Consider the following 144179-nt stretch of genomic DNA (forward strand, 5'->3'; position numbering starts at 1 on the left):
ATTTGGCTTAGGGAGAGAGAACTGGGGATAAAAGGTTGGATCTCTAGGTTACCATAGCATGTTTGAAAATACATATTATTGTTTTCTTTCCTCATTATCTAACTACTTATTAACCTGGCACCTAGGATACCATAGTGCATCAGTGACATTTGTTCAGGAAATGTTAGATGACAGGTAGGAAAGTAAAAGAAAGAACCACAGAACTATTAGAGAAGTTATCTTTACCCTTGAATGAAAATTTAAAAGTGGAAGGGAGATTGTTGACATTTTGATCTGCTCACTTTTAGCTCTCATCCTGGGGATCTAGCTTTTTGTGTAAGCAAATAAACGAGTCAAAATGATTGGTTCCTGCTACCAGTTTACTTTGCATGAAAAAATATTTAAATTAATCACTGTGGACCAGCAAGACAAATGGGTGGGCTTCACCCTGATTCTGTCACAAGTTTTGTTGTTGAATGCTCAATCTTATCAGGTTTCCCCAGAGCCATAAACTTAAGCATAGCTGACTCAATTGTTTTTGACAGCATAAAATGTGTATAAATTGAGAGTTCATGAAGAAATATGGACTCTGAGAACTGGTTGTTACTGAGGGATTTTTTTTTTTTTTTTTTTTTACTATTTAACCTTTTGGTAAATATATATCTCTTTTTCCTATGTGATACAAATCAAGTAAAAACATCAAAAAATGGTGTCTTAAGAGATTTTTAAAACTTTTTTCCTTCTCTGTTTACAAAATTGCATTCTTACTTTTTCCTGAGAATTTCTTTCCTCTAATAAGCCTTGCATTCTCAGAATATCACATTATAATTTTAGGTTTAAGATTTCTTCATCAATTTAGATGAAAGAATAAGAGAAAGTTAAGGAGTTTACTCATTATTATATGGTAATTTTTTACACAGATGAATATTTATAATATGAAGTTAGAATAAAATGCAAGCACTCAACCAATAAGCATCTGTAGTGGACATCTGCTACTTCTGTCTGCCCAGCAATGCTTCCCTCTTCTTCCAGTAATAACACCCTCATTTACGTGGGGCAACAACTTCCCCCCTATTGTGTACATGCTTATGTCAATCAAGGATCTCTGTCCTTCATAGCCAAGGAACATATGACCAAAGTGAGGCTAATTTGTTTGTGTTTGTGTTTGTGTTTTGTAATTTTGAGTTTTAGGTGCAATTTTCCAAGAAAGAAAAGTTGAGCTGAGTCCTCTCTGAAATGTTCTGAAAAGACAAGTTCAGTTCCCCCTGAACCTGGAGCCATTCTGGTTTCTATTCTTTCAGAAGAAAATGTCTTCAGTTTTTCCTTTGGATCTATAAACTATTCCATATAACCTTTTCTAAATTCCCACTTTTGCTTAAGTTACTAGTGTCCATTAAGTTAGCTGATTAACCAGATTGTGTGTGTGTGTGTGTGTGTGTGTGTGTGTGTGTGTGTGTGTGTGTGTTTAGGCAGGGTCTTGCTAAGTTGCTTAGGAACTCACTATGTTGCTGAGTCTGGCTTTGAACTTGTGATCCTCCTGCCTCAGCCTCCCAAGCCCCTGGAATTATAGGCATGCAGCACCATGCCTGGCTACCAGATTGAAGTTTTCAACTAAAGAACCCCATGTATTAAAATCCCATGATACTTTGAGTAACATTTGGTACACGTAGAAGTGGTATCTAAAACCCCTGCCTGGTGGACCCATGACCTCCACACCTCCCAGGACTTTTGTCTCCACTGTACCTCAGCCATGGGCTCCCACAGGCATACCTGGATCAAGATTGTTAGTTCAATTGTGCCACTTTCCCTAACAGTCTTCTCTCCTTCCAGTTTACTTATTTACTTCTGTATTCTCCCCTTTCAGGGTGTGGAATTTCTGATAGTTCCCTGATTTAAGGATGAGACTCCACTCATATTTTGGACTCTCCTACAATCACAGAGTCTAGTTCTAGACTGTAGGCTTCCTGTCTTCTGCTGGGGTTAGCAGAAGGTCTGGAGGACATGGCTGCCTTCTACTCACTCTTCTATAGAAACTTGTGTTTTCAGTCTCATCATCCATCATTTTCAGAGCTATCTGGAGTATCATATCCTTCTGCCTTTTCAAAGGTCTAGAGTAGAAATTGCCTTCTTTTGTGCTCACCTCCTTTCCCCAGGCCCTCCCAGGTTTTGCAACTTTAGGTTTCTAAACCGGTTGGGGCAGTTACTGCTATCTATAGTTTCCAACATTTTACCATGTCTATAATTTTTCCCTTTCTCTTCATCTTTGAATTCACACTTTAAAAACATTTTATTGCCACATATATGAGGTTACAGGAGAGGGCAGAAGTAGATAAGCGTATAACTTTCTGTGTTACCAACCCTGATATTCTTTTAAAGACTATTCAAATTAGAAAATATCTTAATGCTGTCTAGTTAACTCTCATATTTCCCTCCTCTAGTACTTCCATCTATGTAATGAATGGTTTTTCTGTCTTTTTTTTTACCATACAGGGTTATTTTAATGTCAAGGAAGTCAATGTATTTGAAGTATTGCACAAATGATAAAGTTTAATGAAAATATGAAATGTTATTTAATAATCATATCATTTTATCTTCAAATCTTATTGATCATCTATTTATAACAATAATGCAACAGTTTATAACTGTTTTGCAACTATCATCTGCTATTTATTTTGACAAAGGCAGGATTTTTAAGACAAAAATAAAAGATGGCCCTACTCTCAAAGTAAGTAAGCACATAACAAAGATATGTATTTTATTTATTTTAACAGCTATTAAATATATTTTAATAGGTTGCAATATATGACATAATAGTGCTATTCTCTATCTTACATATATTTATTGGAATATATATATATATAAAACTATTGGGTTACAATAACTACAATAATTACAATAACTTTATTGGAATATATATAACGTATAGAACTGTATGTAACTCCATACACTTTTTTCTTTTTGTTTCAGAAAAGGAAAAAAACTATCTGAAGTCAGAGAAAATTTCTGGAAGTTGATCATAGGTGATGGACATCTTGAAAGATTAACAGAATTGTAAAAGGGGAGAAATGAGCCACTGGGCAAACGTTTGTGCAAAAGCTCAGTGATGTAAACATGCATAGCTGGAGGATTTACATGGTTACCCCGTAGAGGCCATGCAGAAAAGTGGCAGGGCATGGGGATCCAAAAAATGGCTGAGGTGGCTCACTCAGTGAAGAGTCTGTTTGATCACATCTTATAAATGAGAAGCTCAGATTTCTTTTGCATTTAGCAACATGATAGAAATTTGTTTCTTGCGTGGAACATGAGTGCTTTAGTCAGCTTTTTCGTTGCTGCAACCAGAAGACCTGAAAAGAAAAGTTTTAGAGGAGGAAAAGTTTATTTGGCATTCATGGTTTCAGAGGTCTCAGTCCATAGATGGCTGACTCCATTGCTCTGAATCTGAGAAGAGGAAGAACATCACGATGAAAGGGAGTGGTGGAGAAAAGCAGCTCAGGACATGACAATCAGTAAGCAGAGAGAGACTAAGCTCGACTTGCAAGGGACAAAATACATTCCCCAAAGGCATGCCCTGAGCAACCCGCCTCCTCTAGGCACACTGCCTGCCTACAGTTATCACAATCCATTCAAGTGGATGGATGCACTGATTAGGTTAAGGCTTTCATAACCCAGTCATTTCTCCTCTAAACTTTCTTGCATTGTCTCACACATGAATCTTTGGGGGACACCTCATATCTAAACAATAACAATGAGAATTATATAACGTAATTTAAGTTCAACACTTAATCTGTCATTAATGGATGGTTAGTCACTGGCCCGTATATACTACAAAGAGCAAGAAAAGAAGCCTTCATAATACCACGACACAGCTTTTTGATGATTACATCATCAAAAATGTCCACATTCATCTTAATGTCTTTGTTGAAGACTCCATAAACCCTCATGTGAATTAATCTGCTAACCTCAATGTGAATTATGATGCTACTTTTCTCTAAAGCCTCCAAACACCTACCTTTCCTTTGGTGGAGGGAATCTGGAACCTGACAAAAGCCTTAGGAAGGGTCTGATCCTCATATATCATAAATTCATTTGCAGTTTCTTTCCTTCCTTCCTCCCTACATTTCCTCCTTCCTTCCTTCCTCCCTTCCTTCTTTCCCTCCCTCCCTCCCCTTTCTTTCTCCCTCTCTCTCTTCCTTCCTTCCTTCCTTCCTTCCTTCCTTCCTTCCTTTCTTTCTCTCTCTCTCTCTCTCTCTCTCTCTCTCTCTCTCTCTCTCTCTCTCCCTTTCTCTCTCTCTCTCTCTCTCTCTCTCTCTCTCTCTCTCTCTCTCTCTCTCTCTCTCTTCCCAGAGATACTGTATCACTGAGCTGTATCCCCAGCTCTTTTGAGACAAAGTCTCACTAAGTTGCCCATACTGACCTCAAACTTGTGATCCTTCTGTTTCAGCCTCCCTAGTCACTGGGATTACACATGTCTATGACCATGCTTGCCCTGCGAATTTGTTAAAATGACAAATTTGGAATTGAACAGATATTCCCTAGTCATAAACGGAATAATATGGAGAGTGCTATGAAATGCACTAGTAGGTCTTTGAGTTGCAGTTTCTTTAAGATAAACTAAATGAATTCTTAGGTGTCTATCAGCTATAATGTGCTGGAACATAATATGTACAATGCTATTTAAAATCTTCAGATGACTAATAGATGAATAATTCCATTCCACCAAAATTTAATTATGATATCTAGAGACCAATGTTTGCAACATATTAAAACCTTCATATATTCATAAGGAAATATCTGACTAAAGGATGAAAGACTTCACTAGCACATCCTGAGAAGACGAAGAGCATCAGAGTTAGCAATAAATGTTTACCTACTGTAGGTTTCAGGGATTTCCCTGGAGACCATTTGAATTAGGTATAGTAGTAGTTCATAGTGTGTTATTTCTTTTAAAATGCATTAGGACCTCGTGATTATAATGCATTCCATCATATCAGGCCACTTCCTCTGAGGCCTTGTAAACAGCCAGATGTTCTCCTCTTCACCTGTGCTTTTGTAGTTGAATCCTGTATGACTTTTCTGGTATATAAGTTCCCTGGAATGAATACAGAACCATCAACATAAATTGTTATTATCTATGTTTCTTCACTGACCCATGACAAATGCAAGCTATTTGATTTGGGAATACTACTTATAATGTCACGTGTTAGGAACATATTACTTGCCAAATTAAAAGGAAAACCTTTGTTTTACCATATAGACAGATCACACATGATTGCTCTTGAATTTTACAGTCATTTTTAAGATGGTAAATTATTCTAAGCCTTTTCATGTATATATAATTTTATCCCCAAGTGTTTTTCCTGCTAGACAAGACATGGTGATGATGAGAAATACTACTTAGTATTTGGTAAGTACTACAAAGTTAGTACTAAATTTAGTAGTTTATTTTGTAATGCCAAAACAGATCCATTTTGGGGGGGGAGGGTACAGTAAGCTTTATTGATGGTATGTGACAGTAGGGTTCCTTAAGCTTCTCCCCTTCTTCAGGGGGTCTGGGATGGAAATTGGAAGGAGAGGAGATTCTCAGTGTGTTGAGGGACTGAGTTAGGGGCAGGGATTCCCCAGCCGAGGACCTCTCTCTTCCTCTGTGTTTTTGCTAGGGCAGCCCCTGGACCAGGGGCTCTTACTCCTTGGAGGCCATGTGGACCATAAGGTCCACCACCCTGTTGCTATAGCCAAATTCATTGTCATGCCAGGAAATGAGATTGACAAAGTGGTCGTTGAGGGCGATGCTGGCCCCAGCATCAAAGGTGGAAGAGTGGGTATCACTGTTGAAGTCGCAGGAGATGAACTGGTCCTCTGTGTAGCCCAGGATGCCCTTGAGGGGGGCCTCTGATGCCTGCTTCACCACCTTCTTGATGTCATCATATTTGGTGACTTTCTCCAGGCGACAGGTCAGATCCACAGCTGACACATTGGGGGTGGGCACATGGAAAGCCATGCCAGTGAGCTCCCATTCAGTTCACGGTTGACCTTGCCTACAGCCTTGGCAGATGCAGGGATGATATTCCGGGCAGTCCCACAACCATCATGCCACAGTTTCCCAGAGGAGCCATCCACAGTCTTCTGAGCAGCAGTGAAGGCGTGGACTGTGGTCATGAGTCCTTCCAGGATGCCAAAGTTGTCATGGAGGACTTTGGCCAGGGGAGCTTAGCAGTTGGTGGTACAGGAGGCATTGCTGACGATCTTGAGAGAGTTGTCATACTTCTCAAGGTTCACGCCCATCACAAACATGGGGGCATCAGCAGAAGGGGCAGAGATGATGACCCTTTTGGCACTGCCCTTCAAATGAGCCCCCAGCTTTCTCCATGGTAGTGAAGACTCCACAACATATTCAGCACCAGCATCACCCCATTTGATGTTGGCAGGATCTTGCTCCTGGAAGATGGAGATGGACTTTCCATTGATGACAGGTTTCCCATTCTCAGCCTTGACTGTGCCATGGAATTTACCATGGGTAGAATCATACTGGAACATGTAAACCACGTAGTCGAGGTCAATGAAGGGGTCATTGATGGCAACAATATCTACTTTGTCAGAACTGAAAGCAGACCTGGTGACCAGGCGCCCAATATGGCCAAATCCATTCACTCCGACTTTCACCATCCTGTCTCAGGGACACGGCTGGCACTGCACGAGGTGAGAAGCGGCTGTCTGTCGAACAGGGAGGAGCAGAGAACCCAAAACATACATTTTTAAAGGTATTCATGGGGTGGTTATGGTTTTATAATCAATCTTCAATAAACAAAACAATGATTACAATGTCTCTCTACATGCCCATTGTATATAGTTGATATTATGTAGGACTTGATGATTTCATATCAAAATTAAATTTCAGTACTATTCTTAAGAAAAACACATTTATATAAATTCCTCCTTCCACTGTATCTAAATTCTCATAAGAAAATATTCTGTTCTGGCTATTTCTACTAGTGAAACTGTAAGGATACTGAGGTATGGGTGAACGGCCATTCTTGTAGTGAATGATGATTAATCTTGTGACATTTGTAATGCAAATATAAACATTATAAACAAATATATAAAGGACTTCGTTTTAAAAACTTTTGGAGATTGAAATGATGCCATAAATTGTATTCCTGAGGGAAATTAATTGACAGTGCATGACTTAGGTATCCAGATTATGGAAGAAACTCAACAGTTGTTGAGAAGGAAGACACATAGCTAAAAATCTGGAAGAGCAGTGAGTTGGATTTGACATCAAAAGTTTATAAGACTAAGCTTTATTAACATTTAATGTTAGAAATATCTGGTTTAATAATGGTTTTACAACAAAATCTTGATGAATTTATTCCCAGAAATTTTGAACAGTAAAATTTTCTTGATGCACATATTTTACCAAATGTTCAAATTTTAAAGTATAGATCAAAAGACAATTTATAAATAATTGAATCCGATCTTGCCTTCCTTTCATGGCATTTATCCACACATATACCTAAATATAACTTACACTTCAGCAAACTAAAGTGTGAAATTAATAGTTCAGTCTACAAAGAAACTAAGTGGTTTGCTTAAGAATAAGAGAATAGTTTGTGGCTAAGAGCATAGCTGACTGGATTCAGACTGCAGCTCTATTACTTACTAGCTATCATTTGACTATTTTTGTTCCTGAGATGGCTCATCTGGAAAATGGGAATAGTAGAACATAACTCAGAATTATTTTGTGGTTTACATAAGCTAGTCTGTGTAATGCACAGTTCCTGGCATCTAAATACTCAATAAATGTTAGTGATTTTAATTCTCTCTTCAACGAATTAGTTCTGTGTTCTTAGGAAACTTACTTTAAGCACTTGTGACATTTATCATAACTTGAATTGCACAGTTTTTTATTGTTTACAGTCTGTCTTCTTCATTGGACCCCAAATTTCACATATCAGGGACTATACCTGTTTTAATGACTAACATATTGTGTGGTAGTTGTCACTATTAGGTGCTTGAGAATGTTTTATTTTTATTATAAACATGATGTTATTTCAATCATAATACCTGATAGGAATGTTAAAAAGATTAGAAAAGCGAATACAAGTGAAGAACTTAATACCATGTTGGGAACTCTAAACAGTCAGTATCTAATGCTTGTTACTGTTGCTATTACCATAAGCCTCAAAACTAGACAATGGTAGAAAAGCAACTATGACTGAGGTTTCTCAGTGGCCCCATTCACAGTCAGTGGTATCAGCTAAATGTATGTAAAGCAGAAAAACGAATTTCTAATGTTTAAAAATCTATTTTGCTAGGGAATTCTGTAGTTGATATTGCTTGGCAACAAAATCTAAGCAAGAGATTGTGAATTGAGACATTGAGAGCTGATCTCGAATTCTTTCTATACGCCTTTTGCATGGCCTGGCTAATATTATAACAGCAGCGATGACAATGACAACAACAGACTAAGCAACCAACTTTTTAAATTAAGGAGATATTACAAAAGCTACCTGAATCTTGTTTTTTCTTGAACAAAATCAGGAGTAGGAGAGAAAAGGCTGGAAACACACCTGTGGGAATTGGGGTTGGTTCCCCTTTCTCTGGGGCACTTGCCCTTCAATCTATGCATGACTTCTGGAGATATTTGTCTTTGGAACCCCTGATTTGGGTTGAAGCCTATCTGAGATTAATGTGATTTAAGGAATTCTGGATGTCTTTGTAGTAACCACTTTGATCCACATACGCAACACCTTTTTCTCTTTCTTTCTTTTTTTTTTTTTTTTAATTTTTTTGCAACAGAAACAGACTTATTCCTGCTGACTTTTTCATCACTCCTCACCTTGTTCATGTCTTATACAGCATCTGATAGAGAGTGTCAAGAGAATTTTGAAATTATAGTTCATTTACTCTGGTTAAACATAAGGAAGGAAAAGCAATTACCAGAGCAAAATGATGGAATTAAAGATTCTTCTTACAAACTAGTTAGGTATTTAGTGTTTGATGAGTGCTGGAAAAGATAAATATGCTTTTGAAGGAGGACTGTATCAATCTGCAATCATGAATGAAAGACTCTGAACATGATTTAGATATCAAACATATGGTTTGCAAACAAAATCAATCTTTTTCTAGGCAGTAAGAGTTAGTTGACAATATACTGTATCTCTTTTTTTAATTTTTGTTTCTAAGTTGAGAAAAATGTTTTTTTTTTTTTTAGTGGTGAATAAATTTCCTGCACCAACAACAGTTTTTTATTTTATTTTATTTTTTTTTTCTGCTAAGGAAATATGCTACAAGATAGAGTTTTAAAAGAGACATGCAGATGGTCTGTAGAAAATCTTATAACTATGATCCCATATAAAAAGTATAAATGCATTCTTCATGTGAGGAATGTTAAAATGTTAATAAGCTAGTTTAGTTTCAGATTTGCTATATGCTAGAAGTTTAAATTTAAAGGATGATGATTCAATTTAAAAGATTATAAAAAGGGACTATGGGCATGTTACTGATCATTTTGCTGACTAACCTGACACAGATGCTTCAGGAATCTGGTCCATTCAACTCTGGTTCAAAAGTACCTCTTTCATCAAGCAGCCCATCAAATGACCACACATATTGAACTCATGCTGACATGGGTTCCATACACTGAACTTTCTTAAAAAAAAAATCATCCGGTCATTTTATCACTTTTTAATATTATGCCATAATTGATAATCAAAAAGAAGCAGAAGTGTCTTTAACAAAATAAAATTCAGGAATGTTGTAAGTTTGTCCTCAAAAATTTGAAGGTGTATGCTTTTCAGAGTGGATTGTAGTTATTCTACATTTCTCATTCAGGCAGAGAAACAAGGAAAAAGGCACAAAAAGCATTGAGAAGAGACTGAGGAGGAAAACTTTATCAAGGACATCTTAACATATTGGAATGAGTTATTTAAGGATGATGTCAAAAAATCTAAGATTATGAAAGATATTAGTGTGGGATGATTCAGTGTCATGTGTTGTAGGGCTGGAGATTAGACCAGACCACTTTTAGGAATAGAGTTAAAAAAATGATCATACTCTAAAACTTCTTCCTAGTCTAATGAACTTCCATCATTGGTATTCTCACTAATTAATGCCATCAACTTCCTGCTAACCTACCCATCTCTCTTTTATCCCAGTAAACCTGGCTAATAATTCCACATCAATAAAGGTTATTGACAACAAAAATAAAAACAAATAATAAAATGAATATATTCAGTACTGATATAAATCATTTGTGTTACCTTATTGGTCAATCTCATTTTAATAGCTAGATTAGGATGTTAGTCACTGATAATTTTCTGAAGCTTTGCAATTAAATTATTTTATGAGGGAAAATGAGAGACTTATATCCTGCTTTCCCATAAAAAATGTAGCATTACCTCAGATAGAAACAAGCATGGTATTTAACTGAGAAACACAAAAGAAACACAGAGCAAAACCATTCCAAAGCACTTCCTTCCGTGTTATCAAAGCTCCTGCCATTGTGTCCTTTCACCATAAAAAGATTTGCTTATTAGTGACTGTGAATTGAAAGCATTTGCAATTCAGTGAGATCTAAACCATTTGGTCTGCAAGTATTTTACACTTGGTAAGACTGAAAGGAAAACCCAACTCTGCTTTTCCTTATTCTTTTGTAGGTCATTTTTATAAGATCACTTATTTTACTAGTCTATTGATAAGCAATAATTGCTCCCACATCATTTGTGGAACCACATTCATATTCTCTATCCTAATGCATTATCATCTTTTTCTAAGTCTCATTGATGTGTTTATTTGTGTGGTTTATTTTGAAGGACTTGGGCTTTATTTTTTTTTTTTTTTTTTTTTTTTTTGTCGGTACTAGGGATTGAACCCACAGGCCCATGCTAGGTTGAAAAGACTTATAAACAACTGTTCATTATATAATAATTTGAAAAATTTGCTATTAATATGCAAATCTAAGGAGGTTCTGTCTACACATTTTTATTATTTTTAAAAATTTAGCTTCTAAATGTTTTACAAACTGCAGTTTGATTCATTGTACACAAATGGGGCACATCATTTCATTTCTATGGTTGTACACAATGTAGATTCATACCATTCGTGTAATCATACATGTCCATAGGGTAATTATGTCTGTCTCATTCCACCATTTTTCATACCCTCCTCTCTCTCATTTCCTTCTACATATTCTAAAGTTCCCCCATTCTTCTCTCATTCCCCACTCCCCGACTCCCATTACATATCGTTCTCCACTTATCAGGGAAAACATTCAGCCTTTGTTTTTTTGGGTTTGGCTTATTTCACTTAGCATGATATTCTCCAATTCCATCCATTTATTTGCAAATTCCATAATATTATTCTTCTTTATGGCTGAATAGTATTCCATTGTGTATATATACCAGAGTTTCTTTATCCATTCATCTGGTGAAGGGCATCTAGGTTGGTTCCACAATCTAGCTATTGTGAACTCAGCTGCTATAAACATTGATGTGGCTGTGTTACTGTAGTATGCTGATTTTAGGTCCTTTGGGTATAAACCGAGGAGTGGAATAACTGGGTCAAAAGGTGGGTCCATTCCAAGTTTTCTGTGGATTCTCCATACTGCTTTCCAGAGTGGCTGCACCAATTTGCAACTCCACCAGCAATGTAAAAGTGTGCCTTTTTCCCCACATCCACACCAACATCTATTATTGTTTGTGTACTTGATAATAGCCATTCTAAAAAGCTTTACACCAAAAATACAAAAAACCCAATCAATACATGGGCCAAGGAACTGGACAGACACTTTACAGAAGAAGACACACAGGCAATTAATAAATATATGAAAAAGTGTTCAACATCTCTAGTAATTAGAGAAATGCAAATATATTTTTCTTTTATGAGGGAAAATATCTGATATTTCCAATTATTAAAAAGCTAATAATGATCAAAAACCAAGTAAAAAAAATCACAAAACCCATCCTTCTTGCATTTAACAGAAGTCTTTAGCAAATGTAGTCCAGTTAGAATAATTTATTTATAATAATATCTCATAAGTAATATTCTGACATTTTATCATAAATATAGTGAGCTAGAAAAACATGAATATATTACAGTTCTGAAGTCAGGAGTTTGACCTGGGTTTCTCTGGGCTAAAATCAGGTGAGCTGTTTGGTGTTCCTTTTGGAGATTCGAGGACCAATTCCATTTCCTTACTCATCCAGTTTGGAGACAGAATTCAGTTCCTTGCATTTCTAGGACTGGGGCCCACTTTCTAGCTGGCTGCCACCTAAGGGTTGTTCCCAATCTCTAAATGTACCAATATTCCTTGGCTCACGGCCTCCTTCCATTATCCCAGAAGTTTCAATTGTGGATTGAGTCTGTCTCATGTTTTAAATATCTCTTAACTTTCTTTCCATTGTATCTCTCTGATTGGCTTTTCTGTGTTTCTTTTCAGCTTTTTTGACTTCACTAAATTTCTCTTCTACTCTTAAAGACCCATGTTATTACCTGAGATCCATATGGATAAAATAATTTCATTTTTCTGTTTTAAGGTCTGTAATTTGAATTCCATTTGCAAAGATCTTTCTCTCACATAACCAAATATTTGTTTCAGGGATTAGGGAATGGACATCGTAAAATGTCATTATTCTGCCCACCAATAAGGCATTTTACCTTACAATTGTTTAAATTGTTGAACAGAATTATGGTTGTTATAGTACTTTAAATCTATTTTATTCCTTAGTTTGGGAGAAGGGTGCTCATGAGGAAGATTAATTAGCTATGTAAAAGATGAAGTAATGAAACCCATTTTCTCTATGCATCTGTCTGTGCATCTGAATGCACATCTGAATTGTGGTTCCATTATTTGGAAGAGAGAAAGAATTTTAGAAAGATTTATGCTGTAGAATATGGACCTTTTAACCTATCTACTTAATTTGGTACTTCTGAAAAGCAATTACAATTTGAAAAGGGTATATTAACTTAAAAATAAATATCCACAAGTAAGCATAAGTGCGGGATAGGATATGGGGGAAAGAGAATACTTATACCCTGTTGGTGGGATTGTAAATTAGTACCATCACTATGGAGGTCAGTATGGAGATTCCTCAAAGACTAGGAAAGGAACTACCACATGACTCAGCTATACCATTTCTTAACATTTATTCACAAGAATTAAAGTCATCATACTATAAATATATCCATGTTTATAGCAGTGCCACTCACAATCCCCAAACTATGGAACCAGCCTAGGTGTCTGTCAATGACTAAATGGATAAAGAAAATGAAGTATATACAATGGAGTATACTCACAATGGACTTTTATTCAGCCATTAAGAAGAATGAAAGTATCTTATTTGCAGGTAAATTAAACTGGATGGAACTTGAGAGCATTCTGGTAATTCCCAGTTGTGATGTGGTTCAGTCATTTCAGTGGCAAAAGCATCACAGGCTTAGGAACTGACCTTTGTCCAAGCATCCCCCCAAACTGAAGCTTATTAGAGAGGTAGGATTGGTAGGAACCAGGGAGTTATAGGAGCAGAGAATTTTGGATCTGGGCATCTGCCAGATCTGTGCCTCTGTTTTTAATGATTTTGCTCTTTACTTTTTCTGTTTCACTTTTCTTATCATTGTTTTATAATTATACACTCCCTAGGAAATGGGTTAGAATGTATAAGTCTTATTGAACATTTTATACTCTTTATTGTATCAGAACTGTACTTAAAATTTCTAGTGTAAAGAGAATAGGTTTAACTCAGTTACAGGAGGAAAGTAGGGCAGGGGAAGGTTTCGGGGGAAAGAGTGCAAAATAACAAACTCTGAAAACTCTAATCACAAATGTTCTGAACATAGAGGAACTGAAATTATGAAACTGAGCCCACAGGATAAGTATGTGTTGCATAAATGAAGGGCATGACCCAGAGACTATGAGTGAAGGGGAGACGGGGGAGAGGTGGCCGAGAGCCAGGGGAAATCGTCCCACTCCATCACACAGCTCAGAGTTCAGAGATTTTCTTCACCCTGATGATACCAAGTCTCAAGTGGGGGAACACTGCCTTAATTCATAATTTCAGTAACAAAGGAAGTCATTATTCAAATTTTCCTGTGGGGTCAAGAATTCAGAGGTTGCTTTGAAACTATAAAGCATTTTAAACTCCTCTTGCAGTCTTAAAGTGCTCATATCCACAAATGTTATGCCATATATACCTGACTACACAGATAAAATTTGTATATAATTTCATTCCCAAAAGGCATGGAGGAGGCAATGCATCTTGTACTCAATGGCCACCAAAGAGCACAAGGATGAACATTTAAGACCAGACACAGACACATTCCCCTAAATTTTCAAAGCATGGCTTGTGGTTTCAGCCCTCTGACTCCCATTCCATATAATGGAAGTCAGGTGGCAAAACCCTAATGCAAACTCCTTGGAAATCTAGAAGACAGCATAATGATGTTCTTTGTTTTTGCTATGGAAACATTTATATGGGACACAGGTTCAACTGTCCATGAAATGATGCACTAATCTCCAGAGTTCACAATGTAATTTGGAGTATATTTTCTTCTCCATGTGCATGCAATTGTGAAGGTAATTGCCACCCTGAAGGTAAAGAATGCCGGGTGTCCCCCCCACACAACGCACAGCTACATTCTTCCAGTCAGATATTCCCTTTGTGTATCCAGAGAAGAAATTCAGGGAACTAGTTCACTTCTTCATTTTTTTGCATGTACTTTCCAGGGACACCTAATTTCTCCTTGACAAGCTTTGTTAATTTTTAAAATAGTTGCTTCTATGTGTGTGTGTATGCATGTGAATAGTCCAATTTCTGGCCTGAATGGTATGGATAATCCATGAAACTGTTCTCTTGCCTCTCAAATTTATAAATTCTATTTGTATGCCATAGATGTTTAAAATCTGAAAATTAAGCCAGCTTAACAATATAAAGGGTTGATTTTAGATATACTGAGGATTTATCAAATTCAATGTTAGCTTTAAGATTGTTCTTAGATTTGACTGGGACCACAAGTCACAGAGACCTCCATTATTTTAAGAAAGTAAAATCACTGTACTTATTTGTGAAAACTATTTTTAGAAATTGAAATCGAAAGGGTTGAAACAGGACCATCTTCCTTTTTCGGTAACTCTAAGATAGGATTTCATTACTTAACTTTTAAAAAAAGCCCTAATAATATTTTTTTTAACAATTGTTTCTAATTACCATATGAGAAATCAACTGTAGTGACACAGCAGAGTACTTAAGAACACACAGTTTCATATTTATTTTGTGTTTAAAAGTATCACTATTTCTTCTGAACTTGACTAGGCACTCAAGGGATATAAAAGAAGTATGAATCAAACTTTTCTTCCTTCACAGCATGTAACACAGATTAGAGTTCATTATCAGACTACTGAAAATGCTTGTCCATGTATTGATTGCCACCATTCTGCTTTGTGATTCCTTTTAATACTTCAGATACTGTAAAGTCATTGTAAAGTCATTCTTATAATCATTGTAAACCTCATTTATCTGTTCATGACTATTCTGGGTACCACATAAGACTGAGCAGTGAGATCTCAAAACTATAAGAATAACTGAATGGACATTGACTGACACCCCAATCAGGAAAGATGGCACAGGGGGTTGCACCTAGACATTTTTAATCACATTCATTGAATTTATATATGACTCACTACTTTTTTCCAAAAATACTCTTGGAAGCATTTTACAGAAAAAAAGGCTAAAATTATAATACAGAAACAAGGTATCTGGACTAACAGAAGAAATCAGTGGAATTGATGACAGAATAGAAGCCAAAGGAGAGCATGTGCAATTTTATGCAGCTATGGCAAGGAGGGAGATATCCCAGGCCAGAGTTTCCAACCTCAGGACTATTGACGTTTTGGGCTGGATATTTCCTTGCTTTGGGAAGCTGCCCTTGTGCATTCTGGGATGCTCAGAAGCATCCCTTAATAGAGTATCCTCTAACCACTAGATACCAGCAGCACCTCCCTCCTCAATGTGACGACCAAAAATTCCTTCAGATATTGCTACACCACCTTTTGAGAATTATTCCCTGTCTCATCTCATTCAGGCTACTGTAACAAAATACCTTAGAACGAGCAATTTATAAACAAGAGAATTTTGTTGCTAATAGTTCTGGAAGCTGGGAAGTGTAAGATCAATGTGCCAGCAGATTTGGTGGCACTGAGGGCCTATTCCTTAGCTATGGCACCTTATGTGTACTCATATGATGGAAGAGGCAGAAGGGGCAAGGTGGCACCCTTCCACCTGTTTTGCAGAAGCACACAATCCCATTAATGAGGGCGAAACCATCAAGACTTACTTCTTCCAAAGCCCTACCTCTTAATACCTTCACCTTGGGGTTAGGTTTTAACATATGACCTAGCTTGCTTTCTAAGAATGGAGAAAAAGCATCACCTAGTTCTATGATGTTTTGATAAATAGAGAGAAGCATAGATTATTTCCTGACACTTATTTCTAAAACAAATTTTAGTAAAACATGAGTGATTTTAGTTGAAAGCTTACTATGAGCCTGCTATTGAAACACACAGTGTCCATATATGAGCTCTGCTATTTCTGTGAGATAGGTAGTATTGTGTTCCTCACTTTATAGCCCGATCGACTGAGACTTAGATAACAGTGAATGGTAAAATTAGGATGAGCGTGAGTTTAGAGCCACAACTCTGTTATCAATGAAAACCTCATGAAAAGGTAAGCAGATGTCAGAATGTTGATTTTTACTTTTATTGTTTATTCATTAAAAAAAATTTAGTTGTTAATGGGTCTTTATTTTATTTCTTTATTTATATGCAGTGCTGAGAATCAAAGGCAGTGCCTCACACATGGTAGGCAAGGACTCTACCACTGAGCTACAAACCCATCCTTACCATGTTGATGTTTACATGGCTCTTCCATGAAAAGTAGAGGATATGAAATTAAAACAGAAACTAAAAAAGACAATTAAAACCTTTTCAAGCAGCTATCTGAAGGAGTTCACAATGTGCAGAAGCAGATTAGTGACAGCTGTCCCTGCTATATATTGATCATAATTGCTGACCATATTCAACCAGAGTAACAGGGAGGAGGCTGTCCCAAATTTCATTTCTGGTTTCAAAGTTTGAGTAGTGATATTTGAAATATCTGGACACTAAACTTTCTTTTTTTTCATAGATATCAATAATAAGATTTTTCACCATATTATGGAGTGAGAGGGAATCTGGAAAAGAGCTTGGAATTAAACAGATCCAAATGAGATCCTAACACTGAACCTTAAACTGTGTAACTACGAACAACTATTTGACCTCTATGATCCTTACCTGAAAATGGGATAAGTATTAAATAGATCATAGATAATATAGATGTGGGTTATATGCATTTACAGTAATGTTCTAAGAATTGTACACTTACAGCTGGAAGTGGTGGTGCATACCAATAATCCCCATGACTCTGGAGGCTGAGGCAGAAGGATCTCAGGTTAGAAGGCAACCTGGACAACTTAACGAGATGCTCTCTTCAAATATTACTACTACTACTACTAAAGGATGTGGATGTATCTCAGTGGTAAAATACCACTGGATTCAATCTCCAGTATCACACACACAAAAAACTATACACTTATAAAATTATATAATAGTAATGAAAACGCTAGACTTTGAAAGTGTTTAAAATAGTATTTAACATTTAAAAATAAATGTTATTTGCTACATTTGTTCTAGAAATGTGTAGAACTTAATATAATAAGAGGAGCAGTGGTAAAATCAACCCCACTGTCTGGTGCCATTCTCAACGTCCCCTCCCACTTCCAGGAAAACACATTTACCAAATACTCTCTCTCCTCAGGTGAAATAAACCTTGGACCTTTGTTGACATATTAAGGCCTTCCCTGGTAGCATGTTTCCTTTGGTACTGCTTTACTGGGCCAAGGACCCTTCACCCCTCCACACCCACTGACCCTCAAGAAACTCTCTCTCTTGTTTTCAATTATTAGGTTCTTACACCTGTAATCCCAGTGGCTTAGGAAGTTGAGGCAGAAGGATCCAGAGTTGACAGTCAGTCTCAGCAACTTAGGGAGGAACTAAGGAACTCGTGATACCTTGTCTAATAAAATATAAAAAAGGGCTGGAGGTGTGGCTCAGTGATAAAAGCACCCTCTGGGTTCAATTCCTGGTACAAGGAAAAAAAAAAGTTTTATGCTGACTTGCAGAATACCAAATATATGGTCTAATTTTTGACAGCTTGATAACTGATTCTCCTCAGCTACTAATTTTCTGTAGATCAATGGGTTATTAAATGCATCCAAGGGAACTTATAAAGCACTCAGGTCTAAACTGAGTAAAACATACACACATATATTTTGTAACATTTCAAAAGTGTGTACTCCTATTTTCACAGAGGTTAAGTACTGCAGCAACTATTTTTGAAAACCTACAAAAGACTATAGGAAATGTAAGACGTAAAATTCGCTTGAGTTATTCTCAATGGACTCGAAGTTGCTGGAGTAGATGAGCCTCAGACAGACTTGGAACATGCCATAGGAATGCAGATCAGGAGACGTAAGAATAACCAGAGACATTGTGGGAGGTAGAATTCGTAATATAGTGTCTTTTTTTTTTTTTTTTTTTTTTTTTTTTTTGTAATTTAAGTATTCTGTCTCCCTTCTTGTCAATGTGTCTCTTTTTCTCTTCCTATACAAATAATATATAGCTTACATATGATGCACGTAGAGAAAATTACACTATATATTTATATTATACACACTAAAATTTGTATATATTTCATATTTTCTTAATTTTACAAAAATTAGATTATTCCATAATGTATTGAGTGTAACCATGGTCCACTTTATGCTTTGAATATAGTCTTTGTTGCTCTGCCACTGTGACTTATTTTTAAGAGGACATGTTTCTTTCTCTTCCAGTCTCCCTCCTCTCTGATCTTTTTCCCTCTCTAATCTCAGGGGAAACAGGATTACCTTTCTTCCCCATCCTACGTAGAGTTTTCTGTCCTGAAGCACACACCCACCAAAGAAGTGAAGTAATTCAGGCTTTGGGGATGGCACCAGAAAATCTCAGAAATAATTATCCACCAAATTAACAAGCAAATTACAACTGTGATAGAGAACATGTGGAATGTGGCCTTTGAATCACCTCTGTGATGGGCAGAATCACACAGCCTCTAGGACAGGAGCCCCTTGTGCTTCCCCTTTGCTAGCAAAACTTCTTTTTCCTTTTTCTCAAAACTGTGTTCCCTCATTATTGGATTGGCATTGGGACCATGTTTTTGGTAATGTGAGCATAATTCTTTGCCAGTGTATGCAGATAGTTTTCATTATTTGTAAAAAAGTTGAATCATACAGACATGCCATAATTTACATATTCTCCTATTCTTGCCCACTTAAGTGGGTTTCCAGATTTCCCCCACTTTGCAAAATGTTATAGTGAATATTCTTTCTTTCCTGTGTAAGCAATTCTGTGTATTATGTAGTTCTAAAGTGGAATCCCTGCATCAAATGGCATCTATTTTTAAAGGGCATTATTGGATTTGCCAAATTAGCCTTCAATAAATTGTCCCTGTTGATAGTCCTGTGGAGATAGAACTCTTTCTTCCACACCTGTGTAGTATCCATCTTCTTTATTTTTGCTAATCCAGGAGGTGAAAAATGTTATCTCTGCTTGAAAGAATGAGAGTTTTAAACTTTGAATGACAGGTAAGAAAGTGAAGACAGGAAAATTTCTTTAGGAAACTATTGTTCTAATATGACAAAGTTAATCAAGATAGTGAGGAGGAGATAGGCTGTTTTGAAGCCAAGCTTTCACACCACGAAATAGAGTAGTACTGGCTAGGAAGAGGTGTGAGTGAATGACATGCTCATGAAAATAAAGCGCAAAAGCTGCCAATATCTGAACAGGAAAGCACTCCAAAAATTAATCTCTTTGAAAAGGTTCTTTCCCTTAATTTCACCCTTCTCCTTAGGGCTTTTCTTATTTGGATTCCTCCTTTCACCATCAAAGGTTGTCTCCAGGGATATTCTTTATATCTTTGGCACAAATGTGCCAAACGAGGATTCTTATTCTGTTGTTTCAGTTAGGAGGTGATTAAAAACAGTCCAGCAGAGAGGCAATGTGGGTCTGAGTTGGAGAAGCTGTGGGGAGGAGGTAGATACTAGAAGGCCTGAGGATGCACCTGCTCTGGGGTGAGAGTCAAGGATGCCTTAGCAAATGGGTTGCCATGATCATGAGTGCAGTAGGAAGATGTCTATGGAGGAAGCTAATCTGATTTGAGACATGTTCTGTTTGAGGTGCTGCTGGTGCTAGGACATCCACAGGTTGTATTTTGGAAATCCTAGACTACATTTCAGGAAATCAGTTTTTGCTGAGGTAATAATTGAAGTTATTTGCCTGGATATGGACACCAAAAGAAGGAGAAGAGGGCAAAGATGCAAGCATCTGTAAGTGTCTACCATTAGTTGGTAGGCAGAGGTGAACATCATGAGAAAGACTGTTAGTGGTGGGAGCCCCAGTAGAACTGAGAGGAGGAATTATTTCTGAACTCATGATATAAAAAAAATTTGTGGAGGAGCCATATAAAAAATTAGATCTTCCAAAATGTCAAAATAAGGATGTCATTCTCAAAGAGTGGTGTTTGAGGAGTAGGTTGCCAAATTCAAATGTCAAGAGATCCAGGGTAAAGTAGTGAAAAACTCTTCTTTTTAAAAGTTTAGCAGTAAAGGAAAGAAAAAAATTGCTACTGCTTCTTTAAATACTGCAAAATGATTATATCTAGTTTGATAATTTAAAGGACATAAATGCAAATAATATTTTTTCTGTTCATGATGATGTAAAGAATTACTTTATGTTTGTGGTTTTGTTTTCCTTTTGAACTTCAGGTGAAGAATGTGGAGTAATAGTACTTAGAGCACTTCTCTGGTCTAATATTATTTTAATTGAATTTTATTCTGTATCCCTGACCCTAAGACTTATACCTTTGAGCACTCCCTTAACTTATCTCAATGACTCCCACACAAGTGCTTTAGAAATGTCTTTGAATATGTATTAACTTTAGATATGATTTATCTCTATGTATCTTTGATTGATAATAATGTTATGTTATCCATATTGCTTTTTCTTATTCTGCATCATCTTTTTCACATGATTTAGAATCTGTCCTCAATCAAAATAAAAGCCTTCTTAATTTCTAACTACTTCAAAATATTTTATATTTTGCATATACTATATGCATATATTTCCATTACATCTTCTTACTATCATGAAGACTGTGGCAATGAGCTTCTTAATAACTTTCCACCAATGGACCGAGACATGTGTTTTTTTGGATTATATGACTGGGAATGGGGTTGCTGAGTCTTTGAGAATTTATGTGCTTAATTTAGTAGATGATCACCATATTGTTCTTCAGAATGGCTGCACCAGTCTACATCGAAAGAGTTCTTTTTTTTTTTTTTTTTTTTTTTTTGGATTTTATTTAGAGACAGGGTCTCACTGAGTTGCTTAGGTCCTCACGAAGTTTCTGAAACTGGCTTTGAACTCTGAATCTTCCTGCTTTAGTCCCCTGAGTGGCTGGGATGACAGGTGTGGGCCACCATGCACAGCCCAGCATAAGAGTTCTTTTTTGCTCATAGATGTAATAAAACTTATTATTATTGGTCTTTGTGATTTTTGTCATCTGATAGGTTTGAAGAGGTATGTCGTTGTTTTATTACATTGTTCATTTAGCTAGTGAAACGTTCCTTTTAAGTTTGTATAATATTTATCATATGTAATATAAATGTGTGTTACATATATTTGCTGGAATATTAGAAGAATCGTAGTTATAGCTGGGAGTCGTGGTGCAGTGCCTTTAATCCCAGTAGCTCTGGAGACTTAGAAGTACCACAATAAACTGTATGGAGATGGAAGATGGAGAACCACGGGAACTGATGATATGACTTTCAGTCTAATATAAATCCAGGGACAACTAGTGCAAATCTGAGTCCAAAGACTGGAGAACCTGGAGAAGATGTGTCAGTTTGAAAAGAAAGAGGACAAATTTTCCTTTTTGTTCTATGCAGACCCTACTCTGAGTGTATGTTGCCTGCATTGAGACATATCTTCTTTACTCCCGCCACTAATTCAAATGTCAATCTCTCTGAAAAACACAGACATAAAGCTTTGCCAGCTGAGTATCCTATAATCTAGTCAAGTGGACATTTAATCTTAACCTTCACAAAGTTTCTTATCAGATAAATGATTTGTAAATATTTTCCTCCCATACTGTTGTCTTTTCACTTTATGGTATTCTTTGATGAACGAAAGTTTTAAATTTAGTGGCATCCATTTCAACTATTTTTTCTTCTTTTTGGTTTTGCAGTTAATAAGCCATTACCTAACCCAAAGTCACAAATATTGACTCCAATATTTTCTTCCAAGTGTTGTGTGGGTATCCACTTGTCCAGCACCGTTTGTTGAAAAGACGCTTCTTCCGTTGAATTGTCTTGGCTCCTACTTAGGTTTTGACATTATAAGTATTTTCTTCCATGATATATATTTTTTTCATCAAAAATAATTTATTTGCTTTTGATCACAAAACAGAGGGAAGAGCAGGGGCAATGCTGTACCCCTTGATCACATCTTAAAGTCTTTGCACCTCTAAACCTTGGCCCACTGCAGCAGCTGTGTTCTCCCATTCTGTCAACTACAGAGTACAGGATGGCCACATGGGAAGGATGGATGATCCTTAGTGTTCCAGCTCATTATTTTGTTTTTTGAATACTGCAAGTAACTGGTGGTTCTATCAATTACCTAAAATTCATGAATGAGCAGGTCATAAGTTCTGACCATACAACTCTTAGAAATCTCACAAAAAGACCTTCCGAAACAGGAGCAGAGACTAAGGCTGGGCCCTTCTCTGCCTCAGCTTTCCGGGTCCCAGGCTGCCTGTGGTACCTGGAGAGCTGTCCTGGGTCCCCCATATCCCAGGTGGTGATGGAGGAAGGGCAGGCCAGGCCAAACATGAGGCATAAACAGTCTTTATTGGGCTCAGACCAGAAGTCCATGTGTCCTGAGGACCTCTGTGAACTTGTTAATTTTCTTCTCCACGTTCTTTTCTGCCTGTTTCCATAGCCTCATAAGCTGTTTTTTCTTCTGGTAATGGATCTTGGCCTTCTCCTTCCTTTTCTCCTCCAGGGTGGTTGTCACTGCCTGGTACTTCCAGCCAACCTCAAGAGCCAGGCGCCCCAGGTAGGCAAACTTTCTTGTAGGCTTCAGCCGCACAACCTTGAGGGCAGCAGGAGCTACCATCCTCTTTTTCTTGTCATAGGGTGGAGGAATCCCATCAAACACCTTGAGGTGGTCCAGGGCAGCCTGGCCTCGCTTGTCTTGTGGAGCAGCATGCCTCGCACAGTTTGCCAGAAGATGCGACTAGGGGCCTGGAAGTGGTAAGGACCCTGGGATGGGTTGGTGTTCATTCGCTTGCGGAGGAAGGCCAGGTACTTCAACATGTTTCTGTAGAAATTTCCAGAAATGTTGATGCCCTCACAGCGCACAACCACCACCTTATGGCCCAGCAATATCTGGCCACAATGGCTGCCAGTCGGCCCAGGAGACGGCCTCGGCCATCCAGCACCAGGGCCTGCCCCTCTGCCATCTTCAGCAGCTGCCGGGGAAAGAAGCCTTCCATATTTTTCTGTGAATTTTTAGGTGTCACATTTAATATAAAGATATTTAACATTTATGTAATCAAAATTTTCAGTATTTCATCATATCATATTGGTTTGCTTAAGAAGTTCTTAAGTAAGAACTAATCTAAGTTTAGAAAAATCTAAGATTACACTTTTAAAAGTAATTGTATCTGTTAGCTTTATAGTTTTACCTCACAAATTTAGGTCTTTAATCAATTTGTAGTGTGACTCTATGTGGGGGTAAACTGTATTCGACATTATTTTTCCCATATGGCAAGGCAGTTAAGAAGTAGTAAGATATGACTTTTCCATTCATGTTTATAATTAAAGGCTAGAGAAATTTATGAAGTTTTATCAAGTTAGAATACTACATACAGCATAAACAGTTTTCAAGAGAAAGTAGATGAACAAACTTTCAATGATGCCCCATTGAGAAAAATTTCTTATAAAGAGTGCTCGACTGAAAGAAACAGTTTAGATTAATTATAGTTTGGATATTGGTATTTCTTTTCTTGACTTGCCAAGCAATAACATAGTGACTAAAAAAATAAATCACCTAATATTACTAGGAGTATCCCTTAAAGTTCATATTTCCTGACCCATAAGGGAGTGTGGGATAGACCCACACTTATTATGGTTTCTTTTGCACAGACTTTTCCTGGTACACACTTGAAAAGACACAATGATGTCATGGCACCCAAACCAAAGTAATTATAATCACAGAGGGAATTTAAAAGAGCATCCACTTTAATATATTCTTTGGAATAACTTAACCTATCTTTTTTAAAAAAAATTTATTATTTGTTCTAAATAGTTATACATGACAGCAGACTGCATTTCAATTCTTTGTACACAAATGGAGCAAAACTTTTCATTTCCCTGGTTGTATGCTATGTAGAGTCACACCATTTGTGCAGTTAAATATGTACCTAGAGTAATGATGTCTCATTCCATCATCTTTCCCATTCCCCTGACCCCTCCGCTTCCCTCACTCACCTCTGCCCAATCCAAAGTTCCTTCATTCTTCCCTTGCTCCCTGACCCCATTATGGATCAGCAGCATTCACATATCAGAGAAAACATTTGGCCTTTGGGTTTTGGGATTGGCTTATTTTTTTAGCATGATATTCCCCAATTCCATCCATTTACTGCAAATGCCATAATTTTATTCTCCTTTAAGGCTGAGTAATATTCTATTATGTATATGTACCATGATTTCTTTCTTTCTTTTCTTAATTTTGATTCATTGTGCACATTCATTTTTTTAATTTGATTCAGTGGGGTACAACTTTTTCCCTCTGGTTGTACATGAAGTAGAGTCATATCATTTGCATAATCATACATGTACATAGGGTAATGATGTTTGTCTCATTATATTATTTTTCCTTCCCCTACTCCCTCCCCACCCCTCATTTTCCTTTATACTATCCATCCTTCCTCCATTCTTGGCTCCCCCCCCACTTCCCATTATGTATAATCATCCACTTATCAGAAAAATCATTTGGCTTTTGGTTTTTTGGGATTGGCTTACTTCACTTAGCATGGTATTCTCCAACTCCATCCATTTACTTGCAAATGCTATAATTTTATTTTTCTTTATGGCTGAATAATATTTCATTGTGTATATATATCGCAGTTTCTTTATCCAACCATCTACTGAAGGGCATCTAGGTTGGTTCCCACAATCTAGCTATTGTGAATTGAGCTGCTATAAACATTGATGTAACTGTGTCCCTGTAGTATGATGATTTTAAGCACTTTGGGTATAGGCCAAGGAATGGGATTACTGGCTCAAATGGTGGTTCCATTCCATGTTTTTTAAGGAATCTCCATACTTCTTTCCAGAGTGGCTGAACCAATTTGCAACCCCACCAGCAATGTATGAGTGTACCTTTTCCTCCACATCCTTGCCAACATCTATAGCTACTTGTATTCTTGATAATAGTTATTCTAATTGGGGTGATATGAAATCTTAAGGTAGCTTTGATTTGCATTTCTCTTATTACTAGAGATGTTGAACATTTTTTCATATATCTGTTGGTTGCTTGTAGATCTTCTGTGAAGTGTCTGTTCATTGATTGGGTTATTTGTATTCTTGGTGTAAAGGATTTTGAGTTCTTTATAGATTCTGGAGAGTAGTACTCTATCTGAAGTGTATGTGGCAAAAATTTTCTCCCACTCTGCAGGCTCTCTCTTCACATTGTTGATTGTTTCCTTCGCTGAGAAAAAGCTTTTTAGTTTGAATCTATCCTAATTATTGATTTATTATTTTTTATTTCTTGTGCTTTGGGAGTCATGTTAAGGAAGTCTGGTCCTAAGCCAACATGATGAAGATTTGAACCTACTTTTTCTTCTACTAGGTGCAGGGTCTCTGATCTAATTTCTAGGTCCTTGATCCATTTTGAGTTGAGTTTTGTGCAGAGTGAGAGACAGGGGTTCACGGGTTCACTTTCATTTTGCTGCATATGGATTTTCAGTTTTCCCAGCACCATTTGTTGAGGAGGTTGTCTTTTCTCGATTGTATGTTTTGGCACCTTTGTCTAGTATGAGATAACTGTATTTATGTGGGTTTGTCTGTGTCCTCTATTCTGTACCATTGGTCTATTTTGGTGCCAATACCATGCCATTTTTGTTACTATTGCTCTGTAGTATAGTTGAAGTTCTGGAATTCTGATACCACCTGCTTTGCTCTTCTTGCTAAGGATTATTTTAGCTATTCTGGGTCTCTTACTCTTCCAAATGAATTTCATGATTGCTTTCTCTATTTCTAAGAGGTACGTCATTGGGATTTTAATTGGAATTGCATTGAATTTGTATAGTGCTTTTGGTAGTATGGTCATTTTGACAATATTAATTCTGCCTATCCAAGAACCAGGAGGATCTTTCCATCTTCTAAGGTTTTCTTTAATTTCCTTTTTTAGTATTCTGTAGTTCTCATTGTAGAGGTCTTTCACCTCTTTTGTGAGATTGATTCCCAAGTATTTTTTTTTTTTTTTTTTGAGGCTATTGTGAATTGGGTAGTTTTCCTAATTTCTCTTTCAGAGGATTCATCACTTATGAACAAAAATGCATTAGATTTATGATTGTTGATTTTATATTGTACTAGTTTACAGAATTCATTTATGAGTTCTAGAAGTTTTCTGGTGGAATTTTTTGGCTCCTCTAAATATAGAATCATGTCATCAGCAAATAGTGATAGTTTGTGTTCTTCTTTTCTTATTCCTATCCCTTTAATTTCTTTGGTCTGTCTAATTGCTCTGACTAGAGTTTCAAGGACAATGTCGAATAGAAGTGGTGAGAGAGGGCATCCCTGCCTTGTACCAGTTTTTATGGGGAATCCTTTCAGTTTTCCCCCATTTAGAATGATGTTGGCCATGGTCTTAGCATAGATGGCCTTTACAATATTGAGGTATGTTCCTACTATTTCTGTTTTTTTCTAGTGTTTTGAGCATGAAGGGGTGCTGTATTTTATCACATGCTTTTTTTTGCATCTATTGAAATAATCATATAATTTTTAACTTTAAGTCTGTTGATGTGGTGAGGTACATTTATTGATTTCTGGATGTTGAACCAACCTTGCATCCCTGGGATGAAACTCACTTGATCATAGTACACTATCTTTTTAATATGTTTTTGTACGTGATTTGCTAAAATTTTGTTAAGAATTTTTGCATCTATGTTCATTAGGGATATTGGTCTGAAGTTTTCTTTCTTTGACATGTCTTTGGTTTTGGTACTGGGGTGATGTTAGCTTCATAGAATGAGTTTGGAAGGGTCCCCTCCTTTTCTATTTCATGGAATACTTTGAGGAGTATTGGAATGAGTTCTTCTTTGAACTTAGTCTATCTTATTAGGTCCTTTGAAATTTTAGACCATATAAAATGGTTTAGTATAGCTTTCTTTAGATCTGTTATAATCTTTTAGAAACTGTTGATAATTCCTCAAAATGAAAACTATAACCAAATGTAACCTTGAAATCCTTAAAATTTAGTAATGAGAACTATATTCCAGTGACAACTCATTTTGATAGCAAAATGTTTCTTATATCTGCTTATAATTATTCACGTATAGATAAAATAACAAAATTAAACAAGCAAGTTAAAAGGAGAAAGAATTCAATTGCTTAAGTTACTAAATTTATAAGACAGGAAATGCTTTTGAGAATTATGAAAAACTACAGACATAAATTGTGCTTAAGATAAAATGTACTAATTTTGTAGCTCTAATATATGCTCTAATATGAACTTTCTATTATGAAACCATTCTAATGAATACTTTTATTAGAACAGAGAATAACAGAACAGCCAGCAAGTTTCAATTCCTTAGGGAGTTTTTCATATGAATCATTCACTTTAAAGGAAACAATTGCTTTATGCGGTGGTACACACCTGTAATCCTAGTTGCTTGGGAAGTTAAAGCAGGAGGATCACAAGTTCAAAGTCATCCTCAGCAACTAATCAAGGTCTTTCTTTCTTTCTCTTTCTTTTTAATGAATGTTCCTTGCAAAAGGATTTGTTAGAAAAGGGTGTTCATTGTGGGAGTCTTCTATTTTCAGTAGCTTTGAAACCCTGTCTCAAAATAAAAAATAAAAAGGACTGGGGATGTAACTCTGGAAAATTTCCCCTGCGTTTAATCCCTAGTACCAAAAATAAAAAAATAAAAGAAAAATATACAATTGTAAGACTTTCCATTATATGGCACATGACTTATTTTTTTTTTCTTTGTAATTTTTAGATAATTACAGTGGAATAAATTCTATGAGTTATTTCATTCATTATTTCTAAATAATACCATTTTTAAGTTTTGAAGAGTTAGGCCAATGGGAATTCACTCTAGGAGGCCTCAGTGATTTATGGTGTATATATGGATAAATCCTATAAATAGACAGAAGGATGGAGGATGAATGACGTTAGAGCTTTAAGAAAACAAACTATTTGTATAAAATCACAAGATATTGGTAATAAACTATCATGAACAGTTCCCAAGTTATGTGTCTTACTGTGATGAAAATACTTTGCATTTTCTATTAAAAATCTCATTGAAGACAAAGTAGGAATTTTTAATTTATGCACATATTGTGTATCACCTTGAATTTAGCATGAGTTTGAGTTAAATCAATAAATAAATAGTATTAGGAAAAAAGTATAAAATTTAAAAATGAGGAAATGTGAGCACAGAGAGTATTAGGGATTTTCAACCTTAAAAAGCATTTACTGACCTAAATGAAATCTATAAGGTGTGACTATAATCACTAAAGTTCAAGGGTATATTTACTAAATTTCATATTATTAGAATTAAGGACACCTCCTGGAATTCGAGTTAGATATATTTAAGACAATATATGAAAGAACCATTTATACAGCAGTAATAAAGACATGACAATATTAAAAGAGTCACATGGCTAATAGACATGGCTAAAGATTTGAGCAGAAATCATTGCTGGTGTTAGCAAAGTAATCCAGGCATTTTGGCAGCAGGATTCTCTTGGCCCCTCCTCTCCCCTGCACAAAGTTGGCATTTACGTGTGAGGTAACAGAAAGAAAGTCTGATACATGATGGACTTGGCAAGCAAACCATTCATGTACCCTTCCTAAAATACTACTCCAAGAGACATTTTCAAGTAAATGAGGGTTGTACCAAGATAAAACACTCAGTAATGGAAAAACTGTACTAGTTTTTTTTTTTAAATGCTAATATATTAAAACTATGACACAATAGAATTTGGACTATCTCATGAAGATTATTATAAAACAGAATGGAAGTCCTAAATATTTATTTAAGAAAAAGAAGTATAATGTAAAATGAAATGAGTGAGATAAAATAGATCCCAGATAATGCTAAAAATGATTGTAGAATGAGTAGGCAAGAGGAATACAAAATATGCCAATATTCTTAATGTCCTGAGTGGTCAAAAAGGAGATATGGCTAATAGATATGGCTTAACTTTTTAAAATAATGATTATAACAAAATGCTTAAACATATAGCTTAGAAAATAAGGAGATTATGAGGATAAAATCAACAAAACACAATTTATATAATATTCATGAAAACTAAAAGAGCATTATTTACAATATCAGAAAAGATTATGACTTAAAATGAAAATATGGAATGCAGTAAAAAATAAGTTAAAATTACCTAAAAAATTGTGTACTTTGAGATATAGTCTTCAAACAAAATGACTAAACGAAAACAAACAGATACTGTAATATCAAAATAGTGAGATTCAAGGCAGAAATTAATGGGAAAGTCTATTTTTAATGATAAAGGGTGAAATGCACAATAAGAAATCATAAGTAATTAGGTGAGCAATGAATATACAAAGTCCAAATTTGTAAAAAACTGAGAGAATGACAGGAACATATTTGTTTTAGAGAGTTTTCAATAATTAATTGTGAATAATCATAAGAAAAGCTTAAATAAATTTACTGTTACAGAAAATGTAGAATGTGCTCTACACACATTCCTGCAGCAAAGTATTATAACTTGCAATTTTAGTAATTTTACATCAAATTTAAGTAAATTGGAAATTTTGAAACAAAACACTTTATTATTCTACTGCTAAAGAGGAAAACAGAACTACAATTATTAAACACTGGAAAAGTGTAATGAGGTACAAATTATAAAAACTTGTGATATACAAATAAAACTAATTCAGAGTCAAATTCATAGCTTCCAATGCCTTCTTTAGTAAATTAAAACAGGTAAAAATCAAATTATTTCAATTAAACATGCTTGAAAAATAAAAATCAAATTATTGCAATTAAACATGTTTAAAATATAAAAATAAAAGTGAAGAAATTGAGGTAAGAAACAAAGATAAAAACAAATATAACATTAGAAACAAGAAAATTACTGAATTGAGCGCTGATTTTTTAAAATGAAATAATATAACTAAACAAACCCACAGATTAGCACTTTTTTGAAATGGTAATTAATAAAACATAAAATGAGTTCCTGGTCCATCCAGTTGTGGAAATGCATCCAGGAATTTCTTCTGAAAGATTCACAATGTTAATCAACATGTGAAAACTGGTAGTGCTTACTTAACTCTGTTTTTTTCCACCTATGAATCATAAATCTTTAATTTTTATTAAAACCTACCTATCAACATTTCATGGAAGCTACTTTGGGAAATAATTCTTTGCATTGTCTAATCAAGTAAGAGAAAAAAATGTAAAGGAAGATTATAAATAAAAGAATATTTGTGGCTCTTTTAGTATTAAAAACTTAAAAGTTATCATATAAAATAATATACATGAGTGTCTTAAAACTTGATGCACATACATTGAATATCATTATAGGATATTTTATTAAAGAGAGCACATTGAACTCAACAAATGAAAAGATCAATCTCGAATGTAAAATATTCCCTACAACAGAAAAATACAATCAAAAGAAAAAGAATAAGCACAGTTTCAATTTATTTTTTCAAAAGTAATCTAACCCTGATAATAAACTTTGACCAAAAAGAAGAGGAGGAGGAGGAGGAGGAGGAGGATGAAAGAAAGAAGGAAGAAGGAAGCAGGAAGCAGGAAGCAGGAAGAAGGACGAGAGAAGAAAGAAGAAGATGATTAAGATTCTAGACCAAGGAGCCAATCTTACATGAATTTGGATTCAGAAATTTAAACAACAGAACCACTAGTGCTGGGAGGTTAACAGAGGTTCATGAATGAATCCCTGGTGTGAAAGTTTTAGAAACACTAGATTAAAGAATATTCTACTGTAATGTAAAACTACTCATTATTTAAAAATGCTAAAATGTACCATGAACCTTGAAGTGTAGAATATATTTTTCATTGTATACAAATCCACTCAACAGTGCAACTTTTTTTGAATGGAAATCTTGTGGGACCCATAATCCATGAATTTTCAGTTTTGAAAGTGCTTTACTGGAGACATTAACATTAATGACAAGACAGAGACAAGAATATTGCTTCCAAAATATATGTTACTGATAAATGCAAGAAACAAGGAAAAAAGTTATACAATTGCAGGACTCAAATCTTCCTGATTCTCAAGTCTATGTGCATAAACTTTGTGCCTAGCTACTGACATTGTGAGGAATCGACACCTTCTACAATCATTGTTATTATCATGATCAAAATACAATATATAATTCTATGCCTAGAAAACAAGAGTATAAACTGAGTAACTACTAGAAGTCATAAGAAAGTTCACTAAACTGTACAATTATAAAAGGATTATAAGAAATCAGTTTTACCATACCATAAATACCTAAATAAAATAAAATGGGAAAAAATATCATTCACAATAGTATTAACACAACCCAATCTTAAATAGAGTTAATAAATATTCAGGAACTATACGAATAAAACATATGAAACATAAAAAAGAATTGAATATATGCATGGTGCAATTCGAAATTTTATAGATGTCAATTTTCCCTGAATTATTAGATATAATTAATGCTTCCCCAATCAATATTACTTTGGGAATTAATTTTCAAAGTTACCAAGAGTTGTGGAAAAATAACTTTTACAAAAGTGAAAAAGGGCAGAATAGGTTTCAGCTGATAAAGAATTTGAAAGTTAACACTTTCGATTCTTACCACAAAAAATTGCCAAACAAAATGACACTTAATAACCTTTCTTGAACTCATGAAAGATCTGAGGTCTTTGGGTAATCCTTCACCCTAAAATCCAGGGACATGGATGCATCAGGAAAGGTATAGTAATTAAAATCTGCTTGCCGGGAGAGTTGCCAGAGCCATGAGCTGGTAGAAACAGTTAAATAGTAATTTTGACTAATTTCTGGAAGCTGTAGGTAACTAATATAACAATGAGATACTTCTGGGGGCTCTAGTCTTAGGAGGTCACCAGACTTCCATAGCATTTTTTTTTTTCTTTCCAAGTTCCCACCAAGTTCTCATGTTGAGGATCTTAGATCCATCCACTCCTGACTCAGGTAGGGAAAGGGAAGAGTAAATATTGTGAAACACACTCAGGTTTTTCTCCATGACAAATGCCTAATGCTAAGGCAAAGGACTAACTGAGCTGAATTTTAAAACCTATCACAACTGGGAGAAAGAACTTGGGGCTTCCTCCCCATTCCATAACCCTCTAGGCTTCTGGTCTCACCTAATGGGAGGGATCAACAGAGTACTAGGATACAAGGAAATAAATTGGAGATTGGAAATGCTGAAAACAGAAAAGAGAGTACAGGGCAGGTGGAAAATTAATACCACTGGAGAAGGAACAGAAATACCTGGGAAGACCTCAGTCTAAACAAGAGAGTTTACAAAAAGACTGAGTTAATCATAGGATTATAGGAAGCTCTACCTCTCGGACATCTTACCATCACATCAGTAGGCCTCCGGTGTGGCTCCAGCCACAGTTGACTATGGCTGAAAGAGCTGCACAACACACAGTATACCCAGATCAAGAAGGGAGAAACAAATGAGAACATCAGGAGAATGTGAAGACTCTTGTATATATGGTTAAAATAAATGTTACACACAACCCAACTCCAAGACAGACTAACATTCAACCCCACACTTAATGGTCTATTTTCTTCAATTCCTATTATCTGATGGAACATGTCCAGCTATCAACAAAAATTTACAAGGCATATTAATGTGTATATAACATACAATGGAGTGTGTGTATGTACAATGGAGTTTTATTTAGCCATAAAGAAAAGTGAAATTGTCATTTGCAGAAGAATGAGTGGAATTAGAGAGAATCATGTTAAGCAAAATAAGTCAAATTCAGAAGGTCAAGGGTTGCATATTTTCTCTCGTATGCAGAAGTTAGAGAGGAAAAAGGAAAAGAAAGGCAGGGATGAATCTCCTAAAAATCAAAGGGAGATCAGTAGAGGGATGGGCAGGTGGGGGAAAGGGCTGCGGAGTGATATTGGCCAAATGATATTGTTATATTGTGTACATGTATGAATATGCAACAACAAATGCTATCATTACATACAACTATAAAGCACTAATAAAAAAATGTGGATATAAAGCATAGTAACAAATGAAAGATGACAGACTGGCTCATGAAGAATCTCAAAGTGCCCAAGGACAACACCAGTGCACTTTAATAGGTCAATGGTAATTTTCTGAATTGAAAAACAGAAAAGGAATGGGAACAACACAACAGAGCACCCAAGAACTATGAAGCAATAACAAAAGATACAGATGTCATTTGGATATTGGAAGGAGAAGAATAAAAGAATGGAAGAGACTAAATATTTCAAATAAAAATGGTCCCAAACTTTCAAAACTAATGTCAGATACTAACCCGCAGAGGAAGAAACTCAGGAAATCCCAAACAGGATAAATACCACCCTCCACAATGAGATTTATTATTTTCAAGTTACACAAAATCAACAATAAAGAGAAAATCTTGAAAAGAACCAAAGAAAAAGAAAACCTCCTTTTTTGCAGAGGATGAAAGATAAGAGCAGACTTCTTGTTGGAAACTATGTAACCAAGACAAGAGCATAGCAAAATATTTAAAATACTGAAAATATCCACCTACATACAGTTCCACATACAGCAAATCTTCAAAAGTGAAGGAGAAATGGAATCTTTCTCAGACAAATATAAAATGAAGGAATTCATTAGCAGCAGATATTCCCTGCAAGAAATGTTCAAAGAAACTTTTGAGGGAGAGGAAAAGAGACAGAAATCATAACCTTGGATCAACATGAAGAAAAGAAGATAGAGAAAGAATAAATATTTCTTCTTATTCTGGAAAAGATAATTTTTCATTAAAGTAATGATAGGTAATCTCAGCTACTTGGTAAGCTAAGGCAGGAGGCAATTAAGCCAGACCCTCACTCAAAATAAAATTAAAAAAAAAAAAGGGCTGGGGATACAGCTCAGTGATAGGACTCAGGGTTGTTTGAGCCTCTGGGATCAATCCCTTGTACCGCACACACACAAAACAGTAAAAAATAGTAACAATATATTGGGTTGTGTTATGTGAAAAATGAAATAAATAATAAAAGATAGGAGAGAGAGAGCAGAATTGGGAATACTCCACAACAAAGAATATGTACTAGAGTGAAGTGCTGTAGCACTATAGAAGGTAGGCACAGGTTTGTTAAAATGCATAAAACTCTAGAACAGGTGCTAAAATTGTTTTTAAAGAGGTATAATTGATATAGTAAGTGAGGAGAAAAACTGGAATCATGTAACATGCCCAATAACACTAGACAAGGCAGGAAGGGGAGAAACAAGCAAGTCCAATAAACAGAAAATAGTAAGATAGATATCATTATATATCAATAACATAACATATGTATTATTAATTATATATTGATTACATACATGATTGATATATATCAATATATCATAATGTATCAATAATCACTTTAAATGCAAGTAGTATAAATATACTATTGAAATTACAGATTTTCAAAGTAGATTAAATAATAAGAGCCAATTATATTGACCTATAAGGAACCCACTTTAAATACAAAGAATCAGAGAATTTCAAATTAAAGGAATGGAAAAAAATTGCCATATTGACATTAGTGAAAAGTAAACTGAAGTAGCTATTTTAATTTTAAACAAAATCATCTTTAGGAAGAAGGAAGATTATTAATGATAAATATAGGTGGTACATAATAATAAAAATGTCATTTCTCCAAGAAAATATGTCAATGCTAAACATTTACATATCTTAACAAGAGAATATCAAAATACATGACGCTAAATCTGATAGAACTGAAAGTAATTCACTTTTATAGTTAAGATTTTACTACCTCACTATCAGGAATTGATAGATCTAGCAGACAGAAAATCAGTAAGGACATAGTACGACTTGGAACAATCCTATCAATTGACTTGATCTAATTGACATCACAGAACACTTCTTCCTAAAAACTCTGCTTTTCTGTAGCTTATATAGAAACTTCATAAAGATGTAACCTGTTCTTGTCCACAAACTATACTATAACAGATTTAAAGGGATAGAAATCAAAGTAAGATTTCAATTTACTAGAAATCAATTATAGAATGACAACAGGAAACTCTCCAAATATTTGGAAATTCAGCAACATACTGTTAAATAATCTGAGTCCAAGGAGTCTTAAGAGAAATTAAAAATTATTTTGACAAAGATTTATGGGATACAACAGAAACATTGCTGAAACAAAACTTATCATTAAATGTATATATTAGAAACAAAGAAAGATAAAAAATCAGTAATCTAATCTACTTTACGGAGTTAGTAAAAGATGAGCAGTTTAAGCCTAAAGCAAGTAGGAGGAAAAAGAAATTGGAACAAGAATCAGTGAAATTAAGAAAAACAGGAAAGAATTAGAGAAAAGCTACAAATAAAATCACAAGATATTTCTTTAAAAAAGATAAACATCAAACATCTTCTAGATAGTTTAATGAAGAAAAAGAGGGACAACACAAATTATCAATGTTCAATACAAATATTGGGGAAAAGGTCAGGGCAACCTCTTTGTCAGTTCAGCTTTGTTCTTAAAGCCTTAGTGTACTAAGAGAAGCAAAAATAATATTATTATATGGTCTGGAAAAGAACAAAACTATTATAATCACAGATAAAGGAATTTTTCTATGTGGAAAACCAACAAAACAACAAAATGAGACAAAAACCTACAAAAATTTCCCTGTAACTAAAAATCAAATACTGCAAGTCACAGTATTGAGGGTCAAATACACAAATTGTTGACTTTCCCATATGCTGACCATGAATAATGAGACTTTGAAATTTAAAAAATCTTTTAATTACAATAGCACAAAAAAAGAAGCACTTAAAATATAACAAATATGTGTAGGATTTATATGAGGAAATCTAGAAAACACTGATGAAAGAAATAAAATGGAAATAAATGGAGAGATACTATGAGTTCATTTCATCTCTTTCTGAGATTGGAAGACTTACTATGATGGCAGTTCTTTCCAGATTGAGCTATAGATTTAAGGCAATCCCAAGCAAAATCCTAGGAAGCTATTAAAATGTATGTGGAGGGGCTGGGGTGTTTCTCAATGGTAGAATCCTTGTGTGGGAGGTCCTGGGTTTGATTTCCAGAACTGATAAATAAATAAAATGTATATGGAAAGACAAAGAGCCTTGGACAGTCAACACCATAACAAAGACAATATTGGAGGATTCCCATGCAATAGTAATCAACACAAGTACAGCACTAGCAAAAACAGGCACATAAGTGGACTAGACTAGAAATGACAGCAATAGGTTCATGTATATGTAAGTCAGCTGATTTTAGACAAAGGCAATTCCATGGAGCAAAAATGGTCTTTAAAAAAATATGTACACTTTTGCTTTTGTTTTGGAAGAGCAAAACTGCATAGTAGTTGCCAGGGGTTTGAGGAAGAGGAAGGATTGAGTAGATGAAGGATAGACTACTTTGAGTGCAGAGAAACTATTTTATATATTATTATAGGGGTGGGCATAGAACATTTTGTCAAAGCCCAAAGGACTTTACAGCGCAAAAAGTGAACCATGATGTAGGCAAAGTTTTAAAAAAATTCACTTAAGAGGTCACAAGATCCCATATGACATGACCAGTGCGGCCAAAGAATCCAACCGTATTACAAATGTATGAAATAACCTCACTTAAGGGGAGTGAAGAAAAATGTGCCAATAGATTTTTTGTCAAAGGATAAAATTATAATTTAGTTTAAAGAATTTATTGGATTTAGTTTTGATTCTAGAATTGAGCAACACTTCATTCCAATACAGAGAGTAAGTGTTTTAATGAGATCAGCTGATGAGATTTGTTTCATTGAAAAGGGATGAAAAAATGTGTAAAGAAAAAAATTAAAAAATCTTATCAATCATTTCAAAGTTACCTTTCTCATAGTGTGAGGAGTGGAAAACAGAACACAAAGAAAATAACTGATGGGCTAACTTCAGGTTACTTTACATTAACTTTTTTTTTGTATAAGGATTAATATACAGAGAACTACATTGTCCTGCCAACTGAAACCAGCCTGGTTGGGAAATTTGGCTGTATCTCTCTCATTCTGACATTTTTGGAAGGTGAGATAGACACCTTAGTTTCAGCTTGATTTTCAGCTTGTTGATGTGGAACTTTAGCTTAAGTGACTCCATTTTGATCTTCAGCCTGGTCTGCTAGGGCCTAGTACAGGGACTTAGTCAAAAGCAATGGCTTCCTGTATACTTCCTAAATATATACTTATATCAGACACACACACACACACACACATACACACACACACACACACACACACACACACTTATAACAGGTCTTGAATGTCCTTTTACAGTGCATAAGCTTTTGTTAATTAAAAACTATAGAACACAAATGCTCAAATATAAGGAAAATATACAAACATCTATTTAAGAAGGAAGAAAAGCAATTGCTAATTAACTTGCTTAAAGAAATTCAAAATTACATTCTGAAAAAGAAGTGAAAATTATAACCACAAAATACCATTGCCTTCCCTTTTCAAACTGACAGCATAAGAGTGGGAGAATGTCTAATGCTCAAGAAATACAAATGCCTACCTTGATACAGATTTCTAACCGTTTTGCTCTCTATCTGTACTTGAAGCAGGACTACATAATTCAGTAGAGGGAAATTAACAGGGAGAGGGAGAAAGGAAGGGAAAAGGGAAATAAATACTGAGAACTGAATATGAGCAAACTACATTCCATGCTTCTTTAATTATGTCAAACTGAATCCTACTGTTTTGTACAACCAGAGAGAGAGAGAGAGAGAGAGAGAGAGGAAGAGAGAGAGAGAGAGAGAATCTTAAATTGTTGCTTGGTGTCAGTCACAAAGTCACGATATCTACAGCATTCAGGAAGGAGTAGGAAAGCAGAAGAAAAGTTAACTCCTTTCCTGTCTCTATTGAATTAGGTCCATTCTAGAATCATTGCTTTCTTTAAGCAGTTCTGAATGTTCCAAAAATCAATGTCACCCATAATTACATATAAATTCTAAATCTCATCCCTCAAGCAAATAGAATAAAGTTAACAATTTGTTGTTCATTTTTCTCCCCATTGCAAATCTTCATCAAAACAAATAATCACAAACAGAACTAATACTTCATTTTTAGCTATGTTGTAACTTGGTAAAATGACTGTTTTAAATGTACTTGTTGTTGTTGTTGTTACTACGGGGGATCAAACCCAAGGATGCTCGAATGCTACATCCCCAAGTCTTCTTTCCTTTATTTATTTATGTTTTGAGACAGGTCATTGCTAAGTTGCTGAGGCTGGTCTCAAACTTGCAATCCTCCTGCCTCAGCCTCCCCAGTTACTGGGATTACAAATGCACCACCATGCCTAGCTTATTTCCTTCATTCCTTCCTTCCTTTCTTTTTCTTTTTCTTTCTTTCTTTTCTTTTTTTTTTTTATGAAGCAAAATATGACTTTTTTTTCACTCAAAGCTATGAAAGTTCAACGATCTGAGAGAAAACTAAGATTCTTCTAATTAATATTAACAGGGAAAAACTATCAATAGAATAGCACATTATACTCCGAGTCTGGGTTTCTCAGGGTTATGGTGATTTGTCCATCCGGGCAATAACAATAAGACCAAAGAAAACTCAAACAGGAGGCGTGTTTGGAAATAAAACAAAACATAAGGAAAACACAGTGCAGATTTATCTACACTGGCCAAGTAGAAAGAGAATCTGGAAAAAGTTTTAAAATAATTGTCATTATTTGACCACCTGAGTCAAGAAACAGTAGTTTTTACAAATTCCATATTTTTGTCACCAACACATTTTTTTTTTTCATTTGTGTGTAGGACCAGCTCTTAGGAATAAAATGTTCTTTATATTTTTCTAAATTTCTATCCTGTTTACTACTTAATTCTATTGCAATCTATAATACTAACCTCTATTATTATCTTACCCCACTTGGGTCAATGGTAAAATTACACCTTGGGTAATATTGAAATTCCTGGGAATTTCTGGAGAAACAACTTGCAAAGTTTCGTGAAAGCAAGAGAGGCATTTGGGAATCCAACTGCCTTTTAAGTCATTAAACACATTTTTATTGGATTGCTGCTTATTATAGTTCAGAAAATTGTTTTTATAAGTACTCTCAGACTATACAGAAAGTCACGTAAGAGCATTTAGCGTGGAAAGTCATATAAGAACATTTATAGTAGCAGGTTATAAAGATATTATCAACTCACAATGTTAAAATGGAAAAGCCCAGAGTTTAATTTTTCACAGTTTTAATATTATAATTAGGTTACAAAAGAAGTAGAATAAATTATCTCTCTAAATATGCAGGAACAACCTTGAACCCCTCAAATCATGATCATTAAAGCCACACATTGCTCACTTGAGTGTTACCATATAGCAGAGGCACATAATTTGGGACTGTAGGAATGCAGCACTATCTGAGTAGATTCTTGGAGATATATATGTCCACAATGTCACAACAATTCCTGCCTTCATAGAGCATTCATCTGAGGATGGGAGACCGGCAATCAATCAGTAACTTAAAAATGCATAGCACATCAGGGGGTTATAATGCTTGCAGAAAATGAAGCAAGGAGGTGGGATAATTGTTATTTCCAATCACTACTGACACTAAGCAATTTCCTCCTATGACTCAGTCCAGAATGTAAAAATCTTTTATATTTTTTATAAACTTGACAGCTTTGCCCAAACATTATTTTTAGTAATGAATGTGTAATACCATATATCAAGTACAGACTCCTTGTATAACATCAACGAACATAAGTGTGTAACTTATAAAGTATATTTTTGCGGCTAATGGAAAGAGAGATCAAGTTAGTCACTGTGAGTCCTTTTCTAGGCTTTGTTTTATAGCCACTGGAGGTGAAATGGCTGGGGAGATGACTTAGTGAACCAGGGGTTGGCGAAAGGTCTTGCCTACTTGGTTTATCCTTCCAGGAGAAATAGAAAAAAGAAGGTATTTGCTTTCTCATTTAGCAATTAGTGCTCTGAGGTCATTGAATGATATGAACTATAATTTCTACTTTATTTCTAGTCTGCACTAATGACGTCCCTCAAATGAACATCTTTCTGTGTACAGTGGGAGTGGTGTGAAAGTTAGAGGCTTCATTATTCACTTGATCGATGATTCCTATAGACCCCATTTAAACTTTTGCAGTCATTTTTACAAAAATTCCCACTACTCTACCATATACACAAACTATCAGAAAAACTATCATCTATGTAAATACATGCTTCTTTTTCTAGCCTATCTGATAAAGGATATTATGATTTCTCCCTTCCTTTCTTAAATTTCTTAAATAATTGATAGATTAACCTTACTACAGTACCACTTTTAGTTTCTACTGCTCTACCCTTTCATATTCTTTTCTCATTTAGTGAAATGATTAAGTGGAATTGATTCTTCCTTGAACAAACAATTTGTACTTTTTTTTTTTTTTTACAAATTGAGTTCTTCATTATATTTGAATCACAGTTAAATCTACTTGGTTGAAACTTCCCTTTTAAAAGTTTTTCCATTTTATTCCAACCCTTACAAATGAACCAGCATTGGAAAAATACCACTTCTGTCTTGGGGCTCTTTTGTCCAATACCTAGAAAGGCTTCTAATGCTCACAATAGCAAACCTACTTACAATGTCTGTCATTGAAGATTCTTATCCTACCTGTCCAAATTTTCCTGCCATGATCATGTAATATGAATGTGTATTCCAGACTGGCCAGCTCTGTGTGTGCTAATTGTGCCACTCTTCAACTTGTTCAAGATCCTCCTGTTACTTGGAATATCCTTTCCTTTTCATTCTATCAACTTCTTACCCATATTTCAAGATCTTTGATTTCATTCATCACTTCATTTGAACATAATGAAGTAACACCTGAGTCCACTGTAGACAACCAGAAGCATGTCATCTCAACCTGGAAAAACAACCCTGAGTGAATCAGGAAAGAGGTATTTTCTATGAAAAAAAAAATGACTTTTCCAAGTCCTTGATGAAGAGGAAGTAGAAATTTCTAGGAGAATCCCATTGTGTGCCATTTGTAAGAATTATCTTCAAGTTTGTCTAAGTTAATTATCTAGCAATAAGTATGCAGTTCTTATTCCAAAGTATAGATTCATCTTGTCACTTTTAGGTAATTCTTCAGTTTCCTTCATAAAGTCATAAATTAAAGAACTCTTCCAGGTATTTTTATTGCTATGTATCTGGATTGTATGGATTTCACCTGATTACTACAATCAAGATTCAGATGTCCATTTGTTTGAGTAATAATAATGCTGCATTAAAAATACTGATTTAGTGTTTTGAGCATGAAAGAGTGCTGTATTTTGCCAAATGCTTTTTCTGCATCTATTGGATGATCATGATTCTTGTTTTTCAGTCCATTGATGTGATAAATAATGTTTATTGATTTCTGTATGTTGAACTGAACTTGCTTCCCTGGCATGAACCCCTCTTGATCGTGGTGCACTATCTTTTTAATGTTTTTGTATGTAATTTTGCAGTATTTGAGATTTTTTTGCATCTATGTTCATCTATGTTCATCTATATTGGTCTGAAGTTTTCTTTCCTTGATGTGTCTTTATCTGGTTTTGGATTGAGGGCGATACTAGCTTCACAGAATGAGTTTGAAGGGTTCCCTCTTTTTTGTATTTCACGGAGTATTTGAGGAGTATTGGTGTTAATTATTCTTTGAAGGTCTTGGAGAACTTAACTGAGAATCTGTTTGGTCCTGGGCTGGGCTTGGCTTTTCTTTCTTTCTTTCTTTCTTTCTTTCTTTCTTTCTTTCTTTCTTTCTTTCTTTCTTTCTTTCTTTCTTTCTTTCTTTCTTTCTTTCTTTCTTTCTTTTAAACAAGGAGTATAGTTTTATTTTCTCTGGGCATCTGCAAAACACTTAGGACCAATGTAAAAAAATAAAAAGAAAGCCTCCTGTGAAAAAAATTATATTGGGGGCAAGAGGACTGAGAGGGATTCATGCCCTAGTCCCAAGAAGCTACAGCAACTCTGATTGGTCCAAGGGATGGAAAAGATATTGGAAGGCTATAACAGGAGGAAAGAGAATGAGAATTTACTGAGGGAGAGGGACCCAAAGTGGGCCATGAGGTGGGACTGGAGGTCAGGATGTGGGTCTGGGTGGGGAGAGGGGCCCCCATTGGTAGCCATAGGGTGGCAGTCATGGAGAACCAGTGTATTCATGAGGTGGCATCAGTGAAGGAGGCTCACACATACCATGTGGAGGCATAGGACCTGGGTAACCCATGGGAGAACAAAATGGAGGTCCTGGTGGGGGACATGCCCATTGGAGGAGGTCCAGGGTGAGGCATTCCAGGTGGTTGTTGGGGTGGTGGTTGCCCCCCAGAGCATGAAGGCCCAGCATGTCCTAAGCCATGAGGGCCATGGTGGGCCAGTTGCATCTGAGACATTCCTGGATGGGACATTCAACCTGGTGGGAACCTGTGAGGTTGTGAATGTCCATTACCAGGTTGTTTAGCCCTGGGGTTCCTGCTGATGAAGGGCCATGTCCTCCAGCCCCAGGAGGCATAGGTGGAGGGGCATGTCTGGTGGTATCCCAGGTGGGAAGGCTCCAGGAGGTGGCACTGGAGGTGGGAAGGAGCCAGGAGGAGGCATGCCTGGTGCAGGAAGCCTAGATTCCAATGATGACACCACAGGATTGGGGGCAGAAGGTGGAAGGGGTGTATCTGCAAATAGCTGATGAGGACAGTCAGCCTGGAAGAGTGGGTTCTGGGCTGTTAGAAGTCGTTCAGCTGCTGAGCCATGGTGCTCACCCTTAGACTCCTTCTTGAACGCATAAGATACAGTGACAGGGCCATTACAGAGGTACAGTCCATTCATGGCCTAAATTGCTGCATCCAAAGCACCAAACGAAGCAAAATAAATAAAGGCATAACCTTTGGAATTGCCTGTATCAGGGTCCCGCATAATATTGGATGTTTGTAAGATGACACCAAAGGTGCTGAAAGTATGGTAAAGCAACTTCTCATCAATCTCTGGGTCCAGGTTCCCAATGGAAATGTTGGCCCTTACATCCAGGTTTTTGTTGTGAGCAGATGCCTTGTTTACATGTATTGGCTTTCCATAGAGTTTGATCACGTTCATGATCTTAATGGCATAGTCAACATCTTCCTTGTTCAAGAATTCAACAAAGCCATAGCCTTGGTGCAGGCCAGTGACTCTATCCTTTGGTCTGTGGGTGTAGACCATAGGCCCCGCCTGGAGAAAGAGTTCCCACAGCAGTGGTTCACTAACCTTCTCATCGAGGCCCCCCACGTACACAGTGGCATCCTGGTTCCATCCTGGTTATCTGCTCAGCAACCATGGCGAAAGAGCTCCTGGGACTTTTTCTTAATTGGCGTCTTCTATCTTTTTTGAAATTGATCCATTTAAATCATGAATGTCTTCCTGATTCAGTTTGGGTAGGTCATATGTCCCTAGAAATTTGTCAATGTGTTCAAGATTTTCTATTCATTGGAGTATAAATTTTCAAAATAGTTTCTGATTGTCTTCTGTATTTCAGTGGTGTCCATCATGGTATTTCCTTTTTCATCATGAATTTTAGTAATTTGAGTTTTCCGTCCTCATAGTTTTCTCTCTTTTTCTTCAGTAGCATGGCTAAGGGTTTATCAATTTTGTTTATTTTTTCAATGAACCAACTTTTTATTTTGCCAATTTTTTGAATTGTTTCTTTCATTTCAATTTCATTGATTTCAGCTCTGATTTTAATTATTTCCTGTCTTCTTCTGCTTTTCGTATTGGTTTTTCTTCTTTTTCCAGAACTTTGAGATGTAGTTTTAGGTGGTTTATTTGTTGACTTTCTATTCCTTTAATGAAAGAGCTCAATGCAAGGAATTTTCCTCTTAGTACTGCCTTCATAGTGTCCCAGAGATTTCGATATGCTGTATCACTATTCTCATTTACCTCTAAGTATTTTTAAAATTTCATCCCTGATTTCTTCTGCTATCTGTTGGTCATTCAATAGCGTATTATTTAATCTCCAGGCATCATAGTAGCTTCTGTTTTTTATTTTATAATTGATTTCTAATTTCATTCCATTATGAACTGATAGAATTCAGGGTATTATCTCTATCTTTTTGTATTTGTTAAGAGTTGCTTTGTGGCATGAGATATGGTCTATTTTAGAGAAGGATCTGTGTGCTGCTGAGAAGAAAGTATATTTGCTTATTGATGGACGAAATATTTTATGTATGTCTGCTAAGTTTAAATTATTGATTGTATTATTTAGTTCTCTAGTTTGTTGGTTTAGTTTTTGTTTGGAGGATCTATCTAGTAGTTAGACAGGTGTATTAAAGTCACCCAGCATTATTGTGTTGTGGTCTATTTGACTCTTGAAATGGAGAAGGGTTTGTCTGATGTATATATATTCTCCATTATATCTCCATTGTTATATCTTTTTGTTGTATAATTCCCTCAAGAAGTATGAAATGTCCTTCTTTGCCCCTTCTGATTAACTTTGGTTTGAAGTCCAGTTTATCTGATATGAGGATAGAAAACTCTGCAACTCTGCTTGTTTATAGAGTCCATGCAAGTGATATGTTTTTGCCCATTCTTTTGCCTTCCATCTGTGGATGCCTTTGCTTATGAGGTGAGTCTCTTGGAGACAGCATATTGTTGGGTCTTGTTTTTTAATCCAATTTGCCAGTCTATGTCTTCTTATTGATGAGCTAAGGCCATTAAAGTTCAAGGTTATTATTGAGATATGATTAGCATTCCCAGTCATTTTGGTTTATTTTTGGTTTATAATTTGAATTAGTTTTTCCTTTGACTGATTATTCCTTTAGTACAGTTCTCCCACAGTGGGCAAATTCAGAGTCCTCCAACTTGGTCTACACTCACCTCAGTCTCCTGGCAGCTGGTGACTATGGCTAAGTTTAAAAAAAAGTCCCTGTAGATCTGTTTTCTCACCAAAAATACAGATAATGTTTCTTCTCAAAAAAATTTTAAAAAGCCCTGATTTATTAGTGGATATACCAGAGATTAAAATTGAAAATAACAATTATGTCCAATAAGCAAAGAAATATTGATAAAAAGTGTGCTATTAACCAAGAAAGGAATTTAAGTATCTAAGAACTTGAACTAATGGGAGAGAATTGGTCTTTCTCTCTCTCTCCCTCTTTCTGTTTCTCTTCCTCTCTTTCTCCCTTTCCCTCCCCCTTTGATGCTCATTCCCACTACATGTTTTATAAGCATTACTTTATATCAGTGGAAGACAACTCATAATATCATATTATTTCATTAGAGTTATATTGTGGCAGTACACATACATCACACTAATAAAATGAATACTAATAACATGAAATTTGACTTAAAATTCATGACACAATGGAAGAGCTCAGGAACAATTCAAAATAATGACAATAACTTCTTCATTCTTCTTTTCCTATATGCTATTATTTTTGGTAAGTAGAATCCATATTCCTTCCAAACTAGAATTGCTAAACTCTTAATAGCATCCCCATGGTTTTGCTTCTTACTACAATGCCTTCACTGATTTCATCATAGTTCAAGCATAATAACAAATCATTTGTCCTCGGGAGCATGAACTGTCTGTGGCTATTTCTATATTCACAGCAGCCTCACTCTTAAATACCTGTTTTTAAAAAAGTCTGTCAATCTACCCACTAGCTTTCTGCCAGCAGCAGGACTGTTATCTATAAACTCTGTGTGCTAGGTAATAGCCAAGAAGCATTCAATTCTTTTCTAACAAACTTAAATATCATAGTTTATTAATTTGTTGCCCCCAAATCATTCTTTCTACTTCTACAAGACACAGCTTCAGGCAATGTTCTGTAGATTATCTGGAATGGTGCTCATCTATAATTTGTAATGTTTTCCTCACTTGATAAAGTAATATACATCTGTATTAATTGGGACTATTTTAGTTGCATATAACAAAAACTTCCCAATAATAACTGAAACCCAAGGACTTATTCTCCATATAAAAGAAGATGAGAAATAGGCCAGAATTGCTATATGATTCTGTATTTTCATCCATTATTCTTAGCACATGGTTTATGTACACAAGTCCACCTTGTGGACCAACATGACTTGGTTACTGGAGCATTTCAGGCAGTGAAAAGGAAGGGAAGGGAGCTTAAGAGGTATATCTCCTCACTGAGGCAGCCCTCCAGCTCTTCCTATACATTATTCTCCTTGCTTTCTAGGGGGAAGAAGAACAGTAATGCAGTTTTTTAGTTGTTTGCATTACCAATCTCTGTTACCAAATGTTTTAGTCAGCTTTTTCGCTGCTGTGACTAAAGGACCCAACCAGCAAAATTGTAAAGTTTATTTGAGGGCTCCTGGTTTCAGAAATCTTAGTCTGTAGTAGGCTGGTTCCATTCCTCAGAGCTCTAGGTGAGGCTGGAGAGGTTGGTGAAGGGAAACAGCTCATAACAAGGTGATCAGGAAGCAGAGAGACTCCACTCACCAGATACAAAATATATACCCAAAGACACACCCCAATTCCCCCCTCCTCCAGCCATACCCTACCATTTCAGTTACCACTCAGTTAATCCCTATCAGTGAATTAAATTACTGATAGGGTTCAGACTCTTATAACCCAGTCATTTCTCCCCTGAACCTTCTTGTACTGTCTCACATGTGAGCTTTTGGGGGACACCTCACATCCAAACCATAACACCAAAGAAAATGAGAACAGATACTGAATACACAAGTAATAATTTATCCCATAACACTTTTCCCTTTTCAAGTTCCTGTTGGCGGAGTCCCTTCACTACATATTGTTATGGAAAGATCATAACCTTTGGAAATAGCAAATTTTGCTTCAAGTGTTGGACCTGACCCTTACTAAGTATATCACCTTTGGTATGCCATTACCTCTAAATATCTTTTTTTTTTTTAAATTCTAATTAGTTATAAATGACAGTAGAATGTATTTTGGCACTTCATATATAAATGGAGTATAACTTCTCATCCTTCTGGTTGTACATAATGTGGAATCACACTGGTAGTGTAATCATATATGTACATAGTGTAATAATGTTATCCTTCCTACCACGTACCTCCTTCCCTTTGTTCACATCCCTCTGCTTAATCCAAAGTACCTCTATTTTCCTTACCCACCCCCTTATCTGCATATTAAAGAAAATATTTGGCCTTTGGTTTTTGGGATGGGTTTATTTTGCTTAGCATGATATTCTCCAGTTCTATCAATTTACCTACAAATGTCATAATTTTATTCTTTGTGAAGACTATTATTCCATTATATATACACATATATATACACATATCACTTTATTTTTAATCAATTCATCTGTTGAAGGGACCTGAGGTTGATTCCATAGTTTGGCTATAGTGACTACATCACTGTAACACACTAAGAAAATATAATGGATTTTATGTGTTTTTTAGTAGAATTATAAATGCCTTTGTATTGGGATTTTTTTTTTTTCTCTTTTTTTTGCTTTTTTAGTTGCAAGTGGAGGAGTGGGATGGCTGGAGATTTAACCCAGGACCTTCACATGCAAGACAAGCACTCTACCACTGAGAAACACCCCCAGCCACTTTAAAAATTTTATATTGAGGGAGGATCTTACTAAGTTGCCCGGGATGGCCTCCCACTCAACTTGGAATACAAGAACTAATAATAGCTCCCAGATTAAAGACAGAAATATAGAGGTGGGAAAAGCACATAGCAAGTTATAAGACACACAGGCCAGAATGAGATGCTCCAACATACGTCTAATAGGAGTTCCAGAAAAAAAATCTCATTGAACAGGAAATAGAACAAAAAATCCATCTTTTCTACAGTGAATGTTTTTGGCACCTTTGTCTAGTATGAAATAACTGTATCTACATGGGTTTGTCTCTGTGTCTTCTATTGTGTACCATTGGACTATGTATCTGTTTTGGTGCCAATGCCATGCCATTTTTGTTACTGTGGTTCTGCGGTCTAAATATCTTATCTTTATTATTTAAATTCTATTATTTTAATTCTATTATTTAAAGATGTGTATATTATGTTATATTTGTGTGTGTACACACACACACACACACACACACATACCTGATATATACCTAATGGTGCTTTATAAACATTTCATTTTTTATACTAGTTATAATTATGTTATGGACTTTGATGTGTGAATTTGAAAATATTTCCTTCAATTGGGAGGACTGTGAAAGAATATCAAAATTATTCTGTAATCCTGTGGTCTTCAAATTTGTTTATATTTATTCCAGAGAATGCATGATGACAATATTAACGCTTTTATTTTATTTTTTTTTTGCCTTCATCTTTATTTTTTTATTTTTATTTTTATTTTTATTGTAAACAAATGGGATACATGTTGTTTCTCTGTTTGTACATGGCGTAAAGTCATACCATTTGTGTAATCATAAATTTACATAGGGTAATGTTGTTTGATTCATTCTGTTATTTTTTCCATTCCCCCCACCCCTCCCACCCCTCTTTTCCCTCTATACAGTCCTTCCTTCCTCCATACCTGCCCCCCTCCCTAACCCTAACTCTGCCCCTAACACTAACACTTCCCTCCCCCCATTATGTGTCATCATCCACTTATTAGCGATATCATTCGTCCTTTGGCTTTTTGAGATTGGCTTATCTCACTTAGCATGATATCCTCCAATTTCATCCATTTGCCTGCAAATGTCATAATTTTATCATTCTATATGGCTGAATAATATTCCAATGTATATAGATACCACAGTTTCTTTATCCATTCATCAATTGAAGGACATCTAGGTTGGTTCCACAATCTGGCTATTGTGAATTGAGCAGCTATGAACATTGATGTGGCTGTATCTCTGTAGTAGCTGATTTTAAGTCCTTTGGGTATAGGCCAAGGAGTGGGATAGCTGGGTCAAATGGTGGTTCCATTCCAAGTTTTCTAAGGAATCTCCACACTGCTTTCCAGAGTGGCTGCACTAATTTGCAGCCCCACCAGCAATGTATGAGTGTACCTTTCTCCCCACATCCTCTCCAACACCTGTTGTTGTTCGTATTCTTGATAATCGCCATTCTAATTGGGGTGAGATGGAATCTTAGGGTGGTTTTGATTTACATTTCTCTTATTACTAGAGATGTTGAACATTTTTCCATATGTTTGTTGATTGCTTGTACATCTTCTTCTGTGAAGTGTCTATTCATTTCCTTAGCCCATTTGTCGATTGGATTATTTGTATTCTTGGAGTAGAGTTTTTTGAGTTCTTTATAGATTCTGGAGACTAGTGCTCTATCTGAAGTATGATTGGCAAAGATATTCTCCCACTCTGTAGGCTCTTTCTTCGCATTGCTGATAGTTTCCTTTGCTGAGAGAAAGCTTTTTAATTTGAATCTATCCCAGTTATTGATTCTTGCTTTTATTTCTTGTGCTATGGGAGTCCTGTTAAGGAAGTCTGGTCCTAAGCTGACATGTTGAAGATCTGGACCTACTTTTTCTTCTATAATCTGCAGGGTCTCTGGTCTGATTCCGAGGTCCTTAATCCATTTTGAGTTTAGTTTCGTGCATGGTGAGAGATATGGGTTTAGTTTCATTTTGTTGCATATGGATTTCCAATTCTCGCAGCACCATTTGTTGAAGAGGCTATCTTTTCTCCATTGCATATTTTTGGCCCCTTTGTCTAGTATGAGAAAATTGTATTTATTTGGGTTTGTGTGCGTGTCCTCTATTCTGTACCATTGATCTATCTTTCTATTTTGGTACCAATATCATGCCGTTTTTGTTACTATTGCTTTGTAGTAGAGTTGAAGATCTGGTATTGCAATACCCCCTGTTTCACTCTTCCTGCTAAGGATTGCTTTAGCTATTCTGGGTTTCTTATTCTTCCAGATGAATTTCATAATTGGTTGCTCTATTTCTGTAAGGTTCGTCATTGGGATTTTAATTGGAATTGCATTGAATCTGTATAGCACTTTAGGTAGTATGGCCATTTTGACAATATTAATTCTTCCTATTCAAGAACATGGAAGATCTTTTCATCTTCTAAGGTGTTCTTTAATTTCTTTCTTTAGTGTTCTGTAGTTCTCATTGTAGAGGTCTTTCACCTCTTTTGTAAGATTGATACCCAAGTATTTTATCTTTTTCGATGCTATTGTGAATGGGGTAGTTTTCCTAATTTCTCTTTCTGAAGATTCATCACTTATGTATAAAAATGCGTTGGATTTATGAGCATTGATCTTGTAACCTGCTACTTTACTGAATTGACTTATGAGTTCTAAGAGTTTTCTGGTGGAATTTCCAGGTTCCTCTAAATATATAATCATGTCATCAGCGAACAGGGATAGTTCGAGTTCTTCTTTTCCAATTCGTATCCCTTTAATTTCTTTGATTTGTCTAATTTCTCTGGCTAGAGTCTCAAGAACAATGTTGAATAGAAGTGGTGAAAGAGGGCATCCCTGCCTTGTTCCAGTTTTTAGGGGGAATGCTTTCAGTTTTTCACCATTTAGAATGATATTAGCCATGGGCTTAGCATAAATGGCCTTTACAATGTTAAGGAATGTTCCCACTATCCCTATTTTTTCTAGTGTTTTGAGCATGAAGGGGTGCTGTATTTTATCAAATGCTTTTTCTGCATCTATTGAAATAATCATGTGATTCTTAACTTTTAGTCTGTTGATATGGTGAATAACATTTATTGATTTCCGGATGTTGAACCAACCTTGCGTCCCTGGGATGAAACCCCCTTGATCATGGTGCACTATCTTTTTAATATGTTTTTGTATGCGATTTGCTAAAATTTTGTTGAGAATTTTTGCATCCATGTTCATTAAGGATATTGGTCTGAAATTTTCTTTCCTTGATGAGTCTCTGTCTGGTTTAGGTGTCAGTGTGATATTGGCTTCATAGAATGAGTTTGGGAGGGTTCCCTCCTCTTCTATTTTATGGAATACTTTGAGAAGTATTGGAATGAGCTCTTCTTTAAAGGTTTTGTAGAACTCAGCTGAGAACCCATCTGGCCCCGGACTTTTCTTTGTTGGTAGGCTTTTGATGACTTCTTCTATTTCAGTACTTGAAATTGGTCTACTTAAATTGTTTATGTCCTCCTCGTTCAGTTTAGGTAATTCATATTTCTGTAGAAACCTGTTGATGTCTTTGAAATTTTCTATTTTGTTGGAGTATAGATTTTCAAAATAGCTTCTAATTATGTTTTGTATTTCAATCCTGTCTGTTGTGATATTTCCTTGTTCATTCCGAATTATAGTGATTTGGGTTTTCTCTCGTCTTCTCTGTTAGTGTGGCTAAAGGTTTATCAATTTTGTTTATTTTTTTGAAGAACCAACTATTTATTTTGTCAATATTTTGTATTGTTTCTTTTGTTTCAATTTCATTGATTTCAGCTCTGAGTTTAACTATTTCCTGTCTTCTACTACTTTTTGTTCTGGTCTGTTCTTTTTCTAGGGCTTTGAGCTGTAGTGTTAGGTCGTTTATTTGTTGAGTTTTACTTCTTTTATTAAATGCACTCCATGAAATAAATTTCCCTCTAAGTACTGCTTTCATAGTGTCCCAGAGATTTTGATATGATGTTTCTTTGTTCTCATTTACCTCTAAGAATTATTTAATTTCCTTCCTAATATCTTCTGTTATCCATTCATCATATAATAGCATATTGTTTAAACTCCAGATGTTGGAATAGTTTCTGTGTTTTACTCTTTCATTTATTTCTAATTTCAATCCATTATGATCTGATAGAACACAAGGTAGTGTCTCTATCTTCTTGTATTTGCTAACATTAGCTTTGTGGCATAATATATGGTCTATTTTAGAGAGGGATCCATGTGCTGCTGAGAAGAAAGTGTATTCACTCTTGGTTGGATGGTATATTCTATAAATGTCTGTTAAGTCTAAATTATTGATTGTGTTATTGAGATCTATGGTTTCTTTGTTCAATTTTTGTCTGGAAGATCTGTCTAGTGGTGAGAGAGGTGTGTTAAAATCACCTAGTATTATTGTGTTATGGTCTATTTGGTTTCTGAAATTGAGAAGGATTTGTTTGACATACATGGATGAGCCACTGTTTGTGGCATAGATGTTTATGATTGTTATATCTAGCTGATTTATGCTTCCCTTAAGCAGTATGAGATGACCTTCTTTATCCCTTCTCACTAACTTTGGCTTGAAGTCCACATTATCTGAAACGAGGATGGATACTCCAGCTTTCTTGCTGAGTCCATGTGCATGGTATGTTTTTCCCCATCCTTTCACCTTTAGTCTATGGGTATCTTTTTTTATGAGGTGAGTCTCTTGTAGGCAACATATTGTTGGATCTTTCTTTTTAATCCAATCTGCCAGTCTATGTCTTTTGATTGATGAATTGAGGCCATTAACATTCAGGGTTATTATTAAGACATGATTTGGTTTACTGGTCATTTGGTTCATTTTTAAAATTTTATTTATTTATTTATTTGACACGACTTGGTTCCTCCTTTATTTGACAATTCCTTTAGGATAATTCCTCCCTTTGCTGATTTGCTTCTTTGTTTTTCATCTCTTCCTCATGGAATATTTTGCTGAGAATGTTCTGTAATGCTGGCTTTCTTTTTGTAAATTCTTTTAGCTTTTGTTTATCATGGAAGGATTTTATTTCATCGTCAAATTTGAAGGTAAGTTTTGCTGGGTATAAGATTCTTGGTTGGCATCCATTTTCTTTCAGGGCTTGAAAAATGTTATTCCAGGCCCTTCTAGCTTTTAGGGTCTGGATTGAAAAATCTGCTGATATCCCTATTGGTTTCCCCCTGAATGTAATTTGGTTCTTTTCTCTCACAGGCTTTAAAATTCTGTCTTTATTTTGTATGTTAGGTATTTTCATTATAATGTGCCTTGGTGTGGGTCTGTTGTAATTTTGTGTATTTGGAGTCCTATAAGCCTCTTGAACTTGATTTTCCATTTCATTCTTCAGATTTGGGAAATTTTCTGATATTATTTCATTGAATAGATTGTTCATTCCTTTGGTTTGTTTCTCTAGGCCTTCCTCAATCCCAATAATTCTTAAATTTGGCCTTTTCATGATATCCCATAGTTCTTGTAGATTCTGTTCATGATTTCTTACCATCTTCTCTGTTTGTTCAACTTTGTTTTCAAGGTTAAATATTTTGTCTTCAATGTCTGAGGTTCTGTCTTCCAGGTGTTCTATCCTACTGGATATGCTTTCTATGGAGTTCTTAATTTGGTTTATTGTTTCCTTCATGTCAAGTATTTCTGCTTGTTTTTTTTTCAATATCTCTAACTCTTTATTGAAATGATCTTTTCCTTCCTTTTTTTTGCTCTTTTAACTGTCGATTGGTGCGATCATTCAATGCCTACATTTGCTCTTTCATCTCATCATTCAGTGCCTGCATTTGCTCTTTCATCTCATCGTTTACTTCCCTGATCATTTTAATTATGTACATTCTGAACTCCGTTTCTGTCATTTCTTCTGCCATGCTGTCATTGGGTTTTATTGATGTAACATCTAGATTTGTTTGCGGCATTTTCTTCCCTTGTTTTCTCATATTGTTCAGGTATCAGTGGACCACTGATATATTGGAGATTTCCTCTATCGACTTACAATGTCCCTGAAGATTTCTATATATATCCCCTCTTAGTCTTCAGTAGGCTGAAGTCTTGGAGGAAGTTGATAGCGCAGTGCTTCACAAGGAAGCTGCCTCTCTAGGAGTGGTGGCATTCAGGTGGGGTATATTCCCTGCTAATGAGCAGAGGTGCCTCCACTTGTTGACCAATGGTCATCCAAAGGGGACCTAGGCTGCAGGCTGAGGCAAGGCCTGTTTGGGTTTGTGTCTCTGGTTTTACCATCCTTGTGGGAAAACCTTACCCGGCAGGAAAACTCACCCAGTGGGGAGGTCTCGCTGGTCAGTTCCCTTCCTAGAGGTTCCCCTCAATTTACAGCTACCACCTGGGCTGGGCTGCCTTCCTCTGCAAAGTTTCCAGGGGCCTGGCCCTACCTCCTAGGCCTGGGAGCCTCACCCTTCGCAGATGAATCTCCTTAGGCTGCCCCTCCTCATATTCTGCCCGCAGTCCTGGAACCTTCGCTCGGCCCCTAAGCGTGTCTCTGTGCGGCTCTTCCACCAAGAAGCCTCCTAGATCCTGGGATCCTGCTCTGCACCTAATCGCCTGGCTATGCGGCCTCTCCTCTGAGCAGCCACCTGGGGCCCTGTACAATCGCTCTGAGTCCCAGAGACCCGCAGCAGGCCTCTTCCTCCAGACAGCCACCCAGTATTCCGGTGTGATCACTAGGAGTCCAAGCAACTTACTGCGTGCCTCCTCCTCCCACCAACCGCCCGTAGCCCTGGGCAATCACTCTGAGTCAAAGTGACCTGCCCCGTTCCTCCTCCTCCTCCAGGTAACCCCCCGGGTGTTCAGGAGCGGTCACTCTGTGTGGCTGTGAATCCATGTGACCCACTGCACGCCTCCTCTGGGCAGCTGCCCGGAGCTCTGGTGCGGCCACTCGAGACCAAGCGACCCACCATGCTTCTCCTCCAGGCAGCCCTCCGGTGTTCAGGAGCAGTCGCTTTAAGTCCAAACAACTCACCAATCGCCTCCTCCTCTGAGCAGCCACCTGGAGCTCTAATGCAGTCACTGCAAGACCAAACGACCTGCCGCGCTCCTCCTCCTCCTCCTCCTACTCCTCAGGGCAGGCCCCGGTGTTCAGAAGCAGTTGCTCTGAGTCCAAACAGCTCGCCGCGCAGCCCCTCCTTTGGCAACCGCCTGTAGCTCTGGTGCAGTCACCCGAATCCAAGCGGCCACGCTCCTCCTCTTCCTGCTCCTCCTCCTCAGGGCAGGCCCTGGTGTTCTGAGTCCACACAGCTCTCCTCGCCGCTCCTCCCTTGGGCAGCCACTGGAGCCCCAGTGGTTGCTCCGAGTCCCAGCGCTGTGCTAACGCTTTTCTATTAAGTTAAAAAAATTTAATTTAAAAGTAGAGAGCAGAGTCTTGTATGTCACATAAAAGAATTCAAGGACCCAAACACAAACTTCTTCCCTTTTCAACCTTCTGTGAGACTAGTCCTAATGAATAAGCAGTTGTCAAGTGTAGCTCTTATAGGAGAGACTGTTAACTCTCCCAAACATTAATCTCCTATTTATTCTTTCTAGGAACTTTGATTTGTATTACAGTATTGACCATTTTCCATACAACTGAATAATAATATTTATTATGATAATATGGAAATTTATTGATACTTCCCATTAATTGATTACATTTGCTAAATATTTTCTCCATCTAATTTTCTTTAAATAAGGGAATTGGTTAAGTGAGAGGTTTTCTGGAATAATAAGTGTATTAGAATGATAAGTTACTAAATAATTTATTTTCCCAAGTATAAATATTGAAAATTAATGTCTGTGCATTAACTTATTTGATATAATTCATAGAACCATGAAGGTCAACAGAAATATGTATTTTTGAAATGGAAAAATGTAATTTTCTTAAAAAATCTCCTTTAGTATTTCCTTTCTGCATTTGTCATGTAGGTACTCATATTTACAATGACTTAAGTGATTTGCTATATTTCTTTCCTAAAATGACTCCTGTCACAGACAAAATGCTAATATCTTTCACATGTAAAGCATATAGAAATCAATAATGTTAATACCAAGGACCTAAATAGATAAGAGGATGAAGAATATGGGCAGAAATTCCCTGGCTGTGCTAAAAAGTGTTTCAAGAAGGAGGGAGCAGTCAATCATATTTCAAATTCTGCTGAGAAGTCGAGAGGGATGAGGAGTGGGAAATAGTCATTAGAATTGGAAGCAGGGAGTTCTTTGCTCTCTCCAGTGATAGCAATTTTGGTGAAGTGGTGGGACAGAAGCCAGTCTGAGACAGATAAGAATCAAGTGGCGGAGTGGAAAGAGAGGTGATGCTTTAGGAAAGACTGTGAAAGCAGCAGCATAGGCTCATCAGCATGAGAGGGATGTTGGTTCTGAGTTGGGGACTTGCACAGTAGAAGAGAGCTTACTCAGTTGAGCAAGTTTCTAAAAGTTGGGAGGAAAGAGAATGTGAAATGGAGGTGGTGAGTTTCACTTTGCAGAGGGTGGACACTTCATCGAATTAATAGTAGTAGTATAGAAAGAATGGATATAGATGCAGGCATCGTTTCATATTTGGTAGTGGGAAATTGAAGTAGTTTCAAACCTATTGATGGAAAATTTCAGCTTAGAAACTATGAGAGGAATAGTAAACAAGAGAAATAATTAAAGACTTTAACAATGTTTATTTTCAGGAAACCAAAGAAAATATTTAAACTTATTTGACACCCTTGATATAATTAAGAAATACTCAACCCCTACTAAACAGAAAGAGAGGGTCATAAGGTGAAGAGTGTGATTTAAAAACACAAAATAAAATAAGAAGTGAGATGAGAAAAAAGACTTAAAGAGAAGGAATGTTATAGCAAAATTAAATCCTGTTCTGTGGTTAAAAGAAGAATATAAGGAGCATGGGAAAGAAACAAATTACAAAACCTTAGATGCTGTTTCAAGATGTAGAAGAAAAAAATAAAGAGACAAAAATGGTAAATAAGGAAATAATGCATGTGGGAGATGGGAAACAGGAATCCAGGGCTCAGTTGTTCTGACAGAAGAGCAATGGTCAGAATAGAAACATCATCACAGAATTGAAGAAAAATTTATTGTGATTAAATATATTTCAGTATATTTCTTATATATTCATGATATATTTCTTATATATTCACTTAGATATCTCAGAAAAAATAAATGTAGTAAGACCCACCTCTAAATATATTTCTGGAAAAATATTTGAAAAAAAAAGTGGTGAAGAAAAAAACTTCAAGTATACTAGCAGAATAAATAAATTACTAGAATTAGTCTTCCATTCTGCAAAATAGAGCCAAAGTTTGAGTGAAAATTGTCATATTGGGTCTCAGAGGTTTTCAGAAAGTTTTCTTTTAATGTATTGTGGTAACAAAGAAAATATAGTATCTGATATGGCTGGAATATGTCCCTCAAAATTAATATGCTGGAGACTTAATTCCCAATGCAACAGCATTGGGATGTAGGGCTTGAAGAGAGGCGTTATGTCATGGGAACAAAGCCCCTATGGGCTAATACTGCTATAAAAAGTGCGTGTTGAACATCTTTTCATATATCTGTTGGCTATTTTTATTTCATAGCAAACCAGACCTCCCGCAGTATTAAATACTAAAGGAGGAGCCAGTCTTTTGAAATTAGAAAAGCTGACCTGATCTGCGTGGTAGTTTTGTTCATGCATTCAAAATACAGAGGGATCTGCATATACATAGAGCTAGAGGTCAGCTCTCCTATTTAGGACAAAAGGACTTTGACGGTAACAATGAAACTCATTATAGCTCTCAATATTATTAAACTTTTTCTTTACTCACACACATACACAAATACGTTATAATAGACACACACATATATATCAGATGTGTGTATATATGTGTGTATATATGTATATATATATTAAGAAAGTTCAGTTCAAAAGATGAAGATAAGATGGGAAAAATAACTGACTTCACTGAAAACAGAAAATTCATGATGTATGAAGAAGTTTTGAAAACTGAAAAAATGTTACCTTATTTTTTCTAAGAAATTCAGGGGAGTATTGCATCTATGAAACAAAAGCAGATTGCACAATTATTAACCAAGAAAAAAATTTTGAAAAAAATCCTAAATTAAGCAAACAAACTTTGAAGGTGTTTCCTAGGACACAGAACAAAAGAATAAAGAGATGGGGAAATGGAAGGAAAATATTAAAACATAGCCAGAAAGGAACCAGATGCATCTTACAAGAGTGTGGAATAGCAAGAACAGCAAACAACACTAAACTAAACTAAACTAAAATAAAACAACAAAACCTGAAGCAGAAGTAAATTTTTTTAAATGCAAAATGAAGTATTTTAGCTCCAAAGAATGATTCAAGTTTTCAGATTGAATGAATTGAGGCAGATGAATGACATCTATGGTAATGAGATACCAAAATTGTCCTTATGGAAAAAGCAGTTACTTATAAAGGAATAAGAATCAAATTATCATCAGAGTTCACATTAGCAACATTGGATTGCAGAAGATAATTCAACATTACATTCAAAGTTCTGAAAGAAGATTATCCATACCTAAAATTCCAAACCCTGCTATTAATCAAATACAAGAGCAAGAACTCAGAAAATTTGCATCAATACATGAAAAAAGACAAGAAATGTAAGAAAAAGACCAACCAGTGTAGGAAACCCAGAAGAAAACATATTCCAATTCAATAAAACAGGAAGTCAAAATGAGAATTACCTAAGGTTTAGATTAGATCATTATGGTTAATGGATATAGTTAAACACTAAGGAAAAGAAAATTTCCCCCAAACCAAAAAGAACAACAACAGATGACTCAGGGAGTCCCATTAGAATGTGGAATTAAAAAACAATGCCCTTTGGATTTTTCATTTAGGAATTAGGTGGTTTATTTTACATCTTGGTGGCCTGAACAAATACATGTCAGAGGTAGGTGAACAAGGGCATAGATTACAAATATATCTTATACCTAAATTCACCAATTAGTTCATCAATCTCTATGACTCCTTCCAGCACTGAACAAAAGTTAATATAGAATTCACTTATTATTGATGAACTTGTTTGCTCTGAATTAATTAAACTAACATCTTAGGATAAACAGTAACTCTAAATTCTGATTCTGTGAAATTTCAATTTCAGAGGCCTTGAAATTATACTCCCTGAATGTAGTAAGCACATTTATAAAATTTCCATTCCTAATATAAAGATGTTTAGTTTCAATTTTGTGAGAGGTTAAATTTAGTAACTTGTCTGTATACCTAAACGAATTAGAGGCACAGAAAGGCCAGCAGAGAGCTAGAAGGTTCATTACAACTTTAAGACCATTAATATTTCACCTTCTGACTTGTGGTTGCAATATCTATAGCAAGTATTTCCCAAAGCAATATTTATGAGTCAGTGTCCTGTGGCATCTATTAGTTGCAGAGTGAAAACATTGCAATAAAGGAATACAGTATTTGACCTTGAGAAAGAATATCACTTGAAACTTGAGCATGTGTCACAGGCACGTGAGTGTTAACATACTCACGTGTACACAGTAACCCTTGTAGTGTATTATATCCCATTCGGCCTTTCCTTAAGAATATTAGAACTTGCCAATCAGATTAAAAAATCATTAACTTAATGCTGTATCCTTCTTTTCAGCAACAAATTGAGTGGCATGTTTTCATAAGGACTTTCCTGTCTGATTTGTTGGGATACACATCTTATCTGAGACTAGTATAGTTTTTAAATAATAATTTTAACTCCACATGATTGAATTGCATTTGGAATTTTGTATGGCTGAAATGGAAATGATTCATGTAGGCCATGTGGAGAAGATAAATCGAATGTTGAGCAGATAACATGTATGATAATTACTTATCTCCCAAATTTTTAGGCTGTTGTATCATGTGGTTCACATAAAAGCAGTTTATACAAAGAAAGCTGATTCCCTGATATCAGTTCTCCTGATATTGGCTGTTGGCTGTCCTGTGAATAGGGTTCATAATGTAGACCCATTAGTAAAGCTTCCTTTCTCCACCCACTACCCTTCACTCTTTTGTTGTCCTTCACCAGATCACCTACTTCATATTAAACACACGCACACACACACACACATACACATGGAAATCGAAAGCAGTACACCACCAATGCTCCTCCATCCATCCCAACTGGGTCAGGTTTTAACTTCATTAAATTGCTGTCATATGGTGGCTGCTGACATGCATCAGGCATGGAGAGCTTCACTCATCAGGTATTCTCTAGGATTGTTAACAAGAACAGCAACTCTCATTAGGGGTTCCCCAAAAGCAGCTAATTAAGGGACAAAGGTTGCTCAGATTGTGACAATTACACCTGTAAGGTCCCTGTAGAAACACCCAAATCTCTAACAAACCTATGTTTGGTTGCTTAGTACAAGAAATAAAGAGCTCGTCCATTAAAAAAAAAATGAGAGGCAGAAACTGTCAACCATTTGAAAAGCTTTACGAAAATGATCATCCAATTAGTGGCTATGATCAAATCAGGCATGAACTCTCTCTGGATGGCTCCATAATTTTCCTTCTTGCATGGTGTAATTTCATATAGCTCAAATGAACTCGTGAGAGGTAATTCAGTTCCAAACAGTTTTCTCATCACTGCTAATTATACTAATACATTGAAATGCCTCCTACAAAATGCATGAGCCCTTTAAGCCACCTCATTAATGTGATATAATTTTTGCCAGAATATATATCAAACCTATTATCACCACAGGTTTTCTTTAGCATTTTTTCAAAATGTCTATCAAAAGCTTAAAAAGTAGATTTCTTTGGGCTGGTCGTCTCATAATTAACTGTTTCTTTGAACTACTGTTGTCTATTGTCGTATTTTTCAACAGCACTAACAATCTTCAGTATGATATCCCCCAGACCCACCAGTTTCTTTTTCCTCTCTGAGTATTTGATTCCTTAAATCTTTTCCTCGTTGTCGCTGATTCTTTAAATGGCAAATGGTGCATGCAATAATGTGCAAAAATGAGTTATACAAACTGAAAGCAGGGGTGTAAAAAGAAGCATCATCTGAAACTAAAATAAAGACAGATTTTATGGTATTTATGTCAGTTAATTTAACTGCTGGTAGGGGCTTTTGTTGAAACATGAGTTAGTTCCAGTGTTTAACCTTGCAGTATTAATTTATGCTTTATGGCCTGAGTACTTTATCATTCCCTCCTTGGGAAGACAGTTATCTCATTAGCCAGAATTTAATGAAATGCAAGGATACACTTCTTAATTTCAAAGATTACTATAACACAAATCAGGTGTAAATCTCAGACTGACTGCCCCTTCCCTTGCCTGTTTAAAAAAAAAAGAGAGAGAGAGAGAGAGGGGAAGGGGGAGAGAGAGGTTCATTTTGCAATCATATCACAGAAATTCATCTGGTGGAATACATTTCATCACAGCCATTCTAAAGGCATCTCTCATCTGTAAAAGTTGGTTTAACTTTGCATTCGGCAATATTGATGGCCCTTTAGCTACTATAAAGTTTCTAGGGTTGACAATTCATTATTCATCATCACAATTAAAAAAATAAAATGTTGATAAAATTACCAATTCCTTAGATTTATTCAAGCATGGGCATGAACTCCTAACTGCGTTTTGACTAAACTCAGTTTCGTAGATAGTACCTTTAAATGTTGTAACAACTGGTGTTTTCATATTTTCAATATGCTGTGAGATATAGAAATGTTAAGTAAACAAATGCATGTAAGTTTAAAATATAAGATGTCTTATTTGCCTTCGGGCAGCAGAGATATTTAGATTATAAAGCTGTCCAGGATGATGACCTTTGATAACAGTTCAAAGACATCCATGCATTCAAATACCCTACCAACTGGTTACTGATCCTGGTGCATATTCTCCACCTTTGTGTTTCTGGGTTTTTGCTCAGACTGTGTCTTTTATTGTAGTGCTTCTTCTGACTTGTTACATCAACTGTATAATCTTGGGCTGGGAACACCATTTGAATGACCGTGATGAGAGTATTGTGTTCAAATTTACTTGAGATTCTTGCATGGAGCTGAGATTCTTCAGGAAATGAATGAATGGTTGGGGTGCCTATCAGGTTACTTTTCATTAATTTGAACATCTTCATTAAACAATGAGAGGAGGTTATATATTATTTGACTATATAAACAGTATGAAGCAAGGAGAACCTGGTGAGTGCGTAGGACTCTCTCTTTGATCATGTTAATTGGGGAAAGAATGCTTTCCAGGAACTAAGAACAACTAAGAATCATTCATTCAGCCGGCTTTTTCTTGTGTGAGGGAAAGAGTGTGTGCATTCTGTGTAGGAATGTGTACCTACAAATCATGGCTTACTGGTGATACGATACTAGAGAAGTTACTTAAATTTTTCTTATCTATAAAATGAGATCATTAAAACCTAATTTTTTTAAAAAAAGATAAACTTTATTTTTTAGGACTACTTCAGATTTACATAAAAACTGAGAGAATAGTACAGAGTTTTAATACACGTGAAGCTAGTTTCCCTTATTAACTTTAGTATTTTTTCTCACTTTAGTATGGTAGATTAATTATAATAAGAGAAAAATATTGATACATTATTATCAAATGAATTTCTTACTTTTTTCAGATTCCCTTAGTTTTTGCCTAATGCCTTTGTCTGTTTCAGGACACTGCATTACATTTGCTTGTCATGTCTCCTTGGGCCCATTTTGACCATGACAGTTTCTCAGACTTTCATTGTTTTTGATGACCTTGACAGTTTTAAGGTGTATTGGTTAAGTATTTGAATCCCCACTACTGAAATTTATCTGGTGTATTTCTCATGATGATGGGTTTGGGGAGAAGAACCAACGAGGTGAAGTGCCATTTTCATCATATCATATCAAGGTGCATGCTATTCACATGACATATCACTGTTGATGCTGACCTGGATCACCTGCCTGGGATACTCATAAGTTTTGATAAGGGATTAAGCCATGTGACATATGTGAAAACATACCCAGAACAGTGCCTGGAGCACAAGAGGGGTTCCGTTGTCCTGTATTCCCCTTTATTTCTCTTTTTCATTCATCTCAATACTTGTATTAAACTTCTATATTGTTCAATTAATATAATTTGACTTTTCTGCAAGACAGTGAAGTTTTCAGGGTCAATTAGGCACCCATGTAAAGGACAGTGCTTACTGAAATGCTAAGTAGGATCTGTTAGAAAATAGGTTTATTTTTTTTTCAAAAAAGCAGTTCAAAACACAGATCCTGAGCATTATAACAGTGTTCCAGTATAATGTGATTAGTCATCTATTTTGGAAATAGATGCCACCTTATCACTCCACATGTGCTGAGATGGCTATTATTAAAAAACAAAAGCAAACTAAAACCAAATAATAAATGTTGGCAAAGATGTGAAGAGACTGGAACCCTTTCCACTATTGGTGGGAAGGCAGAATAGTACAGATACTATGGAAAACAGTATGAAGTTTTCTCAAAATATTAAAAATAGAATTATATAAGTGAATGATCATACTTTGGGGTACATAGCCAATAGAGTTGAAAGCAGAATCCCAAAGAGACATTTGTACTCCTGTGTTCATTGCAATGTTAGTTACAATAGCAACATGCTACACGCACACACACACACACACACACACACACACACAGAGTATACATATAATGGAATTTTATATATGCAGAATACAAAATATATATTATATATACTGGAATATATATATATGTCATTTAATATTATATATATTAGAATATTATTCTAATTATACACAATGAAATATTATTCAGTCTTGAAAAATAAGGAAATTCTACCATCTGTGACAGCGTGGATGAATCTTGAGGACATTATGCTAAGTGAAATAAGCCAGTAACAGAGGTACAAATATTGCATGACCCCACTTACATATGCAATATCTAACATTACCAAACTTATAGAAGCAGAGAATAGAATGGTGTTTGCTAGGGGCTAGGAAGAGAAGAAAATGGGGAATTTTTTCCATGGGATAAAGTTTTAGTTGTATAACATGAATAAGCTCTAGAGATCTGCTGTACAACATAGTACCTATAGTTAACAATATATGTTGTGAAATTTCAAATATGTTAACAGTTTAACTGTTCTTAACACAACACACACACACACATACACACAGACATGATACAAGGAAATTCCCAGTGGTGATGTTTATATTTAGTACCTTGATTGTGGTTTCACTGGCTTATGCACATCACCAAATGCACCTAAATGAATTTGGGAAGGAGGACCACCGAGGTAAAATTCCATTTTCATCACATCATATCTGGGGTTCATAATATTAACATGCCATATTGCTGCAATAGATACATAATGTTTTGTATATCTATTATATCAATAAAGTCTTATAAAAAAGATGTTGTTCATTACTTATATTATGAATAGCTTCCTCCTCCTTTAAGTCCATCTACCAACTGACCAAATGTCCAAGAGCTACTACCTACTGGACAAAAATACCAAAGAACTTAAATTCCTAGATTCTTTTTCTTAGTTCTTTTAATACATTTCTGCTTTGCCTTAGGAAATGTAAATTATCTTTATCTTGACCTCTACCTTATAATTTATTTCTTCACATGTAAGTGAATAGCTTCCCTCAGCCGACCTTTACCTTTGTCAATCCTGCTCTCCAACCCCACAAAGGGCCACGCACCTGCTGTCTGGAGTTTTCTTTCATGGCCATCATCATGCATGCTATTCATTGTGCATGTCTGTTCAGGTGGACCATGAGTTCCATAGAGAGACTTGTTCATGAAGTATCCTCACACCTAGCACATGACTGGCATGTATGAATACTGAAATACTGTTTGAATAGATGAATTACTTTTGTGAAGGAAAAAAATTCATATTTATTTTGCATTTAATCTCTCAGATCTATATAGTGGGCAAGGAGGCTCATGGGGGTTTAAATTATTTGCACAACGTCCCACCAGTATGGCTTAGGGTCAGAGCTTGATATCACCTTTTTTGATTTTGTGTCTAGTGTCCTTTTGATTAGAAAGAAAGATGTTTCTAATCAGGGCACTCTGCTAGATAATGTGGGTCATATAAAACTATATAATATATCTACTCCCTAGGTATCAAAGGATGAGTGAAAGGTGCTAGAGAAGTGTAATCATATACTCTGTGTTGGAAAGGCATTATTGCTTTTATAAGAACTAGATACATTTAAAGAAAAGAGTTCCCAACTAGTCTGTTCTCAAAGGGTATTATACCTAATGAATGCAAAATGCTTGGAGATTTACAGTTAGAACCGAGACCTGGTTATTAAGCCAGAGCCCATTAACAGTCTACGTAGCTCCATGGGTCCGTTGCTCTGATGAATCTCCAGCTCCAGACTAGCTGACTTTGAAAGAATTTCAACCATTTGGTAGCAAACAATAGAAAATTTTAGATTTCCCTGTGATTTATTTCATTTGGAGAATGTTAATGATATTTTCAAATTTAAGCAAGTATTTGGAATAATACATCTCATGCCAAAGCTCATAGATTACTGAACAAACATGAGTTACTCATCAGAAAAAGAATAGTCATCCTTGATTCTACACTGTCCCCTTTTTAACTCTGAAGGGTCCCAAGGCTTCTTTCAAGGTCATTACGCTGTGGATTTCCAATGAAAGCAGGCTAGTGGTTCATTTTCCTCCTTAACTTAAGTTGAGTCTATGCTGGGCTCAAGCTGTAAGCAGGGTCTAGTTTTTAGACTAAATTAAGTGTAACATTGCCAAAGAAGCCTGTTTTGTTGTTTCCATCTCAGTTATCTTCAATTTATTCTATTTCTTCTACATTTTGATCCAGTCATGTATATAGCAAGGGTATTTGTTTCTACATGGTAGTAAGCACTTTAGCAGTTCATACCTGACTGGGGTACAGTTTGCAGTCTATTACATTAATTGGTCAGAAAGTCCCAGTATTTCATTTTTGAGATGTTTCTTTCAAATTGGTAGTGTGCTGTCTGCTGTTTGCAACTCCTTCTTTAAAAAAAAAATGTGAATTAAGGATATGTGTTTTAACCAAAATGAGAATGGAAAAGTGAGAAGAATTTTGTCATTCTGTCTGAATGAAAAATTAGTCAGGCTTGGGTTATCTATAAATCATTAATCTGTTGGAAGATAAAATAAGAATGATGTAAGGTTATGAGAATTATTTTGCCAACAGAGAAAAGTATGTTTGATTTTGATCCTAACTCCAATAACTTATTTGGAAAAGCTATTTTTGTGGATTCAATCTATTATTTATCATAGAAAACAATACTTATGATACAATTACCTACCTGGAACTCTGTACTGCATTGTTATCTATATGCACTGCACTTTAGGAAGTAAACCATCATTTATTATACTAGATAAAATTCCAACAGGTAAATAATTTAAGTGTTTGTATCTACCAAATGGTTTTAATTCAATTAATGGGTTATGTGAGCATACCAAGTAATAAGAAAACCCCTTGATTTTCTTTATATGCTTTGGAAAGTATTTCAATAGATGATGAATTTACTTACTTTTTCCAACTGCAATTTGTCCTAGGTATTTCTAATTATAAGTATTTTATTCCACTGATAGACCATAACTTCCAATGGGTCATTTTTGAAGTGGAGATATTGAAGTTCAAACACAGGATAAATGTTGGAGTAAGATGATACTTTTTAATGGGAGCAAAAATACTGTCAATAAAGTTCTGAACTTGGCACTAATTCTGCATCACACAATATGACCATTAATTCTAAAAGATCCCCCCTCTATAAACAAAATTGAATTTATTTCATATCATCTCATCCCAAGTTGCATTAAGTTTAAAATGTTGATTTATTTGGTTGAGCTACTGACAATTGTGGACTGAACTGGCCATAAAACTATATTTAGACCTAATTCTTTGAAGGGCCAAAGGGTAACAATTTATCCACTTAGTCTTGTAGGAATTAATTTTTCGATTTGACTATTCATAGCATCATTAATGAAGAAAAGCTGCAAGAGAAAACAGACCATTTTCAGGAATATGATTCAGAACATTAACACCTTAATTTACATAAAATTAGTTACATACTGCTGCAATAATTTAATTTGTTTGACCAGTACTTTGCAACTGTGAAAAATAGATTCAGAAAGGCCAGACAAGGAGTTCTATATATTTTCTCCAAATGACTAGTCTCAGAATAATATAAAATAGAGAGAATTAATTACAAGACAATTCAGAATACTGTAATGGCAGCTTGGAAATGCATGAATTAGAAATACCTTCTTCTTTTATTTTTTCTTATTCTTCAAAAGTCTTCATAAAATGCATGCTTCATGCCTGAAATAGCTTCATATTTTTTCCAGGTTTCATTAAAGTGGTAAGTAAAAATAATAAAACTAAAATTGCATGATACACATTGCCATCAGATTAAAAACCTGAATCAATCTAGGTTTACCAACAGTAAGGCTACTTAGTATAATCCACAGTCATAAATGAGGCACAGAATGGATACATGTTGTTAACCTGTTAACATCTAAAACTTAACCATGCCAACTCTCCCAGAAATGAAGTGCAAATAGTTTGGACTTTAAATAATTAGCAGATCACTGTTAAAAAAATTGTCATATGTGAATATGAACAGTAAAACCTTCCATGTTTCCTTTCTTCGTATTTTTCCTGTTTTAAAAATTTTCTTACATGTCAAATATATTCTTCATTTAAAATGTGTAATTATAATTCAAAATTTCTTTTCTACCAGTATTACAGCTGTACTCTTTCCTTCAAACTAATGTAACTTAAATATGACCTACTTAAGTTTCTGTATATAGGATTCTCCCAAATTAGCTTAATATTAAGTACCTCTACCCACATTTATCTGATAAGAGTAGCCATTCTTTCATTTTCTCCTTACCAGCTATAGGTTTGAAGACAATTTATTTGGTTTCAGTTCTGCTTGATATTAGTGATATAATTAGAGAATAATTTGTTTCTTTTGTTTCAAATTTGCAGTGATAATATTGTGCAGTGATAATACTGATGTGGTCAAAAATACCCCCTGAAGTTTTGTAATACCAAAAGAACTTTATTTAAAAGAATTTCTTGAGTGAAATAATTACATTGACTTTTAAATTTCTAGAAAAATTGTTAGGTTATTGTTGATACCATTCCTGCCAGAAAACTCATAAGTCGTTTTCAATGCAGAAAAGAATTTTTCATTGTCTTTTGCTTATTTCCGTGAATGGTGGGAATTAACAAAAAAGTTACTTGTAAAACTTTGGAAATGCTTCTTCTTTTCCATTATAAACATTCCTGAGTAGTTGAGGGGAATTGGTTCCACTGTAGATACCAAATTCAAGGGATGCTTAAAGACCATCATATGAAATGCCACAGTGTTTGCATATAACCTATGAACATCCTCACTCTGAAGAGAAAGTATTTCAACTCATCTCTAGGTTATTTATAATATCTAAACAATAAGTGATAATAATAAGTAATTGTTACACTATATTGTTTAGGAAATCTTGACAAGAAAAATATGTGTACGTGTTTAATATAGATGTGATATTTTTCCCCTGAATATTTTCTATCCATAGTTGGTCAAATCCATCGACACAGAATCAGCAGATATGAAGGACAAACATCTGTTTTTTCAAACTGTAAGTGGATCTACAATCTACATTGTAAATCAAACAATGTCTTTAAAGTAACCTGTTCTCATTGCTATGAGGCTACCTCTTCCTAATGGCCTTCTAAAATGGGATGTGACATGACGGAGAGTTTGGAAATTCAGTGGACTTTTCGATTGATCTTGGTTTTACTATTAGCCAGCTTAGTGACCTTGAGTGAGTTCACTGACCACGTTTGAGCCTTGATTTCTTCATGGGTAAAATGAGGATTTTAGGTTAGATGCTCTAAGGAGCTCTTTGCTAAAATTGGCAATGATATAGCGCTTTTGTTTGTTTCTTTGGGTAGTACATGTAATTTTTCATAAAGGATGACAGAAATAAATATAGACAAGACTATGGGCAAAACTGAGGGGAAGAGTAGATTCATTTGAAAAGGTGAATTCCAGAGGACCACCTACTTATGTGATAAAGGAGAAGGGGCAGAGAAGCAGATGGACCTAGAGACAAACTGCTAGTTGCTTTCGGCTCCATTTTCCTGTTAGTTCTTCATGTTGGTCTTCTTTCCAATGACACCAAGACAAGAAGTGAGCTGTTGGAAAGCAGCCTGTTCAATACCAAGACCCACTTTATCTAGACTATGTTTTACTATAAAATTGCCCAAGAATATATTATAGTGCTAGACAAATCATACACATTATTTTGAATGCCGTCTCATAATGCCCTATACCAAAAAAAAAAAAAAAAAAAAAAGTCACTATAACCATGAAACTTTGGATTCCTAAAATATAGACACAATGTCTGCTTCTGTCAATGTATTTATATTATATCCACCACTTTGTTTTTATTATTTAAAAGGCTGTTTTTCAGAAATAGTGTATACTCCCACAATTAAGTTTGTTTCAAAACCAAATTTGGGAAGAGTTAAAAATCAATGAAGATAATTGAAAATGTAGAAAATAGTTTCCACAAATCAGCTCTCTGGTCTGCTATGCAATATTCCACAAGCCCTGGAAAGCTTCCTCATCTAGTCATTTGTCAAAGTGTAGGTCAAGTGATTTGCTGAATCTAACTTTTATCGATCAGGAACTGTTTTAAGAGAGCATGCGCTGAACATTACTGGTAAATGATAGACCTTCTTTGAATAATGTATGGTTTGTACCCTGAATTGACCTGTGCTATGTGCACATGCATGTGCATGCACAAGCATGCGCACACACACACACACACACATACACACCCCTTGTCAAACCTATAATGGAGTAGACAACTAAATAAAAAAGCAAAGTTCCATCGCAGCACAAGTTAGTAACAAGGAGAAACTGAACTGTTAAATCAAGTCTGTGAAACTCATTTTCTTTGTACAACATTAAAATATATTCCATAAAATAGCAGAGCAATCCAATAAAAGAACAGGCTCTGAAAAGAGTAATTTGTGTGCAACAAGGTTATACATTTAATAGAGTTCTCCTATAGTTTTGATCACATTTAGAATTCTATTGCTTTTTGTTAAATTTTCTCGGATTTTTTTTTTCAAAACTTTTCATTGTTTCTCTGAAATATATGAACCTTTTAATGTATGGATAATTTATTCAGCACCTACATTTAAAGGCTCTGTAGGCGTAATTTTTCTATTAAGTTTTATTCCCTAGCTGCTTTTACTTTGTCTCAAATAGATTACTCATTGTCAACAAATTATATCAGTTTTTAGGTTCATTTCAATACTTTAACTATTTGCATATAATTTTGCAGGAAATGTAGCTTCTGTGACTTGTTTCAGGAAAATTGTTGGAATTTTTTAGCATTATTAATTTTATCAGTAATAAAGCAGGAAAAAATTTCTTGTAATATGACCTCATGAATATGAACATAAACCTGTTAGTACTCCTGTATTGTTATTTTTCCCAGAAAATATTTAGGTAAATAAAGGTTATTTTGTATGAATAAAGATAGTTATGTTATTTTTCCAAGTGAAACTGAGTTTCATACAGTTCTAAAGGCTCAAGCAACTTCATTTTATCAATTTTTTTTATCTTTACTAGCATTACCAGTTGTGAATATTTATTTGCCCTAGAGAATAAAATTTTGTTTATAAAAATCCATAATTGTGTTAATGTTGTGTTAGAAAATATATTTTTAACTCAATCTGAATTACATTAAAAGTTGTTCCTGTTTAAGTCATAAATTACAGTTGTTTGGTAAAATTATTTATCTATGTAAGAATATATTGCTTGTAACAGGAAGAAGTGCTTTTTTTATAAGCATGCTAATTTGGCTGAAAAGTACAAAGAGAAAGAGAGACTATTTTCCTCATGTACATTTTCGGCATTCTCTTTCCTTTTACAAGAGGGATTATTGGGCTGTTTCCAATTAAATTGAAATGTGGCATGAAAGTTATCAATCAAATGTAATTATTTTGTGCAAAACAATATCACACACAAAATTAACATGTGCAACAGGGGAAAAGTGTCAGAACATATCAGTTATTACTGGGACAGCTCATCTCTTACAGAAGAATGGAATTCTGGAAGTATTGCTCTGGGGCTCCGGCAACATCACTTTGGCCTGTTTTCCCCCCATGCACTTTGCCGTGATGGGTGCTTTTGGGTGCCTTCTAATACAGGATGCAGAGATGGAATCAGGACACTTCATAGAACTACCAGGAATCCTTACCATAATTTCATTTAGACAGAACAAGCTGATAATATTCCATGTGTACAACCTTGGCAGATGGTGTTGCCGAAGGCAAAGTGTGATTTTGCAGTTTCCTACATACGATTTCCTCATCCTTCTCAACCTCACGCATCCCATGTGCAGCAGGATTCTGGCTGACTGAGGCCCACACCATGACATCCTTGGGAAATCTGGGTTTCTTCCTGGCATCCTAATAGCACAAATCTGCTTTGCACTGCATTCCTTCAAGGCCTTTCATCTTGCAGAATTTATCTATATGGAGAAAAGCCTGGAGTGTGTGGGTTCACGCATCATGGCATAACAACACTACACAGCAAACTAAATGTGAGTTAAAGCAGAGGTGGCAAATATATGGTGCTCCCCACCCCCACCCATGACAAACATGAGAATGGATCTTGGCATGCCTTCTACTGAGCTTGCAAGAGGTCTCAAATGCCTTTATGTCAACTTTCTCAGAAGCTACTTCCAAATGATTTGAATTGATTCACAAATTAAAACCACTTTTTCATCCCTGAGTTAATGTTTACTGCATCTATGTTTATGTTTGCACTTTAACAAGAGACTTCTGATGGTAAAGATTAACCAAAATCAATGTACAGCAGTGCTAAGTATCAAAACAAACCGAGATTTCCCCAGAAAAAGTTGATGTATAGGTTCTTATTCAAGCTAGACTGGTTGTATAAAATCCTAAAATGGAATTTTTCCATGGAAAGTCTTACAAGTAAATGACAGGAGTCCTCCTGTTGTGCTCTTAAGCATTATGGATTCCTCTGGGATATCATTTTAACATTACATTCTAACTACCCCTTCTCTTCTCCTTTTCCCTCACTGGACTCCAGTACCTTAGAGACAGACTCCATGAGTTATCACCTTGGGGTTTATGTCTTTGTGCCCCAGAACAGGACTCAGCACATTAAAGTTGCTCACACAGAGTTGAACTTGGTTGAATGATGCAGTCCTGTGAGATATAGTGCCAAGAGGGACCTCACATACCTTCCAACCTTACTTGGTCATGCACTGGTGAAAGGAATAGAAAGGCCTTACTCCAGGCTTTATATCTGTGCCAGCCAGTTGCCAACATTGTCAAGCAGGCCTTCATGACTTGGCCTGTCCAGCTCTGCTGTGTCACTTGCCTTCCACCCCATTCCCGATCCCACTTATCTTGATTCTGGACACCCTGGCCTTATGATGTTTCTGATACATTTCAGTAATTTCTAAATCTTGGGCCATTGGCTTCCTTGTTTCTTCCTACAGGACTTTTCCTGTCACTCTTAACCTGTGCCAGTGCCCCTAGTCCTTACGAACTCAGTTTAACTCACTTCCTTCAAGTGGCCTTCCTCTGAAGGCTCCATCTAAATTTACATTCTCCAGTGACTCCCTCAGGTAAATCTTCATCTGCAACACCCTGTTTTTATTCTTCACAGTTCTAATTTTTCAACCATTTGTATAAGGTCTATTTCTCTGATCAGAGACTGCATGCTATGTAATTTTAGGGCTATTTCTTTGCCATTACCATATCATCAGCACTTATTTCAGTGTCTGATATTTAATAGGTGCTTACTAAAAATAGTTGAAAAATATCTAGTTAATGTCAGAGACATAGCTTGAAATAAAGCCATCATAACAGGCTTCTATGAAAATCTATAAAAGTAAGTGTACTGATGGAAAATATCATGCCAAGTGAAATAGGCCAAGCCCAAAAAACCAAAGGCCGAATATTTTCTCTGATAAGTGCATGACAATATAAAATGAGGGAGGGTGATGGGAGGAAGGGAAGAATGAAGGAACTTTGGATGGTGTAGAGGAAAATGGGGTGGGGGATGGAAAGATAGTAGAATGAAACAGACAGTATTACCTTCTGTATATGTATGATTACATGAATAGTGTGAATCTACACTGTGTACAACCATAGAAATGAAAAGTTGTACCTCATTTGTGTACAACGAATCAAAGAGCAGTCTGTAAAAATAAAAAAGATTTTAATAAAATTAAAAAAAAAAAAAAGAATTCCATCATAAGCCAGGCGTGGTGGCACATGCCTGTAATCCCAGTGGCTTGGGAGGCTGAGGCAGTGGGATCTTGAATTCAAAGCCAGCCTCAGCAAAAGCAAGGCACTAAGCAAGTAAGTGAGACCCTGTCTCTAAATAAAATACAAAATGGGGCTGAAGATGTGGCTTGGTGGTTGAGTTCTCCTGAGTTCAATCCCGGCTATCCCTGCCCCCCAAAAAGATTTCCATCATAATGAAAAGTGGTTTAAATTTCACCACCCACAAGTGTATTTTTTTTTTCAGATTTTAAATCTTGAATTTAATGACTAAATTAAGAGTTTTTGATAAAACTGCTCATATTTTATTTTTTAAAGTATTTGTATCAGGAGTTAAGTTTGGACAAACACTAATCCTAAATTTCTCTTACTCAGAGTTTAAAGAGTCCTCAGTGACTATGATATTAACAAACCTAAATTGTGGAAGCATGTTGTAGGGATAAGAACAAGATTTCTAGAGTTAATAGAAGTTCAATCTCAGCTTCATTACTTCTTTGCCTCCAAATGCTGAGCAAATTTCATAAATGCTTCTGAGGCTCATTTTTTTAAATCTGTGAAACAGAGCCTAAATCTAGTACTTATCCTTTATTTAGCCCCTGTCCGTTCTGTTTATTGCTCTATCCTACTGAAACCTAGAACCAGGCTTATCTCAATAAATGTGCATTAATGAATAAATAACTTATCACAGTGCATGTTAACTAGGAAATGCTTAGACCTTCCAGCTACTATCTATGATCATTATTATGAATCTATATCTCTATCTACCTATCTATCATACACATTACAGTGTCTGATGCAAAGCAGGTCCCCACTAAATGGCAGTATGATACAGTAGAAAGCTTTTGCTAATACAAATGCCCCATAAAAATCTAATTTTTTTATAAACACAACTAGATGTTCTTACTTTACATGCCTGCTCTGATGTGGTGTATTTGGAGAGATGGCTAGTAATTATTCTCTTTAATTTTCTTAATTTTACTCTAAAATCAGAGTTAAAAATTGCTTTTGATTTGAATATTCATTTGAAAATAACCTGGTATTAAAAATATAAAATTTATTATGCTAAAAGCAATAGAATATAGTCAATAAATCTACATATTATTTTTTAAAATATGAAAAAATAGATGTACAAGTTAACATAAAAACTGTATGATGTGTTCTAGGCCATATTCATCAAGAGTGGGAATTTTTATACATTATGCATATAATTGACAAAAGGAGACCACTTCATAATTTCCAAAGGAACTCCCATTTCTCACATTTTTATTGCTATAGATGTGTCTTGCTTGTAGATTCTTACCTTACTAATTCAAAATTTATTACAGCATCTTGGTAGCAGATTTGTTAGGATTTTATCAAGATATCAATACAGCTTCCCCAGTGTTTTTATCGTGTTATTCCAAAGATATGTAAAAATTATGAAAATGTGATGCTTTGTAAATTAGGCATTATGTATTGCGATTGTCATTAGCAGCATGCCATCACGGCGTTTCCTTTGGTGGATGCTATATGAAGTTCATCCTTGTTAGGCTAGACATAATGAATCTGATGAATGTGACATAAACTCATACATTTCATAGAGGTTAGGTAGCACTGCTAAGCAGTTAAAAGCACAGGCATTGTCACCAAAACTCAGTTTTCTCATCTGTAAAATGGTGACAATAGTAACTGACAGAATTGATGTGAAGAATCATGAAAATAATACATGTAAAATATTTAACATATTGCTCGGCTTACTTTAAAACAAAGTAAATGTTAACTTCACAGTCCTGCATGGGGAAAACAGGGGGTGTGAAACACATTTTGTGGTGTAAAGTGTAATGCATATTGTAAAATCGAAGAGCAGAGAAACAAGGAGGGGGCGATCACTTCTTTCCAAATCCATTTGTGAAAAAAATATTTGGGGAAGAGGTAGGATTCTGAGATCATGGAGGGGGTTTGGCCAACCAGAGAGGTAAGTGGGTCAGGAGGCTCAAAACCTGGTAGAAAACTTGGCATAGGGGATGGGAGGAAAGAAAGCATATTATTCAAATGTGCCACAGGATTTGATGCTTGGGAAATGAAGACTCCCTTGTTATAAGTTATCGGTGGCTGCTGTTGATTTGAAATTTAGTGACAAAAAAGATGTTACTACAGTCAGATGTTGATCTACAGAGGCAATGGGTCCAACTTCTGGAGAATATATATATTTTTTCTATCTGGCAGTAATTTAAGCAGTGTGAAAACCTGTGCAAATGCTCTTTTGGGTCATTATACTTCTGCGCATCATTGATAATATATTTGGAGCTAGTAACACATTAGCCTTGTTAAATTTATTTGTTTTTCACAAATCATTTTTGAAAACATCCACACTTTATCAAAGCTGCTCCTTATATCTAACATATCTATCATATGGAATTTTATTTATTAAATTTTATTTGCTGTCAAGAGAGACAGACATGAATACGATGTTTAAAAAGATGTCTATTGATGTGAGAAAAAAAAAAAAAAAAAGCAAGTCCTGAGGTGGAAGCTCAGTGGGTTGGAGAAATGTAAACGTCCTCCACATTTTATCTTCACATGACAAAATGCATTATGGTCAAAATAGGATCGTCTCTAAATCGCAGCTTTCTAACATGCTAACGCCCGCACAATATAAGCCTCTGCTTTTAGTTAGGCTTTATTTTTAAATTCCTGGAGCAACCATTTTGTCATAAATGCTACCAGGTCATTGTAAGCCTCTTCTTTCGCACAACACTCTTTTATACATAGTTATTTCAGATACATTAAAGCCAATTATAATTACCTTGGCTATATAAAACAACACCTCCTTATGCAGGGAAGATGTGATATACAGGGTGCAACATATACTGGTGTCAAAAGCAAGTTATTTTCATCAGACAATTATAGTTGTCTTTGACATCAGGCCTACATTTCCCACCAATTAGTACAAACTGCAGGGTGCAATTCTAGAATTCTGCAGTGCTAGCAGCTAGTGGTACTAAGTGGAATTTAGGGCATTTAAATACTGTAAGGCCAATAAATATTCTGCTTTCATGTTCATTGGTTCAAATCAATAGTCTATGTTGTCGGCACATCATTTTTCCTCAGCAAGAAAGTACATATGGATTTTATTTTTTGTTGGGATATTAATTCCTCTTGTCAATAAAGTGCTTAATTTTCATTTTTACTCTGTGTCTCTCCTGCATGCCATGGAACTGTTTATCAGGCCAAACTTATATCCATGGGTGAGGATAGAGGAGATCAGTGGAGGACTTTTGTAGACAGGAAGTATTCAGGAGTGAAAAGTAAAACTGACTGTTATTATGTTCATTACTTTTTGCATCCTGCATAGTTGTATGGCTATTTGAGATTCTTTAAAAATTATTCAGTTGAAGAAATAAGAATAGTGTAAACAAGCTAAAAGAGTCTTGCTCAACTTAGGGATTTTTATTTTTGTTCTGAGAATATGTAAATAAAATATGACTATATGGGTCAGGACTAAGGGATGAAAAGTAGGCACACAGATCAATCAGTTACTTGACCCTTGGAAACTTGGCTGGTTCATTTTTATTTATGAAATTGACTAAAGTGATCAGCTATTTTGATGATCATTAGAAAAATATTTGAGCCTGCAACAGTTTTCAGCATGAAATCAGACTTTGTAAGAAAAAACAATAGACAGCCAGGGCTTTGTCTTGCAGTGGCTCACCTCAAATGTTCTTATCTTGATTTATGTCACTGAGACTAAGAACTTCCCTTGAATATCAAGATTTCAAGTATTTTATAGCCAACTATAATATTTTAGACATCAGGGTTCAAGTATTGTCCTTTCAGCCAAGTCACCTGGGACTTTTATGAAGAAGTATGCAAAAGGAAGGCCTGAGACCACTTGCCTATTTTAACTGAGACCTAATTCCCCTCCACAAACACCATAAGTATGTGACTATCTAAAAGTATTCTTAAATAATAAATGCAATTTTTAAAAAGTCCAATGGGAGAGTACTCTGTTACATAGCACTGTCATGTATGGGCAGCATGAAAGACTGTAGCCAGGAATGATGCTAGGTTGAACCCAAACCCCTGTGGAGAGGAAAGGAGTCAGGATCTTCAGAGCTGTCCACTCAGTAAGAGTCCAATACAGATTCCACAAGTTCATCTCTCCTTAAAGGATCAGACTCACATCCTTCCCAGATACCTTCTGTTCTTTTTCCTTGAGGAAGGAAAGTTTATAGGTATTCTGGAGAGAATCCCATAGGCATAGAGCATTGGATGTGCACTATAAATGAGAAACGGAAAGATAAAGTTGGCCACAGATGGGTTTAAGATGTTTGTTCATTTATTCTTTGAGTGTTTGTTGAGAAACTACTGGTAGGGCAACAATGTGGAAGTAAATAGGAAATGGATCCAACCTCAAGAACTTGTGGTTTAGGGAATCTGAGACAAGCACATAAATAATTACAGTACAATAATTACAGTACAATACAACATATGATTGGTGCCACAAGAAACCATAAGAGGAAACACGACAGGCATGTTCAGGAGAGAAGGCAAATACGTAAATGGAGCATCAGACAATTAGCCATTCTACTTGTTCTCTGAGTGACTTTTGATCTAGTCCCTTGATGCTTCAGTTTCTTCCACTGCCAATATTAAGGGAAAGATAGCTCTTTCAAATAGGAAATATTATATGTGAGTAACAGCAAGGTTTTCCACACTGAAGTGTTAATTTAAGACATTGAATTTCTAGTAAATGGACCTCTTTCAGTGGCTTCGAAATATGCCTATCAAAAGGGAAAGTAGCTACAACTGCTGGAGAATCATTCTTGCTTTGGTTGAAGTCAACCCAGACAAGAGGACTCCAAACTGGTCACATCATGCATGATAAAAACCAGGAAGAGACTAGTTTCAGAAATAAATCTCTAAAGGTATTTTAGTTGAGCAAGTCATAGGAACTGTCTATTTTTCCTAAAGGTTGGGGCAGGAAGTAGATCTATATAGATAACTTTCTCTCTTCTAGGATAAGAGATAGCAAACACCATCACATGAATCAGATTTTACTTGTTTTAATTATTTTTCAGTACCTCTCAATTGCCCAAACCTACCTCAGCAACTAACTAAGCATTGCACCTAACAGTAAAAGGATCAGCAAATACAGTTCACAAGTCTGAATATTGGTACCACACTGTACCGTGGTTTATGGTCAAAAAAGTCCTCCTAGTAATAGTTATCCTGGACTCAGTCCTCTGAAGGAGGAGAAAGCAATGTTTTTCTGAAACAAACTGTGGCTGCAGCTTTACTGCCATTTTATCTCTTCCTCAAAATTTCCTTCCCCTGGAATTCTCTCAAGGAATCTCATCAGTACAACAGCCTCCTTTCGAGTGGCACTGAGTGTATCTTTCCAATGGTGCATGGAGGATATAAGCTCATAACACCCATTAGCATTAATGGGAGTTATCCGTGTAAATCCCCTCACATCGATTAGAGAATAGGCCCCTTTTGATTTTAGAAATCTTTCCTGTGAGGATTTCCCTTGTGTCTAGTATGGGCATATAAATGGCCATTTTATTGTATTAAATATGTATCACATCCATCATTTTTAATGCTGCGCTGTGATGAAGGCTTCTCAGTTCTGGGATCAGTTGGAAAATATTTAAACTTGGCAAGCTAAACAAGCTCAGCTGAGAAAGCCTAAGGGCCCCATTCAGAGGAACATTATCTACCATTTATGCATGATTTAAAAAAAAACACACAACTGAAATTACTCAGAAAAAAAGTGTGGACAACATTGTTTTTGACTAAATTACAGGCTTTTAATATTCATTAGCAGTGACTTTTCCATTATTCAGCCCAGAAAATCTGTATACAAACCAAGAGAGAGGAAGATATGACTGCCTGAAATTCACAAACAAGTGCTGATATTTGTTAACAACAAAATAAGAGCAACTGTGTAAGGCTGACTTAGGTTTTGACTTGAGGTGGCGAATGTGGAGTGACTTCTGCACAACTCTCTTTCCCTGATCAAGTCATTCATGTAGAAATGCAGGGTAAAATAAAATTGAAATCCACATTGGTCCCTGTGGTTAGATTTTGAGTAGTAACTTTGCAACCAGGAAGTGGCTGAGAGTCTAGGGGTGCAGAGTGAAGGCCCAACTAGACCGATTTTATATGGTCTTTAGATGGCCTTGCTCTCTCCCTGTAATCATAGTCCCAATTATATTACAGTATCCTTCTCTTCACACATTTCCATATTTGTATAGTAAGTGGTTTTGGAATATGATCATGAGGGTTTGATGCTCACACTTTCTGTTACTAGATGGAACAGAACTATTTAGACTCCCTGATCCTCAATTTCATTCTCTGTAAAATGGGAAAACAATGTTTGCTGCAAGATTCCCTTCAGGATAGAAAGAGACGATGTTCATGAAGCCCTAGCTCAGGAGGGTGCAGAAGGTATTCAGCATATGGTAGACAATATTATTATATAACTATGAGATTGTTATAAAAATGATGTGGAAGCAGGTTTGAGATATGTGCAGCTACTGGGGCTGTCAGCACTGTGGATGGAATTTCTAACCCTATTGCCTAGGATATGGAGGATGTCAGGATGTGTCAGTCCACACGAAGTCTCACAGGTGTAAGAGGAAGAGGCCCATTTCCCAGTTCTAACTTTGAGTTCATTTACATTTTGTACTGTTCAGAGATGAATGGAGATATCACCTCACTAGCATGTATCTCTGGCCACAGACATTTTAAAGGGAATAAATATGTCCTTATCTATCATCTGTATTCTTTTCAATGTGCCAATTGGGGAAAACCCACCTTGATTTGGCAAGAACCAGGAAGCGCTTTGGAGTGCAGATATGAACATTCATACTGCTTCCTCTGTTGGGGTGACATCCTGTGACACCCCACTCTTGCTGCCTATGTTGACTGGATAACATCTCATATAATAAATAACAGTTTGGCTTGAATCATTAAAGGAGTTTGCGTGTGATTGTATACATAGTGTTTCTTAAATAAATCTTGTCTTTTTTGTCTTTTTTTCTTTATATTTTCTTCATCGACAGAGTTCCATTGGGTCTCTAAGAGAATGCTGACTTACTGGTTCTTCCTGACCCATCTAAATATTGTATTAGAGCTTGCAGATTTAATTGACTCCTTTTTAATCAGCTGACCTAGAGGGTGCCTGCCCTTCCTTCCTTCCTTCCTTCCTTCCTTCCTTCCTTCCTTCCTTCCTTCCTTCCTTCCTTCCTTCCTTCCTTCCTTCCTTCCTTCCCTTCTTTCTTTCTCTCACTTATGTTTTTTATTTTTATTTTTTTCCTTTTCTTGAGGAGAAATACATTTAATTCACACTTAAACATAGCTCACAGCTCTGGCGTCATCATGTACTTTAAAAATTTCCCTTGGCTTTTCAGACCTTTATTCCCTTCAAGGCTTTTACAAAGAAAGGAAGCTTCCAACCATGTCCAGCAAGTCACACCAGACAGCATTACGTAGTGGAAACTGGTGACATTTACAGAAGAGGAATATTAGGAGGACATTCGTGAGCTTATTTGTTAAGATTAATGGGGTAGGATTATTAAAGATCTGGCTTTTCATATATATACACGTGGGCACGTAAAGATGGGGGGTGTGGGCGGAGGAGAGATGCGGGATTTAAGAAGACAAAGGCCTAAGGCAATTTACATTAGGGTTTACAATGGTTTTGCTGCAAGCATGCAGAACTAACTGGGTTTAGATTAAGGCAGTCTAATTAGTGTCATGTCAAACTGGCAGTGATCATAAGACAAGAGAGAGGTCATTCTTGTCATCTTCTTGGTCTTTTGCCCTTAAATATAGAGCTGCATAAAGTACAATCCCCTTCTTGTTAATGGAAGCAGAATATGTATAATCTGCACATGAAATGAAAAGAAAATGTGTAAGGAAATTTCTTTTTCCCATTTCCTCGTCAGGAGCTGTGAATTTTAGTGCGAATTAAAGTAAGGCTAATTCTGCAGTCATCTTCTGACCTGTCAGGGTAGCTGTCACCCTCACGTCTCTCAATGCAGGTCTTTAGCTTCTTCTTGCTGAGTGCAGCCTTTGCCGACTGACAGAAAAATACCGACCATGACAAGAAAAAAGAACATAATGTCCTTTTCACCCATCACTACTCAAAATTGCTCAATCTTTACTGACATATTATTATACATTGTTTCTCTGAAAAAGCACTTGCTTTCTTTTCTATATAAGAAGTACAAAACTTTCAAGAGACAAGAAACTGTTCTTTAGAAAAGATTAAAGCCTGTAATTATTTTAAATTGTCTATTAATATGCAATATGTTGCCCTTTAATATGAATAAGGTGTAGTGAGGCGCCTGAGTCATTAATAGGGCGCCCACTCGTGCCTCTGTAGTTAAGGATCTGTCGCTTCTTTTATTATGGACCAAAAGGCGCCATGGTGGGATCAGCTGCTGTGTTTTGAGACTACTGTCCCAAGCTTGGAAAAAATCTTTAAAAATTTATTGAAGACTAGGTGGAAAACCACCCAGTTTCTGATAACTCAAGTCAGTAAAGAGGGTGGGAAGTAATATTTGAAGATTTGCCTGTATCTTTCATTTCCCCTTTTATAGAGAAAAGGGAGCACTCCCTTCTAAAATTTGTTATTGGAATCTGCAAAAAGCACAATAAAAATATTGCTTATAGTAGGAAAGGAAATTAAAGCATCAAGGGGTATGTGGACATAGAAGAGACTGTCAACATACATGGTAGCAATGAGTCCCCCAAATGCAGATTAAAAACATACCAGTGAGCAGGCTCATGCTCCATTAATGATGACGCCTCTCCATGCCTTCTGTGTGTGAGTGCCTCAAACAGCGGGTGAGTGTGGATTTACTGTACCTGGGTGCAGTGGAGCTGCGTTTAGGTTGAGGCTTCTATTGCGGTTGTCAATTCCCTGTCCTTGATGAGTTCTAGAGTCTCAATAATTCTGGACAATTATGTTAGGTCCTAGTGGGCTCTTGCTTTGAGAACAATATAGAGATTAAGTACTCCCCATAAATAATGAACCAATAGAAACAGGAAACACTTAGAAACTGTGGTGTTTATTTCAAGAGGCATAATCTGAGGTACATAAATACACTTTGCAGTGGGTACTCATTTTCCTAATTCACAATATTTTTTGGATTATTGCATCTATTATTTTTATTTTTATACTGAGGGAAGTGTGTGTTATTTCATCACATGACATTTCTTTGAAAAATCTTTCTTGTCTGGATGTGGACCTTAATGCATTATGCAAAACCCAGGGATTTAGATTTTTGACATTGCATACACTCACAATATATTCTAAGGGGAGACATTATATGCTAACTTCTTGTGAAATCCTGTAGCAGCTGCTTGGTTAATATAATATGTTGAAAAATATTTATGTAGTTTGTTTTCTTTTCTGTCAACCCTGGTATCTTATGAAATTTTTTTTCAAATGGCCAGTAGCTAAAGTAGTGACTTTAGTTTGACTTAATATTATGCCACATTGACAGATGAAAACTCCTTCTAAAAATGTCATTTGAGTGCTTGACTAATTTGCATTTAGCTCGAAAGCTTTTAGTGCTTTGCACATTCACATTATAAACATTTGGGTGAACATTAATACCCCAGCTAAACAAAAATGCTATTCACTCCAACCATTTCTTCCACTACATAAAAACTATAAACGATTCTCCTACCAAAAAAAAAATGAATGCCACCCGAAAATCAATTATAGTAACTATTTAGAAATGTAAAGGAAAGGCAGTAAAAAAGTGACAAAAAATCTTTAATTGTAGGGAAAATGTGCATCTTTTTTTCCCCCAACATGTGAATAAAATGCATTTCCTTCTTTAACAATCACAGTTACAATAGATCCATGCATCTCACAGGAAAAAATTGACAATTTGATTATGACTTGTACTTTTTGCCGGGGCCATGAAAGTGGTTTATGTTTGAAATGTATCAGCTGGAAAGTACTTATTACTCATAAACGCTCTGCTATTTCACTTTCTGCAAAGTGAGCTGTTAACAGATACAATTTGAGCAGAATAGCCAGAGGAGGCCTTTTGATATGCAGAAGAGCTGACCCGCGTGCTGAGCCTTTAATTGGGTTTTTAATTTTCCAGGCCATCTGACAATATCAAACATGATCCCAGTGCTTGAAATGTTGATTGGAGGCTAAGAAGGATGTACTACAACATGGCATTATGGAGAGAAAGAGGGAAGAACGCAGGTAGAGAGGAAGACACTGAGAGCCAAATCGTCTGCCTTGTGATTTTTGCTGGTTTTAGAGAATATTTCCAAACAGTTTAGCATTTCATTTTAAATGATGAACATCTGATTATTTTGTAGTTATGGGGAAGATGTTTGAAAATATTTCTAAATCATACGTCTGAAACTACTTAGCTAAACGGATCTGCTCAAGTGAGTCGGAATTGGAAAAAAGCATTTTGCAATTTAGCATGCTTTCTTAGGCAAACCTTCCAAAAGTAAGAAAGTGGTTGTTGAAAAAATATTTAATTAATTTGTTATCATTTGAATGTTTTCATTGAAAAACTCCTGAACCACAATGCTTCTTTTCTAATTATGAAATTCTCATTTTTATAAAACATTATAATGTTATAATGGTCATCTTACTCAATGTCAAGTAGGTGCTCATTTATAGCTATCAAAATGCTTGAAAAATAGAAGCAGAAGATTTATTTTGGCTTTGGATAGCTTATTCAGTAAACACTTTTTTTTATTTGCTCATTTGTAAGGATAAGGCGAAGAATAAAATCTAATTTATTATTTTATTAGAAGTCAGTATCAGAGTGATGCAGGAGTGTGGATTTAAGAAATCTGTAAATCTCTTTAATAAAGGCCTGGGGAATTATTAGCAAGAACAAATGTAAAATGCTTGACAGTTACATTTCTTAAAGAAAAACACAATAATCTCATTAAAGAAATTACTGACAGCAGCTCACAGATGTTAATGGTTGAAGTAACAAAGGACACACAATATCAGAAAGCAGATTATCTTTTTCCTCTTTTAGAATTTTACTATTGATCTAACTTATTGAGCTTATCAAAATAACAAGTTTCAGTTTTTCACTCAACAATCCTCTTTGTCAGTAATACTAGGCAATTTAGGATAAAAATATTTTTATGCAATGGCCACTACAATTTAAACACAAAGCACTGTTAAACCCACTAAGGGAAGAGGTTTATATGAAGATGATACTGAATTCTGTAATTCAACGACCATAAGGAAGACTGCCCTGAAACCAAGTAATGTTTGCATTCTGGGAGACATATAGATAGAATTACATATACTTATTTATATAATTTTTTTTCTCGAGGGCTATAGAGGAATTTTTTTAGATATATATGGTAAATTCATAGATTGAAGAATTAGAATGTTATTTATTCTTTCTTTTTTACACTCGCTTCCTCTTATTCTCTTTAACACGGAATGAGGGAACTATTTACTTAAATGAAGGTCAAGAATGATCCAGTAAACAAAGAGATTTTGCTTTAAAGGAAAAAATAGCAATTGTAAAATATCACCTATATTATTTCCCTAATAGTCTCACATGCTAACAGAGTAGGTGATTTGACTGCATTTAGGTCCGTCTAGTGCTTTTTGAGATATTTTGTGCAATATGCCAAATCATGCTATGTACTATGTAATATTCATTGTACTGAATATCACTCATTTGGATCAAAATTAAGAAAGACGGTTTGAACATTTTTAATTCTTTAATCTTTCACCTGAGCCTCTTCAATGTTTCGGTGTTCTGAAAGCTGCACACTTCTCTAAGATGTAGTAAATATTCAATTATGATCACTTTGTACTTGAGGAAATGAAAGCACTTAGAGACTACTGATCAGAATAATGTTTTCAAATGTGTTAATGCAGCTAAGCAATCTTAAACCTGGGCAGAGGCTTACTGGGCACACTGCCTGACAAAGACCTCAGTGTAAGCATCTGAATCCCAGATTCCCACAGAGTGGGAAACCAGACAAGCCACTGACCAACACTTTTGCTGCATTTCAATATATCTAAATTTAAGATAAGATGTTTTAAGTTTTAGCAACTTCTTTGATGGAGGAGAATATGCAGAAAATCAGGAATGCTTCTCCTGGCTTAGGAAGCGCTATCTTATGCCTTGATATTATATCAAGTTAAAAAATAGCATGCCTATAAAAATTGAGTGGCATTTAAGACAGTGGTCAAACTATACAGTCTTGTTTGTCTAGGATCCCTAGTTTATCAAAGTAAAATTTTACTTGAAAGTCTATATGATTTATAAACTAAAATCCTTCATGTAACTTGAAAAAGAACAGGACTTTAATTTTTCATATTTTCATTTATATTCTAAAAATTCAAGTCTCTTAATCATTTCATCTTTAGATTGTAAGTTATTGACACAGTAAAGGAGAGGTCATGTAGTGAAGTAAGAAACAGTGTTCTAATGAACTAGGCTAGGAAGTAAGAGAGAGAAAGAGAGACGGGGGGGGGGTGATTCTTTTAGGCATGTGAGGCTATCTCAATAGCTTGTACACTTTTATTTGTGAAAATTTATTTTCTTAGAAATAGTTTTACATCTGTTTTGTTCCTAATTTTAAATACTTTTAGTGAACCAAAGTTTCTTGCAAGGAATCAGAAAAAAATTTACAAAGGTAGTAGGTAGGAAGTGACTGAAGTATTGACCTAGAATAGGGGTACCTAAGTTTATTTTCCAGGGACCTGAATCAGAACTCTAATAGGGTCTGAAAAAATCATTTTTCATATAGCAGAAACTATCTCATAGATGTTAGTCTTCATCTCTAAAAGAACTAAAATGAAGTAAATTTATTCTTACTATTCCAACTAGTCGCACCCCTGGCAACCTGCAAATGAGAATGCTGGAAAAACTGCTCCTTCAGTCCTTCTGAGTGGTTTAAGAAAGGGCAAATGATACAGGAGAACATGGACACCAGTTTGCTTTCCCATGCCCAGAAAAGAAGATGCTGCATTATGGGGCACTGACTACATACCTTTATTGAGGCGGCTTCACTTGATTTAAAAATATATACTTAATTTTTTTACTTTTAGATTCACAGAAAAACGACAAATTTTTGTCAATTTTTTTGACAGATTTGAATATGGAGAGTTCCCATTACCCTAAACCCAGTTTCCTCTAAAATTTACATCTTGCATGAATATGTTATATTTGTTATGCTTATTGAGCCAATACTGATGCATTGCTATTAACTAAAGTCCCTACTTTATTCAGATTTTTTTAAGTTTTCACCCAATGACCATTTTCTGTTCCAGGATCATATCCTAGATACTACATTACATTTAGTTGTCATTTTTCCTTATGCTTCTCTGAGCTGTGACAGTTTCTCAGTCTCTCCTTGTTGATGACCTTGACAGTTTCGAGGAATACATTGGTCAGGTATTTTTTAGAATACCCCTCCACAGGAATTTTCCTGCTGTTTTCCTCACATTGAACTGGGGTGCCTCATTTGACTTTGACCACAATTCTATTGGATTGATATATTGCAAGTGCAGAAACTGAAGTGAACAGAGTTGAAGTAAATGACTCCAACTGCACAGCTGCCAGAAGAGACCTGTGATGTCTGAGCCTGTGTGGGTTCAATAGTACTGTAATATTTCTGTAGCTCTACTCTTATGTTTAAAGATGCTGTTTATTTACTTTATTCTATGGGGCTAAATTTGCTTTTCCATCTGAAAGGGATCTAATTCCCTATTTTGCCAAAGGAAACATGAAGAAACAGATAAATAAAATTGAACAGGAAAGCAAAATTAATTTGGATGCTTAAAGAAAAATAGCTGGGTTCATGGTCCTTTGGATATTAAAATAATTAGCATCCTTCAGCCAACTCCACTGCAATGCTTTTTGAGGGGTCAAGTTAATAGTCAAACTTACCATTGCTCCCTCTTCTCCATGAATTCTAGGGTAGACAAAACCCTGTTTTTTTCAGGAACCAGGCTGCTCCCTTAGGCATTAGAATTGGCTTAGAGCCCTTCAGTGGTCAAAGGGACATGTTCTGGGAGGTTAAACAAACTGACCTGATTGTATGGGGGTGGGAAGATTTGCTTCATCTTGGGTACTACCCTTACCCTCTAATATTCTCCAAGAGACCTTTTTCAGGTCATTGCTTTTGTGTAGGTACAGTTTGGGGGACAGGATTAACCATGGAAAGACAATTGGTAGCTCCCTGTGACAATGGAGCTGATTGAAGGACTTGGCTTGGGAGCTTTTAAAGTTCACAGAGATGTAGTCTCTACTCTAGGCAGTGTACCCAGTGTCTGTGTGTGTGGTCCTGACCTCAGTCTTCCTGAATTGATATCCATTCCCTTATACCTTACAGAAAATATCCAAATAATAAGTTTTTCCAAAAAAAAAAAAAAAAATCTTTTATCAAGGGACATTTAACTAATTGAGAACATGCCAGTTTCTATGTATCAAGAAGTGAATAACACAAAAGTGCCTGCTGTCGGAAAGAGCAGAGTCTGTAGGGGATGGAACTACAACACTATAGAGGCAATAATCAATACATTAAGGAATGCTCTTGAGTATTCTGCAAAACATCAGAGAAGCAAACCTCTAGTTGAGCTGGTGATCCCATCTGGCATAAAATATGGAAAAAATTACTTGACCTTTTTGTTTTTCATTTTAAAAAAGGTTAGACTACATTATACTTAAAGTTCATTAAATATGCATTGGAAGGAAAATGCTCCTATTTGCTAATTGTTTAACATTGTTTTTTGGAACACTATTGGACACAGGGTTAAGTTTTCAAGTTGGGCACAGTTTGGTGCCTATGTAATTAATCAGCCTTACTGAAAAAACATTTCATGCATACAGATACTCACAAATTGCTCTCTTTTGCCAATACCTATTGCAGTACAACAAACGACCCAAAAAATTAGTGAATTAAACCAACATTTATTTATCTGCAATTTGGGTTAGTAATGGTGGCACCAGCTTGTCTCTGCTCCACTCATTATCCGCTGGGAGCTGAGATCATCTAAGGCCCATTCATTCATATGTTGATGCAGGGGCACAATTATTTAGGAGGCTAGAAAATCCTGGGGCTCCTTGGACATCTCCCACTCTCCGTGGCCTTTCCACTTGGCTTCAGCACGGAGAGCCAGAGTTAAGTTGTGTGTGTGTCCTAAGAGTGGGGGTGGCTGTACCACTTTTCTTGCTGGCACTTGGTAGTCATATTGTGTTATTTCCACTGTGTACCATTGTTAAAATTGAGTCACTAAGTCCAGCTTCCACTCAGGAGGAAAGGAATTAGAATCTACTTCATTACAGAAGGAGTCAAGATATCTTCACATCACAGTGTAGCAGATATTATCACTAGATAGCAGAACTTGCTACATGATAATATTTAGCTTGAACACAGGGTTTCTTTCGACCCTTTAGTTTTATATAATTAACCCTTTATAGAAGGTGCCAAAGTCAGCTAATATATAATTAATCTTAAGGCCTGCTGAGTGTGGTGGTGCAGGCTTGTGAGCCCAGTGACTCAGGAGGCTGAGGCAGAAGGGTCAAAAGTTTGAGGCCAGCCTCAGCAACTTAGAGAGAACCTGTCTCAAAACAAAATAATAAAAAGGGGGCTGGAAATGTAGCTCAGTGTTAAAAGCACCCCTAGGTAATATCCTCAGAATATATCTATATCTATATTTATATCATCTATCTATGTCTATCTATATCTTCTATTTAAGAGAAATAATTTTTTTCTGATGGAAATTCCTGAATAAGTTAAAACTCAGTGAATTATAACTAGTAATGGCATTTACATATATATATATATATATATATGTATTACCTTTGTCATACAACCACTAACACATTGCATGCTTTATCTTATTCAGTTCTCCTAATAAGTCTAGAAGGTAGGTACTTGTATTATCCCCATATTAGGAGATCATAAAGGTAAAGAAATTTTCCCAAGATCAAAAAGTTGTTTTTGCCAATTGGTTCTCACTCATATAACAAGATGTTAGTAGCCATACTAACCTGTGAAGCATGACAGTTACCTAGGTATTGTAGACAATAAACTTGTCCACATTATAAGGCTCCTTTCTTCCAAATGGTATGCAGATTAACAGTGATGTTACCTCTTGTTTTCCCCTCTCAAACTTAGTTCACATTTTTTATGATGACCTGTAACACTGTTCATTTGCAAGTTTAGGAGCATGGCATAAACTGAACCAAGTGAAATTTATATTCAACTAGGACTTCCCAGGTTAAAAATCATTAAAATATTCCTACCCATCTCTCTAAAAGGCCCAGCTAAGTTAGTTAGATCTTTGCAGATTCCTGTGTCTCTGACAGTGGGAAAAGAGAGTGCCTTGTCCCCCACAGTGGTGTTCACACTCACACTTAGAACGGACACAGGGAAATCTGTAAAAAATATATAAAACTTGGTTTGAAATGAATGCATTCCCCTTTAAATATATTCTTTTGTCTACTCTGCATGAAGCTTTCTCAGAAATGTCTGAATCATTTCACATCTCATTTTTGCATAACCCTATTTTGTCTGATGAAAGTAGATGTGATGTAAGCAATGAAGAGGGAAAAACTTTCCGGGAAATGCACTCCCCCACTCTCCCCCACCCTCGACGTATTATTAATCATGTTAGCAATAAATGCCTTTCCATTCAGGGCCATGGCAGTCTCCATCCAGGGGAGGAAATTGGGTGCTTCCAAAGATTCTCACTGTGAGCAGAGCCAGCCACAGTGCTGCGTGCTCAGCTGCCCAATTAGGTCACGGACAGCCTAGGGAATGAAGAAAGGGTGTCGGGTGACCTGGAGATCAGGTAAGCCTTCCCAAGTAAGGAACAAGGGGGACCAGGGATGGTTGCAAATGCGGCAACTGGCTAGGGAGAAAGAAACACTTTTATAAATGAGAATCTTTGGATGATCTTTCTTATGGGAACCTGGGTCTTCTCTCTCTCTCTACACAGGTAGATGCCTTTCTAGGTTCAAAATTTTAATGCAGAAATGTATCATGACCCAAATGATCCCCTTGCCATGCCGTTTTAAGAGACTGTGAAACCAATGGGTTAATGAACTTCTTGACTTACCATGTTCTCTTTGTATCATAGAATCAAATATTCTATGATTATTAATGATCAAAGTGTGTAATATATTCATTCACCCAGCAAACTACGGGAGTCCTTATGACATGCAATGTTCTGGGGACATGAAGATGACGATAACTGAGTAAAACAGTCCAATATCTAAACTTAGTGTAATGTGATGGATGCTGAAACAGAAGCATACACCATCACAAGTGGGAAAGCTGCATACTGGAGCTGCTGGAAAAGGCTCTTCAGAGGCGACGTGAACTTCAGAGGCTAGGAGAAAGAGATTCCGTGATGGAGAAATCAATGTGTGCAGTGACCCAAAGGATGTAGTGCTCTAGGTTGTGAGGAGTTCTTGGGGTTTCTGGAGCTAAAGATGTGTGGTATGGAAGTTAGGTTGGTGGGAGTATCCACACTGAGGGGAGTCTTGCACCCCACATTTTGGAGCATCAGCTAATACAGGCACCAACTCCCTTTATTTATCGTAATCTACCAGAACAGAGTTATAATCTAAAATTGATCTTTACAATGCCTCGCTCTTCTGATCTGTAAAATGGGATTAATTATTTCAATTTTCACTCCAATTGCCAATTTCTAATTTATAACTTCATTATTGCTTTCTATACTATTGCAAAAATCTCCAGACTCACTCCCCCAACTTCAGTCTCTCCCGCTTCTTAAAGCCATTGAAAATGAAACAAAAATAAAGTATATATGCAAATTAAAGAGATTTTTAAAAATCACACGCACAAACATATAAAAAGTACATTATCATTCATCTTCAGTAGCTCCTCATTTCCCGAAGAATAAAGTCGAAACTTTGTTAAAAGAAAGTTGAGACTTTCCAACGACTGATTTCAGTTTAATTTTATTTTATACCCTAGGAAATCCCATACCCTTGCTTTGTTGGACTGAGTGAACTTCTATATTCTTTGGTTGATGTGGTCCCGCCATCTTGGTTTCTTATCTTCTCTGCTCTGATATCCTTACCTAGTTTTCAAGACTTGGGACAATATCACTTCATAGAGCCAGAAATCGTATCTCCAGTTTCTGAATTCTTAATTGGCCGACATACAATCTGAAGACCTTGGAGCCCTTATTCTGTGAGACTTCAGCAAGTTATTAACTTCTCTAATTCACAGTTTTTTCATCTATAAAGTAGGTAAAATAGTGGCAATAGTAATAATACTGCACAAGTGATTACATAATTTGAGAGAAAAGAGGAAAATCATTTATGTAAAATCTGCAAGTATATATTATTGTGAACTACAGTGTGGAACTTTCAAAAGTAGAATGAAAACTAAAAACAATTACAAGCAAGTCCTCATGTCAGGCTGTCTATCCACTGTATGATTATAAACAAGTTCCCAAATCAGACTTTTATGAGTCTATACACTATATATATGCATATATAGATACACTATATATACACACACTATATATATTACATACACACACACACACACACTATGTATATATCACATGAATAAACTGTACACCATGGCATTTCAAGATGATTCCATGAGATGATATACATGGAAGCAATTTGGAAAGTATAATATTCTGTAGCTATGCAAAGGTCAGTTACTTATTTTTTAATTCACCATTCTGTATCACCTTAGAATTACTCATGTATGTGTCTTATATATGAAATGGTAAGAAATTTGCAGATGAAATTTTAATCGTATTTATTTTCCCACTGCATAAATTAGTGAAGCTCATACGATCAGTGTCTTTCTTATCAAAGCAGCACTACTCATGTGCTGTGGCTGAGCATCTGTGCTCAGGCAAGACTATGTTCCACAGTCACAGCACGCCTTCTCTGCTTGGGCATTGTTACTTACATGGCATTGTGGGCGAAAGACTAGCTTATCTCATATTATAATTTTGTCTCAAACATCTGAATCATTAGAGGGAAATTCCTTTGGCCTTGCTCATCCTTATCAGTAGAGTTCTTCCTCAGATTTTATAATCACAATTTCCCATGTTGCTATAGTTGCAGCCCTCATTTTCATGCAGTGTTCCCCTCTGGTATCTAACCCTGCAATGTACCAGTATTTCCTTTTACATTATAACTTACTGGAAAAATTCAATTTTCACATCTGTCTGGTGGATTTTGACTGATACTTTGCTCTCTCTATGTCGATATTACTGGGAATTCCATGCATGTAAAACTGAATAGTGCAGAATGAAAACCAAATGTTAAACTTTAGCTTTAACACACAGAGCTTCTTCTTCTATTACACAATTATTTTAGAAGCTATTTTTATCACTCAGCACTTTTTTATTTTCTCATGGACCAAGTGAGCAATTATTACCGATATGGCTGTGCTTCTAATACATCCTCAACTGATTAATTTTATGTTTTCAATGGACAATTCATTTTATTTTTTTCCCTATTAAATATTGTCACTTTCTATCCAAGACTTACAAATTGATGACAAACCTGACTTTGAAGTCTAATATGAATATTCTTTTTTTAATATGAAAAATAAGAAATATTTAAGTGCCAAGAAAAACTGAAATGTGGTCTTTGCAAAAACTTGGTATCATTACAATTAACAGTCTTAAAAAGTCTGTTGGTGATTTTGTTGTGAAATTATAATAAATATTGAGAAAAATAATTTCGCTTTCTAGTTCCAGCAGAGATAAAGCAGGCTTTTATGAGCTGATAAACTGCAGGTATTTTTTTTTTTTTAAACAGGGCAAACTGATTGTTTTTCAACCTTTTGATTGTGGTTATTATTATTTAACATGAAGATTATCTGCACAATACTAAACCAAAGCTCTTCCTGGCTATATCCACAAAGCAATGTGAATGCTGAATCTTTGAGTGTAGTTAGAATGTGACAAAGTCCTGCAGGAGGATTGTAGGGACAAATGAGCACTGACTACATCATGCTGGGCATGTGCCAAGGGATTCTTTCTCATTACTTCATTTCTCTTCTGAACAACCCTGTGAGACAGATTGCTTTACTGCCACTTTACAGATGAGCACATCAAGCCTTGGGTTTTAGATTCCAAAGCCCAAGCTTCTTCTATTTCACCAAATAAATGATGCCATGAATTTTTTTTCCCCACACACATTTAAGAGACTCTTCCCATTAAAGATGCTTTGTGCAGTCTTGACAACATTTCCAGTGTTACCTGTACATATTAATAATATCCTGAACTCTCTGAAACTAAAATCTCCTTAACAACATTGCCATATTCAGACACAGTATGTTGGATGGAAACATTAACCCCTTCCCCTGATCTTTAATAATCATTGGATTAATAATATCATTATTTCCAAGAAAAATTGGATTATACCAAACATAGTCAGACAAATGATGCTCATGAGTGAATGCCTGTGGCAGAGGGATAGCAGAGGACAACAGTAGGAATAGGAGATGGGCATGGGGCAGGGTAAAGGGTGCAAGAAGTACTAACTGAAGTGCAGAGTTGGGCTTGGAGCTCACACCCTCTCCTGGTAGAAGATCTGGATAACATTGGTGGGCTTCAATGATCCCAGTGTTGTGTTAGGAGAGAATTCCCATCATACAGTTGTCTGTGGGCATAAGACCTAAATTGGATCTTGGGTTTTGAGGTTATTGTGAGTACGAGAACCTTATCTAAGTCAAAAGGATCCTGCATGGAGAGCCAGATTTCTGCAGGCACCATGCCCAATGCTACACTGCTTCTGCTTCCACTGCTTCCATTGCTTGTGGGACATGTAAAGTTCTTTGTAGTTTACACAGTATTTATTTTATATTTATGCTTCATGATGGCCCTGTACAGGATCATAGGAAAAGAGAACATCCATGAAATGATGTTTTAGTATTATTAAAATTCCAAGTTGAGATCTTTGCTCCTTAACTTTCCAATATCTTTTTCAGCACTTTAAAATGAAGCCACAGTTGTTGCATCTATAGAATAAAGATGCTAATAACTTCCCTGTCTTCAGCATCATTGAAGAAATAAAACACTATAGCAAAAATGCTCAAGAAGCTGTAAATCTCTTTCTTCACCATTGTTGGGAGTCTCTTAGTTCACAAAAGCTCCCTGAAGGAAGATATGATGTACATCTTGTCTGTCTTGAGAAGGAATATCATAAAGTGATCAGAACAAAGAATGTGGAGTTAGATTGCATCAGGTTAGTTTCTGGCTCTGCCAACTACTAGCAGTGTGGCATTGGTCAATTTACTTAACTTCTCTGTGTTTTAGTTCCCTCATCTGCAAATTAAAGGTTAAAAAATTGATGTGAGATTAAAAGTTTTACACATATGAAATTCTTTCAATAACCTCTGACACGTACTGAGTGCTGTTTAAATGTTAGGTTTTCCTATTAGCTGTTATTGTCACCACTATGGACTCCATTATAAATGATCAATACATTTTGTTAAATGCATGAATAAAATAATCAACATAAAGCACACAAGATAATTGACAGTTGAAAGTTATGGAAGAGAGACAGAAATTGTTGAAACTCTTTGCCTTACTGTCTAGTAAAATGATTGATGTTTATAATGATGACTAAGTCATTCAGAAAAGTTAAAAAGAAGTTCAGAAACTGTGAGCAGGAAAAGAAATTGTAAATTTTCCTCTGTGACATGTATATCAGTTACAAAGTACTCCTGTATGTACCTTTTCATGCTTTACAATAACCCAGTGACATACAACATATATTACTCTAACATTCAGGGAAGAAAACTTACCGCTCAGGGAAGTTTACTGGCCCAGGACACAGGACAACGTGTGGATGGATGAATCCAGACTATGTGAATGAGGTGCATTTTCTACTAATCTTGATTACCTCAAATCTGGATATGTCAGATATAATACTGAGGTATCGCCTCCTTGAAATCATGTTTCTCTTTCTGTTAGGGTTTCAGGTTTCTCCTATCTTCCTAACCTAAGAAAGAGGAGGAGTGGAAATGGGGTCAGAGCAAGCCCTCAGTGGCACCCTTGAGGATCAGGCTGTGTGTGTGATCCCTCTTCCCTGGAGTGCTGCATGTTGGGTAAATGGACCAGGGCTGAACAAGTTAGCCAACATGACATAGCCTGTACAGAGAAGTGTGACTTCAAAGCTGGGCTCCTCTCACTTAGTAGGGAAACTGTTCCCTGCAGCCTGACTCTAAGTGAGAGCCGCCCTAGCTCTGGCCCAAGCAGCTTTGCACTCAGAGAAAGGGATGGAGAAGCCTCCTGATTCCTCAGTGATCACTGATCTCTTAGCAAAGTGGAAAGTCTTTGTTAGGATGAGACCAGGCCTGGCACTTTATCCTCTAGTTTATTTAGCTTTTCTCAAAATGTAAAATGTGAGCTACAGGTTTTTCTTATTAAGATTTTAATAGTTGCATATATATTTTAATGTTTTAAAAATATAATTAGTTAGCAATAGAAGACAGATGAGTTTCTCACTGTAAACATTATTAAATAAAACATAGATTGGTTTTATTTTCAAAACATTATGTAAATAAAATACAAGTGGTATATGACCCTGGCAAAAATCACAAAAGGAAATCGTAGAAGGAAACCAGTTACAATGAAGTACCGTTAAAGTAACCAAAATATCAGAGAAACTAAATTATAATAACATGTGCTTCTTCAAAACATTAGATAACTAGTCTAGAGGGAGGTATAATAATGGCAGCTATTTTGAAATAGCAATAAGCATAAATATTATTTTAAGATATCTGCAGCAACTATCATGCGATATGAAAATATCTGTGCTTTCTCTTGATTCAGAAGTCTCAGTCATGCTCATACCATGATACTTTATTGTCTCTATTTATGATCTAAGGGCAGGATACATCTTGGAAGTATGTCCTTTGAAATAAAAACCACTTCAGGTGTCCAAATGAACTTAGTTCAAACCCTGCTGCTAGTGTGCAATAGCTGTGCCACCTTAATAAGCCACCAACTCATGTTCTCAAGCTCTGAGAAGGGACATTGAAAAGGGAATTCACAGACTTCATGGGTGTGTAGTGCTGAACTTGTGCATATAGGTACTTGATACAGTGTTTAGCCCAGTGTCAGAACCCACTAAATGTTATGAGCTCCCTCCCTGTGTTCCAATGATGGAAAGTGGGTGACATTCAGCCAGCAGAGTCCTCACCTTCTCCAACTATCAGAGACATATTTATTTATTCACCTTTCCTGGAAGTCCTCAACTGAAGAAATACCATTTTTTTCTGGAGAAAACTCATGATCCTACTATATGGGCTTGCTTTTGTTTATGTTTGCACTTCAGAACTAAGAAAGATGATTCAGTTGAGGCATGTAAAAGAGGGGAGGAATGTGGATACTATACACATTTAGTATTTTTAAAGTCTGCAAGACTGAGGAAAGATATTAGCAGAAATATTTGTCTGAAGCAGTAATCATTAGAAGAGATGACATTAAAAAGAGGAACAGCATTTACCAACCTATCTGGTGAGTAGACAATTGTGAGGATTTTCTCTTTCTAATGCAGACTAGCTATCGTACTAGGTTGGAACAACTCTAAGAAACAGTTTCCTATTATGGGTTAGAGAGATGCAAATTCCCTCATGATCTGCTCCACTTTAATGCTTTTAAGTGAGTGAGTTTAATATTAAAAATGAAAAATGTGCAGGTAGATTTTACCTAATGGGAATTTGTCCACTTTGCTTCTTGGTAAAAACCCTGCATCAAGAATGAGATTTGGGAAGAGTTGAGATAAGAGTTTGAAAATAGTTATTGATGAGATGTGATACTCATTGTTAAGTAGAAACCATGAAAGATCATTCCCAGTTCCCTGGAATGGGACGTTCACAGTGTGCATTGCTCTTGTAATGGGGCTGATATGCAAGTCTTTGGAGACGGTGATATATGTGAAGAGAAGTCCACGGAGAGGACATTATAATATCAAGACAATGACAAAACAAATTTCAATGCAAATCTATAGAGACCACATTACAATGTCAAGGCGATGGCAAAATGTAAGTCTAGAGAGACCATTTTACAATGTCGAGACAATGGTAAAACAATGTCGCTGAAAGATTATTGAGACCACATTGCCACGTTAAATTACAGTGTCAAAACATTATCATTGCAAGTCTTTCGAGATCATGTACCTCTTTTAAGATAATAGCAAAACAATGGAATTTGAAGTAGCAAACAATGGAACAAAGGAATTGTATGTAAGTCCCTGTTACTATCAAGAGATGATGGTAAAAATGTAAAGGCAAGTCAAAAGGTTGCAAAAAGAAACAAACAATTGAGATTGTGCATTACCTCCAGCTAGCATTCAACTAAATTCTTGCTTTCAAGAGAGGAAAAGCTCTCAAGGAGGGATGCAGAATTAAATTGAGAAAGCAAGTTTAGCTAAAGGCAGATAGAAAGTCAGGGGTGAAAGACTGGAAGGTACTAGGCTGCCTAAGCAGTTAGTTTATAAAATTAGAATCTTACACCTCTCTTCCTTATTGCTTTAATTAGGTGAATTGTCTTCATGGAAAGGAGTTCACAAAGCCTTGTTTTCTAATTTCTGCTTAATCTGTGACCTCCAATTGTGATGTAGCGTCCATCATTCACTGAACTTAGATTCAGCTCTCAGTCATTACCAAGTATCAATCATTGTACTAGGTACTTGGTATCATGGGGCAAAATGTACTTTCCTATCAAGTGGGGAGTAGTAAAGAAACTATTGATATAAAGATGCCATTATCCAATGGGGTGTGGACAGGGGACTTTCTCAATGCAGGCCTGCTTCTCTTTTTCATTGTGAATTTGAGTACACTCTCTGACCAAGCTATCTTCAAGTTTCTCCGTGTACAAAAACAGTGAGGATACCCAATATGGTTGCTATCACTTACATTCTAGAAAGCTGAACTGGAAGTCCAAGGCCCAGTGTCCTGTAGAAGTGACTGAGATTCTTTGGTTTATTCATCTGTATAATGAAAGCAATGATTGTGATCGCTCCCTCTCTAGCTCTAAATTTAGAGTTTGGAATTAACTAAAATGTTTATGGTACATGTGAACAATTAACTGTCAAAACTATTGTCATAACCCATCTCACTACACACTGAAAATATATGCCACTCTGATAGGATGTCATCTCTATTAAGATTTTTACAAAAAGATTTCCCAGACTTCAAGTTAAAATAATAACTATGAATATATACCTACCACATTGTGAGTATATATGTATGTATATATTCATAATAAATGTGTGTGTTTGTGTGTGCATAAGCAAGTACAGTTATGTATAGTCAGTCCTATACATCTAGTTAAACCAGTGCTTTAGGATCAGAGACAATGAGAATAGGGGAAATGTTATAAAACATCTCAGAAGCTTGAAGCTTTGGTGAACTTCTAGAGGGCTGGCAGAATTAGAGAAGCAGACTGTATTTGTAATCCTCCCTGCCCCTGCTTTTTAATCTGGGGAGTAATAAACATGGACTTATTGGAGACTCAGACTTAACCAAGGAAAGGTTTTATTTTAGCATTTCTCCAGGTGATAAAAGTAGAAGAACACAATCACTTCTGCTAACTGAGCACCTATGATGTGCTGATTTTTCAGTACTTGGCCCACATTTCTCAAATCTTTGTCTAGTTCTCACATCATTTTTCAAAAACAGAAACTGAGGTTAAGAAAAGTTAAGTCCCTGGTACAAAGTCGCATTGCTAAGAGTCACATGGCTGAGTCAGGAGTGGGGTCTGATTTATCTTTGAGAAAACCTTTCAGTAGCACCATCTTCCCTCTGCCCTCCCTCCTTATGACCAAGCCTCTCAGAAGACTCCTTCCTCATCTCCCATTCACACTTAGGTCTTGTGCCTCCTGAATCTCAGCACTTAACGTCTTTCCTCAGTGCTGGGAAATTCTCAGCCATCATTTATTCAAATAATCTTCCCCCACATCCCTTTCCCTCCTAGAGCTCTTGAATGGCAGTGGCAGGCCCCCATTCTAGCTTGCACTTGTCTAAGCTCCCTTCCTGCTTCATTTTTTATTCCTCTATGCGGCATTCAGGGTAATTTTGTCAGAATTCTCTTGTAGTTCACTGTCCCGCTCTTACAAGTTTATTAGTTCTATTGTCTACCTGCCTGCTTTCTAAACTTTGCTTTTCATTTTAGTGACTGTGCATTAATTTTTATTTAAGAAACAGTATTTTTGCAAATTTCTTGGTATTTATTGATAGCATTTTTCTTGTTTTCCTATGTTTATTATTTTCACAAATCATTTAAAAATATCTGATAATTCTAATCATTCTGAATTCTGGAGTTCTATTATCTCTCATAAGATCAGCCCACTCTGACTCATGCCAGATTATGTGTGTACATGTGTACATTATGGACTGTGAACTCACACTCATCTGCAGCCAGGTAATTCTGTGGTCTTTGGCTTCTGAGTTTGAGGACATATCTTTCCTGAGAATACTTTTGCTTTGGGCATCTATTAATGCCAATAGCCTTATCAATGGCTAAAGCCCACTTTTATGTTGACTCTAACTTTAGTAGTTGTTGGTTCAGTATTTTTGACAGAACATAGAACACCAAGAGTGGATCCTAATGTAGGCTATGGACTTTGGGGGTAACAGTGTCCAGTAGCTTCATCCATTGTAACTCTGCTTGAGAATGGCAGGCTGTGGGGATGGGGCAGGGAATACATTGGAAGTTTCTGTAGCTTCTGTGCAATTTTGTTGTGACCCTAAGCTAGCTCCAAAAAATAAATAAATAAATAAAATCTATTAGAAATCCTCAAATTTGTATGGGGGTAGCTCCAAGACAGGATTTTTCAGACACTATTTTGTCAGTGGAAACAAGGTGAAGAGACCCTAGGAATTTGTCATTTCCCTGCACTGATATGAGAGATTTTCTTTCCCTTATCTACCTTTTCATTAAGGATATAGCCTTTTCAGATCCCAAATCCTGTGGGCTCCCAGCTGTATTTCCCTATGTAAGGTGACCTAAGCCCTCATCAACTGTTCCTGCAGTAACATGAACATCTGAACCATTTGCTTGATTGTTTCTCTGTTGTCCTCCTGCCATTTTGACATTTTCTTTCCCTTTCCCAGGCTCATTCATCCTCAGTCTGCCATATGATTATTGTTTTCCTCCCAAAGTTTACCATGTCCAATATGCATCTAATTATGTAAGTCCCTGTTCATCTCAGTGCCTTGGAAATATCCCATCATTTCTTATTAGTGTGAACTCTACCCAGCTCCAGGTCTCAATCCCTTTAATCTGTTCTTTATGCTGAAATCACGACAAGGAGCACTTTCTTTTAAAATCTCAAATGGCTCCTCCTTGCTTTCAACACACACACACACACACACACACACACACACACACACACACACACGTATACATATAAATAATTAGACTCTTGTGGCACATTAACCCTCAGGCTCAGTTTCCTGCAGAGGTCGTTCAGTCTCATCTAGCTCTCCTACATCCAGTTCTAGTTTCCTAGCCATTGTGACTTGCTCATTGGTCTTACTCTTTTACCTCCTGTGTTTCTGTATTCACAATTCCTTCTCTCTAGTTTCTACGATAACACATTGGTTTCCTCCATTAATATGAAATTTACTGGAAATTATAATTTTTACATTTTTCTGTTTCTTTTTCTTTCTTTTTTGTATTGTAATAGAGATGATGCACTCAAAAACTTAAAAATAAATACATAGTAAATCAGTATATATAAGAAATTAGATTTCATTACACATAGGAGCACAGACCCCCAGAAAGTTTAGTAGTCGTAATAATGCATAGCTCTGACCCATCCTGTGCATCTTTTTGCCCTTCCCTCCAGTAGTATTTCCTTCTGTATCAAGTTAATTTGTAGTTTAGGAAGTAAAAGAATTACACTGTGATTATAGTACCAGTGACATGAGTTCCTCAATAATGACTGACTTACTAACACATCTTAGAGAATTTAATGTACTTCTACAATAAGCACATACATTTGGAAATATGCCATATCAAAACTCAAAACCTACCCCAATTACCCCACTGGCAATAGCCCCACTTTCTGGAATAAAGGCATTATTTTTACTTTTTCAATGCAGCAAGTACCTATTTTTGCAATCCAGCTTTCTTATTTCTTCTTCTTCTTCTTTTTTAAATTTATTCATCTGCAAAATGGGAATAATAAAAATATCAATCTCTTTTTGAGGGGTGCAAATTACTTATAAAGGTTGTGATTTCATTGTGGAATATTTATATATGCATTTAACATAATATGATTTATTTCATTCCCCAATACCTCTCATTTCCCTCCCTTCTCCACTTCCCCTGATATTCTTGTTTTTCCTACTCTGGCTTATTTCACTTAACTTGATGTTCTCTAGTTCCATCCAATTTTCCTGCTAGTGACATAATTTTTTCTTTTTTTATGGTCAAATAATAACTCCATTGTGTGTGTGTGTGTGTGTGTGTGTGGGTGTACATGTTACATTTTATTCTTTCATTCATTGATTGACACTTAGGCTGATACCATAAGCTTGGCTATTGTGAATTCTACTGCTGTAACATGGGTACACATGTATCCCTAAAGTATGCTGGTTTTATTTCTTCTGGATAAATACCAAGAAGTAGAAAAATATCTGTTTCTTAAGTTACTTGGTTACTCAGTGAACTAATGCTTCAATGTACTTAGAATAATGCATCACATTTAGAAAAAAATCAGTGAAGAAAAACTCACTATTGTTATTTTTCCTTCACATATTCGGATAAGAAACCAGACAAATTTTAAAGTAAAAAAAAAAAAAAAAAACAAAAAAAACTCCAATACTTTAAGAAAATGATATTATTTCTCTTCTCTTTTGGGTTTCTTTTACCTATCATGGTCAACTTTGAAAATAGGATCTGCTATTGTTTTTTCTTTAGTATGCTTTAATGACATCATCTTGGGCCTGGGGATGTACCTCAGTAGCAGAGCACTTGCCTAGAATGTGTAAGGCCCTGGGTTCCATCCCCAGCACTGGAAAGAAAAAAAAAAAAAAAAAAAAAAAAAAAAAGACAGTGCTTTATCTCTTTATGATTTTATGATAATTATGAAATGAAAACCTTGTTTTTTAGAATCTTTTTAACCATCAGAAATTATGGCAGGGAGATTTTGGAAAGTAGAAGGCCATTTAGAGAACAAGGAAACACTTGTACCGCTACAGGTGGCTACCTCAGGCCAGCCTGTTTCTTGCCCTGCTCACAGGCTGGAAGACTGTTATAAGCTACTTCCTATAACTACATTTCTCACATCATGGCTAAAGATATGAGGTAACTCATGTGGGATTTTGTTGTCTCTTTTCATAGTCATTATATAGCCTTCCTTAATATCTTGGGAATATGAAATATAAAGTATAAAATTCACTTATATTATGGAGTTTTCTCAGAACCTACTGATTAATAAAGGGTCATTGGATGAACATTTTCCTCACTACAGGGCTGACCAAGTCCTCTTGTAAGAACATAACGTAACATGAATCTACTGAATACTGTGCATTAAATGTTTGCTCCTACTTTCAATATGTCTCCTGAAACCCCAAAGTCCCTTGGAGAGGAACAATGGTGCATGAGGTAAAAGCTCTAACTTGCTTCTTTTTCTCCAGGTGTTTACTTGAGTTCAAGACTCCTCATTGGCTTATTAAAATGATAAATGAGGCATGTAACAGAGGTTTATCCCTCGAAGGAGCCCTTAGATACTTATTCTATTGTCATAATCCAGTACTATTAATTTTTTGGTCAAATTGCTTCAACTGTGGCAATCAGGAGTTCCTTCAGGTGCATCTCTGTGTTCCTTCCACATAGCTACATCCATTTTTGGGTACTTATTTACTTTCTATCACCAAGAAATGTTCCAGGATAATTTTGTACTTTTTCTGTTCAGCTCAGGAGTCATTCACTTCTTGAGGAGACCAGATTCTCTTTATTGAAAAATGGTATTTAGAAGCCAAGATCTGGTTGCTAGGTGTGCTCATTTGCAAAAAGGTACCATTGTTTCTAGGCCTTCTCAGGGAACAGAACTTAAAGATGCCCTTATGCGCACGTGCACACAGTGGTCTATGCAGGTACACAAACATCTCTACTTATTTTCATATTTATCTGTGTGAATAAAATAAAAATTATGAGATCATATTAATATTTCTAATCTACATCCAGTACCATAGGGTTTGTTCTTATTTTCCACTTTCCTTATTTGTAACTACTCTCTCTACCTGTAAGAAATCTAGTTTTCTACAAAATGTGTGCATAATTGTTTATTCCTAGTATACATGTAAGGTATTTTTAGAATCACTAATAGATATTCCTGTAAGAAACATCTCAACTCCAGTGCAGCATTGTGCACAGGGATTTTTGTCTTTAGTTGACAGACTAGACATGATAATGTTTTCCTTAGTTACTTGGGTTAATTCTTACCTTCCTTCCCCCATAAATGTTATTTTTAAAATTTGAAATGCAACAATATAATTACATTGATTTGCTATAGTTTGCTCTTCCTTTTGGGTTTACTCACTTTCTGATTAATTTTAATCATTTTTTTTTTTTGGAAGGTGAGGTAATATGCTTTTGAAAGTCAGAACTGTATAAGATGGTACCAAAGGACGTGTTGCTCCCTTTCTAGCCTCCTCACTCTCATTTCCCCTTTTTCCAGCACTTTCCCATCTACTCCCTGTAGAGAACCTATCTCTTAAGTTCTGGTTCATCCTACCTGTGTTTCTTTTATAAAAACGAGCAGTTCTCTGTACATTTTCCTATATCCCTTCAATCTCACTGACCCTGATATTTTTCATGTATGTTTGATATAGGTTCTCTTCCTAAAAGATTGGAAAATTCCCTAAATATTTTGTGTATTTTCTTACAGATTCTTATGAGGACTTTAAGAGGCCAATGACTGTCAGACATTTTACGCCATTATTTCAGATTAGATAGATTCTCATCAGCCCTATGTTTGCTAAAGTTTGTTTATTATTTATTCTTATTTTATTATTTTTTATTCTTTATTATTATTTATTCTTATTTTATGATAGCTTTGTACCCACTGTCTGCATTAGATTTAATGTTCATGATTCATTTATGACTCCAGACATAGGTCACAAAACGTTGTTCTTATTGAAAACAAGTAGAAAATTAGAATTTATCAGGCTTCACTAACTTTGGGATTCATGTGCTTGGAAGGTGTGGGTAGAAATGTGTTCTCTGACCCTCACCAGGTCTACTCTGGTCCATAACTTCCATGGCATTCAGTCTTTCTAGTTTTATATGACTGTGGGAACAGATTCCCAACTAAGGGAGCAGCAGGCACATCATCACATGGCATTTCATTCTTTCTTTAATGATCTGTTTCTTTGCTCTTGGAACAAGTCTGTAAAGATTACACGTGTGTCTCAGGGGAAAAAAAATAAAAGTATAGTAAAGCCAAAACTTGAACAAGTTCACAAAGAATCATAAGGGGGTGGACGAGTTATTAGAATATAAATAGAAAGTACAGTATTAGCGCCAAACAAATGCTTTCAAAGTCTTTGTGTGCACTGACAGCTTCAGATATTTGATGTAAATGAATTTTTCTCTAGAAACAATAGAATCTGTAGCTTGTGGTGGCAGTGTTCCTTTTCTAAACCTCGCCTTTCTTTTTCCTCTTCTTCTTCTTCTTTTTTGTTCCTGAGGTGAAAGCAGAGCTAACTTAGGTATATATTTGCATCAGAAAGACACCCGAGCCCCTTCTATACTAGTCAGTGATCATTTTTCATTATTTTATGTACCTACTTGTTTGCAGTTTTCCTTTTTAAGTCCTTGCCTTCCCTTCCATAAAGTACAGTCACAGCCACATGCAACAAACACATAGACACACTGAAATCATGATGGCGACTGGCAATGAAATTTTCACTGAATATTAGAAAATGAAGCCTATATCCATCCACACTGTCTGAGTTTTATGTTTGTTGAAATGCCATCATTTCATGAGAGCCTACTCACCTCCATTAAATGTAGCTGTCTTATCCTGTTTTCTGCAGGCAGCTGTAAGAAAATACCTGAGACTGTGCAATTTATAATGTATAGAAATTTATTTGATTCACAGTTCTGGAAGAAGGGAAGTCCATCACATTGGTACTGTCATCTGGTGAGGGCCTTTGTGCTGCATGATCACATGGCAGAAGGTGGAAGGGCAGAAGAGCACAAGAATGAGAGAGCAAGAGGTGGTCAAACTCACTTTTATAACAACTCACTCTGATGATAACCAACCTACTCCTATGATAATGGTATTAATCTCGGCATAAGGGCAGAAGCCTCATGACCTAATCACCTCTTATTAGGTTCTCCTTCCCATCACTGTTGCATTGGGAAGTTTCTCATGGGAATGAGCTTTGGGAGATACATTCAAACATGGCTTAAGCTCCACTTGCCTGGATAATTTTGTCAGAAATATGAGCATGATTCCTGACAACTTTCTGTCCCACAGAAACTTGGCCCTCATCAACCCCACATTAATTTTTTCAGAATTCCCTTGTAAAATATATCCCAAATCTCCTCTTTATTTTTTTTCCACCATTCTAGTCCAAGATCCCTCTCTTGCCTGCCTATCTGAATTCCCCTACTCCTGCTGACTTCATCTCTACAAGAATCAGAATGGTTTTATGCAATATAACTACATGTAATTACCTAATAAGTCTCACTATCCCCCACTGTTCAGGGTTTTTTTGTTGTAATTATATGGACACCAAAATTCTTTATTTACCCACTAGAAGCTGCATGAAATACCCACTGCTTATCTCACCAGGCCTTCTCACTCTGCTTTTCCCCTGGTTATCTGGGTTTTTGCCACACAGATCTTGTTAGCTTCTAGGCAAAACCAGGCTTTTCTGTATTTCAGCACCAGAAAAGTTCTTACCTCCACCCACTCTTTTAAAATCGAATTCCTATTTATCATTCAGGACACAACCTTAGAGTCCCTTCTGTCCAAATTGCATGTCCCTGGTTTCTCTTTTAATATCCTGTGTCTTTCTTTAGAATAACCATCATAATTTAAAATTACTTTTTTTGGATACTTAGATTTGTGTCTTCTTATTCACTGAATATTTCAGACCTAGCACTGTGCTCAGCATATGGTAAATGATCAATAATTATTGTAAAATAAATTAGCATCATGGCAATTGTATGGATCAACTCAGATCATTAGTAGCCTTGTTTAGGACAATTATAAATACTGACAAACTATTTATCATTTTTTGCCAAAGTGCTTTGCATATATCTTGGTTTTCAAAGAATGACTACTGCCATTGTCCTTATCACCCATTCTTCCTGTTTGATACTTTGGGAGCAGTTAGAGGTTGTACCATGTAGGTAGGGTGTTTTGAAGGATGTCTCAAAACATGGACAGCATTTCACTTCATTAGGCCATATCATGAGGTATTCACTTTTTGACTGATGGCATTAAAATTCCCTGTAGGACAAGAAGCAAAATATGGCAGATTAGAGGAAGGATGCACTCTTCAGCAGTCCTTCAGCACAAGATTTAAAAACCATGAAGACCGTACCTTAGCAAAGAGGGTAACTAAGGGAATTCACTGAAATTCAACTTTTGACAGTAAGATGATCATAGAGTCTCAGAAAGATGGAAACAATATATAAAAAGAGAAATAATACACTAGAGATGACAGCAGTAGCAAACTCATTGCAGAGGAGAGTGAGAGCACACAAGACATAGGAAAGCACAAAGAATAAAATTGGCTTGGGGGAACCTATGGAATAGAAAGGGATGCTAATCTTAACTGGCCCAGAGAGGGTAGGGAAAGTTGTTGAGGGAAAATCAACCCAAATCACTCAGACCACTGCCTGAGAGTCTGGCAAGAACCAGTGACTGTGATGGTGGGAACCAGTCACTGAGATGGTATGAATCATTTTCAAGTGCAGCAGTTAGCAGAGATGGGAGATCAAGAACTCATAAAGGAAGTCGTCAGCCTGAGCCAGCAGTTGCCTATTGTGGGGTCTAAACTGTGTCTGGACAATGATTGAAATGATTGAAACAGGTGCAGAGAGTATTATGCCTGGGGTAATCCAGTCTCAGGATAATGAGGAGAGAAAGCTCCCTTTATTGCTGGCATCCCATAAGAACAACTGGAAAGACGCCAGTAACTGGCCAGATGGTGCATTGCACTCCTGGTCTGATCCTGGGCAATTCATATCCATGGTGGAGAATATGTGAGGCACGTGGAGGTTAGGCTGCTCAATCTAAAAGTGGAATTTTTGAGAGGTCCTTGAGACCTGAATGTCTAGCAGAGTTGACATCTGACCAGCAACAGGGAGTATGAATCAAATCTTAAACACCCACCAACAGAGTTCTAAAGGTCAGCCAGGACTGAACCCCACCTACCAGAATTTCTAATTTAGAACTCTGTACCAGTTCCACTATGGAAGTACATCTTATGTCAGCATGCCCCAATTTATCCCATCCTACATGGTGAAATGGGAAGTTGAGAGCTACTGCAAGGAGCTTTGGCTCCTGGTCACAACAACTGGAAGCCTGGTGAGAAACACAAAGACATTGGACCTAACAACCTACAGACCTTGACCCAAGGATCACAGAACTCAAATTAAAAAAAAAAAAAATACAAATAAAGACACAATAGGATAAACAATAAACACTCATCTTTGCAAACAATTTTGACCATCACAGCAGAAACAAAGCCTTTATTTCTCATTAAGAATGTTTTCCTATTTCCTCTTCTCCTTGTTTTAAATTTTAATCTAATTTTTAAAACTTTTTTCCAGTTTGAATGATTATATGTGTATATGTGCTCTTGCAGAGCAGAAAAAGGCTCAAGAATATGTATATATAATATATATGAAATATATACAAATAAAGATATATAGATATGTACATACACATATATAACTTCAATAATATATGTGTATATATGTATACATATAAATGTACATATATATATTGTGCCTCTCAGCTCAGCAAGAACATGCACACACACACACACACACACACACACACACACACACACTATCATGTAGATTGGAAAAAAGTTTAAAAATTACATTAAAATTTTAAAATAAGGAGAAGAGGAAAATAGGGGAAAATATACATATACACACGTATGAATATACACATGTGTATATATATTCTTGAGCATCTCAGATCAGCAAGAACACAATATATATATATATACACACACACATATTTATGGAATGTATATATACATATATATATGTTTTCTTTCATTTTAATTGCTTTTTTCTTCATCCATTTATAATTTAGCTTTGGTTTGACTTTGGTGAGATAAATTTTACACAGTTTTTTTTTTTAATCTTATATTTATTTGTTCATACCTTGGGTTTTGTGGTTTTGTTCCTTTTATTACTCCAAATTTACTCCCTTCCACTGTGAATAGACATGTTCTTTTGTACCCTCTTCCTTTCCTTCTTAATTTTATTACTTTTAGATATTTTTTACTTCTTTATAGCCATCATCTGCTACCTCTTTTCTTCTTCTCCTCTGATCATTTTTTAAATGTCAAATTCTTTCCTTCTACTCTATTTTCTCTTGATATAAAAACTGTAATTCCACTATCTGATAAAACTACATAGTATATGTAATTCCTACCCATTCATGTTGTTGTGACTATTAATATGGTGGAAAATGCAGTAGACACATACTTTTCTGTCTGATCTGGTTCATGGTTGTTTTGTGTCAGTTCTGATGTTAAAATACTGACCCCATCATTCCAATACAGGGAATAATCAGTGTTGTAGATGTCAAGTAGACACTGGACATTAATATAAAGGCTATACATTGACTGATAACACTATTTCTATTCCTTGTTTCCCATTTCTCTAAAAGGGCTGGGAAGTGATTGGGACATTTCAAGTTTATAGAGTAGAGATTCGGCTGCTGAACACTCACAACTCGCCAAGTAACAGTGAACCTCACTCCACACATGAGCTAGCCTCACTCAAGTCTCAACAACACTTCAACACATAAAACAGGGAAGAATACTTTAACATATAGAATAGGGGAAAAAAATCCAAACCAACAAGCAGACCCCAAGTAGAACAAGTAGAGATGGACAAAGTTCCCACTCCTGGACATCTGCTCATAGAACAAAACCAGAGACAAATCCTTAGAACAAAAAAGGTACCTACATGCCAAGGGGCACACATACAAAAGAGGAAGTGGAATCTATAAAAATGGATATGCAAGTGCAAGGCCTTTGTAAATTTTAGGAAACAGGCAAAAAAAGTTCCCCCAAACTCATAACCACCCCAAAAAGGAACCTATGGGCATGAAAGTGAATGTAATTTCAAAGAAAGACTATAAAAAACGGATTATTAAAATGTTCAATTAACTGAAAGAAGATCTAAGGAATGTTAAGAGAACAGGAAGAGGAAGTGAAAGACCACTTCAAAAAAAAAATAGAGCTATTGAAAAGAAATCAATCAGAACTATAAATGAAAGGCACATTGAATCGAATTACAAATTCACTGGAAATTGTCACCAACAGATTATATTGCATAGAAAATAAAACTTCAGTCCTCAAAGACAGAACCTCAGCACTTGAAGACAGGGTATACAAACTTGAATACTCAATATGCAATAAAGGAAAAAATAAAATAAAATAAAATGTCATAGAGTATACAAGAACTCTGAAACAGCATCAAAGGAACAAATCTGAGAGTCATGGGATAGAAGAGATCATAGAGATGCATGTTAAAGGAATTAAGAACTTCTTCAGTGAAATAACAGAAAAATTTTGTCACATTAGAAGATAGACAGCCACATATAGGAATTATAGAGAAATCCAAAAAGACAGTATAAAAAAAAAAACTCTCCAAGACACATCATAATCAAAATGCCTATCATAGAAAACAAGGAAAGACTATTAAAAACTACAAAAGAAAAATTTCAGTTCTGATTTCTCAAATAAGAACCCCAATACCCCCTAAAAAAAAGTTGTCAGCCAAGATTGCTATATCTGGTTATGCTATCTTTCAGAATCTGTACAGAAATAAAAGCTTTCCACTAAGCCAGAACTATAAAGAATATGTAAAAATATACTACACTTAGGAAAACTCAAAAACAAACCCCAAATTTCCCAATTAGAGGATGCTTACTAGAGGAGCAACTAAATAAATTAAAATCAAGTCTGGGCAAACAAATAAAAATGGCAGGAAATAACAAACATTTATCCATAATAACACTGAATGTAAATTGTTTCAACTTTCCAAAAGATACAGATTGAAAGAATGGATTTAAAAACAAGATTCAACTATATGCTGTTTTCAAAAGACTCATTTCATAGGCAAAGACACTCACAGGCTGATAATAAAAAGATGGAAAAAAATATTCCATGTAAATAGAGTCCAAAAGCAAGCAGAAGTAGTTATTCTTGTATCTGACAAAGCAAGTTTCAAGCAAAAATTAATCAAAAGAGACAAAAAAAAGGGACCACAAGAAGACATAATGATAGTAAATATTTATATACCCATGTCACTGTACCTATTTACATTAAAAAAATGCTCTTGAAATTAAATCCTGGATAGATCCCAGTACAATAATACTGGGTGATTTCAACATTTCCATTTCACCAATTGATTGGTCATCCAAATATCAAATCAAATATCAAATCAATGAAGATATTTCTGACCTAAATAATGCTATAAATTCAAATGAATCAAAATAACTTAGGAATTAGACCAGAAACTTTGCAGCTCCAAGAAGAAAATAAAGGGTCAATACTCCAACATATTGATGCAGGCACTGACTTCCTTAAGGAGACTATTAAAGCTGAAGAAATAAAACTAAGAATCAGGAAGTGGGACAGCATAAAATTAAAAATTTCCTTCCCATCAAAGGAAATGATTAAAAGCATGAGAAGAGAGCTTACAGAATGGGAGAAATCTTTGATAGCTACTCCTCCGACAGAGGTTTAATATCCAGAATATATAAAGAACTCAGAAAACTTTATACCAAAGCAAATAAACAAAACCCAAATAACATGATCAATAAAATAGGCAAAAGAACTGAAAAGACATTTCTAGAAAGAAGAAATTTGAAAAGCTAACAAATATATGAAAAAATGTGCATCTTCCATAGCAATCAGGAAAATACAAATCAAAATTACATTGAGATTTCATCTCACTCTTATCAGAATGGCAATCATCAAGATACAAATGTTGTTCTGGTGCTGGGTTAGGTTGTCATTAAATGATAGTGAGAATGTGGTGGAAAAGGTGCAATTGTATATTGCTGGTGTGATTGTAGATTAATACAACCTCTCTGGAAAGCAGAATGGAGATTCATCCAAAAACCTGAAATGGAACCACCATATGATTCACCTATTCTACTCCTCATAATTTATGCATAAGTACAAAAATCAGCATACTATAATAATACAACCACACCAATATTTATAGCAGGGCAACTCACAATAACTAAATTATGGAATCTACCCATGTGTCTTTCAAAAGATGAATGAATTAAGAAAATGGAATTTTACTCAGGTACAGCATTTGACAGTAAATGCATGGCAATGGAGAATATAATGCTAAGTGAAGTAAGGCAGACTCATAAAATCAAAGGTCATATACTTTCTGCTGTTATGGAAACTAGAACAAAGTAAGGGGAAAATGGGGGATCAGATATCATAAGGGTAAAGGGAGATCTGTGCAATAGAAGAAGATTGAGTGGGAAGGATGAAGAAAAAAGGAGAGGAAATGTGGAATGAATTTGACAAAATTGCACTATGTGCATGTATAAATATACCACAGTGAAGTCCACCTTTGTGTGTATCTATAAAGAACCAAATAAAAATAAATAGATAAACAGATAAAAGGAAAATCAGTAATGCAGAGGGAGGGGAATATGGGGAGAGAGGGGGCAGGAAAAAAGGAGGCACTGAGGACTGAAATGGAGCACAGTCATGTGTGTATGGCTGTGTCAAAATGAACCCACCTATTATGTATAACCATAATGCACTTAGAAAAGTATTTTTAAAAATTCCCTGTAGTAAAACTGTTTAGGAGAAATAGCATCTTAGTCATCACTAACCATTATTGTCAAGAGAGAAAGATCAACTACTCAGACCAGATATCCAAAGGAAGGAAACAATAGTGGTGAATATCAATTGGGTTGAAGAATAACTACAAAATATTAAAGTATTCTCTTGAAGCGCGGGTATTTAGGAACTCATAAAGCATTCATTCCCAGGGAGTCCTGGGTTGGGTTGGGTTATTAGGCAGCTGTCAAGAAGCTGGAGCATCCAGTGGATGCTGAATACAGTGGAAGTCGATCTTAGAGTTTAGAAGATACATTAATGAATTATACTGCTCTCTTTAGGATTATTTTTTCCTGGCAAATTTCATTCTTCTGCTGAAAGATAATTTTTTTCTTTCACTTGAGCAAAGTAGAAAGGTTAAACTACAACAATGTAAGTACTGCCAATACACAATTAAGGTTTTCTGGGGTGAACTGAATCTTTCACACCTCTCTGCTTCAACACTTATGCCCAGTCTCTAGTATATCCATAGGGACCCTCATCTCCTGAGTTCCAGACCTGAGATGACTTTAGCTGCTCTTATGGGAGATTAAATTTCTTTTATTAAATATTATTTTAATTGACAGTGTAACTATGTGTTTATCTGGTATAATATGATATTTCAATTCATGTATATTATGTGTAATGATAAAATCAGAGTTATTAGCAAATATATCACCTCAGACATTATCATTTCTCTGTGCTGAGAACACTGAAACTCCTATTAGATATTTGACATGTACAGTTGTTGTCAACCATAGTACAATATTTTAATGTGCTTTAGAATGTTAGAAGTCAGTCCTTCTATCTAACTATTCCCTTCTACCCATTAACTGTTCTTTCTTTATCATTACTTTCCCCATACTCTTCCTAGGCTTTGGTAAGCACAATTCAACTCTCCACTTCTTTGAGAGTCACATTTTAACTTCCACATTTATGTGAAACCATGCTGCATTTGTATTGCATGGCTGACTGACTTCACATGATGTCCTTCAGTTCCATCCACGTTTCTTTGAATGGCAGGATTTCATTTTCATGAAACGTATGAAACTGTATACAAACGTATGTGTGAATGTATGTGTGTATGTATGATTAGTAATATTAAGCATTTATTCATATACTTGTATGTGTAATCTCATTGATCAATGCTGTGCTTTCGGGTCATGTCCAAAAAATCTTTGTTCGGATCAGTGACCTGAATATCTCCCCCACGCTTTCTTCTAGATATTTCATAGTTTGGGGTCTTACATTTAAGTCTTTCATCCATTTTGAGTTGTTTTTCTTTTTTGGTAAGGTATTTTAAAATGTGATCTATTTTCATGTCTCTGCATTTAAATATCCAATTTTCCTTTCAATATTTATTGAAGAGACTTTACCCAATGTAAGTATGGTATTGCTGCCTTTGTCAAAAATGAGTGGGTTATAAATAAACAGTTTTATTTCTAGGTTCTCTATTCTGTCCCATTGATCTATGTGTCTGTTGTTATGCTAGCACCACACTGTTTTAGTTAAGGTACATTCCTCCTAATAATTTGAGAGTTTTTATCATGAAGGGTTAATAGATTTTATTGAATTATTTTTTCTGCATTTTGCAAGATCATGAGACATTTTTTTCTTCATTCTGTTGATGTGATGGATTATATTTATTGATTTGTATATGTGGAACCATCCTTGTATCCCTAGGAAATCTCAGTTGATCATGTTGTATAGTCCTCTTGATGTGCTGTTAGAGTCAGTTTGTTTGTATTTCATTGAGAATTTCTCAATAAAATTTATATTATATTCAATAGGAATATTGATCTGTAGTTTTTGTTTTGTTTGGTTTGTATGTCCTTGTCTGGTTTAAGTATCAGCCTCATGCTGGTCTTGCCAAATGAGTTTGGGAGGGTTTCCTCTCTTTCACTTCTTTGGAATAATTTCAAAAGAATTGGTGTTAGTTCTTCTTTAAATTTTGATAAAGATTAGTAGTGAAGTCATCCAGGATTTTTCCTTTTTGGAGCACTTTTTATTATGGATTCAATCTTGTCACTTGTCATTGTTCTCTTAAAATTTTATATGTCCTCATGGTTCAATTTTGGTAGGTTACACTATTCAGAAATTCCAACTGGTTCCTGGGCTTGTTGGCATTGGGAGGACAGCCTCGATGCTTCCTGATGGCTCTGTCTATCCCAACACTTGGGATTAGCTACACAACTGCTTCCTGTGGCCACAGGATGCTGACAAGGCCACCAACTGAACTGCTGAAGGTAGCTATCCAGTTGCTTCATAGAAGCCTAGGTAGTTGGTGTGTCAAAAGTACACTGGGCAGCAGGAGCCTAGATAGTAAGAGGGAAAAACACGGTATGGACTCCAAACCCAGGATAGTGCAGCAGTGTGATAACTCAGCAGCTCTCCAAGTTGGGCTTGGGGGCCCATCAGAACTTAAGACTTTTTCAGCAGCAAGCATTTCACATGTATGTGGCTGAGGTAGAGACTGCTGAGGACCTCTTACTTAGCCTTACCCCACCAGGCGATATCCCTTTTGGCTTAAAGTTGTTCTTGAGAGATGGGATGGTAGGTGCTATCTTCTTTACCATTTTTATGAGGCCATCATATACCTCTGTGTTCCAGAACACCTTTGTTCTTCCTCAAAGACTCCAATGAAATTGCTTTATTCTTTATTTGATTTGGTCCTTTTTCTTGTGGAGGAAAGCATCCTCAACACATAGAATGCTCAGTCATCTTGCTCTGGATGAAAGTTTCTAATCCCAGGCTGCTTTCCTGACCATTATTTCTCCTGATGTAATTCTTTTCTGTGAGGGTTTCCCTTTGGCATCCATGTTTTATGCTGACTTCCCAGAGTTCTTTAGTAGAATGAGTTTGACCTGTTTCCTATAGTTTATAAAGTGCTTTCAGAAATATATTCTTGTCTGATTATTATATCAGTCTTGTAAAATAGGGATACATTTCACAGAAGAGGAAACCAGGTCTCTTTTCAGATAAATTTTGATTTGCTCCTTTCTGTTTACCTGGACTTAATCTTTGCTAATAGAATACTAATTGATTCTTATAAGGCTGGAAATGGTCTCTTGGGCCAGCTGCCAATTTACAATAACTCAAATAGAAAATAACTGAAATAACAATGGACTGTTCTAGAAAGTCCCCAAACCACAAATCCACACGTTTCAAAGTCACAGAAAGCTTTCTGATGTTGAGATGGATTTAAGAAGGCATCAAGATTTTAGAAAAAAGATAGCAAATAATTGCACTTGAGTGATACCAGGGAATTCTTCTCTAGAGCAGTAGATTAAGGATGTGGCTTGAACTGGGATTCTGGTCAAAGAAAGTCTGAATTCAGTAAGCTGTCATCTAAAGCTGAAATTAGCTTCTATTACTTCCCAGGGTTTTAAACCCAGGCCAGTCAGTATCTCCAGGGAAGTGTTTCTCTCTCTCTCTTTTTTTTTTTTTTTTTGGCAAATGTTGCAAACTTGCCACTCTTCATGCATTGGAATCAGGGAATCAAGCATCTGTGAAAGCTGCCAACATGTTTCTGTTTCCTGGTCTCATTTCATAAAAGGGTACTGATGCAATGACACGGAAAAAGGCTTGTAGAATAAGCCCAGAGAAAAAAAACGGCACACTTAAAAAGCTTAATGAGTATTTCTTTAGTGCTTTCATTGTTGAATTTAATTAAGTTCTCCATAGACTTTTAGGTAAATAGAGCTTAAAAAAAAAAAAAAACAAAAACAAAGCAAATCTTATCCAAAATTGCCTATTTGTAAGTCAGCTTCATTGCTGTGACCAAAATACTCCATAAGAACAATGCAGAAGAGGAAAAGATTTTTTTTTTTTTTTTTTTTTTTAGCTCCTAATTTCAGAGGTCCACTCTGGACCTGAGATAAAGCAAACGTCATGGCAGAGGGCATGATGGAGGAAAGCTTTCTAGCTTACAGTAGATAGGAGCAGGAGGAGCTAAGGTCAAAATATAAACCTCAAAGACATGCCCCCCAGTGACCCACTGCCTCCAATCATGCCTTAACTGCCTACAGTTTTCACCCAGTACAGTAGTCCTTTCACATTATTAATAGATCAAATGAATTGATGCACTGATTAGGTTACAGTGGTCATAATCTAATCATGAGCTTTCAGGGGACATCTCATATCCAAACCATACCAATTCTGTTCAAACTAAATTGTATGTATAGCACATATCCACAAAACAATTTTATATAGTGAAAATCATGGTTTTTGGTAAAGATTCTTTCTCTTGAGAATCCTCATTGATATAAATGCAATGTTTTCCTTTTCATATTTGCCTACAAACATGGAAGCTTTCGATTTTTCCTTTTCTTTTTAGAAAACATGATTATGGGGTTTCATTATATTTAAACATCCTTTGTGTCTGAAAAGTACTTAATATACCTCATGTTGTAATATATTTATATCACTTTTGTATTGCTATCAACTTGCTAATTTAAGATATGGAGGTCAGATTCATCTGAGAGAATTAATGAGATTCAGGAAAATTAAGTGCTTTAAAGTACAGTGAGCCAGAAGCAGAAAGAGAAGAGATTTCTCTGTTTAGGACCTGCCATGTACTAGATATAAGAACTTTTCTTATATTATTTAGTCCTTGCCATAACCAGTGAAATAAGTGTTTTTACTCCTGCTTAAGAGAAAAGAGAACTCAAAAGGATTAGGAATTAAGGAACAGTTTTATTAGAACCTATGCACATGGTCCCTCAGATCTGAAGAAGGACTCTACCAAGATCAAACAGTTTCTTCAATGCGTCAGTTGAAACACACAAAGCTATAAGCAACTCTCACAAATGCTATTCAGTAGAAAACATACTATTGTCTATTCCCTGGAACTGTGTTGTCTAACTTTAAACAGGGTCTTCAAGTTACTTATTCCTTGATTTTCTCTAGCTTTGCTCCCAAAGTTGCATATGGTAAGAGGGCCATGGTGGCTATAATTTGCTGGCATAAACATCAAATCACGGGAATTATTTTGATTTGTAGTAGATATACCAAGTGACATCTTGGAAGTTCATGGAATTAGACTCAGGTTAATGGATGTCTTTAGCAGATCTAGGAAGCAGTGGGATTGTTTGGTTCCTGAGCTCTCTCCTTGTGGCTATCTCTAAAGAGCCAACAACCTGAGACAGGAATTTTGGGCTCCTGAGCAAAGGCTTGCCTTTCCCATAATGTCCTGCCTGAATACAGATTTGTGAACTAGATAAATGATTTTCATTTAAAGTCGCTAGATTTTGAGTTAGTTTACAACTGAAACAGAAAGCAAGACATTAACATAAAAATGGTTGAAATATGCTTAGGAAGTATTTAATATGCAAATGGGTTAGAAGGTAAAGCAATATTGGGTAATATAAATCCTTATCATTAAGCACGGAAGGAATTTTTAGTTTGTTCCTTTCCTATTAAGATGAAATTTATAAAATGTGATTTTGTTACAAAATGTCAAGTCAGCAATTCCTTTGTGGGGTGAGGTGCGATGGGGTGAGACTGCATGTGCTGAATTAGACCACAGGCTCCAGAGACAGAGTTCTATGAAGAGGAAAGAAAAGGAAATGGGCAGACAATATGGCATAAAATTTGCCTTAAACACAACAGAAGTGATAATGTCATTTTGGGATTATGTACTTTTGCTTCTTTAAACCTCAAAATATTGCAGGAGGGAAGATGGTGGAGTGAAGCTAGACAGCAACTCTTGACTCCTCGGCAACTGTAATCTAAGCAGTGAATCAACAACTGAGCAGGGAGGTGGTTGGCAGATGGAACGCTCTGAAACAGAAGATTAAATAGTTTGAGACTTGGAGGGACTCAGAAACTGGATACTGGAGCAAAAAATCAGGAAAAGAATTTGTTAACATAGAACCCTGACCCACCCAGGGATAACAAAGGGAGAATAAAGGAGAAGCAAAGGTCACAAGCTTACTTCCTTAAGAACAGTAGAGCCAGGGGTGGTGGCACACACCTGTAATTACAGTGACTCCATATAGCTCTGAGACCCTCAGCAACTTAGCGAGGCCCTGTCTTAAAATCAAAATTAAAAAGGGCTGGGGAATATAGTTCAATCCTCAGTACACAAACAACAACAACGACGACAACAAAAATCAACCAAACAATAGTAGAAAAGAAAGTTAAACTGGAACAGGAAGGGTAAAGATAGTAAAATATCTCAAATTGTGGGCAGAAAACTGTGCCAACTAGCCATCATGTAGAGATCACACATTAACCAGTCTCCCTGGAAGAAATTAAATCTATACAGCTTCTCCAGACCTGTAGTCATAACCGATAATACTATAATTCCTATTTCAGTACTGCGTGTAGAGGGATTGCTTGTAGCTGAAGTTTGCTGAGAAAGCCCCCTCTTCTCATTGCCAATAATGGGACTGGGGTGGAGCTGATCTGAGAGCAAGTCACTCTCAGGGAGCCAGGCACTGGCAAAGCAACAAGACCCCCAAATTTCAGGCCAAGGAAGTAAGACCTGAACTTTATTTTTTTTTAATTATTATTTTTTATTTTTATAGACTGCATTTTGATTCATTGTACACAAATGGGGTACATCTTTTCATTTCTGTGATTGTGCACCATGTAGATTCATACCATTCATGTAATCATACATGTTCATAGGGTGATGACAGGGTAATGATGTCTGTCTCATTCCATCATTTTTCATACCCCCCTCCTCCCTCTCATTTCCTTCTATGTAATCTAAAGTTCCTCCATTCTTCTCTCACCTCCCACTCCCCCATCCTCATTATTCATTAACATCCACTTATCAGGGAAACATTCAGCCTTTGGTTTTTTGGGCTTGGCCTATTTCACTTAGCATACTATTCTCTAATTCCATCCATTTATCTGCAAATGCTATAATATTATTCTTCTTTATGGCTGAATAATACTCCACTGTGTGTATATATACCACAGTTTCTTTATCAATCATCTGTTGAAGGGCATCTAGGTTGGCTCCACAATCTAGCTATTGTGAATTGAGCTGCTATAAACATTGATGTGGCTGTGTTACTGTAGTATGCTAATTTTAAGTCCTTGGGGTATAAACCCAGGAGTGGGATAAATGGGTCAAAAGGAGGGTCCATTCCAAGTGTTCTGAGGAATCTCCACACTGCTTTCCAGAGTGGCTGCACCAATATGTGACTCCACCAGCAATGTACAAGTGTGCCTTTTTCCCCACATACGCCAACATCTATTATTTTCTGTGTTCTTGATAATAGCCATTCTAATTGGAGTAAGATGAAATCTTAGAGTTGTTTTAATTTGCATTTCTCTAATTACTAGAGATATTGAACAATTTTTCATGTATCTATTAATCACCTGTAATATCTTCTTCTGTAAAGTAAGACCTCAACTTTCTATAGAACTACCCTCACAGATGTGGGTCTGTTGACAAAGTCCTCAGGTGGTAGGCAAAAACCACACAAGTGAATTAGCCAGCAGAAGCCCCATGCCTAGTAACATTCCAAATGGAAGTAGGCACACAGTGCTATCTCCTGCAGAGTGCTTGTGGATACAGGCTAGCCAAGATGGTCTAGTGGCTGAGAGAAGCCACAGAAACCACAGCAATAGGACAGAGGCACACATACCTGAGTGGTACTACTTACCTCACAGATTCTGGGCTGCAGAGTGTAGATGACACCCTGTCCCAGTGGCAGGCTAATCCCCATGATCAGCAATAGCAAGAGTGGGAGGCTCCCATGCCCCAGGAGCACCCAGGTGCCCACAGGTCCTGCACACCTGGACCTCATAGTCACAGTCAACATACACCCAGACACAGGCTGCCCAAAGACCCAGTGATGGGCAGGGGGGTCAGTTAGCCACAGTAACCAGCAAAGATCCCTGTGCTCAGCACCCCAATCCTCAACAGAAGTGGCCTGTGGATGACTGATAGTGAGGACTAGGCGCTAGCAGAAGAGAAGAAAGGCAGCAACCTGAACAGAAGCTCTGTGCCCCAGCAGTGCTTCACACCTTTCAGAGGGTCCTCAACCTTTGGTCCCATAGCTATGGGTAGTTACAGAGCACATTCAGACACAGGCTCACAGAAAGCTCTCCTTGGGAAAATCCAGAAACCTGCAGAACGCCCTGCAACTGGCGGAGCCCCTCTCACGTTGGTAGCACAATTAGAGGTCCTACAGAGTGGCATCCCACAGACAACAGGCACTACCCAGTGTGCCCAGACACATATCCAATGGCCCTCATGCACCTGTGGGGAACAGCGGTCCTGAACCTCCCAAAGGCTGCCCAGTGCCAGTTCAGCTAGACCACTACGCCTCTGCCTTAGACTGCTACACTCTGCACGTCCTGAATTCTACACAGGGGATACCACATCAGATTTTAAAACTCTGGGTATAAGGACCATTTCTACAGGAAGGCACACAGACTGCATTCCCAGTCATGGAAATACCTGGGAGCCAAGTCAAAGGTAAATAAGAATGTCTTTTCTGATGCATTGTTAAGCTATTAGGTGTCTAGATTCACCAAAGTACAGAAGGGGTCCTCCTAGACCCTGTCTGAGATGTACTGATGAGATCACTACCATCAAACCAGAGGAATTTAGAGGTAAATCCAAGAAACTGTGGAATTTTTTAAACACCCCCAAATCTGATGAAATTTAAATTGGAAAAATCCAATATGAAATCTCCCCAACTCAGATAACTTGGCATGGAATAACACATCTCTCTAATACCAGTTTTGATCATACAGATATCATTTTCCAAATGAAATTGACGCATTTACCCATATTACTTGATATTGATTCATCAACCCAATTTGATGTATTTCTCCTGTTTTATTAAAGCATTTAATGGAATCTTTAATTCTATCTTTTTCTCCTTGCTCATGTTTCTTTTTTTTTTTTTTTTTGTAAACAAATGGGATACATGTTGTTTCTCTGTTTGTAAATGGAGCCAAGGCATACCATTTGTGTAATCAGAGATTTACACAGGGTAATGTTGTTTGATTCATTCTGTTATTTTTTTCCTTTCCCCCCACCCCTCCCACCCCTCTTTTCCCTCTATACAGTCCTTCCTTCCTCCATTCTTGCCCCCCTTCTTAACCCAAACCCTAAACCTAACCTTAACCCTAACGCTAACCCCTCCTACCCCCCATTATATGTCATCACCTGCTTATCAGAGAGATTATTCGTCCTTTGGTTTTTTGAGATTGGCTTATCTCACTTAGCATGATATTCTTCAATTTCATCCATTTACTTGCAAATGCCATAATTTTATCATTCTTTATGGCAGAGTAATATTCCATTGTATATATATGCCACAGTTTATTTATCCATTCATCAATTGAAGGACATCTAGGTTGGTTCCACAATCTGGATATGGTGAATTGAGGAGCAATGAACATTGATGTGACTGTATCTCTGTAGTATGCTGATTTTAAGTCCTTTGGGTATAGGCCAAGGAGTGGGATAGCTGGGTCAAATGGTGGTTCCATTCCAAGATTTCTGAGGAAACTCCATACTGCTTTCCAGAGTGGCTGCACTAATTTGCAACCCCACCAGCAATGTATGAGTGTATCTTTTTCCCCACAACCTCTCCAACACCTATTGTTGCTTGTGTTCTTGGTAATTGCCATTCTAATTGGGGTGAGATGGAATCTTAGAGTAGTTTTGATTTGCATTTCTCTTATTACTAGAGATGTTGAACATTTTTCCATATATCTGTTGATTGTTTGTACATCTTCTTCTGTGAAGTGTCTGTTCATTTCCTTAGCCCATTTGTTGATTGGATTATTTGTATTCTTGGTGTAGAGTTTTTTGAGTTCTTATAGATTCTGGAAATTAGCGCTCTATCTGAAGTATGATTGGCAAAGATATTCTCCCACTCTGTAGGCTCTCTCTTGACATTACTGAGAGTTTCCTTTGCTGAGAGAAAGCTTTTTAGTTTGAATCTATCCCAGTTGTTGATTCTTGCTTTTATTTCTTGGGCTATGGGAGTCCTGTTAAGGAAATCTGATCCTAAGCCAACAAGTTGAAAATTTGGACCTGCTTTTTCCTCTATACAATGCAGGGTCTCTGGTCTGATTCCGAAGTTCTTGATCCATTTTGAGTTGAGTTTTGAGCAGGGTGAGAGATAGGGGTTTAATTTCATTCTGTTGCATATGGTTTTCCAGTTTTCCCAGCACCATTTGTTGAAGAGGCTATCTTTTCTCCATTGCATATTTTTGGTACCTTTGTCTAGTATGAGAAAATTGTATTTATTTGGGTTTGTGTCCATGTCCTCTATTCTGTACCATTGATCTACCTGTCTATTTTGGTACCAATACCATGCCATTTTTGTTAGCATTGCTTTGGAGTAGAGTTGAAGATCTGATATTGCAATACCCCCTGCTTCGCCCCTTCTACTGAGGATTGCTTTAGTTATTCTGGGTTTTTTATTCTTCCACATGAATTTCATAATTGCTTGCTCTATTTCTGTAAGGTACACCATTGGGACATTAATTGGAATTGCATTGAATCTGGATAGCACTTTTGGTAGTATGGCCATTTTGACAATATTAATTCTGCCTATCCAAGAACATGGGAGATCTTTCCATCTTCTAAGGTTTTCTTTAATTTCTTTCTTTAGTGTTCTGTAGTTCTCATTGTAGAGGTCTTTCACCTCTTTTGTGAGATTGATTCCCAAGTATTTTATTTTTTTTCATGCTATTGTGAATGGGGTAGTTTTCCTAATTTCTCTTTCTGAAGATTCATCACTTATGTATAAAAATGCTTTGGATTTTTGAGCATTGATCTTTTAACCTGCTACTTTACTGAATTCACTTATGAGTTCTAAGAGTTTTCTGGTGGAATTTCCAGGTTCCTCTAAATATATAATCATGTCATCAGCGAACAGGGATAGTTTGAGTTCCTCTTTTCCAATTCGTATCCCTTTAATTTCTAGGTTTGTCTAATTGCTCTGGCTAGAATCTCAAGAACAATGTTGAATAGAAGTGGTGAAAGAGGGCATCCCTGCCTTGTTCCAGTTTTTAGGGTGAATGCTTTCAGTTTTTCACCATTTAGAATGATATTGGCCATGGGCTTAGCGTAGATGGTCTTTACAACATTAAGGAATGTTCCACTACCCCAATTTTTTCTAGTGTTTTGAGCATGAAGGGATGCTGTATTTTTAAAAATTTATTTATTTATTTATTTTAATTAAAAATAATAAATTTACCTAGGGCAATCTTGTTTGATTCATTCTGTTATTTTTTTCCCTTCCCCCCACCCCTCCCTGTATTTTATCGAATGCTTTTTCTGCATCTTTGAAATAATCATGTGATTCTTAACTTTTAGTCTGTTGATATGGTGAATGACACTTATTGATTTCTGGATGTTGAATCATACTTGCATCCCTGGGATAAAACCCACTTGATCGTGGTGCACTATCTTTTTAATATGCTTTGTATGCAATTTGCTAAAATTTTGTTGAGAATTTTTGCCTCAATGTTCATTAAGGATATTGGTCTGAAATTTTCTTTCCTCAATGTGTCTCTGTCTGGTTTAGGTATCAGGGTGATATTAGCTTCATAGAATGCATTTGGGAGGGTTCCCTCTTCTTCTATTTCATGGAATACTTTGAGGAGTATTGGAATGAGCTCTTCTCTAAAGGTTTTGTAGAACTCGGCTGAGAACCCATCTGGTCCTGGACTTTTCTTTGTTGGTAGGCTTTTGATGACCTCTTCTGTTTCATTGCTTGAAATTGATTTATTTAAGTTGTGTATGTCCTCCTCGTTCAGTTTAGGTAATTCATATGTCTCTAGAAACTTGTTGATGTCTTCGAGGTTTTCTGTTTTGTTGGAGTATAGATTTTCAAAATAGCTTCTAATTATGTTTTGTATTTCACTTGTGTCTGTTGTGATATTTCCTTGTTCATTCCGAATTTTAGTAATTTGAGTTTTCTCCCTCTTTCTCTTTGTTAGTGTGACTAAGGGTTTATCAATTTTGTTTATTTTTTCAAAGAACGGACTATTTATTTTGTTAATTTTTCAGATTGATTCTTTTGTTTCAATTTCATTGATTTCAGCTCTGAGTCTAACTATTTCCTGTCTTCTACTACTTTTGTTGTTGGTCTGCTCTTCTTTTTCTAGGGCTTTGAGCTGTAGTGTTAAGTCGTTTATTTGTTGATTTCTACTTCTTTTGTTGAATGCGCCCCATGAAATAAATCCTTCTCTAAGTACTGCTTTCCTAGTGTCCCAGAGGTTTTGATATGATGTGTCTTTGTTCTCGTTTACTTCTAAGAATTTTTAAATTTCCCTCCTGATGTCTTCTGTTATCCATTCACCATATAATAGTGTATTATTTAATCTCCAGGTATTGGAGAAGTTTCTGTTTTTTATTCTGTCATTTATTTCTAATTTCAATCCATTGTGATCTGATAGAGTACAAGGTAGTATCTCTATCTTCTTGTATTTGCTAACAGTAGCTTTGTGGCATAAAACATGGTCCATTTTAGAGAAGGATCCACGTGCTGCTGAGAAGAAAGTGTATTCGTTCTTTGTTGGATGGTATATTCTATATAAGTCGGTTAAGTCTAAATTGTTGATTGCGTTATTGAGATCTATGGTTTCTTTATTCAATTTTTCTTTGGATGATCTATCCAGCAGTGAGAGAGGTGTGTTAAAATCACCTAGTATTATTGTGTTGTGGTCTATTTGATTTCTGGCATTGAGAAGGATTTGTTTGACATACATGAATGAGCCAATGTTCGGGGCATAGATATTTATGATTGTTATGTCTTATTGATTTATGCTTCCCTTAAGCAGTATGTAATGTCCTTCTTTATCCCTTCTGACTAGTTTTGGCTTGAAGTCCACATTATCTGAAATGAGGATGGATACTCCAGCTTTTTTGCTGTGTTCGTGTGCATGGTATGTTTTTTCCCATCCTTTCAGCTATAGTCTATGGGTATCTCTTTCTATGAGATGAGTCTGTTGCAGGCAGCATATTGTTGGAGTTTTCTTTTTAATCCAATCTGCCAGTCTATGTCTTTTGATTGATGAATTGAGGCCATTAACATTCAGGGTTATTATTGTCATATGATTTGTATTCCCAGTCATTTGACTCATTTTTGTTTTTTGACATGATTTGGTTTCTCCTTTATTTGGCTATTCCTTTAGGCTAGTTCCTCCCATTGCTGATTTGCATCATTGTTTTTCATCTCTTCCTCATGGAATATTTTGCTGAGAATGTTCTGTAATGCCAGCTTTCTTTTTGTAAATTCCTTTAGCTTTTGTTTATCATGGAAGGATCTTATTTTGTCGTCAAATCTGAAAGTAAGTTTTGCTGGGTATAAGATTCTTGTTTTCTTTCAGGGTTGGTAAATGCTGTTCCAGGCCTTTCTAGCTTTTAGAGTCTGGATTAAAAAATCTGCTGATATTCTTATTGGTTTCCCCCTGAATGTAATTTGATTCTTTTCTCTCATGGCCTTTAAAATTCTGTCTTTATTTTGTATGTTAGGTATTTTCATAATAAAGTGCCTTGGTGTGGGTCTGTTGTAATTTTGTATATTTGGAGTCCTACAAGCCTCTTGTACTTGGTTTTCCATTTCATTCCTCAGATTTGGGAAATTTTCTGATATTATTTCATTGAATAGATTGTTCATTCCTTTGGTTTGTTTCTCTAAGCCTTCCTCAATCCCAATAATTCTTAAATTTGGCCTTTTGATGATATCCCATAATTCTTGTAGATTCTGTTCATGAGTTCTTACCATCTTCTCTGTTTGTTCAACTTTGTTTTCAAGGTTAAATATTTTTTCTTCAATGTCTGAGGTTCTGTCTTCCAGGTATTCTATCCTATTGGTTATGCTTTCTATGGAGTTTTTTACTTGGTTCATTGTTTCCTTCATTTCAAGGATTTCTGTTTTTTTTTTTTTTTTTTTTTTTTTTATTATCTCTAACTCTTTATTGAAATGATCTCTTGCTTCCCATATTTGTTCTTTTACCTGTTGATTAGTGCGATAATTTAATGCCTGCATTTGCTCTTTCATCTCCTCGTTTGCTTCCCTGATTGTTTTAATTATGCACATTCTGAACTCCCTTCTGACATTTCTTTTGCTGTGCTGTCATTGGGTTTTATTGATATAGTATCTAGGTTTGTTTGGGACATTTTCTTCCCTTGTTTTCTCATATTGGTCAGATATTAGTGGGACTCTGAGATATTGCAGATTTCCTCTATTGGCTTATAGTGTCCCTGTAGATTTCCAGTATATCACCTCCCAGCCTTCAGTAGCCTGACGTCTTGGAGTAACTTGATAATGCAGTGCTTCCGAAGAAAGCTTCCCCTAGCCCATTACTGGTTCCAGGGCTTGGAGCTGACTCTGTGTGGAGAGGCTCTCACTGGGCTGTCTGCTCCGAGAAGCTGGCCATGAAATAAGCCTATCTCTGGAGGGAGCAGGGCCACCTGGAGAAGTCTTTGGCTGCCCTGCCCTGGTCCCAGAGGCTCCCTGAGGGCCGCAGCTCACCGCTGGCTCTGGGACTTGGAGCTGGCTCTGTGCAGAAAGGCTCTCACTGGGCAGCCTCCTCCGAGAAGCTGGCTGTGGAAGGCATCCACCGCCGGAGGGAGCAGGGCTGCCTGGGGAAGACTCCAGCTGCCCTGCCCTGCTCTGAGAAGCCACCCCTGTCCAGGCCTGCTGCCTGGGCTGAGCTTCACCCGGTGGGGGAGACTCACCCCATGGCTCTATGTTAGTCTGAGTCTCTCAATGCCTTCCCTTCTTGAATCCTGGGTTCTGGAGCTACAGGAGATGCAGTCACCCTCTAGTCTGCCATCTTGGATCCGTGCTCATGTTCATATTCTCTCTTCTTTATCGCTCATTTTTCTCTCACATTACCTGCTCCTGTGTCTATTTTCCAATTTTTCTTTTTCTTTTATTTTTTTCATTTCTTTTTCTGACATTTTTTTTCTTTTTACCCTTTTAAATCCCTATAAAATTTAACAGTGTTATGGTTTGCGTGTGAGGTGTCTCCCAAAACTCATGCATGTGTGAGACAATGCAAGAATGTTTAGAGGACAAATGATTGGGTTATGAGATCTTTAACCCCATCAGTGAATTAATCACCTGATAGGATTAATTAAAGGCAGGTAGGGTATAGCTGGAGAAGGTGGGGCATTAGGGTGTGACTTTTTTATTTGGAAAGTGAAGATTTCTCTCTCTCTCTCTCTCTCTCTCTCTGCTTGCTGATCATCATGTGAGTTGCTTCCCTCCACCACACTCTTCCACCATGATATCCTGCCTTACCTTGAGCTCTGAGCAATGCAGCCTGCTGCCTGTGGATTAAGAGCTCTGAAACCATGAGCCCCCAAATAAACTCTTCCTCTTCTACAATTGTGCTGGTTTGGTCTTTTAGTCACAGCAGCAAGAAAAGCTGACTATAACAGTAAGTGGAGCTTACTGGCTGATTCTTGTGGGAACTCAGAAGACCAAAGACCAGAATGCAAATAGGACAGTGGAGACAGGGCTCAAGAGGGTTTAGAGGAAAAGAAGTTCACTACTGGTAATTGAACTAGAGCCTGATAATCAGGAGCAGAAAGCGAGCAGAAAGATTTGAAAAACTTAGACTAAGGTGGGAGTAATTGGGCCAAGAAAATTGCAGTAGTTAAAGACATTGCTGTCATTAAAGAAATGCTAAAAACTTTGCCCAGAGATGATAAGAAAGATGGTTTGAGTGCATCTCAGGAATTGACAAGATCTTATCCATCTCAGACTCAGAGGAGTAAAAGTAAAAATTACCTTGTGAAGATAGTAGGGTACCCTTCTTGCACTAGGGACCTAGAAAGTTTATTCAACATGCCCAGTTACCCAGGCAGTTAGAGGCTGCTATGGTGAGGGTCCCTGGAGACTGGGCTACTGCTCAAAATGGCCTTGCTGTCAACCACGTGGTTCTGGTTCTCCAGGAGTGCAGGATGCTAGAGTTAGGGGGTCATGAAGACTTCCACCAAGATTTCAAGGAAGAATTTGGAGGCCAGGCAAAGTGCAACAGGATTGGAGTGCAGACACTCTGAGAGGGTACTGTGTGGAGATTTGAGGAGGAATCTGAAGTTGCAGTGGAGATATACGAGATTAAGAAATGCAAGTAATGTGTGACATTGTCCTAGGAAAGCTACAGGAATTGAGCAGGGACAAGTCAATGAAAAGGTCACTTGGGCTGCAACCAACAAGACCACAGGGGTGGAGCTACATGAGCCCTTTGGACAGAATATCACCATGCCCTGTGCTCCTGATGCCAGACACAGAAATATAGGACTTGTTTGCCCAACTGGATTTCAGTCTTGCTTTGGTTCTATCCCTTCTTTTCATGCCCCTATTTTTCTGAACAGAAATGTTAACTCTGTGCCATTTTATACTGGATATTTGCAAATTGCTTTTAATTTTACAGGAGCTCACATTGTGAGATTGCCTTGAGCTTCAGAGAAGACTTTGGACTTGAACTTTGTGCAATCTTGGAACTGTTGAGACTATGGTGACTCTTGGAAATGGACTAAATGTATTTCGCATTGTGAAATGGTCATGTACTTTTGGGGACCAGGGACAGAATATTATGGTTTGGATGTGAAGTGTCCCCCAAAAGCTCAAGTGTGAGATAATGCAAGAAGTTTTAAAGGAGAAATAATTGGGTTATGAAAGGTTTAACCCAATCAGCAACTTAATCTCTTGATGGGATTAATTAAAGGCAAGTAGGTGTGGCTGGAGGAGATGGGGCATTGAAAGTGTGTCTCTGGGGTATATGTTTGTATTTGGAAAGTGGAGATATTCTCTCTCTCTCTCTCTCTCTCTGCTTTCTCATCATCAAGTGGGCTGCTTCCCTCTGCCACATTCTTCCATGATGTCCTGCCTCTCTTTGAACTCTGAGGAATGGAGTCTGCTTACTATGGACTGAGACCTCTAAAACTGTGAACCACCAAATAAACATTTCTTCCCCTACAATCCACCCCTGCAATTGTGCTGGTTGGGTCCTTTAGTCATAGCAGTGAAAAAGCTGACTAAAACAGTAATTTTAATTCAATACGTAATTTCTCAACCTATTCAAGAACATTTCTCCCATTTTCTATTTGGATTAGAGGATCTATGGAAAACACTTTCAATAAGTTTTTAAAGATTTATTATTATATGCTTTGTTCTAAAGTGGTTGCAGTTACTGGAGATTAGTATATCCTCTCAAAAAGGTGTCAAATACTAGACATATCAGCAGGTTCATACTGTGTGAGAATATTGACATTTGATATTTGCCCAGGCTGGGGCACTTTGTAAAAAGATAAATGCTCACTAAAAAGTTCCTTGTAAAACAGTGGAAGAGCTAATAATCCCAGCAGATGAGCATAAATACATGCAATATGAAAATTCAAGGGTTTAAGATACCCTAAGAGCTTACCACATACTTCAATGTATGACTCCATAGACACCATAGTGAAGAATAGTGGATAAAGAATTTAGAAAGTTGAAATTTAAAGTGATTAATGAAGTAAAAGAAGATGTAAGGATCAAACTAAAGAAATCACAGAAAGTGAAAGAGCATTTAAATTAAGTAAAGTGGGACATTTTCCTAGGAAAGCTACAGGAATTGAGCAGGGACAAATCAATGGAAAGGTCACTTGGGCTGCAACCAACAAGACCACAAGGGTCTGAAATTCTGAAAAAATAACCCAACAAAAATCCTAGAAATGAAAGACACAATAATCTACTTAAAAATTCAGTTGAAGGTGTCACCAGTATATCGGACCATATAGAAGGAAGATTTTGATATCTTAAAGACAAGATATATAATTTTGAAAACAACAATAAAGAAAAGATGAAAAGAGACCATGACCATATTATTCCAGGGAACCTAGGTCAACATTAAGGGAACAAACTTGAGAATAAATGGTATTAAAGAAGGCACTTAGATACAAACTAAGGGCGTGCATACCTTTTTCATTTAAATAGCATTTAAAGCCTTTAAAAATAGTATCCCAAAATTTTCCAAAACTCGGAAGTGAGATAGAAATACAGTTATAAAAACAGAATCACAAATTGACAAGTTTTAAAATGAATACTCTCCAAGACACATTATAATGAAAATATTTAATATGCAGAGCAAGAATAAAATTTTAAAAGACTCAAGAGAAAAACTGCTGGTCACACTTAGATGTAAGCCAAGCAGAATTATCTTTGACTTCTCAGCAGAGATTCTAAAGACACCAGGATTTGGAATAATTTATGACAAGTCCTGAAAGAAAATAATTGCCAATCAAGATTGCTATACCCAGCAAAGATATCCTTCAGAACTGAATAAGAAATAAAAGCCTTCCAAGAAAATGATACACGAAAAGAATTTATGACAACTAAGGTGACACTACAGAACATACTTAAGGAAATATTACATGGAGATGAAATTAAAAACAAACTTCAGAACAGAAAGTGAATGACTCTAATTAGAAGAATAGCCAAGTAAAGGAGACTCAGCACTAAGTTAAACATTAGCAATAAATAAAAAGGACAGAAAAAAAATAAATTCTCTCTGATAACACCAAATGTTAAAGGTCTCAAATCTCCAATTAAAAGGTGTAAACTGGCAAAGTGGATTAAAATATAAGATCCAACAATATGTTGTTCAGATAGGACTCAACTTACAGGTAAAAACATCTACAGGATGAAGGTGCAAGTAAGGAAAAACATATACCATGCCACTGGCAACTGAAAGCAAGCAAGAATAGCTACTCTTGTATCTGTGAAACTAGACTTCAAGCCAAAATTAATCAGAAGAAACAAAGAAAGTCACTTCATATTGAAAGGGAGCTATCCAACAAGAACATGTAATGATTATAAATATTTATGTCCCTAATGTTGTGTATGTACTTACCAAAAAAAAAAAAAATCTACTCATCTTAAAGACTCAGGTAGGTCCCAATATGGTCAACCTGAATGATTTCAACACACCTCTCTCTGGAATATATAGGTCATCCAGACATAAACCAAATGAGGACTCTTCAGACCTAAAAAAAAATTACTACTAATCAAAATGATCTAAAAAACTTCTATAGAATATTCTATCCATTGACAGCTGAATTCACTTTCTTCTCAGCTGCTCATGGAGGCTTCTCTAAAACAGACCATATTTTATAACACAAAGCAAGTCTCTGCAAATACAAAAACATTGAGATAATTCCTGGCATCTTATAAGATCATAATGGAATGAAGTTAGAAATCAAGAACAAGAAACTATTTTAACAACTGGAAATTGAATAATATACTTTGAATGATGAATGTGTCTGAAAAAATTCAGGGAAGAACTAACAAATAGTCTTAGAAACAAACAAGAAGGGAGATACAACACATCGGAATCTTTTGAGATATTATAAAAGCAGTTCTAGGGCTGGGGATATAGCTCAGTTGGTAGAGTTCCTGCCTCAGAAGCATAAGACCCTGGGTTCAATCCCCAGCACTGCAAGAAAAAAAAAGAAGAGTTCTAGGGATAAATAATCTAATGTTATATTTGAAGGCTTTAGGAAGGCATGAAAACACTAATTCCAAAACCAATAATATCAAATTAAAGTGTATGCTCAACAAGGAAAAAATTAGGAGCATGAAAACAGAGCCTACAGTAGGAGAAAATTTTTGCCAGTTATTCTTCTGACAGAGAATTAATATCCAGATATCTACAGAACAACAACAACAACAACAACAAAAAAAACCCACGAACTCCAGAAAACACAAAATCCCACCAATTGGGGATACACAAATCAAAACTACACTGAGATTTCATCTCACCCCTGTTAGTTTGGAAATCCTCAAGAAAATAAATAAGATAAATAATAATAAATGCTGGTGAGGATGTGAGGATAAAGACATACCTATACATTGTTGGTGGGACTACAAATTAGTACAATACAACCACTATGTAAATCAGTACGGAGATTCCTCAAAAAACCAGGAATAGGACCACCATATGACCAGGTATTTCACTCCTTGGTGTTTTATCAAAAAGAACTGAAAGAAGCATACTTTAGCATTACATGTATTCCAATGTTTATAGAAGTGCAATTTACAAGAACCAACTTATGGAATCAAACTGGGTATCCATCAACAGATGAATGGATAAAGAAAATAAAGAAGTTGAGGTGTACATATACAATAGAGTTCTACTAAGTCATAAAGAAGAATGATTTATGTCATTTGCTGATAAATGAATTGAACTGAAGAACATCATGTTAAGTAAGTGAAATAATCCAGACTCAGTCAAAGATTAGAGGTTTTTTCTCATATGTGAAAGCTGGAGGGGATGGGGGAAGAAATAAAGAAGGGAACTCTTACAAAAATAGAAGGGAGAACAGTAGAGTGGGAGATTGAGAGGGAGGAAGGTGGGGAAGGAAAGGATATTTACTGCAGAATGAAGATCAAATATGTGCTATGTGCATGCATGAATAGGTCACAATGAACTCCATCTTTATATATAATTATAATCTACCAATTTAAAAGATACATAACTAGAAGGAGGACCCATACAGTAGTAGAAGGGAATTGAGGGAGGGAGGAGGAGAGAGAAAGGGGAAGTGCTCAGGAATGAAATGAAGAAAATTATGCTATGTGCATAAACAAATATATCACAATGAACCTCATTATTATGTATAATTATAATGCACTAATAAAAAAATAAAAATTCAAATATATTTAAAGTGAGTATAACAACAGACAGAGTGGGCCAGAACAGTTTTTTTTTTTTTAATCTCTCTCCCTTTCATCCCTACCCATCCCACCTTCTACCTACCTGAACACAGGAAATGTTATCATTTGTTCACATTTAAGAAGCAGACCAGTTGTATGTGGGTCTGCACTGATTCCTATGAAAAAGAGTGAAAAGCATCATCATTGATTCTTTATAATGAAGTCACCATGCCCTGTAGTTACTTTTCACAATTCTTTCTACAAAATATTGTTCTATTTTTGTAGATTTTTTTCTGCCTTGCCTCAATCTTATTTTTACACTTCTATTTTTCTATTCTTCTTCTTTTTCTTGCTTTATCAGACTCTAGCTAGTTTTTAGTCTTAAACTCATCACCTAAAAAGCACTCAAGGCCTTCCAGCCACAGTGTCTATGTTGATATTATTCATTGGCTTCTTGTGAATATCCTCACCATTTCCCACATCTACTGTTATAATAGGAAACATTTATTCAAGACTTACAAAGGTTCTAGTATCTCAAAGCTATTTTGAAGATTCTCATCCCTTTCTATTTTCAACACTTAAAATTCAATTACTTGCCTTGTAACCTAAGTTTTAAAAAATTTTTGTATTGGCAGATAATAATTGTTTATCTACATAGGGGATGATGTAATATTTCAGTCCACATATACATTGCATATTGATCAAGTAAGGATATTTAGCTTATTCACCTACTCAAACATTTATCATTTTCTGTGATGAAAACATTCACAATCCTTTCCTTATAGCTATTTTGAAGTGTACAACATCTTATTATTTCCTATAATCATCCTTCTGTGTAATAGAACACCAGAACTTACTCTTCCTATCTGGCAATATGCACTATTCTTTCTTTACTTCTATGATCTTAAGTGTTTTCAGATTGCTCATACAAATGAAGTCATATGGTGTTTGTTTTTCTGTGCCTGGCTTATTTCACTAACAAGAAGGCCAGGTCCACTCATCTTGCCTCAAGTGACAGGATTTTGTCCAGTTTTGTGACTGAATAGTATTCCATTATATATAGACCACATTTTATTTATCCATTCATCTGATTATGGACGTGCAGTTGATTCCATTTCTTGGCTATTGTGAATGGTTCTGCAATGAACAGAGAGTGCAGGTCTCCCTTTGACATAAAATCCTCTCTTTATGTCATCCGATAGTTTTCCTTTTAATGTTATCCCTAAGATTATTTTTTAAAATTTATTTCCCATACTTTGCTGGGGCTTAGACCTCACCCAGTAGCTCTCTCAGATTTATTATCCTCCTTTATCAATCAATTAGCACGGTTCTTTCTGTTAGCCTCTCTCCTACTTTCTTTGGCAATTACTGGAGTCATGAAGTAATTTATCTTATTTGTGTTGTCTCCCCAAGAAAGAATTTAAATTATATATTTCTTCAAGGCAGATCCTGTCTTTATTGTTTTAAATTCTTCTCATTTGTTCTGTAATGTGGTCAGTGACAAAAGCATGTGACAAAAACTTAACAAATCGGAAAAACAAATGTCTTTATGATTAATATGTTGAATTTGCAAATGAGTGCTACTCTACATAGAAGAAAATAGATTATGGATATTAGAGTGTGATGCAAATGTATTCATTTTAATATATCTTCTTATTAACATATTTAAGTGTAGATTGTTCTGAACTCCCGATTACATTATGGGAATATGTATAAGAAGGGAGCTTATAAAAACACGATGTCTCCAAAAGGTAGGTCAATAATAGCTATAGTACTTAATTCTTAAATGTAATTTTAGAACTGTTTCCAATCTCTTTTAAATTTTCTCATCAATAAAACAAAGTATTCATATTTATATTAATTACATGTTTAAGAAATTTATAGCAATCAGATAATGTAGAGCTATGAGCTCATGGAATTTATGAACTGGTTATTTTTCATTGCTTATAGAAGCGGATCACATAATTTTCTTTCCTCAGTTTTCACCTTATATATTCTTAATATTAGAAGGCTTCTGAACAATCTTCCTGATTTTTCTCATTATGTAGAGTGTTTCCCAGTGTTGAAAATGGTGTTGAAAAGACTAGCATCGTCAGCTGGTGATGTTAATTGCTGCCCATAGCCTGAGAAATGAGGCAGAGATGGATGCTCAACATATGCTTAACAATGGGCCCCTCCCCCTTCCTCTAAATGGGTCACAACATTCTTGCTAATAGTCTACACCCAAACTTGGAAAACCTTCTGAGTTAAAATATCCTGTTTGTTATCTGGTGAAAGGGGCACAGTATTAGAAAGAAACTGAACTTCCTGTGTTTTTTATACTCAACCGATTCCTTGGATATGGCACCAAGCATAGGTCAGACTTCATGGCAGCTTCTCTTGTGATAAGGTTTGAAAACTGAGCCCTAGGTTGGGGCTTGTTTCAGGGGGACTTCCATTGTGCCTATTGTAGTATTGAAAGTAGTTCACTGGAGAGGAAGGCAAGAGATTACAAGTTAGTCAGAGCTTCCTTGGACCAGGTTGTGCAATATTAGATGTACTATCAGGGAAGGGCTACATATAATAAGATCTGATTAATAATTTGTTCCAATGTAACATCAAAACTTATGTTCTAAACTAGTTTTGATGAGTAGCTGAACAAAATCATTTAGAATTGCACTGTCCAATATGGTAACTACCAGCCAGATGGGGCTATTGAGAACTTGAAATATGACCTGTTTAAATTGAGATGTACTATAAGCAAATACTTGGTTTAAAGAAAATAATGTGATATAATATTGTTTTTATTAAATACATGCTGAAATAATATTTTACATTTATTGGATTAAAGAAAATGTATCCTTAAAAATGAAAATTCCACCTGTTTAATTTTCACTTTAAAAAAATGTGAATAAAATAAAATAGAAAAATCACATATATAGTGCACATTTTATTGTGTTGGGCAATGATGGTTTAGAACTTTCTAGTAATAAAGACCTGGCTTTAAGTCCTGGCTCTGATCCATGTGTTATTTAATTACAAAGTCTCAGAATTTTTGCATAAGAATAGTACTCCCCATATTATTTTAATGAGGATTAGCTTATGTTGGTAAAGCACTTTATGTGACAATGAGTCATTCTCTGCAGTTTTCAGTTTACTGATACATAAAATCACAAGTTCAGGTAAAAATTTTAAAGTAATTCATTCAAAACATTTGGTCTAGTATGGCCTCAAGCTCTAGGTTCATCAGTGTGTTGGTAATGTATGTGTTAGTTAAGGGGAAGCAGGAATACACTGATGAGTATGCGGCTTAGAAATCCAGTTTGAGCTGCCCAGTCTCTGCTCTGGTCCCTTTTCCAGAGACTTCCTTGTCTGCCATCTCTAAAGTTACAGTGACATCAGTCATGCTGATATGATTGTCCCCCCTGGTCACAGTTGACTAGTAGAGAAGTGAGCACCTGCCCAGGTTGGGGCAAGATTTCCTTTGAGACCAAGAGAATCCAATTCTGTCTGGTGTATTCTTAAGTAGAGAAGACATCAACTAGAGAGATATCAGTGTTGTCCATTTTCAACTCTGCGTACTGGGAAATAGAGACAGCCCCTCTGTGGTAGAAAGAAAAAGTTTAAACCAATGTGGGTGTGGTCCTTAAATTTGCTCATGGTCTGCTAGAGGTGTAAGCACACAAGTGATTTACCACACTAAACCATTTTAAGAGACACAGAGAGGGTAACAAGTGACAGACTGATGGAGTTGGTGAAGGATGCCAAAATAATATGTGAGGAGGTCATCTGAGAACAAAGGAGGCTCTTTTTAGATGAAGAAGGGAAAATAGACATTTCCAGGCAAGGGACACATACAAATGCAAAGTATGAAAGCGAATGTTACGTTGCGAGGATGATGGATCCGTGACTGGATAAAAGGATGTTAGGACCTTTCAGAGTCTAAATTTGCTTTTAATTTTAAACATCCTCAGGAATACAAAGGACAGGACAGGAGGTGAATAAGCAATGAACTTGGGAGTAAGAAGACTTGACTGTTGTTGCAAACCTGACACAGATTGATGACATCACCTTGGGGGATTTTCATCACTTTTTTGGCAATTGGTTTCCTCATTTGAAAAATGGGGAGACAAATTACATCATCTCTATGGTCCCTTTAAGCTCAAAGTTCCTTGGTTTCATAAATTAAATACAAAAGTTTTTTTCATTCTGACGAAGCATTTCTAGTAGGTTTGATTGTGGCAATGATTTAAAATAGATGTGCTTCCTTTCCTGTCAAAACAGTCTGATATGATAATATGCCACATCAAAAAAGCTTTGTCCCAAATATTTACTTCATAAACTAGGAAATTACACCTGGGCTTGAACTAGTTATATCTTTAATATTTTACTTTCTCCATCTGTGCAATGGGCCAAATGAAATATGTAATGTATTTGAGTATTGCAAAATAATGATGGCTGTGTTCTGTGGGAGGAAAGCACCATTCCTGCTTGAATATGAAAAACAAAAAACATTTCCCACCAGGTTGTCTCCAAAAACAATTTTATAAAGTCTATTGGTATTTAAAAATACAGAAATGGTCATAGGAATGGAAGATTTGTTGAAAATCACATTTCCAAGTACAGTGTATTTCTTTCACATGCATCTTTTGTACTCCCGTCTTTCTGCCTTTGGATACCATAAAGGGGAACTCTTATTCTTTCTCACTACATACTTGTCATGATCTTTTGACAACTTGATCCTTGAGATTTTCTCTATTTAGAAACAATATTCCATGGAAATAAATGACACACGTTGTTGTTGACTGTTACCAGGCATGAAAACTTGCTAAGTGGAGCAGATTCCAAGCTGAGAGAATGGGGATTAGAAGTATTGGTGAGGTTGAATGATAAATAAGAAAATTACAAGCACAACCATAAGTTGACGGATGAGAAGGAAAGAGAAATAGCACATCTACTGTGTGCACAATTTATTTAGCTACACTATATTCTTATGAGACCTCTTTCAAAATACAAGGATGTTGAAGTATTGGTTCTATTAATGATACAATATTACTTTTTAAATTTATTGTAACCAAAAAAAAATCAACTAACATACATGGCTTACAGTAAAATTATCTGGGAGATAAAATCCCATTTTTTATCATTAATTCCTTTCTAAGATAATCAATCCACATAAATCCCTTGATCTTCAGATAACTAAAATGTTACATGTATCATAGCATCTACCTCTACCAAGGCAGGTAAGTTTGTAAGTATGAAATCATTATTCTCTAACATATTGAAAAAATTTTCAATTTTATTTGTACTTATTACTTACTATATTATTATTTTATCAGGGCTAGAGTTCAAAATCTTCTGGTTACTGCTGGTAGCGGAATTGATGTCCAAGGTTTGACAAGTTTAGGAAACATGGACAAACCTTGTAGTAGAACTAGAATTAAGAGATTAATTTAGAAGAATAAATTCAGACCAAATAAATGTGACAAACTGATAGATAAAAACTTCAGGAATGTGGTTTCTAGCAGAGTTATCAAAATCTGGGAAGATACAAACATTTTAAAAATGCTTAGACAGACAATGGGTAATATTCATAGAAGGGAATGAAATCTGTCTTTTTGAGACAAACAGCTGGTGAGTCACCAGGCCTTAAACATACTATTTAAGGTCACCGTTGGAAGCTAAGTACAGGCCTAGTCCTAGACAACGGTTTTTATACTTACATTTGTGTTATGATATAATCAATAGATAACAATAAAATACTCTCTCTATCTGTGCTTGGTTAGAAAATCTATGAACGTTTTGGAGATTTGTTCAATATGGTTTTATTTGGTTTGTTTTCTCATGGTGGACTCCTAACAATTATATATTTGAATAAGTTCCTGAGATGACAATAAAAGTGACAATTCTATTGGAAAAGAAGAAAATCAATCATGTGCCAGACACTATAGTAGACATTTTCAGACTCATTAGCTCATTAAACTCTGAGGGTTTAAGTTGCTAAACTGTTTCCTAGTTTAGCAAGGAATGGGATCATAATTAGGAAATTGGACCTGGCTGAAGTTCCTTACATTTGGGAAGGAGAGAGAATTAACACACAAGGACTTCTGTGAATCTATTATCCATGGCGATTCTACTCTACTATGATGAAATCATATTTTTAATCTGCCTTGAAGGTTGGGGATATAAATTCCTTAAAACTCTGCTCTTGCATCACAATGGTATGCCAAACAAAGGGTGGACAGTAGAACAAGGACACCTAGGGAGTTCAGTGCAAGGAGGAATTTAAAATAACAAAAAACAAAACCAAGCAAAAAACCCAAGAATCTTCACTTGAGAAGATATGCTCTTCCCATGGAAAAAGAAATGAGATGGGCCCTCAGGAAAACTGTGGAAGAGATTCCTCTATTAGTACAAGGTTGACCTCATGGAATCTAACATGTGTGCCTTCTCGACACATTAGGGAAAGAGATTAATAGCTATGAGAAAATATAAGGCACAACAGTCTTCCAAGCTTGAGATTCCTTCTCCAGCATTGTCCCATCCATCACTCTGTTGGCCACCCAAAATCCAAAACCAAAGCAATTACTGATCGGCGCTGAATTTAAGACAGGCGAGCTCTATAAATCACAGGTTACTGCTGATCTCTCCTCATATCACAATACCCAATTAATTCCACAATTTTATTCACAGTAACTATGATGCCCCAGACATTGAGACAAATGCTGGATGAAATAAAAAATGATCCTTCCAAGGTTCATGACCTTGTGAGGAAGACAAACATGAATAACCAATGGAAAAGCAACACGCTTTCATAGGGATAAAGCTGGGAAGCACTAAAATATTAATCACCATACTACTTCTATTAAACTGCTTAACTCCAGGAATGTAAGTAGTGCTAGGCCTCAGGTTCTTTCTCTTTAGAATGAACATAGTAATAATGAGTTCATTTGCATAATTTCTGTGTTATAGAAATGCATCCCTATAATTCAATATAATACCTACTCTCTGTTGCTGTTATCAAAGAATTTGGGGAGAATTTGGTCTTGGATGAAAAATGGAAGAGAAATAAATCTATCAAATATAGTTTTTGAAATAATCATTCAAATATTTTCAAATAACCACACTTCATTAAAATTTAAAGTATCAATAATTTTAGTACTGTAAGTATATTAATTTAACCCCCCATTTTTGCACAGGTGATAAAAATGAGAACCAGAAAAATTCAGAGCCTTTGTAAAGGCTGCTCAGCTAATAAGCAGCAGAACCTGGCTTGGACTCTAACTTTCTGATGCCTGCCCTGTGCTCCTGTGTCTAGTTTCATGTCTCAGGGTACTAAGCTGGGCTAGTTTTACCAGGTTCTAAGTGAAAAAAAGGAATATGACACCTAGTGTTTACTTTTTTGGGTCTCCTTGACTTCTTTTAAAGTTTATTTTTACTCACATATTGACAACTGCATGAACTATGATGCATCTAAATAAAGTCATTAAATATTTTTATATTTAAGCACATCTGTAGAACTTTAAGTGTAATCATGTACTTCCTAGCAAAAAAAGAAAAGATTATTTCTGCACAATATATACTACTCTCTTTGGTGTTATCCAGTTTTATTCCCATCAATATAAATAAATGCATAAAGTGCTGCACAGATTGCAATGCTGGAGGAAGGCCTAGTACACCGGCTCACCACCACAACCTAGATGGAGGCCTGAACACCACAAGATCTCTGAGATCTAAGGAGAAGAGTTTTATTTGGGAGAGATGGAGCCCTTGTCACATAGGAAACTGCTTCTGTCTTTACTGCACATAACACTGTCTTTTATATGCTTGCAGTTAAGCTAGCCGTATATCTTAAAGGTCAAGCCTTGCGTAAGCAGTTACTAGCCTATTTGGCAGATTAAAAAACAATTCTGCTAACACAGACGGTGACAGGCTCACAGACCACAGAAGAACATCCTGTTCATAGAGCACAGGAAAGGGGGATGGGGCCTCAATCCCCAAGTGGCCTGAAAGGCGCGGGCCTCCTTCCAGCAGAAGGGACCCACAAAAAAGATTACTGTTTATTCATAAATTGGACTTCTTAGGAGAGTAGTAAATTTTCTATACATGCCAAAACTCAGATCATTTTAGTTTTCATAGGTCAAAGTCAATAAAAGCAATAATTTGAAATCTAAATCATGACATCTCTAAACAATACATCATGTTGAATAAACAAACACTTATGTTCTATCTATATCCTTTAATTTAGATGGCTTATTCCAGAGTATAAATGAATGAATTTGCTGGTTTTCCATGTTGAAGCAGAAAATTTCTTACTCAGATTTTTTTCTTTCCTGAGAAGGTGTCATGAACATTTTTCCTGATGCAGAAAATACACATAACAGGACATCAACATCACTACACACAATGAGCCAGTTCATCAAAAGTTAGTTGAAACTCCTTCCCTCTTTTCTCACGTCAAGAAAGCATGTTTACATGAAAATAGTAAAGTGACAAATATTTACATGAAAATGGTAAAGGGACAAATTGAACTCTATTTTCCTCCCTTGCTTGCTTCCTTCCTTCTTTCTTTCCTATCCATCTATCTGTCTTCAGGCATTTTTTGTGCTAGCTATTATTGGCAACTCATTTCCTACCTGATCAGTTTCATAAAGGTATCAAAATTCCAGTCTCAGAGGAAAGGAATACAGATCTACATGGTGTGCAATGATTTAGCCTCTGAGGTGACCGTGTCACCTTCTGATGGACAACTCTTAACAACACTGGTACTATCTTTTAATGTCTGAACTAAGAAGTGACAGAATATATAATGACATTTAACAAACTATTATTATTTTGGTGTATTTTAAAACTTTCATGTGTAGATCAATGCTCAGAACATTTTAGAGTCAGATTTCTATTGATTAGATAATCTCTCTCTCTCTTTGTGAAATAATGACAAACCACTATCACTTAATTTTATTTTCTTGTTGATTCAGAGATCCTGGGAATGCTGAAGATCACACTATGACACAATTTTCTATAGTAAGGAGGAAGATGAAGAAGATTGTGGTGACAATCTACATGTGGTAACATGATGCATGTTAGAAGTTCTTCCCAAATTGTTGCTACATAGTACACTATAAGAGCAGTAATAATAAAGATAGTGATGATTACATAATTCTATTTATTCACAGGGAGAATTAAATAGCAAAGTAATCAATAGATTTTTATATTTGCCCTGTTTTCCTCCTCATAGAAAGTGAGAAGCTCAAAGCGCATGGTACTACCAGCGAGTTCTGTGTTTTGTGCCTGACTAAAGGGATTTTCATGTGAATTCCAAAAGAAATTCCAAAGGATATTTTTCCAGAAGTGAACTAGTTGCTGTGGATCACACCTAGGGAAGTCACTGACATACAAATTCCAGTTTTATAACACTGGCTTGGTATATTGATTGGCTTTACCAGCTTAACCTTTTTGAGTCTGTTATTCTTTCATAAATGTTGTTAGTGTTCGGTGTACTAGATGTTAAATGGATAGTACAGTATATTGATTCTGAATCTAATTTTCATTTCCAGGGTATTGAGGATAACTGAATCTGGCATTTAAAGCGTTCTAATACTGCATGAGAATTCTTTAAAACAATTTTTCCTGAAAAAAAAAAAGATAAGTACATTCAAAGAGTTTCTAGTAAAAATTAAGTCTATGCAAATTTTTGTTATTGAAGATATCATTAGGCAGCATTGAAGAACTAAATTTATTCCAATAATCATTATAATGATGAAAAAATTCCTTGCTTCAATAATTGATTTATGCTTCATTTAAATGTACAGAGTAGTTTCAATATAATTTCTTATTAGCTCTAATGACGAATTTTAAAGTAGCATGACTCTGAAATAAAGATGAAAATTCTCCATACAACTTATTGCATTTAAATGGATTTAATATTTAATATTTAAAAAATCATTTGATGTAAATAGCCATCATGAATCACTGCAAATATACTAAGATGTAATTAAATGCTTTTTTCTTTTCAAATGCATCTACTTGTTTCATAATAAATTAATTTTTTACTCCTTCTTTTAAGTTATGCTATTATTTTTGAAATTATTTTTAATTGTGAAATAATATTAACTCTAAAATATCAGCAAATTAAAAAAAATCTTCTAGGCAAATCCAAAATAACTGAATTAGTGTTTAATATTTGCTTTTCTCTTACAATTGTTTTAAAGCATGATCGTAAACACCCAAATTTCTAAGAATGAAGGGGAAAAAAAGCAAAACTTGGGAAAGAAGCAAGAATCTATGATTATAAAGCTTTTGTCATCTAAGATTACGCACATAAAGAAACTTCTCTGGGACCTAAATATGTACTTGAAAATTTCTGGTGTGAAATATGTTAAACTGGGGATGGAGCAGGATTAGCACAGTTCCTATCTGCTAGATCCAGAAATCAGGTGTCTAGGTGGTCAGGAGTCAGAGCAGCTGCCAGGAGATCTGGGAGCTCCTTTGTCTACTAAATGACCCTGAAGAATCATGAGAGCAGGTAGAGTTTCTGTAAGCATGGACAGACGATGAAGAGATTCTTTTGACCCTTAAGGCTGTGGCCAATCACACATGCTCACACCATATCATGCAAACCTACTCCCCGACTTGACTAGTAAGAATACTGTGACAATCTTTAATCCACACCTGATGAAAAAGAAATATATTCTGAATATACTACAAAATGTCAGGACAGTAATACTATTTCCTGAGTGGCAGTTCCTGAAGCACTCAGGCCCTGACTCTGAGAACTTAGGATGTAGCGAGGGAAGAGTTCTTGAAAAAGGAACCAGTAGCTCTCTTTCAGGTTGTTACTCAACTCAGCATGTCCTCATGTCCTCAGTATTCTTATGTTATATAAAAACCATGATAATTTTTCTGAACAGATTCCTGGGGTTCATGAATTGAAGAGTCAATGCTTGTTACTGTTAGAATGACTATATAATTATATCATCTAAACTAGGAAAGTTTTGAGACAAATGGAGGGAGTCTTTGTTAATTAGACTGAGGCAGC

General features: G+C 36.0%; 3 pseudogenes across 3 annotated transcripts; all 3 read right to left on the reverse strand.

Annotated features, from left to right (window-relative positions):
- Window positions 1-5489: 5489 nt before the first annotated feature.
- On the reverse strand, window positions 5490-6657 carry LOC306649645 (glyceraldehyde-3-phosphate dehydrogenase-like; annotated as a pseudogene). The gene has a single exon. The product of its transcript is annotated as a glyceraldehyde-3-phosphate dehydrogenase-like (transcript).
- A 16333-nt stretch (window positions 6658-22990) lies between these two features.
- Window positions 22991-23624, reverse strand: LOC306653017 (large ribosomal subunit protein uL13-like; annotated as a pseudogene). The gene has a single exon. The product of its transcript is annotated as a large ribosomal subunit protein uL13-like (transcript).
- A 19018-nt stretch (window positions 23625-42642) lies between these two features.
- On the reverse strand, window positions 42643-120283 carry LOC306655312 (splicing factor 3B subunit 4-like; annotated as a pseudogene). The gene is made up of 2 exons: window positions 120140-120283; window positions 42643-43877 (listed from the first exon to the last, which is right to left on the reverse strand). The product of its transcript is annotated as a splicing factor 3B subunit 4-like (transcript).
- Between the last annotated feature and the right edge of the window lie 23896 nt (window positions 120284-144179).

This window comes from Sciurus vulgaris (assembly GCF_902686455.1).
Source record: "Sciurus vulgaris genome assembly, chromosome: 2".
Classification (NCBI taxonomy): Eukaryota; Metazoa; Chordata; class Mammalia; order Rodentia; family Sciuridae; genus Sciurus; species Sciurus vulgaris.